The 144,179-nt window shown below is 39.1% G+C and overlaps 1 pseudogene across 1 annotated transcript; it reads left to right on the top strand.

Annotated features, from left to right (window-relative positions):
• Window positions 1-35,661: 35,661 nt before the first annotated feature.
• LOC308051484 (rapamycin-insensitive companion of mTOR-like) lies at window positions 35,662-135,649 on the top strand (annotated as a pseudogene). Its single transcript has 36 exons — window positions 35,662-35,766; window positions 42,021-42,085; window positions 59,711-59,842; window positions 60,863-60,926; window positions 76,742-76,868; window positions 77,830-77,999; window positions 78,268-78,335; window positions 80,566-80,633; window positions 86,099-86,181; window positions 86,841-86,928; window positions 88,389-88,479; window positions 88,614-88,680; window positions 88,789-88,869; window positions 93,128-93,225; window positions 95,404-95,563; window positions 95,961-96,062; window positions 99,295-99,341; window positions 103,469-103,604; window positions 105,358-105,557; window positions 106,598-106,724; window positions 116,403-116,563; window positions 117,009-117,085; window positions 117,197-117,276; window positions 119,643-119,752; window positions 119,883-119,958; window positions 120,751-120,843; window positions 121,865-121,971; window positions 122,547-122,776; window positions 123,534-124,434; window positions 128,668-128,845; window positions 130,130-130,214; window positions 131,391-131,624; window positions 133,123-133,275; window positions 134,031-134,154; window positions 135,272-135,410; window positions 135,575-135,649. The product of its transcript is annotated as a rapamycin-insensitive companion of mTOR-like (transcript).
• Window positions 135,650-144,179: the final 8,530 nt, after the last annotated feature.

The following is a 144,179-nucleotide window of genomic DNA, read 5'->3' as shown; positions in this document are numbered from 1 at the left end:
ATGTGAGCTGAGTTTTACATAAATATTGTCTGGCTGGCTTCACAGAGAGAGAGGCAAAAAGGCATGTTTTAAATCTAAAACAGCAAACCAAATCAAATTAGAGTTAATACAGTCAGAAAGGTGTATGGGTTTGCTACCACTGTGTAGAGGTCCTCTGTTATTCTGTTTATAACCCGATTTGTATGAATTTCTCTATTACTGACCAAATTCCTTCCCTGTCTGTGGAGGGGTTTTGATAGATAAAGATTTGTTGCTGAATTAGTCAGGCTCAAAGGAATCTCAAGGCCGCTTCGAGAAGCTGAGAATAGAATCTGCTGTGAGAAAGAGGGGCGTTCCTCAATCAGCGGGGTCCTGGCATGGTGTGAATCATCGGACGTATCATCAGTGAGACTCCAGTGCATGGATAGCCCATGATACTCATTTAGTAAATCCATGCTTGGAGCGTGGACGCGTGATTAGAATATAGCTGCATATATAATGAGGCTTGTTTCTGTAATAAATGGCTTTGCGTGATTCACATTGAATCGGAATGCTGAGTCCTTTATTGTTCCAACAAATGGTGACCCCGATGTGATACTCTGAATGGCGTACCACTAAGATAGGGGAAAAGCCTGGAGCGGCCCAACCAGAGGTGGATCAGCTGGACTGAGAACCGGGCGGAGGCATATGGACGTTCCGCAGATAAATTTTGTTGAAGAAGGCCCCGGAAAAGGTGAGCGGCTGGGAGCAGGAGGAGGGAAGAGTGAAGTTATGGGGCAAAATATATCCTCAGAGGAAGAACCTATAGTTAAACTCCTCCTGCATATTCTCTCTATGCGAGGACTTAAATAGGAAGAAAGTAACATATGTAGACTATTAATTTGGTGTAGAATTAACGACTACCCGGGAGAAAACGAGAAGCCTTTAAACGTTAACTTTGGGGCGATAAAGGGCAGAAATTATGGAATAAGGTCAGCAATGGAGATGATAAAGAAACTAAATCATTAGCGACTACATGGAAGCTTATAATTTCCACCTTAAAAGACTTTAAGGCTGAGCGGGCTGCCGTTGTCGGAATTTTTCCAGCGTTGCAGCCTGATAATGAACCTAAAAATAACTGTGAAGTTTACCCGGATCGTGTCTTTTGACCCCCTCGCTACTCCATCCCTTGTTGTGCCGTCGGCACCCCCGATGATACAGCAGTCTGGGGCGGAGGGAGGAAAACTACCGAGTGGATGGACTCTTGTACCATTACCCGACTCTAGAGAGATCAAGAAGTCCAAAGGACTGGAATCAGACAATTTGTCAAAAGAACTGGTGAAAAGTGAGAATGCTAAATAAGTTTAATATCAGTCCTTTTACTGATTCGTGTCCGCCTTTACCGCCTTCTACCCCTCTAACTCCTACAAAAGAGCAGAAGGAGTCGCCGGATAAGAACTGGGCAAAAGAACTGTGTGAAAGATCAGATCAGCTATTAGCGAGTGAATCCAACAGTCAGCAATGCGGTCATGCTGATCGTGACGGGAAAGGGGATGCGCTTGGGGACTCAGATTATACGCATAATTATGATGCTAGAAAGTATTGGCGAGAATGTGCACTGTTCCGAACCCCCCTGTTACTAATGATTCTCCAGCACTGTTCAAGTCCGTGTTATCTGATGACTTGGAAGAGGATGAGAGTTTGAAGTATTTTTCTTGAAAAGTTAAGTATGTGTACGAGTTGCCCCGAGATCAGATAAGGACCATGAAAAACTCAAGCAAAATTAGATCTATGCAATGCAACAGCTATACATCACTTAGGACAGAACGATGGGGATTCGTTGAAAGGGGCAGGTATCCCACAACTCCTGGAAGAGACACTAATTGACACACCACAACTACAGACACGATAAGTTTCTGAAATCCTGAGGCAGTCAACAGATCTTGCATATCAAGCTATGATAAAGGTGCCTGAAACCAACAAAGCAGCCAAATCATTTGCAACTATTAATCAGGGTCCCAATGAGAATTACATGCAATTTATTGACCATCTTCAAGAGGCCATCAATAAGCAGGTTGAAAACTTAGAAGCTAAGGAAGCACTAGTGTTGAGATTAGCAGTAGAGAATGCTAATGTTTGCTATCAACATGTTATTTGCGAGTTTTACAGTACATATTATGTGCTCCTGTGTATTGCCTCTCTGAAAATCAAGCAGCTTCTCAGGAATGTGAGTTAATTGTTTTACTAGTTGTTTTTAAGTGTGCTGTAAAACCTTCTCCCCGCTTTTCCCATTCACGCTGCAGGGAGCCCTGTGCCTTCCTCCCCTCCTCCCCCTCCCCCCTCCCTCCCTCTTCTCAAGGTTTTTACTTGCAAGATGGGGTCAGGAATGATTGTTTTCAGTTGTGTTGCTAAAAAATCAGTATTGGGAGGTGTTTTAAAACTTAGGAAAGCACTCGGAATTATAAGGAAGGAATATCTTGTTAAATATTGAAATCAGTATTCGCTCCTGTTTAAGTTAAATGATTGGGAAAAGTGTCTGGAGAATAGAATCTTGTTGCAATTAATGTTGGTTTTGAGGCCAGAAGAGCAGGACAAAGTAAATCTCTACAAGAAATCATTAAATCATTTCAGACAGTTTTACAGGTGGGGCGATTTGAACTTAAACAAGCTGAGAGAGTTAACTGATAACACACAGGTCAGAAAACTTGTTAAAGTCTTCAAGATGCTTTCCTTATTAACCTGTTTTCTTTGTGGGTACCTGTGTAAGCATGTTGCAATTTTGGTACGTCTGTGCTATATGGTACGATAAGTTCACAGTCTGTTAAATCATGAGAATCCGTTGACTCAAAATGTGCATTTTGTAGTAATACAGAAGATCATGAGTAATTTAGTTCTTTACTGCGTGAATGTGATCGTAAAATTTTGCGTGTAGTAGCTGTTATTTTTCTCTCCAACATGCTACCTTTATTCCAACATTCAGACTTGCGCAACTCTGTGACAGGCTGAGTCTCATCTCGGTGTGCTGGATTTGGCTTTTCCATATGCACACCAGGTAAAGAATCCTGTTTTTGGAATAACAGCTGTAGCACACCAGATGAGACACTAAAAAAAACCAAAACAAAATAAAACAAAAAAAAAAGGCCTTGCCCAGTCCAGCTCGCTGCGGCAGCAGGGGGGCGGGTGCAAATGAGGCTCCAGCGCGCACTGACCTTTTTTGTCAGGGAGACCCAGAGATACCTCCACCTGGCTGAGCAGTAAGCGGCCCAAAGGTGCAATGCAAAAATTGAGATATTGTCTTAAATTAGTGTGACTGTGATCCATCTGCATATTTGAACTGGGTATTTGGTTTTCACATCTGAGCTCAGTATTTTAGTTTGCATATTCATATTTGGTACCAAAAGAATCTTGTTTGGGGAGATAATTACAAAATGGGAACCGGTTCCACTGCTGAAATTCCACCTTGCCCCCCCTTAGGATGCATCCTTACACATTACAGTGATTGCTTGTATTGTTAGAAGAGCATTTAAATTGTTAAACTCTGCTTTGGGAAAAAAAAAAAAAACCAAAACACCAAAATCAAACAAACAAACAAAAAACCACAACAAACCAAAACAAACAAAAAAACCACCTAAATGCTATGATAGATGTGAATTTGGAAGAGGTTGTATTTAAAATTTGCTAGAATATTAACTGATTTGAATCTAGGGAAATAATGGATTTATGTTTATTATACTGGTTTATACTGTTTTTTGACATCTCTAAATTGTAACAGGTAAATGGAGCTAAGGAATGTAACTATTGCTGAGCTACTTGAAATTGCATATAAAGTGTATTATTGTTGGAATGAAATGGAAAAACAAAAGAGCAAAATATCCCAGGCCTGTGTGCAGCTCATTGTAACTGAGAAGTTTCCCAGAGCCTCCTACTTCGTACCAGCCATTATGCCAGCTGCGTGACCTTGGTTATATCTAAACTGCAGCAAGAAGAGAAAGAAAAAAAAAAGAAAAAAAAAAAATGGAAAAACCTGACTGCCCGCTTTTAAAGCAGTGAAAGGGGGGTTCTCTCTTCCCCCCACTGCAGCAATGTAATACTGAATGGAGCAGTCCGAGGGTGAAGTTTAAAGGCATCCTTAGCAGACCCATAGTTCTAATGAAACTGGAAAATTAAACCAAAAATTTGCTGATAGACTTACTCTGTGGGAATTAGTTGTAAGAGACTTCTTAGTAAATTCAGCATGCTAGTTTTTGAGGTCATGGGAGAGAACGAAAGAAAGGCCATTTTTTGAGACCAATGGAACGCCAAATTTGGAAAAAAGTTTTAATACATGAATTCTTATAGTTGCCAGAAAGTCCAATACCTCTCTTAGGTTAAGATTTGTTAAGTAAATTGTAAGCTCAAATAACGTTTTCTGAGACTTCTGTTTAGTTGCATGGCCTACAAGAAGCTGCTTGGATGGTGCAGATCTGCTTGCTGCAAGTGAGAAATCTCCAAGGAAATTTCAAATTCTGTATTTCCACTAGTATTAACAGCCAATGTTTCGATAAAGCAAATTCTGCACTGATAGATCTGAAACAGGACTTCGATCCGGTAAGGGAAAACAATATCCAATAAATATGACAGCCAAAATGGAGTTGGAAACTTTGAGGAATAAATTTATGACAACCTTACAGGCTGGCTGCATTTGATTGCACTTGCAGATTTGTCTATTTATAGCTACAACATAGAAACAACCTGTGGCTATTGTGGGACAGTATGATGAGATTGCTAGCAAGCTGATATGCCGACTGTTATATACCAATTGTCACTCTGATCAAGAAAATGCAGGGAATGAATTTAAGTCTTAATAGGCCATGATCCTTTTGTCATATATGTACCATTTGTGAAATTTAATTTTGATTTTTTTTTTTTTTTGTAATCTATGTCTTTGTAAGTTGCACTAGCTGGTTTTCTTAACAGCACAGCTTTTGGCATGCCTAAATGTAAATTGCTGCAGAACCTGCAAGTCTTTAACATCAGGTCATAGGCCATACTTGTATTTGGTCTGATCCTACATACTTGCAAAGTTTTTGTTGATGGTTCTGGGAAGTCTCATAAAGCTGTAGTAGTTTGGTGTGAAGATAACAATTGGCATCATTCTGTAAAAATTATTGAAGGTTCAACCCAATTAGCAGAACTTGGCACAGCTTTAAATTACTTAGAGCTTTTTGAGGAGGAACCTCTAAATTTGATTTGTGATTTTGAGTACGTAGTCAAGATCCAACACACGTATCTGGTTCTGAACTTTTTTTGTTTGTTTGTTTGTTTGTTTGTTTGTTTTTAAAAAAAGGGAGGGAAGTAGGGGGAACACCTCAAAACCAATTGTCAAAAGCATTGTATGTGATGAAATACTTTGCAAGTGTGACCCAAAACCATGCTAAATCAGAAAGAACCTACATTAGTTATGGTCAAATCACTAGTCAATTAAAAAGGCCATATCAATTGATAACCTGGGGAAAAGGTTATGTTTGTGTCATTACAGGCCAAGGATTGAAGTGGATTCAACAAAGATTCAACGGATGCAGATGGACAGGAGGGACATAAGTTGTGAGGACTGTTTCAGATGTAAACCATGGATCCCATTTCAGTGTTACAGATGCTCGCAGATCTGGTGGTCTAGAAGCCTATTAGCCAGCAGGTGGTGTACCTTCTGTGGAGAATGGCAATTTGAACAATCAGGAGACGATCCAAAAGGATGATATTATGATTAGATAGTCAATGCATAGATAAGGTAAAATTATGAGATATCTCTACCATAGTAATCTAAGTTTAGCAACTGATAAAGTTTTAGAAGGGATATTAAGGTTAAGCTATTGATCTTTTAAATAGGTTGAGATAACTTTTAAGATATTAATTCAATTATTAGTATATACTGATGGTATTAAGTATGTTACCCTATAAACTGCGCAGTTATAAATCTTTTAGGAATTTAAGAGAATATATTGTATTAACTTGTCTGGTTATTTTGAATCTATTAAAATAGTGTGTTAATAAGGTTGTCATAGAATTAAGGTTTTAAGAATAGGCAGGTAGTTGTTTGATCTTATTAAGTAAGGTTTAACTGCATTATATGTAATTGTAATTATGTTGTTAATCACGTGTTCTATGTTGCAGTATATTTCAAAAATGATTCACCGTGCGGTTAAAGGGGCCTGACTAATTCAAGAACAGAAAGGGGGAAGTGTGGAGGGGTTTTGATAGATAAAGATTTGTTGCTGAATTAGTCCGGCTCAAAGGAATCTCAAGGCCGCTTTGAGAAGCTGAGAACAGAATCTGCTGTGAGAAAGAGGGGCGTTCCTCAGTCATCGGGGTCCTGGCATGGTGTGAATCATCGGACGTATCATCAGTGAGACTCCAGTGCATGGACAGCCCATGATACTCATTTAGCGAATCCATGCTTGGAGCGTGGATGCGTGATTAGAATATATTTGCATATATAATGAGGCTTGTTTCTGTAATAAATGGCTTTGCGTGATTCACATTGAATCGGAATGCTGAGTCCTTTATCGTTCCAACACCTGTCCACCCTTTTCTAAGGGCGTTGTTTTATCCTTACCGGCTTTTCTCCATATTTGATTTTTACCTCAACTGGTACAGCATTTTTGCCCTTCCAGGTACATTAGTAGTCTATATACCAGGATACACTTGGTTTACAACTTCTTCATTGATCTTGCCTTCTGTGGGAACAGTTGCTAAAAGCAAGCCCATTATTTTCATATATTGCTGATCATTTACCTCCAGAGTAATTTCTCCTTTTTTGAATCTGATTACTGCATCCATTTGTTCCAACAAATTTCTCCCAAAAAGGTTTTGAGGAATTGGACATATATAGAAATTTATCCATACCTACTTGTTTACCCAATTTGTATTTCAAAGGTTCACAAAAATACGCCCTTTCTCTTTGGCCAGTGACTCCCTTTACCTACTATGTAATTGTTACTTATTGGCAATCCACCAAAAATTCCACTTGTTTCTGTTCATTCCAGGTTCCCATCAGTCTTTTTCAAAACTTGCTACTGTCCGTTTCTCTCTCTGCCTATTTCTTCTGTACCTTCCCCAACATTCATTTTCCCGATATACACTGATCTCTCTCTAAAGGCCTTCAAAGCCTTCCAACCTCTTCAGTTCCATACTTTCTTATCCTTTCAACAATCTTCCTTTTCCCTATTAGTGAATACTCTCCAAGCTTCATCTAACAACATTTCCAAATTTCTACTTTCTGTTGCCCTCAGTTTCTATTACTTCTCTAGGGAAGCTCGCACCATTTCGGGTGCCAGGCTACCCTGAGAGACATACGGCTTTGTCCTCTCCCTGCTCTTTCCCCCTCCGCCGCTTCTAGCAGTGTTTTTTTTTCTATTTTTTTTTCTTTCTCTCCTTGCTGCAATTCAGACGCAGACAAGGCCACACAGATGGGGGAGGTTGAGTTTATCTTACAGCTTGGCACAGGCTTCTAATTTATGTTACAACACAGGCCTGGCATATTTTGCTTTCTTGTTTTTGAAGAAGAATCAGCGGAGGAAGAAAAGGGCCCTTCTACAGCTCCTCCCACAGCCCTTTCTAAACTCCTTCCACCGCTTTCCCAGTCTACTACAGCAAAGCCACCAGTGGGTCCTTCTACAACAAAGTGACAGCAAAGGACAAGCTAATAGAACACTCCTTATCTCTGAAGGAGCTGAGGACTGTGAAACAAGACTTGAGCCGTCATGAAGCTGAGCCAATTGCCACTTGGCTCATTCAGTGCTGGGACAATGGGGCTAATACTTTGGACTTAGATGGCAGTGAAACCAGTCAATTGGGATCCCTGGCCAGAGATGGTGGCATTGATAAGGCAATTGCAAAGAAGAAACAAAGTCAAAGCCTCCGGAGAAGAATTTTGTCAGCAGTAAAAATCAAGTACCCTTTAAAAGATGACATCATATGCTGCCCAACCAAATGGACTACTATGGAGAGAGGTATTAGGTATCTGAGAGAACTGGCTGTGCGAAAGATAATTTACAGTGACCCACAGACAGTTATAGATCCTGATGAAGTGCCATGTACCTGAGGTATAATGCGGAAGTTTGTGCAGAGCACACCACCGTCTTATGCCCGCACTTCAGGGTTACTCACCCTTTCAAAGGACAATCTGTCAACTGTGGGTGAAGTAGCAGACATGTTGTGGCAGTATGAAGACAGTCTTTCTTCTCCCCTACAAGCCTGTGTTGCAGCTGTGGAGAAACTGTGTGAAAAACTGTCCAAGAGGGAGGACAGATCCTACTTGTCACATACACAGGCCCGAGCCACAGCTATTGGGAAGAGATGCCCTTCTGCAGCATCAGCCCGAGAGAAATGCAACATGTCACAAGGTGAATTATGGTCTTTTCTGCGTGACCAGGGAGAAGATATGAGTAATTGGCATGGCAAGCCCACTGCTGATCTACAGCAACGAGTACGTGAGTTGAAAATAAAGCTCCCAAGAGAAAAGCTGCTTCAGTTTCCAGTGGGAGGCTTTCAAGGCAGAGTAGCAGGGATTCTTGTGTCTCCCTACCAGAGACTGAGTAAGGCAGCCAAGTGGTATGCCACAATTATCATTGCTAATGCATTTTTCTCTATTCCTTTAGCAGCAGAATACAGGCCACAGTTTGCCTTTACCTAGAGGGGTATCCAGTATACCTGGAATCGACTGCCCCAGGGGTGGAAACACAGCTCTACTATCTGCCATGGACTGATCCAGACTGCACTGGAACAAGGAAAAGCTCCAGAGCACCTGCAATTGGCAGGACATTGCTGCTCGACTAGAGAACCTGACTGTAAATGTATGGCATATGGATGCCCATGTGCCCAGAAGTCGAGCCACTGAGGAACATCAAAACAACCAGTGCAAGCAGATCAAGCTGCTAAGATTAAAGTAGCTGAGGTGAATTTGGGCTGGCAACATAAAGGTGAACTTTTTCTAGCTCGGTGGGCCCATGATGCTTCAGGGCACCAAGGACGGGATGAAACATATAAATGGGCTCGGGACCGAGGGGTGGACTTAACCATGGATATTATTTCACAGGTTATCCATGATTGTGAAACATGTTCTGCAATCAAGCAGGACAAAAGGTTAAAGCCTGTGTGGTATGGGGGGCGGTGGTTGAAATATAAATATGGGGAGGCTTGGCAGATTGACTATATTGTACTCCCTAGAACACGCCAAGGCAAGTGCTATGTGCTTACAATAGTGGAAGCAACCACGGGATGGCTGGAAACATATCCTGTGTCTCATGCCACTGTCCGGAACACTATTCTGGGCCTTGGAAAGCAAGTTCTGTGGTGACATGGTACTCCAGAAAGAAGTGAGTCAGACAGTGGGATTCATTTTAAAAATAGTCTCATAACCAACTGGGCCAAAGAACATGGTATTGAATGAATATATCATATCCCCTATCATGCACCAGCCTCTGGGTAGATTGAGTGATATAATGGTTTGTAAAAACTACTCTGAAGGCAATGGGAGGTGGAACATTTAAAAATTGGGAGAAGAATTTGGCACAAGCCACCTGGTTAGTTAACACCAGGGGATCAATCAATCAAGCTGGCCCTGCTCAATCAGAGCTTTTACATACAGTGGAAGGGGATAAAGCCCTTGTGGTACATGGAAGGAACATGTTAGGAAAAGCTGTCTGGGTTATTCCTGCTTTGGGCAAAGGCAAACCCACTCATGGAACTGTTTTTGCTCAAGGGCCTGGATGTACTTGGTGGGTGATGCTGAAGGATGGTGAAGTCCGATGTGTACCTCAAGGAGATTTGATTCTGGGTGAGAATACTCAATTTCAAACTGTATGAGGGAAATTGCTGCATGACACTAACAGTGTTCCATAAGTGTCTTTCAGGTTGATGCAGTGGTGATGATGAACCCTGAGCTAACCTCATCGAGTGGTGTCTAGTAGCTTGCCTGAGAATGACATCTCTGACTTACAATTCCTGGACATTAGGGGCAGTCAGCATGGCTTTACCAAGGGTAGGTCATGCTTGACCAACCTCATAGCCTTTTATGAGAATGTTACAAGGTGGATGGATGATGGCAGAGCCGTGGATGTGATCTACCTTGACTTCAGTAAAGCCTTTGACACAGTCTCCCACAGCATCCTAGTTGCTAAGTTGCGGAGGTGTGGTCTAGACAATAGAGTAGTGAGGTGGGTTACAAACTGGCTTAAGGAGAGAAGCCAGAGAGTGGTAGTCAATGGTGCGGAGTCTAGTTGGAGACCAGTATCTAGTGGAGTGCCTCAGGGGTCAGTACTGGGGCCAGTATTATTCAATATATTCATTAACGACTTAGACGAGGGAATAGAGTGTACTATCAGCAAGTTTGCTGATGACACTAAGCTGAGAGGAGTGGCTGACACGCCAGAAGGCTGTGCTGCCATCCAGCGAGACCTAGACAGGCTGGAGAGTTGGGCGGGGAATAACCTAATGAAGTTTAACAAGGAAAAGTGTAGAGTCCTGCATCTGGGCAGGAACAACCCCAGGTTCCAGTATCGGTTGGGAAATTACATATTAGAGAGCAGTGTAGGGGAAAGGGACCTGGGGATCCTGGTGGACAACAGGATGACCATGAGCCAGCACTGTGCCCTTGTGGCCAGGAAGGCCAATGGCATCCTGGGATGTATTAGAAGGGGGGTGGTTAGTAGATCGAGAGAGGTCCTCCTTCCCCTCTACTCTGCCCTGGTGAGACCCCATCTGGAATATTGTGTCCAGTTCTGGGCCCCTCAGTTCAAGAAGGACAGGCAACTGCTGGAGAGGGTCCAGCGTAGGGCAACCAAGATGATTAAGGGAGTGGAGCACCTCCCTTATGAGGAAAGGCTGAGGGAGCTGGGTCTCTTTAGTTTGGAGAAGAGGAGACTGAGGGGTGACCTTATTAATGTTTATAAATATATAAAGGGTGAGTGCCATGAGGATGGAGCCAGGCTCTTCTCGGTGGCAAACAATGATAGGACAAGGGGCAATGGGATCAAGCTGGAACACAAGAGGTTCCACTTAAATTTGAGAAAAAACTTCTTCTCAGTAAGGGTGACAGAGCACTGGAACAGGCTGCCCAGGGGGGTTGTGGAGTCTCCTTCTCTGGAGACATTCAAGACCCACCTGGACATGTTCCTGTGCAACCTCACCTAGGCGTTCCTGCTCCAGCAGGGGGATTGGACTAGATGATCTTTTGAGGTCCCTTCCAATCCCAAACATACTGTGATACTGTGATACTGTGACATGAACTGCATCAGACTGCACATCATCTCTCCTGCCTAGAGAGAGAAGACTGCTGTGATAGAGAGACTTGCACTCATGAACTAGTGATATACATATTTTTGTGTGTGTGTATATACATTTGAAGACAGGCAGAAAGCAGTAGTGATTTGAGTATGACTCAAATGGTATGGAATAAGGGGTGGAATGTCCTGGTTTTGTTAAAAACAAGACCAGTTCTCTCTTTTAGTGATTTTTCTTTCAGCTAAGTTCTTCTAGGTGGCTGTACTTTTCTGAGTTTTAGCCTGCATATTTTTCCTAGGATGCTGTACTCGATGCTGATAAGAAGACCAACGAAGTGCTGAAGAAGCTCATGTTTAGATTTATTACTATGGTAGCTAAGAACGACTGGTAAGTTTTCCCACGTTCCGTTGTGAGAGGGGTGTGTTTGAGGAGGGGTGGATGGAACAGGTGACTAGAACTGACCAACAGAAGTATTTCATCCCATAATCGTCATACCCCCTATATAAGAGGGTGATCATGAGGATCAAACTCTCTTCGACCATGGCCAGCATCTAGAGAGGACCCCATCTGTCTGCCTGTGATCCACAGGCTTCAGGGCCTGCATCCCTGCAACCAGGTTCCCATTTGCTGTGAAGTCCCGCCCATGACTTCCGGGAGCCTGAGCTGCACCTGCTGGAGCCACACCAGCTCCACGCACCCAGCTCTGCTGCTGGAGTGACACCAACTCCACATCGAGCACTTGAGATTGGTTTTGTATATATATTCTTTATTTATTAGTAGCATTAGTAAAACCCCTTAAAACTCTCCAACTTGAAGTTTAAGTCTCTCTTCCTTTTGGCCTTATCTTTATTAACATCTTTCCAATCTAAGGGAAGGGGTGACGGGAGATAAAGGGGATAACAGGGAGCATCTGCCATGGTTTATTGTCGCCTTGCCTTAAACCTTGACAATAGGAAATAATAAGAAGATACTTTAAGATAAAAATCTGTGCATTGTTTTCATAGATCAAATATAATGTGCCTGTTACAGAGTGTTGAAATGTATTTATAAGGTATTACACACTGAAAAATTACTGGTATCGTATATTTTTCTTTGCATTATTTTACCAATGCTTTTCTGTGTATACAAATTTTTTCTTTCTTCTACATAAAAGTGCACTTTCTCCAAGAAATGTGGTTATACCATCTTCTGCCAAAGTAGAACATCAGTAGCTGAAAAATAACTTCTGAAAATTATCACTGAGCAACAGACAGAGTGAAAATCAACTTTATTATTGCTGCGATGGCAGCACAACTACAATGTGGCATTTGTCAGCAATTAATATTCAGAAAATGAAATGTAAGCAGAAAGACTTCCAGATAGAAAAATCTATACTTAAGCAGTTTAATAGAGACTGTATTTTAAGGGTTTCTCACCTGTAATTTATTCTATTATCTTTTAAAAGTCATAAAGAAAGAAAAGCTGTTCACTTGATATTTTTCCCTCTCCAAACTCAGTCTATAAACCTGGAGTATTTGGCTGTGTCTGCTAAAACATTCAGCAGTGAAAACATCAAAATATTGACATAAAAATTAGACTTCAGCATGAACACCCCAGTTGAGGTAAACAGAGCTGGCCTCCATCTGTGTTGTACCTCTACTGTCCCAATAAACAGGCTAAGCAAAATGAAAACTGGGTGGGCAAAAAAGACTTCTCTAATTCAGGAGCTTTAGAGCATTTCTCTGTTGTTACCACAGGCTCTGGACTGCAGGAATGAAACTGGTCTCCTGTGCATTCCTCTGTAAGAGGTTTATATTCTCCATCCACATAATTGCAGATCCCTTGCCTACTCCTCCCACGGTGGTAACAAAACTCACCTCTACACATGATCTTGTTGCATAATCCACCTCGTTTGTGAAGATTAGTACTTTAGTAAGGGGAAGGAAATTCAGTGGAGGAAACCTAGATTCACTGTGTGAATTAGATTAGCCCTTACCACTTCATGACAGATATAGGTGTAAGCATGTGTGTGATGTATGTGTGTGTCTGTGTATGTGTGTATTTTATGTCAAATCTTCTTCTGAGGAAAACAATGGACCCATAAAAGGGTATCCTTATTGTTGGAACGATAAAGGACTCAGCATTCCGATTCAATGTGAATCACGCAAAACCATTTATTACAGAAATAAGCCTCATTATATATGCAACTATATTCTAATCACGCGTCACGCTCCAAGCATGGATTCGCTAAATGAGTATCATGGGCTGTCCATGCACTGGAGTCTCACTGATGATACGTCCGATGATTCACATCACGCCAGGACCCCGCTGATTGAGGAACGCCCCTCTTTCTCACAGCAGATTCTGTTCTCAGCTTCTCAAAGTGGCCTTGAGATTCCTTTGAGCCGGACTAATTCAGCAACAAATCTTTATCTATCAAAAACCCTCCACACCTTATGACTTCTGCATAGCAGCCCCAGACCATCCTACATGGCAAGGCTTTTACATGTAGCTTCACTGGAGAGCAAAACACTCAAATGCTATGAGGTGCACAGCCTCAGTTCTGCCTCCTTGTGTGGATGCATCTTTAAATGTGTGTACAATCTATAATTACATGATGGCTCAGTACTTTTTCCCGCTGGATCCCTGCCTCATTGAATGCTGGATGAGAGTTAACAGAATAGGCAGCTGTTCAGCCCTGCTCATTCAGTTTCCGGCCAGTCCTTTATTTAGTGCAAATCTTCCCAAGCCTATGCTGCACCCAGAATTATTAGTTTCTCATTGGACTCATCGCAATGATATCTCAGACTCCCATGAAAAGGAATGGATTTATCTTGTGAGAAAGGAAAATATTTTATCCCTATTTTTAATGTATGAAAGGAAGGCACCAATAGAGGACAATTTGTAGAACATATCCATTAATTCTGGGTACAAAACCAAATTGCTAAAGCTAAATTAATTATATTTTTAGAGCTTTCCTATATTAGGACTCTCACTATTTTCTCTTCCTCTTTTTTGCTTCTACTTGTGGTTAATCACAAAGAGAAGAGAGAAAACACCTTGTGTTTAAAAAAGTATCAGCATCCAAAATGTATATTTTAAATACACCATATTTACAGTAATAAAAAAGGGACAGATAGGGATACTGATTAAAAATTAATTTAAATAATAGTTTAGATGATATTCTGAAACTTAATAAAAACAGAGGACAAATCATAGAATTGAATGGTCTATGTTATTCCCTCCATTTACATAATTTGCTGTCTCCCATCTCCGAAGAAGTTTGTTAGCATGGTTTTGAGTCATGTCTATGGCTTTTGTCAGAATTAAACACTTATGTGTAGGTGGTCTAGGGATATGCCAGGCTGAGACACCCAAACAAGTTCTGAAAGAATTAACTTATTTATCAGAAGTAATTCTATTTGCCTCCTTCTAAAGCACTTTGAGAGAGAGGATTAAGCTGTTATTAAATGTATAGAGTTTCTTGCTCAAAGCTTTTTATATTGTGGGCCTTGTTGAAAAGAATATGGGAAACTTTATTTTCTTTCTTAATACATAGACACGTAAATATTGCTTAAACTTAAAATGTTCACTGTTAAGCAGAAAAGAAGTATGCAAAATGTCAACATGAACGTTAATGAAATGTGAATTAGATGGACATCAAGGGTTTTAAGAAACACACTATGATTTGTGTTACTTTGGTAATATCACCAAATCCTTCAGCTCAAACATCATGAGACAAAGAAAAATCAACAGTGTGGGGTTTTTTTTCCTGCCTATATATATATATATATATTTTTTTTTTTTTTTTTTTTTTCCTGATTCCTGATTTTCAAATTCTTAGGAGGAAAAGCTGCCTGCTCCTTGATATGTGTGTGGGTGCACTTCAGGTAAAAAATGTACACAAAACACAGACACAGAATCTGAGACTCCCATCCCCTTTTCTTTCTGTCAGAAGCGACAACCTGCCAAGCTCCCTTCCCTTCTCCTGCATCTCAGCTTCTTTCATGTTCTCCTTCCCTGGATCATGCCATCACACATTTTCCATCTTGCATAGGTAAGCCCAGTTTCTTCTTCTATATTTATCCAAAGACATCTTTGTTCTTGTTTTTGTCATTGCCTCCTTTCACCACCTGAGATGTTCTCTGTATTCTTTTACTTGCTTTCTTGATTACTTCCTGTTCCCTATAATTATTCCTCTTTTCCTTGATCCTTTGACCATGGCATTCCACCCTTTACTTTTCTGCTTCCTTGTGCCTTTCTCTTTTCATCCTTTTAAATTGTTCCCCTACTTCTGCATTCCCACCCCTGGCACTTTCATTTTTATATCATTTTTAAAAGTTGCTCTGTTTAAACGCCCATTTTTGTGCAAAATTCCTAACTCTGTGGGTGACACCAGCAGCTGTTTTATGACTCACTCAACCATTGAGAAGACTTACAATTTGTGTATTTTTCATTCTACACTGTTTACCCCATAGCATTTAAATTGGGCCAAACATACCTTCCTTCTGCCCCCAATATTTGGTGGAGATTTTTTTCAGTACTTAAGTCGGGATAATATATGTAAGTAAATTTTACTATCACCAGCTTAAATTAAACAAAAAATAATAATAAAAAAATTCTATCCCATCCCTTTTTCTGCTCCTTTCCATACTACCAGGAATATGTTCATAGCAAGCTACTTGCTACCAGCCATGTAAGAGACTGAAGCCTGTTCTAATGATATTCACTGACTGCTAAGCATTTTAGAAATTTGCTGTTAAAATGTTAGCAAGCCTTTGTCAGCCAGCGTCCAAAGAAAACATCAAAGGGCTTCTTCAGTTTCAAAAAAAGAACCATGATGACTTAAAAAAATAGTTTCTGATGCCCTAAGGATTTTGATTTGGATGATGATATATTATCCTTATATATAGCTTCAGCCCTCTTACTTGAGTTTATTTGGGCTGAAATACTTAACAGCTGTGATTTTAATTCTTTTTTTAAATTAATATCATTATTATGTCAACCATATGCAGACTCAACACCTCTTGCTTTTCAAAGCTTCAACAGGATTATGCAGTGCAGAATGCTGTGAAAAAACCTTACATTAATGTGTGCCTAAATGTGAGGTTGCACTAATTAACAATCTAGTTAGCAACCTGCCCAGTTAATCAGGAAGACTTGTTGCATCACTTGACATTCTGTTATTTTGCAGCTGGTTGTTGTTGCTTTAGCATACCACTTCTTGCTACTCTTGCATAATTTTCTGCCATGCACTGTATGTTCATTTTTTAAATTTCTTCCATTACTGCATATTGGAAAAATATTAACATTTTACTCAGTTGCAAACAATTCAGGTTTTTATTAATCATTTTTATTTCTAGATGGATTTAAGGGTACTATATTAATGAATTAATTTAGATCATGCTATCTTCCAAAATCAGAGCAATTCCAGAAAAATATGTTTACTGAGCTAAAAAATTTGTTAAGAATTTTTTTCTTTAGCCAAATCATCTTGCTTTTGCAAATTGTATGACTGATACTTAAAATGTTATATATACACTCCTTTTCCATAACAACATATAGAATCATAGAATCATTTTGATTGGAAAAGACCTTTAAGATCATCAAGTCTAACCATTAAGCTAGCACTGCCAAGTCCACCTCTAAACCATGTCCCTAAGAACCTCATCTACCTGTCTTTTAAACCCCTCCAGGGATGGTGACTCTACCACTTCCCTGGGCAGCCTCTTCCAATGCCTGACAATCCTTTCCAGGAAGAAGGTTTTCCTAATATCCAATCTAAACCTCCCCTGGTGCAACTGGAGCCCATTTCCTCTTGTCCTATCACTTGCTACTATGGAAAAGAGACTTATACCCACCTCACTACAACCTCCTTTCAGATGGTTGTAGAGAGCAATAAGGTCTCCCCTCAGCCTCCTTTTCTCCAGGCTAAACAGCCCCAGTTCCTCAGCCGCTTATCATAAGACTTGTGCTCTAGACTTGTGCTGATACAAGCGAGGATGCTGTTGGCCACCTTGGCCACCTGGGCACGCTAGCTGGCTGATTATGAGCCAGAATCGACCAATACCCCCAGGTCATTTTCTGCCAGGCAGCTTTCCAGCCACCCTTCCCCAAGCCTGTAGCTTTTTCTCCAAACTGCTTGGTGAACATGAGACCAAAAGGAATTAATAAAAAAGCTAACACATAGCTCAAAAGTTCAACAAAAAATATTCAGCATTCATCTAAACCTAGTGGTGCCTTTACACACTAGGGTCCTCTTTGCTTGACTTATTCTCTGCGCTGTCCCAGTCTGAGCCGTTTGGCAATTCACCCCTTGCCTATAACCAAATGCAGCCTAGGCACTATAGCTGCATCCATACTAGTCACTTAAAACAGTGTCAGGGAACTAACATCCCTGGGCGCTGGACCTTGATGGTCTCTGCTGTCACATTGGCCAAACTGGACAATTTTGGCTCAGGACCACTGTAAGGGTGTCCAAGAAGGCCCAGCACATATTTATAGGATCTCCATGTTACCAGTGCCCTCCCCAAGTGACCCCATTGAGCTATCTGGATCCCAAGGGAGCAGATGTGTGTAAAATGCAATATCCATGCTTTCACATTGCACTTGTGTTCCAAGTCCTCTGTCCTTCCTAATATCCCAAATTCTGCTAGGTTTTCAGCAGAGTTCTGACCACATGCACATTTTCTCAGATCCTTTGGCAGGGTCCAGAGCAAAGAGACATAGTTCCCACGAGGCAGCTGGTTTTATATGCAAGAGGAAGGACTTCTCCTATTTCTGCTCGTTGCTGGATTATAGACACACAACACAAATCTCATTAATGACTCATTAAAGGACTTTGATTTATGTAGATTAAACTCCAGCTAGTAGGGTCACCTTTTTCCCCTCATTTCCTTTCCTGCATCCTCTGGAGACTCACTCTTTTTAATCTTGCAGCACAATCCTCTCCCTAGCAGATCCTAGCACCTTCCATTGCAAAACAGGCACACAAGCCCTGAGCTGCAGTTGCATCCTCCACCAGATTTCTCTGTATCACTAGATGGAGATGAGGCATGCAGCCTCTTACTGCTGTACACCCACTGTATAGCACTCGGAGGTCTGAGAACATCAGTGCATAGATGCTCACAGGCCAGGCATTCTGCAGACCTGCTCTAGTACCTATGTGCTACTTCAGAGTGGTCACTGATAGTAGAGCTGCCAATAAATTAATTTGATATTATGTGTTTGGCCAGCTGCTAAAAAAGTGCTCATGAGCTGGATTTGATTGTGTCAAACCATAGAACTTCTAAACCAAATGCCCACCAGCACCTGTTCTTGACCTGACTCTGAGCTGCTGCTGAGTCAGACATTTTTACAGTTTGAGATTTTTTTACCAGGTCAAGTGATTCTCACAATATCAAATGGACAAACCAATATCTGGCCATTTTTTGGTGCAGACCAGTTCATCTATCGTATTGGGCCACTGATGAACTTACAAGATACTTCATTCAATCAGTGATGGTTTCTTTATAGCTTCCTTTTTTTATAATTCCATTGCCAATATTTCTTGACTGCAGAAAATAAAGCTCGTCTTATCCTTTCATAAGCAGTTTGTTGGGCTTCATGTGAAGAAAAAGAAATAAAATAAAGTTTTTTGCTAACAATATTGAGATAGCAAAAGAAGCAATGATGTTTTTTTAAACTTTTAATCTCATTCACTATTTTTCTCTTCCTGTTTGTCCCACTGTCATTTGGGATTTAATGTCTATTTAAAGCCAATTTTGAGATATTGCAAATTAAAGAAGATTGTTACAAATAGACTTGGGTAAGATAAAAAGCTCAAGTAATGTTGAATTCAACAGGCTAACTTATTTGCATGGCTTGATTCAAATTCATGTTTTTTCTCCTTCGATGTGTATGTAATGGGCAAGCTGCAGCTGGTGTAAATTGCACATCCATATTCATTCCCATGGAGTTTTAACAATTTAAGCCAGTTAAGGCTCTGCCCCTAGCTTGTGCCCCGTACCCATATTTCTTCATTTGACCCCAAACAAATGGAAAGCTCTTCTCTTCGATCTTCATACTAGATTTTAAATCTTAAGGTTTTATAATTCACGTAGTAGTATCATCTACAGCATATTGCAAAACACTATGTAGCATATAAAAAGGCGGTTACTGGCAAAATGCCACATGAGGGGGCAAAAGGGATTATCTTCTAATTAAAAAAAGATGAAAAAAAGTAATTTCTTCATTAGTCCTTTGCATGTACAGGCAAAAATGTAGCTTAGCTTTAGAAGCCCCTATCCACCACTGAACATTTTAATATGGTTTCAAGATTAACCTGTCGCGGTTGAGACGGACAAGCGACATGGACCAAATTCTTTCAAGATGAAAGTAATAGATGCCATTTATTGCTACAAGTGCATTTTTATACAATTCTGCCAGTTCATGTGTCTTTTCACTATTGGTTACAAGTTACAGCACTAACATCTCATTGGTTAAACTTGCTATCATCCATGTTATTCTTCTATCCCCTTCTCTCTCACGGGTACATCTCTCCTCCCTCCGGATACTCCTTTACTCCCATCCTTCTCAAGGGTAAATCTTAATATCTCAAGGCTGATCTCTACTCTCATATTTTCTGTCAAGGATTCCACAGACCCGCTGCAGTTTCCCACAATTCCCCCTTTTTTCATTTGTGCTAAAAATGCTGCCCTCATTGTCCACTGCAGGGCCCTTTGCAGCAGAGAAATCATGCATGGCAACATTAGTAACACAACCACAACAATCATCAAAACGATCAGTCCTGTTTTCACTACTGATAACAACCATCCTAAAAACTCTCAACCACTAAGCAATTTATTTAACAAACCCCATCAAAATCTTCACACCCATGTCCTTGAGCTAATAACAAAAATCTATCGTGGCTCTACTCTGCCGTGTGGCGTGTCTTACAGAATCTACATCTAACAAAAGTCCACTTAAAGCCTTTTAAGTTCTGTTAGTTTGCTTAATTAGCCAGCATCCTAATTTTCTAAAATATTTAAAGCTTTTAGCTGTGCCAACACCAGATACAAGAGATCCTAAAACCCTTAACCTTGATCCCCAAAAATCTACATTATCATCACATTTTGACTCATATACACACAAAAAGTGTTTTTCTCATCTTGCTCATCTGTGATCTATTATCATAGATACACTGGGTGTTAAGAGAGTTAATAGTCCCAAAATACACAGTCCTCCAACAGCATTAGAAGGAATTCCTGGTCAGGCTCTATCTCTACAGATCAAGAATACACCATACAGGAGGTTTTGGGGTCGCTGTTCCACATTATCAATGACAACCCTTGGATTCTTCTGCGAGGCATTACACCATCAAGTTTCATTTCTATAGTCACCAATGGTAGCATTAATATTTTGCAGTCTTATCCATTCATGCTTTAGCATATTGTCCTGGCACTTTTCACAAACCAGCTGGATACAAGCGTCCATGGGCACAGATCCCAGCAATTCCAGTTCCTGTGGTTCAATGTCTATTTCCGGGAGACAGTTAATCCAAAGTGCCATGTTGGTATTATTACAGTTTGTTGCAATGCCTCTGCATCGACCATTATTTTGAAACAATTGTGTGATGCTGCTGTAGTCATCAAGGAGGATGCCAACCAAGCATGTGTGGAACGGGTTTTCCGGAGATGCCATAGCTAGGCATATGGAATCCTGGTCAGTCATGTTGGCTAAAGTACTCCACATGTTAGTCTTTGTCTGTGCGGGCATCCAAAACACAGCAGCTGCAACAATCGTTGTCAGGAAGATAACACAGGTTTCACGTTTCGTGCCAGCAACCATTGCAGCCCTTGATTTGTAAAGACACAAGCAGAACCTCCCCCCCAGGTTATCAATTGATGTGGCCTTTTCCATTGACTAGTGATTTGACCATAACTAATGTAGGTTCCTTCTGATTTAGCATTATTTTGGGTCATACTTGCAAAGTATTTAATCACATACAATGCTTTTGACAATTGGTTTTGTGGTGTTTTCCCTACTTCTCCCCCCTTTTTGTTTTAAAAAAGAACAAAACCAAAACAAAAAAACACAGTTCAGAAGCAGATATGTGCATTGAACCTTGACTACGTACTCAGAATCACAAATCAAATTTAGAGGTTCGTCCTTAAAAAGCTCTAAGTAATTTAAAGCTGTGCCAAGTTCTGCTAATTGGGTTGAACCTTCAAAAATTTTTTCAGAATGATGCCAGTTGTTATCTTCACACTAAACCACTACAGCTTTACGAGACTTCCCAAAACCATCGACAAAAACTTTGCAAGTATGTAGGATCAGACCAAATACAAGTATGGCCTATGACCTGATGTTAAAGACTTGCAGGTTCTGCAGTAATTTACATTTTACATTTATGCATGCCAAAAGCTGTGGTATTAAGAAAACCAGCTAGTGCAATTTATAGAGACATAGATTACAAATAAAAAAATCAAAATTAAATTTCACAAATGGTACATATATGACAAAAGGATCATGGCCTATTGAAACTTAAATTCATTCCCTGCTTTTCTGGATCAGAGTAACAAGTGGTATATCAGTCTGCTAGCAATCTCATCATACTGTCCCACAATAGCCACAGGTTGTTTCTATGTTGTAGCTATAAATAGACAAATCTGCAAGTCCAATCAAATACAGTCAACCTGTAAGGTTGTCATAAATTTATTCCTCAAAGTTTCCAACTCCATTTTGGCTGTCATATTTATTGGATATTGTTTTCCCTTACCGGATCGAAGTCCTGTTTCAGATCTATCAGTGTAGTATTTGCTTTATCGAAACATTGGCTGTTAATACTAGTGGAAATACAGCATTTGAAATTTCCTTGGAGATTTCTCACTTGCAGCAAGCAGATCTGCACCATCCAAGCAGCTTCTTGTAGGCCATGCAACTAAACAGAAGTCTCAGAAAACGTTATTTGAGCTTACAATTTACTTAACAAATCTTAACCTAAGAGAGGTAAAGGAGTTTCTAACAACTATAAGAATTCATGTATTTAAACTTTGTTCCAAATTTGGCATTCCATTGGTCTCAAAAAACGGCCTGTCTTTTGTTCTCTCTCATGACCTCAAAAACTAGCATGGTGAATTTACTAAGAAGTCACTTACAACTAATTACCACAGAATAAGTCTATTAACAAATTTTTGGTTTAATTTTCCAGTTTCATTAGAACTATGGATCCACTGGTGATGCCTTTAAATTTCACCCTCAGACTCCTTCATGCAGTATTACAGCTCTCTAGCAGTAACATTGCTTGGGGGAGGGGCGCAGGGGAGAATAAAACTTCCCTCTCGCCCCCATCTGAGATGGCAAGATGTACAGCCCAGCATGAAAACACATCAGTTTGAACTCCACATCAAACCAATCTGGCTCCACTCCACACTCAAATCAGTACCAGTCTGACCCAGAGAAGCACTGAACACTCTGACCCCCCAAAGCTGACCAGTGTGAAAAGACTGACTTCAGCAAGGAGGTAAAATTATGAGCTCTTTTCCCCAGATGTGCCAAAACCTAGGAAACAAGACAGAAGCAAAAATAAACAACACCAACAACCCCTGATTCAAAGCCGAAAAACAACACAGTGCCACAACAAAAATGGATGACAATAGTTCAGGGAAAAAAAAAGGACAGAGCGGGGGGAGTAAAGCCCCCCTTTCTCCGCTTAGCAGCGGGAAAACAGGTTTCTCCATTTTTTTTTCGTTCTCTTCTTCCTGCATTTCAGATATAGCCAAGGTCACGCAGTTGGTACGAGGTGGGAGGCTCTGGTAAACTCCTCAGTTACAATGAGCTGCACATAGGCCTGGAATATTTTGCTGTTTTGTTTTCCCATTTCATTCCAACCATAATACACTTTATATGCAATTTCAAGTAGCTCAGCAATAGTTACATTCCTTAGCTCCATTTACCTGTTACAATTTAGAGATGTCAAAAAACAGTATAAACCAGTATAATAAACATAAATCCATTATTCTATTTTCCTAAATCTAAATCAGGTAATATTCTAGCAACTTTTAAATACAACCTCTTCCAAATTCACAGCTATCATAGCATTTTAACAATTTAAATGCTTTTCTAACAATATAAGCAATTACTCTAATGTGTAAGGATGCATCCTAAGGGGGAGCAAGGTGGAATTTTAGCAGTGGAACCGGTTCCCATTTTGTAATTATCTCCCCAAACAAGATTATTTTGGTACCAAATATGAATATACAAACTAAAATACTGAGCTCAGATGTGAAAACCATATACCAAGTTCAAATATGCAGATGGATCACAGTTACACCAATTTAAGACAATATCTCAATTTTTTACATTGCACCTTTGGGCCGCCTACTGCTCAGCCAGGTGGAGGTACCTCTGGGTCTCCCTGACAAAAAAAGTCAGTTGCGCGCTGAAACCCATACGCACCCACCGAGCCGGACTGAGCAAGGCCTTTTTTTGTTTTGTTTTGTTTTTGTTTTAATGTCTCGTCTGGTGCACTACAGCTGTTATTCCAAAACCAGGATTCTTTACATGATGTGCATACAGAAAAACCAAATCCAGCACACCGAGAGGAGACACAGCCTGTCAGAGTTGCGCAAGTCTGAATGCTGGAATAAAGCTAGCATGCTAGAGAAAAAAAAAAAAAATAACAGCTGCTACACACAAAATGTACCATCACATTCATGCAGTAAAGAACTAAATTACTCATGATCTTCTGTATTATCACAGAACGCACATTTTGAGTCAATGGATTCTCATGATTTAACAGACTGTGAACTTATCATACCATATAACAAAGACCTACCAAAATTGCAACATGCTTAAACCGATACCCACAAAGAAAACAGGTTAATGAGGAAAGCATCTTGCAGACTTCAGCAAGTTTACTGTGACCTGTGTGTTATCAGTTAACTCTCTCTCAGCTTGTTGACGTTCAAATCCTTCCAGCTGTAAAACTGTCTGTAATGATCTAATGATCTCTTGTAGAGATTTATGTTGTCCTGCTCTTCTCACCTTAAAACCAACATTAATTGTAACAAAATTCTATTCTCCAGACACTTTTACCAATCATTTAACGTAAACAGCAGTGAACACTGATTTCAATATTTAACAAGATATTCCTTCCTTATAATTCTGAGTGCTTTCCTAAGTTTTGAAACACCTCCCAATACTGATTTTTAGGAATACAACTGAAAACAATTATTACTGACCCCATCTTGCAAGTAAAAACCTTGAGAAGGGGGAGGGAGGGAGTGGTGCTTCTTGCAGCATGACTGGGAAAAGTAGGGAGAGAGTTTTGCGGCGCACTTAACTCACATTCCTGACAAGCTGCTTGATTTTCAGAGAGGCAATACACAGAAACACACAATATGCGCTGCAAAACTTGCAGATAGCAAACATGAGCATTCTCTACTGCTAATTTCAACACCAATGCTTCCTTAGCTTGTAAGTTTTCAACCTGCTTACTGATAGCCTCTTGAAGATGGTCAATAAATTGCATGTAATTCTCAATGGGACCCCGATTAACAGTTGCAAATGATTTGGCCGCACTGCTGGTCCCAAGCACCCCCATCACAGCTTGATATGTGAGGTCTGTTGACTGCTTCAGGATTTCAGAAAGTTATCGTGCCTGTATAGTGTCTCTTCCAGAAACGCAGAGGGTCCCATGGTTTAACTGTAATCGAAACTGGGGGTAAATCCCAGCTTTTTGGTAAGTTCGGTTTACGCTCTGAAACTCTACCCTCACCCTCAGGAATTCAGTGTGGGAGGGAGGCGGGGGCAGGTTGGAGGGACCCAAATCTGTAGGAATTACGTTATTTGGCTCAGTCTGGCTCACCACGGGGGGGTCCTCCCCACCTAAATCTCCAGGCAAGGGGGGATAGGAAAAAAAATGTCCATTTTTCCCTTCCGCGACTGATAGCGGCGGGGCAGAGGGTTGAACTGTGATCAATGGCAGTGATGCAGACGGCGGAACCGCGGTTGCTGATGATAGAGAGGTTTGAGCCGTAATTGATGACAGCGGAGCGGTCGGCCGAACGCACCGCTCCGACTGGTGCTCCGACTGGTTCTCTGAGGGCCCCTCCCGAGACCATAACGCTGTTTTTTCATGTGAGTCTTTCATAGCTTTTAACCGATCTCGGGGCCACATATACGTGCGCTCCTCCTTTATTCCTTTTAACTTTCCAAGAAAGTGCCGCGGATCCTTGTCCGTGTCAGATAATATGGACTTGGGCGGTTTTAACGAATCTTTAGTATCAGAGGGGGTCGGGGTAGTACTTAATCTTGCTTTTTTCTCTGAATCTGGCCCAGAAGAGCCAAGAAGACCATCCCCCTCGGCCGCCTCTGCCTGTTGCTGTTTTAACTCTTTCAGAGTATCTAATAATAAGCACCAGGTCGTTAACAGTTCAGTTGCTTCCTTGGACCCTTGGGTAGCACTATCAAACAATTTATCTCCCAAGTCCATCCATTGTGACACACTAAATGCTGTCACAGGGTTAACCTCTAAACCTTGTGCTTTGCCCCATAGTAACATTTTTCTTAAAGTCAGTTCCAGAAGACTAACACCCTGCTTCTTCAGAAGCAGCTTCCATGTAGATAATATAGTACCCTCTTCTTTAGATAAGTTTCCCCCCATGTTCCCGGTAGCTCACCTCCTCCTTCGCGAGGTGTCTTTTCAGTCGATCCGGATCTTCGGCAGCTCTCCTGGGCTGTTCTTATCAGCTGTACCGGGCTCCGTCTCCACAGCTCTTCGGCTGTTCACAGCTTTTCGCTGTCACCTTGTTAGGCGAGATCCTCTTCAGGTAGGATCACGTCGGGGTCACCACATGTCGCGGTTGAGACGGACAAGCGACATGGACCAAATTCTTTCAAGATGAAAGTAATAGATGCCATTTATTGCTACAAGTGTATTTTTATACAATTCTGCCAGTTCATGTGTCTTTTCACTATTGGTTACAAGTTACAGCACTAACATCTCATTGGTTAAACTTGCTATCATCCATGTTATTCTTCTATCCCCTTTTCTCTCACGGGTACATCTCTCCTCTCTCCGGATACTCCTTTACTCCCATCCTCCTCAAGGGTAAATCTTAATATCTCAAGGCTGATCTCTACTCTCATATTTTCTGTCAAGGATTCCACAGACCCGCTGCAGTTTCCCACATTAACCTGACTTTGCAAACCTCCAGATGACACTAGAGGTTTGTTGTTATGTTCTCATAGTCGTGCATTGCAAGTGGGAAAGCAAATATGCAAGCAGCTCACAGGAAACACTGCTTTCACGCTGTGTCCCCGGCTTTAGGAGGCATACTTACAGTATCGCACAGTATCACAGTATGTTTGGGATTGGAAGGGACCTCAAAAGATCATCTAGTCCAATCCTCCTGCTGGAGCAGGAACGCCTAGGTGAGGTTGCACAGGAACATGTCCAGGTGGGTCTTGAATGTCTCCAGAGAAGGAGACTCCACAACCTCCCTGGGCAGCCTGTTCCAGTGCTCTGTCACCCTTACTGAGAAGAAGTTTTTTCTCAAATTTAAGTGGAACCTCTTGTGTTCCAGCTTGATCCCATTACCCCTTGTCCTATCATTGTTTGCCACCGAGAAGAGCCTGGCTCCATCCTCATGGCACTCACCCTTTATGTATTTATAAACATTAATAAGGTCACTCCTCAGTCTCCTCTTCTCCAAACTAAAGAGACCCAGCTCCCTCAGCCTTTCCTCATAAGGGAGGTGCTCCACTCCCTTAATCATCTTTGTTGCCCTATGCTGGACCCTCTCCAGCAGTTCCCTGAGTTAAGTTTTTGATTATTAAAGGGTGTCTGCAGGAATAAAATGGCAAAAGAGTACCCCAGAGTTTAAACATTACTCCTTTCTTACTATCCCTTGTTGGAAGAACATGTTCTGTTTCTTTTAAAATACATTATGTCTGTCTGACTTTGTATCTATAACAGAAGAAATAAGTGCTGTATGCCACTAGCATTTAGTATGAGGTCCAAAGCATTTTACATACAGATTACAGGTTTAAATCCAATCCAGAAGTTTAATAGCTGGCCAACACTTTGTGGTGCTTCAAAGCTTATGTGAAATTAATTAGTCCCAGTAGAATTTGTAGTAAACAGTATACAACATTATTACCAGAAGCAGCACTTAATTTGACATTTTCAGGAAGTCAAGGGTCCCCTGGACATAAAATTTTCAAGGGCAGCCCTGAGGCATATTGATGAAATCATTTAAGTAAGTTTGATGATACACTTTGATCCTGTGTTATGGATGAATGAGATATTATTATTTAGACCTTTTTTCATTTTAAGAACATGAGGTTCTTCAAGAACATTAGTGTCTTAATAAGCAAAAATTGAAACAGGAAAGTTGTTAAAAATGGTATTTTAATCTAAGTTGACATAATCCTATTACAACAAGAGTCTTATATGTGTGACATGAACTGATATGCCACAAAGTTACAAGTAATACAACCACTGTTTTTCTACTCTGGCTTTATAAATAATTATTTTTAGTCTCCTAAATCAGTATCAACACTTTAAAAGTGCAACCAATCAGTGTAAAAACTAAATTACATTTTTTCAGATGAAGCTTAACTTTTATGAGTACTTAATAAAACCAGATTTTTATGAGTAATAAAATGTGAGAAATGCATTTGTGATTCATGCTACGATGTATAATATTTACAGATATAACCAAATGAGGTATGGGCTCTGAACCTGGAAAAAGGTGGTTAAGTGGTTAAGTTCTATGTAAAAAGTTGTGAAACTTGTTTATGAAGTTATATTGATAGAGGGAACTAACATTTTAAGGGTTAACCAACCACATAATGAGTGCCTACTAACAAACTAACACTTTAAGCCCCATGATGATTGTCTAGTTTAACCAAGTGTGTTAAGAAAAACAGAACCTCATCAAAATGCCAAGATAAGAAGTTTTACAGCACCAGCTATAAATCTTGAGGAGACAAGATAGCCAAGATTTACAGCAAAAAGGGGGCGCTGGTCTGGTTTCGGTCGACTTGGCAGCTTGGGTTCCAGCCAAATTCGTATTCATCATAATGAGCCAAAAAAGGTAAAAAGTTCGCTGTGTTCACTGTGACGAAGCTGAAGGAGCCTTCATCCAAAGACCCTCAAAGAGTCCTCCTCAAAATCACCAAGTGACACTACGCAGGCGTAACAGGGAAGGGTCAAGGAGGGGACTATGAAAATGTTTATCTGAGACTCATTTTAATAAGAAGCGGGGAAAGGTTATGAATATGTATAGGTGTTCTTGGGGTTATTATGAATATGTAATACCTTACTGTATTTAAGCACACTACTTATTGTTAAAAGGTGTGCATGTTGGGCGGAGCGAATCCCCCACGCACCCAGCGCTGTTTTGCTTATGCTTTAAAGAACACGATTTAACGAACTGCATTAAACGTTGCTGTTTAATCATGGAAAAAGCATAAGGTATTTATTTCAATCTGAATTGAAAGACTACTCTTAGAGAAGAAGGAAAACTAAGTGGAAAATGATAGACTACAAAACAAGAAAACAATTACCTGACCTTGTGAAGCCATTTTGATATGGCTTGCTATTTCTACGCTTCAATTTGATTATTATTTGCTGGTTTTGTCCCTGAGAGTTTGGGAAGTCTGGTGACAAAACTTGGCTATGGCTTCAGGACATCAGGTATATCTGCTTATTTAAAATTTTACCTAAAAAAGATAATAGTGTTATAAATTGCATAACTAAAGTAAATTTGCTAATCAAACCAGGAATATGTTAGTGGTTAACGATTTACTGAGTTATGTAGATGTTAAACCACCATAGTTTGTCACATTCTGTTGTTGCGAGTTTTGGCGGGAAAATGTTGCGAGTTTTGGTGGGGAAGATGTTGTGTGCTCATGGGGAGGGGGATGTGCTTTGCTGTGCGAGGACAGCATAGCAACCCAGCTAACCAATCAGGAAGAAGATCGGGGGTGTATACTTACAGACGGTATAAAAACACTTTTTCTTCTGCAACCAATTTGCGTGCCTTGGGTGGAGCAGTGACTCTCCGTCCGCCCAGCACTGTTTTGCTCATTTATCTTTAATAAAAGTTATTCTAAATTTTCTGAGTCATATTTGACTATAACAATTTGGTGCCGTGACTCGGATCCAGTCCTCTGTGCTGTGGGATCCTATCTCCAGGAAGGGCGCCCCCATCTACGGATGGTCCTGGGGCTGGGGTCCTGTGTCATAGACCCTGGATATCCGAACCAAAGATAAGTGAGCAAAAGAATAAAACTGCAGTTCCCCATAATCTCTGTGCATGGAGACCCGGGCGAAGACTCAGCAGAGTGTAAGTGAATCCGTTTGGTCGGGAATCGAGAACCCGTAATTTCCGTGTGCGAAGAGCCAAACGAAGCAAGTGAATCCGTCTGGTTGGGGAAGGGACCTGAAGTGCAAAAAGACACTTTCGGAAGATGGGGCAGGAGTCCCCATAGACGATCCTACTTGTTTGGGTGGGAGTTAGTTGTTTGTGTGAGAGTGAGAGTGTGACTGAGACGGAACCTAGTTCCGAAGTGAGTGCGGAGGTCTTCTAACCACGGTTCCAATCTCCTGCGAGGGACTTGGCCGGTGAAGGACCAAAGCGATTCCTATAGGCTTTGTGGGTGTGTAATAGATCCAAATCCCCTTACAAAACACCCTTATAAGAACAACCAGGGATGAGTTAAATTAGGTTAAGGACCCAGAACCCTAGGAGAATGGGGCAAAAGAAGAGTAAATCTTCTGACCCCATAATGGACACAAGTGTTAAATTATCTGAGATTCCACCAGATAGTCCCTTAGGTATCATGATAAAATTCTGGGACGATTACCCATCTAGAAAAGGGAAATCGAGAGAAAAGATGGTACACTATTGTATCGAGGTTTGGGGCAGAAAACAGATCAGGAGGGACCATTTATATTGGCCAGTATTTGGATCATTTGAGGATTGGATTTGCCAAGCTTTAAATATCTATGTAAATAGTAAAGAACCGTTTAGCTTGGAAGAAAGCGAATATGCTAGTTTATGGATTAGATCTGACACCAGAATTCATCTATTTACATTAAAAGAGAAAAAGAAAGAACAGAAGAAAAAGGACTGGGAGACAGACGATTCACAGTTAACACCCTCGCCCTATATCCCACCTCCGGCTGCATCTGCCCCTATTCCCCCTTCAAATTCTGATCCTCCTACCCCTTTGGTTCCCGAATCAATATACCCTAGCCTTGAGCCCCCCCATCCACTCCATTAGTAAGTGAAAATAAGAGAGTGACTAGGAGCCAAACTAGAGAAAGACCAGAGAATGTGTTATATCCCTTAAGGGAAATTGCTACGGGAGGGCCACAGCCAGGGGTAGGGTTTGTATCAGTCCCCCTGAACTCAGGAGATGTAAGAGAATTTAAAAAGGAAATGGGGAATCTGCTAGAGGATCCTTTAGGGGTTTCTGAGAGATTTGATCAATTCCTGGGCCCAAACCTATATACTTGGGATGAAATGCAAGCAATTTCAAGAATTTTATTTACTATGGAGGAAAGGGATATGATTAGGAGAGCAGGAATGAGGAATTGGGACCAGAGACATCATCACGGTCCGGGCGCAGACACAAAATGGCCGCTCCAGCGGCCTAATTGGGACAATCAGAATCAAGAACACAAAAATCATATGTCCGATTTACGAGATATGATAGTTCAGGGTATTAGGGAATCCGTCCCTAGGGGGCAAAATATAAATAAAGCCTTTAATGAACATCAGAAAAAGGATAAGACACCTACTGAGTGGCTGGAGACATTAAGAAAGAGCTTACAACTATATTCAGGATTAGACCCTGAATCTCCGATGAGACAAGCACTTCTTAAAACACAGTTCATAGCAAAATCTTGGACAGATATTAGAAAGAAATTAGAAAAGATCGAATGTGGGAAAGTGCAGCGGGTCTGTGGAATCCTTGACAGAAAATATGAGAGTAGAGATCAGCCTTGAGATATTAAGATTTACCCTTGAGGAGGATGGGAGTAAAGGAGTATCCGGAGAGATGTACCCGTGAGAGAGAAGGGGATAGAAGAATAACATGGATGATAGAAAAATTAACCAATGAGATGTTAGTGCTGTAACTTGTAACCAATAGTGAAAAGACACATGAACTGGTAGAATTGTATAAAAATGCACTTGTAGCAATAAATGGCACTCTATTCCTTTCATCTTGAAAGAACCTGGTCCATGTCGTTTGTCCGTCTCAACCGCAACAATCGAAGATTTGGCAAGAAAGGGGTCGAGATGAATTATTGAGGGAAGCACAAAAAGTATATGTACGGAGAGAAGAGGAGACTCAGAGAAGACAAGCTAGAATATTAGTTGCTGCTGTAAGAGAAGGACAAAAAGGAACCAGGGATCAAAGACCTAGGGTTTCCCAAGGGAACAGAGGACAGGGTACACTGGAGAGAAGAGAACAGGCCTTTCCAAAAGAAATAGAGTGCTTCTACTGTAAAAAGAAGGGACATTTACAGAGGCATTGTGAGAAACGTCAGCATGATGAAAAGGTGTTTAAAGAAGATTAGGGGAGTTAGGGGCTCTACTTGCTGGGGACCCAACGAAATCTTGAGTCCTTGATAAAACTAAAACTGGGTCCCCAGCAACAAGAATTTGAGTTCCTATTGGACTCGGGTGCAGAAAGATCTACGGTCCAAAAGATACTTTGGGGCTGTAAAGAATCCCCAGATAGTATAAACGTAATCAGGGCAAAAGGGGAACCTTTTAAGGTGTCTCTAATTAAAAATGTAGAAATAGAAGCACCTAATAAATATGAAATAGGGACGTTTTTATTAGTCCCTGAAGCTGACTATAATCTATTTGGAAGGGATTTGATGATTCAGTTAGGGATAGGTTTAGAAACAAAGGAACAGCACGTACAAGTCAAATTGTACACCCTTACGGTTGAGGATGAAACCAGATAAATCCTGAGGTCTGGTATACTCCACAATCAGTGGGAAAATTAGATATAGAACCCTTTAAAGTTTCCATCCGGGATCCTGAAAAACCGATTAGAATAAAACAATACCCTATCTCCTATGAGGGGAGAAAAGGTTTACAGTCAGTTATAAATAGAGTTTTGGAACAGGGTTTACTTGAGCCGTATATGTCACCACATAATACACCTATCTTACCAGTAAAGAAACCAGATGGGTCATATTGGCTGGTACAAGATTTAAGAGAAGTAAACAAAAGAACGGTTACCTGATTCCCAGTAGTAGCAAATCCCTATGTTTTGCTAAATCAACTATCCCCAGAACACAAATGGTACAGTGTAATAGATTTAAAGGATGCCTTTTGGGCTTGCCCTTTAAAAGAAGAGTGTAGGGATTATTTTGCCTTTGTGTGGGAAAACCCTGATACACATAGAAAACAACAGTTAAGGTGGACTGTTTTGCCCCAAGGGTTTACAGAATCCCCCAACTTGTTTGGGCAAGCATTGGAGCGTTTACTGGAGTCCTTTGAAACCCGTGAGGGGGTAGTTTTAATCCAATATGTGGACGATCTATTAATTGCCGGAGAAGACATGGAAAGAGTTAGAGATGAAAGTATTAGACTACTAAATTTCTTAAGCATAAAGGGATTAAAGTTATTGAAATCAAAATTGCAATTTGTAGAGGAAGAAGTTAAGTATTTAGGACACTGGCTGAGTCGGGGGAATAAGAAATTAGACCCTGATTGGGTTAACGGAATCTTGTCTTTGCAAGTGCTCCAGAATAAAAGACAAGTAAGACAACTTTTAGGACTGCTGGGGTACTGTAGGCAGTGGATTGAAAATTATAGCAGTAAAGTTAAATTTTTGTACGAAAAACTAACAAAAGATGGATTGATAAAATGGAATCAGGAAGATGAGAAACAGTTAAATGAACTAAAAGAGAATTTAGTAAATGTGCCAGTACTAAACCTACCTGATATTCGGAAACCGTTTTATCTTTTTGTGAATACTGAAAATGGAACTGCTTATGGGGTTTTAACTCAAGACTGGGAAGGACAAAAGAAGCCAGTAGGATATTATTCTAAATTGTTAGATCCTGTAAGCAGAGGATGGCCTACTTGTCTGCAAGCTATCATAGCTATGGTTTTATTAGTAGAAGAAGCCCAGAAGGTAACCTTTGGAGGGGAATTGAAAGTATATACCCCCTATAACATAAGAAGTATATTGCAACAGAAGGCAGACAAGTGGCTAACTGACAGCAGGTTGTTAAAATATGAAGGCATTTTACTGCATTCAACTAAACTTGAGTTAGAAACCACCAGCTTGCAGAATCCTGCTCAGTTTCTTTATGGAGAACCTGTAGAGGAGCTGTTACACAACTGCATAAAATTAATTGAAACACAGACAAAGATTAGAGAGGACTTAGTAGAAGAAGAACAAAATGAAGGGGAAAAATTGTACATAGACAGTTCCTCTCGAATAGTAAATGGATAACGAAAATCGGGATACGCTATCATAGATGGGAGTCGGGACCCCTTGATAAAACCTGGTCAGCCCAAGCATGTGAGTTATATGCTTTAATGAGGGCCTTACAGTTATTGAGGAATAAGAAAGGCACAATATATACTGACTCTAAATATGCCTTCGGGGTAGTACATACATTTGGAAAAATCTGGGAAGAGAGAGGATTAATTAATGCGCAAGGAAAAGGACTAATTCATGAAGCATTAATAAAAGAAACCCTTAGTGCCTTGAGAGAACCTACAGAAATTGCAGTGGTGCATATAAAAGGGCACCAAAAGGGACCTAAATTGATGGTTAAAGGAAACAACTTAGCTGATGAAGAAGCAAGGAAGGCAGCATTGATGGTAGTGAAAAATCCCAAAGAAACAAACGAAACTCCTATAAAAAGTTTTACTAACCAAGAGAAGGAAAAATTACGACAGGTAGGGGCCAAGGAAGAGAATAATAAATGGACATTACCTGATGGTTGAGAAATACTCCCCAAAGGATTAGCTCAGAAGGTAATGATGAAATTACATGAATAAACACATTGGGGAACTCAAGCTTTAGTAGATCAGTTTGAGAATAAATGTGTGTGTGTGTGAGTATATGGGATAGCCAAGAGAATCATAGAGGGATGTTTAACCTTCCAAAAGGTAAATAAACAACAATTAAGAGAAAGAGTACAGGGACAAAGAGAAATAGCTAAAAGACCTTTTGAAAGGGTGCAAATAGATTTTACAGAATTACCGAAAGTAGGAAGACATCGATATCTGCTAGTATTAGTAGATCATCTCACTTACTTTGTGGAAGCTTTTCCTGTAGCCAGGTGTACCGCTAAAACAGTAGTCAAAATCATTCCAAGATATGGCATAATCGCTGTGATCGATTCAGATAGGGGGCCACACTTTACATCTAAAATTATTAAAGAAACAACAGAACTCCTCGGAAACAAATGGAAGTATCATACTCCATGGCATCCTCAGAGTTCTGGCAAAGTTGAGAGAATGAATGGGGAAATAATGAAGCATCTAACTAAAATGATGATGGAAACAAAAATGAATTGGGTGAAGTGCTTACCACTAGCCCTACTCTATATCCGAACTCAGCCACGGACCGATACTGGCATTTCGCCTTTTGAAATGATGCATGGAATGCCATATGACTTTGGGGTTCCAATAGAACATCCAAAGGTAGAAGACACCCTTTTGAGATAATATATAATTGAATTAACCAAAAGAAGACAAGAATTAAGAAAGAAAGGGCTGGTGGCACAGCGACCCCCCTTAGACATAGCTATAGATCAATTCCAGCCAGGGGATCAAGTATTAATAAAAACTTGGAGGGAGAGCTCACTGGTCCCCTGTTGGGAAGGACCTTTTGTTGTTCTTCTCACCACAGATACTGCGATTCGCACAGCAGAGCGAGGCTGGACTCATGCATCTTGAGTCAAAGGACCAGTAGAGTCAACTACCGCTAGATGGACTGTCACATCTGAACCGGGAGACCTTTGAGTGAAAATAAAGAGGAACGATCTGGTGGGCGAATCACCCTGAGGGAATTGTAAGGAAATTTTAGAACTGGGAATATCAAACAGACATATGCAACATACCAAGATAAAGTGACTGTAATTGTTTTCCTTCTGTATATATATTGTAAAGAAAAGTGTTATTACCATTGCAGTTAAAATAACATTTCCTGAGGGTTGTGTCTTGAATGTATGTGAGATTAACTTAAAATAACTCGAACTACTGGCTGTATTGTTGGCATGCTAGGACAACTTAAACTAGACTTTGAGGGCCAAGATTATTGGGATCAAAGGGGTTTTTGGGGAGCTCTTTAAGAAAGAAGTCAGAGAAGAACTACAAAGTTGTGGTCAGCCACTCCGAATAGTGTGTCGGAGAGTGGTCAAGATTCCTTGCAATCTATCCCCGATAAAAACTAGAGTGTGAAAATTTGTAATTAAAAGATACGATGAACAGAAGTTCCTACCTGGGGCTCCTGAAGAATATCCTTGCTGCCGAGAAGATGGACTACCTCACTGCTGGCAGCAACCCAGCAGGCAAAGGAGGCAGAAGGGTAAAACAGTGGAGCATGTTAATTAGGTGGAATGTTGAGTTTACTACAGATGCTCAGTGGGATTATACATCCATTTTCCAAGAGCTTCCAAAGTGTGAAACCTGGTGATAATAAAGATTGTCCTGTAGCTCGACAGCAATACCGGGCCGTCAAACAAATGTTAAAAATTGGCTTAATTCTTCTTATAAGAATAGATGCAATATGTGGAAATAATCTTAATAATCCAGCTTCATTAGAACTACGGATCTGCTAGGGATGCCTTTAAATTTAACCCTCAGACTCCTTCACTCAGTATTACGGTTCTCCAGCAGCAACATTGCTGTGGTGTGGGGGGGAATAAAGCCCCCTTTTTGCTGCTTTAGCAGCGGGCAGACAGGTTATTCTATTTTTTTTTTCTTTCTCTTCTTGCTGCAGTTTAGATACCAGCAAGGCCACACAGGTGGCATAATCACTGGTACCAAGTGGGAGCTGCCTGGCTCTGGCAGACTTCTTGGTTACAATGAGCTGAGTTTATCTTGCAGCTTGACACAGGCCTGAAATTTATGTTCAAGTTGTACAGCACAGGCCTGGGATATTTTGCTTTTTTATTTTTCCATTTAATTCCAGCCATAATACACTTTATATGCAATTCCAATTAGCTGAGCAATAGTTACATTCCTCAGCCCCGTTTACCTTTTGCAATTTCTTACAGATGTCAAAAACCAGCATATTAACCATCAGTCCATTATTTTCATTTTTCTAGATGCAAATCAGTTCAGATTCTAGCAACTTTTAAATACAACCTCTTCCAAGTTCACATCCATCATAGCATTTAGTTTTCTTTCCCATACCTCCAACTAGCACATAAATTCAATGCGAATCAGAGTTTAACAACTTACATATTTTTCTGGTTTTGAAATTGTTATACAACAAGAGCAAATTACAGTACTGTACTTCATCCTATTTTTTCCAAGGTTCTTTAGAACAACATTAATTGCAATACAGCACTGTAACTCAGAATCCCACATTCAAGCCACATTTTAGTACAATATCGTTTCAAGTTTTCTTTTATCAGAGGATTCCCCCACAAAGTTACTCTAATGTGTAAGGATGCATCTTAAGGGGGAGCAAGGTGGTACTTTAGTAGCGGAACTGGTTCCCATTTTGTAATTATCTCCCCAAGCGACATTCTTTTGATACCAAATATAAATATGCAAACAAAAATACTGAGCTCAGATATGCAAACCAAATACCAAGTTCAAATATGCAGATGGATCACAATTACACTTATTCAAGACAATATCTTGATTTTAGCATTGCACCTTTGAGCTGCTTACTGCTCAGCCAGGCAGAGGTACCGCTGGGTCTCCCTGACAAAACAGGTCAGTGCGGGCTGGAGCTCCATCGGCACCCGCCCCCCTCCCCCCCCCCCCCCCCCCGCCACTGCAGCAAGCTGGACTGGGCAAGGCTTTTATTAGTGTCTCATGTGGTGTGCTACAACTGTTATCCCAAAACCAGGATTCTTTACCTGGTGTGCATACAAGAGAGCTAAATTTAGTACACCAAGATGAGACACAGCCTATCACAGAGTTGCACAAGTCTGGATGCTGGAATAAAGCTAGCATGTTAGAAAGAAAAGTAACAGCTATTACACACACAATCTTATCATCACATTCACGCAGTAAAGAACTAAATTACTCATGGTCTTCTGTATTATCACGAAATGTCTCGTGATTTAACAGTCTGTGAACTTACTGTACCATGTAACAGGCAAAGACTTATTTAAACTGTAGTATGCTTAAACAGATACCTACAAAGAAAACAGGTTAATGAGGAAAGCATCTTGCAAACTTCTGCAAGTTTTGTATGACGTGTGTGTTATCAGTTAATTCTCTCAGCTTGTTGAAGTTCAAACCATTCTGCCTGTAAAAAACTGTCTGCAATGACCTAATGATCTCTTGTAGAGATTTATTTTGTCTTGCTCTTCTCGCTTTAAAAACAACATTATTTGCAACAAAGTGTTATACTTCATGGTTCTATTCTCTGGCCACTTTTCCAATCATCTAACTTACACAGCAGCCACCATTGATTACAATATTTCACAAGATCTTCCCTCCTCATATTTCCAAGTGCTTTCCTACGTTCTAAAACACCTCCCAATACCGATTTCTTAGGAACATGAGTGAAAACAGTTGTTTCTGACTCCATCTCGTAAGTGAAAACCATGAGAAGAGGGAGGGAGGGAGGGAGGAGGGGGAAGCACAGAGCAACTTGCAGAGGAAGTGAGAGAAGGAGGGAGAAGGCTTACAGTGCACTTACACAAACAATACCACAAAGAAACAACTGTAACAACAACCAGTAAAACAATTAACTGACATTCCTGACCAGCTGCTTGATTTTCAGAGAGGCAATACACAGAAGCACGTAATATGTACTGTAAAACTCGCGGATATAGCTTATGTACAGGGGAAACAGCTTGTTCTATTACTAACGCAATCCCACAGATCTCTTGTTCAACAAGGACTGCTTGTCCCTGTTACACTCAGGGATTAGTGGCCACAAATAAAATTTACTCACCCGTTGGATTGTGTAGTTGCCACCACACACACTCTGCTCAATGAAGAGCCTCACAGGGGTCACACACTCACACGGGGCACCATTTGCGGCGATGAGGAACTATTTATACAGACGCAGACAGAGATGCACAGGCACAGAGTTCTTGTTAGCAGCCAGAGCAGAGCCAGGCAGAGCTGAACCCTCTTTTATTAACAGTTCTCAATTTGTAGGTTTACAGATATGGTCTTGGCCCAAGAGGTTAGACAGGATGTTTTTTCTTAAAATGTTATCCCAAACACACCACACTCATGTAGTGACTGCTTTCAGTCACGTTCCTGTGCATATTTTGTGGGTGGCATTCTCATCCACTCATTCACACGCCCAGGCCCAACGTTCACACATCATACATATGGGGACAGTTTTCCAACCCGAGATATTATTCTCACTGGCCTGGGCTATCACTCCTATTGAGATTGAATTTGGAAATAAAAATTGTACTTGTAAATCTTCAATCTTGTGCTAAAAATGGACAGATATGGTTGAAATGTTCAGAATGTGCAACAGTTTATTGATGTATTTTTGCCTGCATAAATTCAACCTTTCCACTGATTTTTTCCAGAGGTACAAATTCTATGGAATTGATAGTAGGCCAAGCCAAGTATCAGTTACGGGACACTTGGTGGCACCTTTCTTTCTATGCCTGTCCTGCTGTGGAAAAACATGACAATGAACCATCAGTGTCAATCTTGGGTTTAAAACTCACCCAAGCCCTCTTTTTGAATTCAGATGTGCTTAGGTTACCAATTACAAAACTAATACCTCTTCTGAAAAGAGCTTAAAGGCAGCAAGAATCATAGAATGTCCTGAGTTGGAAGGGACCCACAGGGATCATTGAATTAAACTCCTATCCCTGCATATGACAACCCTACAGTTCACACCATGTGTTTGAGGGCATTGTCCAGTCTCTTCTTGAATGCTGTCAGGCTTGGGGCCGTGACTACCTCCCTGGGGAGCCTGTTCCAGTGTTCCCACTACCCTCAGGGTGAAGAACCTTTTCCTAATGTCCGAACTAAACCTCCCTTGGCACATCTTCCTGCCATTCCCTCGGGTTCTGTCATTGGTCACCAGAGAGAAGAGATCAGCACCTGCCCTTCCTCCTCCCCTTGTGAGGAAGCTGAAGATCGCAATAAGGTCTCCCCTCAGTCTCCTCTTCTCCAGGCTGGACAAACCAAGTGACTTTAGCTGTTCCTCTTACGGCTTCCCCTCCAAACCCTTCACCAGTTTTGTAGCCTTCTTCTGGACACTCTGCAGCAGCTTTATATCTTTTTTATAGTGTGGTGCCCAGAACTGCACACAGTGCTCCATTTGAGGCTACACCTGTGCAGAGTAGAGCAGGACAATCACCTCCCTCAAGTGGCTGTCAATGCTGTGCTTGATGCACCCCAGGACACGGTTGGCCCTCTTGCCTGCCAGGGCACACTGTTGGCTCATGTTCAACTTGCCGTCAGCCAGAACCCCTGGATCCCTCTCCGCAGAGCTGCTTTCCAGCATCTCGTCCCCCAGACTGTATGTACAGTCAGGGTTGCCGTGTCCCAGGTGCAAAATCTGGCACTTGCCCTTGTTGAACTTTATGTGGTTGGTGATTGCCCAGTTTGCTAATTTGTCCAGATCCCTCTGCAGGGCCTCTCTGCCCTCGAGAGTGTCAACAGCTCTTCCCAATTTTGTGTCATTGGCGAGCTTACTTTAGTATTCCCTCAAGTCCTGAGTCTAAGTCATTCATGAAGACATTGAAGAGTGTTTGGCCCTATGCTGGATCTCTGTGGAACCCCACTATTGACTGGTCACCAGCTTGACATAACTCCATTACTCCCTTTGAGCCCAGCCCGTCAGCCAGTTGCTCATCCACTGGATTGTATGTTTATCCAGCCATCCAGCTGGCCATCTTGTCCAGGAGGATACTGTGAGAGACAGTATCAAAGGCTTTACTGAAATCCAAAAAGATCACATCAACAGGCTTCCCTCAATCAAATAGGTGAGTAACCTTGTAGTAGAAAGAAATTAAGTTTGTTAAGCAGGACTTTGCCCTCATGAACCCATGCTGGCTGGGACCAATGACTGCGTTGTCCTTCAGTTGTTTTTCAGTAACTCCCAAAATAATCTTTTCCATGATTTTACCAGGCACAGAAGTGAGGCTGGCAGGCCTGTAGTTGCCAGCATCATCCCTGTTGCCCTTCTTGTAGATTGGGACAACATTTGCCAGCTTCCAGTCATCTGGGACCTCTCCAGATTCCCAGGACCATTGAAAAATCAGGGAGAGAGGTCTCGCTATGACATCAGCCAGCTCTTTAAGCACCCTTGTCTGAATCCCATCAGGCCCCATCGACTTGTAGGGATCTAGCTGGAGTAGCACATCTCATACATGTTCCGGATTGATTAGGAGTTTATCGTTCTCGCAACCATGGTTTTCTAGCCCAGGGTTATGGGGGCCCCTGAGTCCATCATTGGTGTTGAAGACTGAGGTAAAGAAAGCATTAAACATCTTGGCTTTGTCTGTGTCCCTGTTAACAAGGTGACCATGCTCATCGAGTAATGGGCCAATGTTATTTCTAGCTTGCCTTTTGCCATTAATATATTTTAAAAAGCCTTTTTTATTGTCCTTCACAGTAGTGGCCAGCTTCAACTCTAATTGAGCTTTGGCAGCATGAATTTCCTCCCTACAATGGTGAGTGGCATCTCTGTAGTCCTCACATGATGCCTGACCTTGCTTCTTCTCACCATGTAATTTATTTTTTCCCTGTATTTCAAGAAGAAGATCCCTGGCTTTTTGCCTCGCCTGCTAGATTTTCAGCATTTTGGAATTGACTGATGCTGTGCTTTTAGTAGGTGGTACTTAAGAAATTACCTACACTGATGGACCCCAACACCTTGAAAAGCTTCTTCCCAGGGCATCTTAGTAAGTAGTTTTCTGAGCACCCTGAAGTATGCTCTCCTCATATCTAGTGTTAAGGTCTTGCTGGCAGTTTTCCTTCTGTTAGCAAAGATTTTGAACCTGCCTGCTTTGTGGTCGCGGTGGCCAAGGGAGCCACCAGTCACCACTTCTCCCACGAGACCCTCTCTGTTAGTAGTGAGAATTAAATCTAGGAAGGCTCCTTTCCTGGTTGGTTCCCTTAGTACCTGCACCAAGAAGTTATCGTCCAGATGCTTTAGGAATCTTCTGGACCTGTTGGTGCCAACTGTGTGATATTCCCAGTTGACATATGGCAAGTATACGTCTCCCATAAGGACAAGGGCAGGTGACTCAAAGGCTTCACTTAGTTCTTTAAGGAATAACTCATCAGTATTGTCATCCTGGCAAGGTGGCCTGTAGTAGACACTCATGACGACTTTCACTTTATTTGCCTGACCCTTAATCTTAACTTTGCCATCGCCAACTGCCAGCTCCATGAGGAGTAATCTGGAATTGAATAATTGGCCAGTAGGCAGCTTACACAATTGTGCAAGCTTTTCTCTACTGTGACAGTCCACAGGTTTGCATTTCTGACATATATAGACATAGAATACTGACAGCATAAATTATTAGGAAAGTCTGAAGTTGGTAAGTTTCTGCTTCCCAAGAATGAAATTCCTCAGTTTTCTTTAAAAGTATTGACAGAAATCTTCATTTTTACATAGTCATTTTTAAAGACTTAAAAGTAACAGATGTTTTCTTTTATTTTCAGCTTCTTAATAATACTGGCCATGCTGAAGAAAAACTAGGTTTTACGTATGACAGCATCATAATATGGTAAGTAGTAAGGAGCACTAGAGCAATACTAGTACTAGTACTTTAATCGTTCTAGGTCCAATTAATTTTATTTGTCCTTTTTAGATAGTATTTTGTAGTTCTGATGTGTTTGAAATTTCATAATGCAAATATGTGCACCTTACAAATATTTTAATGAGTAAAATCAAATACATTATATGTTTTCAGGCAAAGAGGGGAAAAACCCCTCCAAGATCAAGTGTGGATTTCATTATTATATTCCTCATAAATGTAAAAATACCTCTAAATATCTTAGTATTTGTAAAAAGCACTTCTAGTAAAAATGTACTCTTACAGAAATTAGAGCATACTCTTGATGTAGACCTAAGATTTCAAGGTAAACATTTTATGTTAATTTGTTGTGAATATATGTCTTTGTAGCATCACTTTCTTTGCTACTAAAACACCCTGTTTATGTACTTTCAAGGGTAATTTTTCTATTTTTTGTTGCTATTTCTGACAGCCTTAATGTTATTACTCTCACAGATAAATCCTTGGTGTTTCTGCACAATGCATGCATTAATGTCAACAGTTTTCCATTTATTTTTGTTCTGTTTGGCCCATAGAATCATTTTGGATGGAAGAGACCCTCAGGATCATCAAGTCCAACCATAATCTAACCTAAATCTAGCGCTAAACCATGTCCCTAAGAACTTTGTCTAAACGCCTTTTAAATACCTCCAGGGATGGTGACTCCACCACTTCCCTGGGCAGCCTGTTCCAATGCCTGACAACCCTTTCTGCGAAGAAATTTTTCCTAATATCCAGTCTAAACCTCCCCTGGCGCAACTTGAGCCCATTTCCTCTTGTCCTATCATTTTCTACTTGGGAGAAGACACCAACACTCTCCATGCTGCAACTTCCTTTCAGTCAGTGGTAGACAGCAATAAGGTCTCCCCTCAGCCTTCTTTTCTCAAGGCTAAACACCCTCAGTTGCCTCAGCTGCTCCTCATAAGACTTGTGCTCCAGGCCCCTCACCAGCTTCATCGCCCTCCTCTGCACTGTCTCTAGTACTTCAATGTCCTTCTTATGATGAGGGGCCCAAATCTGAAGACAGCATTCAAGGTGTGACCTCACCAATGCTGAGTACAGTGACAATCACTTCCTGCTGGCCACACTATTCCTGATACAAGCCAGGATGCTGTTGGCCTTTTTGGCCACCTGGGCACACTGCTGGCTCATATTTAGATGGCTGTCAATCAACATGCCCAGATCCCTTTCTGCCAGGCAGCTTTCCAGCCACTCTTCCCTGAGCCTGTAGCGTTGCATGGGACTGTTGTGACCCAAGTGCAGGACCCAGCACTTGGCCTTGTTACACCTCATACAATTGGCCTCAGCCCGACAATCCAGCTGGTCCAGATTCCTCTGTATGGCCATCCTACCCTCCAGCAGATCAACACTCCCACCCAATTTGGTGTCATCTGCAAACTTGCTGAGCGTACACTCAATCCCCTCATTCAGATCGTGGATTAAGATATTAAAGAGAACTGGCCCCGATACTGATCCCTGGGGAACACCACTCGTGAACGGCCGCCAACTGGATTAGGCTCTCTTCACCACAGGTCTTTGGGCCTGGCCATCCAGCCAGTTCTTTATCCATCGTAGAGTACACCCATCCAGGCCATGAGCTGCAGCTTCTCCAGGAGAATGCTGTGGGATATGGTGTCAAAGGCCTTACTGAAGTCTAAGTACACTACATCCACAGCCTTTCCCTCATCTACTAGGTGGATAACCTTGTCATAGAAGGAGATCAGGTTGGTCAAACAGGACCTGTCTTTCATAAACCCATGTTGACTGGGCCTAATCATATGGTTCTCTTGTATGTGCCACATGATGTTACTCAAGACCATCTGCTCCATGACCTTGCCCAGCACTGAGGTTAGACTGGCAGGTCTGTAGTTCCCCGGATTGCTCTTCTGGCCCTTCTTGTAGATGGGCATCATGTTAACCAACTTCCAGTCAACTGGGACCTCCCCATTTAGCCAAGATTTCTGGTAGATAATGGCAAGTGACTCGGTGATCAGCTCCGCCAGCTCCCTCAGCACCCTTGGGTGCATCCCATCTGACTCCATAGACTTTTGGGTGTCCAAGTGGTGTAGCAGGTCACTAACAATTTCCCCTGGGATTACTGGGGCTTCATACTGCTCCCTATCCTTGTCTTCTGACTCAGGGGACTGGGTATCTGGAGCACAACTATTCTGACTATTAAAGACTGAGGTGATGAAGGTATTTAGTACCTCAGCCTTTCCCTCATCCGCTGTCACTTTGTGTCCCTCTGCATCCATCAGGGGATAGAGATTTTCCTTAGCCCTCCTCTTCTTGCTAATGTATTTATAGAAACATTTCTTCTTGTCTTTCACAGTGGTGGCCAAGCTCAGCTCTAGTTGGGCTTTGACCCTTCTGATTTTCTCCCTGCATAACCTCACAGAGTTCTTGTATTCCTCTTGAGTACCCTGCCCCTCCTTCCAAAGGTTATAAATTCTCTTTTTATTCCTAAGTTCCAGCCACGGCTCTCTATGTAGCCAGGCTGGCCTTCTTCCCCGCCAGCTCGCCTTCCAGCACACGGGGGCAGCCTGCTACTGCACCTCTAAGATGACCTTCCTGAAGGGAGACCAGCCTTCCTGGACTCCTTTGTCCTTCAGGACTCCTTTCCTAGGGACTCTGCCAACCAGCCTTCTGGACAGGTCATAGTCTGCCCTTCACAAGTCCAAAGTGGCAGTTCTGCTGACCACCCTTCTAACTTCTCCAAGGATAGTAAACTCAGTTGTCGCGGTTGAGACGGACAAACAACATAGACCATGTTCTTCCAGAATGAAAGTAGAAGATGCCATATATTGCCACAAGTGCATTTTTATACAGTTTTACCAATTCATGTGTCTCTTCTCTTTTTTTTTTAGGAAAAAAAAAGACAGAACGGGGGGAGTAAAGCCCCCCTTTATCCACTTAGCAGCAGGCAACCAGGTTTTTCCATTTTTATTTTTTTTTCTTTCTCTTCTTGCTGCAGTTCAGATGTAGCCAAGGCCACGCAGGTGGCGTAATCACTGGTACAAAGTGAGAGGCTCTGGCAAACTCCTCAGTTACAATGAGCTGAGTTTATCTTGCAGCTTGACACAGGCCTGAAATTTATATTCAAACTGTAGAACACAGGCCTGGGATATTTTGCTTTTTTGTTTTCCCATTTCATTCCAACCACAATATACTTTATATGCAATTCCAAGTAGCTCAACAATAGTTACATTCCTTAGCTTCATTTACCTTTTAAAATTTACAGATGTCAAAAACCAGCATATTAACCATCAATCCATTATTCCATTTTCCTAGATCCAAAACAGTTCATATTCTAGCAACTTTTAAATACAACCTCATACAATACCAAGTTCACATCCATCATAGAATTTAGGGTTTGTTTTGTTTCTGGTTTTGGTGGGGTTTTTTTTGTTGTTGTTGGTTTTTTTTTTGTTTGGTTGGTTGGTTGCTTTGTTTGTTTGTGTGTGTGTGATTTGTTTGGTTTTTTTTTCAATGCAAATCAGAGTTTAACAATTTAAATTATTTTCTAGTCTCAAAATTAGGAAATTAACTTACAGTACCATACTTCACCCATTTTTTTCCTAAGTTCTGCAGAACAACATTAATTGCAATACAGCACTAAAACCCACAATTCCACATTTAAGCCACATTCGAGTACAGTATCACTTCAAGTTTTCTTTTATCAGAATATTTCCCCAGAAGTTACTCTAATGTGTAAGGTTGCATCCTAAGGAGGAGCAAGGTGCTATTTTAGCAGCGGAACTGATTCCTATTTTGTAATTATCTCCCCAAACAAAATTCTTTTGGTACCAAATATATATTTATGCAAACTAAAATACTGAGCTCAGATCTGAAAACCAAGTACCAAGTTCAAATATGCAGATGGATCACAATTACACTTATTCAAGACAATGTCTTGATTTTAGCATTGCACCTTTGAAACGCTTACTGCTCAGTCAGGTGGAGGTACCACTGGGTCTCCCTGACAAAATAGGTCAGTGCGCACTGGAGCCCAATCGGCACCTGCCCCCCCCACCACCGCTGCAGCAAGGTGGTCTGGGCAAGGCTTTTATCAGTGTCTCATCTGGTGTGCTACCTCTGTTATCCCCAAACCAGGATTCTTTACCTACTGTGCATACGAAAGAACCAAATTTAGCACACCAAGATGAGACACAGCCTATCTCAGAGTTGTGCAAGTCTGGATACCGGAATAAAGCTAGCATGCTAGAAAGAAAAATAACAGCTACTACACACAAAATTTTTCCATCACATTCACGCAGTAAAGAACTAAATTACTCATGATCTTCTGTATTATCACAAAACGCACATTTTGAGACCATGGATTCTCATTATTTAACAGTCTGTGAACTCACTGTACCACACAACAAAGACCTACTAAAACTGCAACATGCTTAAACAGATACTTACAAAGAAAACAGGTTAATAAGGAAGGCATCTTGCAGACTTCAGCAAGTTTACTGTGATCTGTGTGTTATCAGTTAACTCTCTCTCAGCTTGTTCAAGTTCAAACCGTTCCACCTGTATAACTGGCTGTAATTATCTAATGATTTCTTGTAGAGATTTATTTTGTCCTGCTCTTCTCTCCTTTAAAAACAACATTAATTGCAACAAAGTATTACACTTCAAGGTTCTATCCTCCAGTCACCTTTCCCATTCATGTAACTTACACAGCAACCAACACTGATTTCAGTATTTCACAAGATCTTCCTTCCTCATGTTTCCAAGTGCTTTCCTATGTTTTAAAACACATCCCAATACCGATTTCTTAGGAACACAACTGAAAACAGTCATTCCTGACCCCATCTCGTAAGTAAAAACCATGAGAAGAGGGAGGGAGGGGGTAAGCACAGGGCTCCTTGCAGCGTGAGTGGGAAAAGTGGGGAGAAAGTTTTACGGCGTACTTATACCACAAAGAAACAATTCTAACAACAACCAGTAAAACTATTAACTCACATTCCTGACAAGCTGCTTGATTTTCAGAGGAGCAATACACAGAAGCACGTAATATGTACTGTAAAACTCACAGACAACACGTTGATAGCAAACATTAGCATTCTCTACTGCTAATTTCAACACCAGTGCTTCCTTAGCTTCCAACTTTTCAACCTGCTTATTGATGGCCTCTTGAAGATGGTCAATAAATTGCATGTAATTCTCATTGAGACTCTGATTAATAGTTGCAAATGATTTGGCTGCTTTGTCGGTTTCAGGCACCTTTATCATAGCTTAATATGCAAGGTCTGTTGACTGCCTCAGGGTTTCAAAAACTAATAGCGCCTGTAATTGTGGTGTATCAATTAGTGTCTCTTCCAAGAGTTGGGGGATACCTGCCTCTTTCAACGAGTCCCTATCATTCTGTCCTAAATGATCTATAGCTGTTACATTGCATAGGTCTAATTTTACTTGAGTCTTTCATGGTCTTTATCTGATCTTGGGGCAACACGTACACATACTCCTTTTCCTTTTAACTTTTCAAGCAAATGCTGCAGACCCTCATCCTCATCCGAGTCATCAGGTAACGTGGACTTGAACGGTGCTGGAGAGTCATTAGTAACAGGGGGGTTCGGGGTTTGGAACAGTGCCCTTTTTTTTTTTTGTTGTTTTCCAAATCTAGTCCAGGGAAGCCACCCCTCTCCGCTGTCTCTCCCTGTTCCCATTGCCCTTTTAATCCTCTCAAAGTCTCTAGCAATAAGTGCCATATCGTTAACAGTTCAGTTGTTTCTTTGGATCTTTGCCCCATAGTAACATAGTCCTTCGTAAAGTCAATTCCAGAAGGCTAATACCCTGCTTCTTGAGAAGCAACTTCCATGTAGATAATATAATACCCTCTTCTTTAGATAGATTAGATTTAGATAGATGTTGTTTAGGTCTCCCAATTCTGTCTCGAAGATACCAGTTGCATCCCTTCTCGTTCGCTTCGAAGGGGTAAGAGGTTGCCCATGTAACCATGCTAACTACCCTGCATAGGATGCACTTGGGAATGGTGAACAGACTGGTTTAATTGTAAAGATATTGATCTGCATTGATAGTTCGAATTGTTTGAGGGACCATGATGGATTAAATAATAATTGTTGCTGTCCTGTATTTTTGACCACATATGGTCCAATTACAGAAATCTGTGGGGATAGTATTTCTTATCTTTTACAGTTGGGATGGATGTTAAGTGGTGGATATTGTTGTGCTAGGCTCAGCAACATCAATTTTGAATTTAAATGACAGTCCCACATCTCTGCGAGCCCAGAGGCAGACTACAAAGACAGTTGTACTAAAGTAAAATTGTACCAACAGTCCAATTTTTCAGAGGCACAAAGCTTTCTATCCTTTGCTGTTGGGTTTGGTGTAGTGTTGTACACAGAAATCTGAAATGCCTTCTTATGGGTAGACCCATTGATCATCTGCCATCCTATTTTAATTTCTTCCCTTGATGTTTCCTGAAGCAGGGGAACTTTGCCATAAGCTTAATCTTTGTACCAGCTCCACTCATTCTCTAAGTATATTTTAGTTCTGTGTATGACCATGGTGGAAAGATTTAAATTTTCCCTATTAGAATGTGTTCCCATACTCCCCGTATACTTAACATGGCCACTCTGGGGTTCTCCTGTTCATGGAAACTATCCTTCCTTTGGTTTTGTTAATAATCCAGAATTCCCTTTGAGATGGGGTGTATGCAAGATCTGTCCTTATAATACTTAGCCATGTTGTAGCAATCAACAGAATCAAAGGTGATGAGATGTCCCACTTTGTTTTTTGTCATTGCAGAATTTTCTCAGGAAGTGGTCATTCACTAGCTGGTGGGCTGCTGATTACTCACTTGGCATGAGAATGATGTATCCAATTTTCTTTTCCTAGAACTTTAACAGCAAAATGAGAACACAATAAGTGTATGGCCCTTCCCATTAGGTTCTAATTTGGATTTCTGTGAAAATACCTTAAAACAGATGTCATCTCCATGCTGTATATCATCCATCTGTGTTTCTGGTGGTGCTGACTGATACCATTGAGCACATTTTCTGTTATTTTTGAACCCTTCTTGCATATACAGTACGTACTGGATTAACCATTCATCTCTGTCTAACAGGCTGCTCTTAGTTGGGATATAAGTCCATGGTGCAGCTAAATGTCTCCCAAAGAGAATCTCTGCTGGGGTTAGTGCTATGGGTTGCCATGGTGCATCCTGAATATCCCATAGAGCTAAGTTTAATACTTCTGGTCATTTTCATAGAATCATAGAATGGTTTGTAAGAGACCTTCAGAGGTCATCTAGTCCAACCCCTGCAATGAGCAGGGACATCTTCAACCAGATCAGGGGTCTCAGAGCCCTGTCCAACCTGGCCTTGAATGTCTCCAGGGATGGGGCATCTACCACCTCTCTGGGCAACCTGTTCCAATATTTTACCACCCTCACTGTCAAAATTTTCTTCCTCATGTCTAGCCTGAATCTCCCCTCCTTTAGTTTAAAACCATTAACCCTTGTCAATCCAGTGTGTGTGCATATTCTAGCTACTTTTCCTTTTAATGTCCTGTTCATTCTTTCTACCTGTCCTGAAGACTCTGAGTGATTTGGAGTATGCAAGTTCCTCTCTATTCCCAGTGATTTATCCAGCTGTTTAATTACATTTGTTGCAGAATGGGTACCCATCTGACTCAATTGACTGTGGAATCCCATGCATGGGGATAATTTCTTTCAGTAAGGCTTTTATTACTCCTCCTGTATCTGCTTTTCTTGTTGGGAAAGCTTCTACCCATCCCAATAACTCATCTATAATTACTAGCAAATGTTTGTATCCATTTGTAGCTCGCATATCTGCATAATCTATTTGCCATTGCTGAAAAGGAAAATAGGCCCCTGGTCATCCTCCTAACTCTGAGTGTGGTTTGAGATTTCAGAACTTTTGGCAGGTTGGGCAGCTACTGGTGATTCTTTTTGTGGCAGCGTAAACCCCTGCACTGTCCATACTCTCTGTACCTGGTCAGCTACTGCCTCCACTCCTCCATGAGCTTTGTCATGAAACTACCTAGTCACAGCAATTAAATATTTCTTTGGTCATATTGGATTTCCCCCAATTGTCCATATTCCATCATCATCTTGTTTTGCTTCCCACTTTTCCCATTGTCTCTTTTCTTCCATTGAACAATCTTTCTCATACATGATTTGGGGTCTGTTAAGCTTGGCTATTTGCTTTGGTTTGCCAATAAAATTGCGATCAGATGCTGTCTCAATGGTTGTCTGGCTGCAGCCTTCGCAGCTGCATTGGCTAAGTCATTTCCTTTACCGATTTCTGTAGTGTCTTTAGTATGAGCAGTGCAGTGTACTACAACAATTTCTTTTGGCAGTTGGACTGATTCCAGGAAATTGAGTATTTCTTCCCCATTTGCTACCATTTTCCCTGATGATGTGAAACACTCTCACTCTTTCCATAATATACCTGTTGCAAGGCATACCCCGAATGCATACCATGAGTCCATATAGCTAGTGACTCGTTTCCCTTTTCCCAGTTGTGCTGCATGTGTTAAGGGTACCAGCTCCACTCGTGCGCTCAGTCCTGTTGGCAGTGGTTCAGCTTCAATCACTTGTCCCTGGCTGACCACGGCATACCTCATCCTTTGTTGTCCATGTAGTTAAGTAGGATGAGTCATCTATGAAAAGAGCTAAATCTGGGTTCTGCAAGGAAATATCAGTTAAATCAGTTCATGGTTTGTTGGAAGTAAGCATCACTTGATCACACTGGTGATGTCCCTCTCCATCATCAGGCAAAGCTATTAGAGTAGCTGGATTCAGAGTATTGCATCTTTTTAAGGCTACATTGTCCCCTATTAGGAGGATCAGTTCATATCTGTGTGCCTGTTGTGGAGAGAGCACTTGAGTTGCATATTGTTTTAGCGGTAACTCTACTTCATGTGGGATTTAAACTGTCACAGGGTGTCCCAGAATAAGTGGATGTCTTTTTTTCTGCAATTGTTGCTGCTGCTGAAACTGATCTAATGCAGGCTGGTATTCCCACTGCAACTGGATCTAGCAGTATGCAATCAGTCTTTGCTGAGATCCTAACTTCTGTGTTATCACTCCACTGGCTATCCCCTTTCATTCATGTGCATACACATTAAAGGGCTTTGCATAATCTGGAAGTCCTAGGGCAAGGACAGTGGCTAAGGTTCCTTTTATTGCTTTAAAGGCTCGCTCTCTTTCTGGGCCCCACGGAACAGGGGGATACTTCCTCATCTCTTGTTGCTTCTATTAGGGGTTTTGTTAGTTTTCCTAGCCCAGGGATCCATGGCCGACAGAATCCTCCCGCTCCAAAGAATCCCCATTCCTGTTTCTTTGTGATCACATGTGAAAGTTTAACTATAGCATCTACCCTTTCTGGGTCTATTTTTTGCTTCCCTTAAAATAAAACCCAAGTATTTAATTTCTTTCTGACACAGCTGTAGTTTGGATGGAGATGCACAGTGGCCTTTCTTCACTAAGGCAGTACATAAATGCACAGTATCTATTGTATAGGCGCTTTCATCTTTACTTGCTACTAGTAAATCATCTATGTATTGCACAAGAACTGATTCACACAGCAGTTTTATATCTCTTAAATAATTTCCCAGTATTCGCAAAAAAATTGTAGACCCTGCAAACCCTTGTGGGATACACGCCCAGGTCAGCTGCTGTCCTTTCCATGTGAAAGTAAAGTTGGCTTTTTTTGTTTAGTGGGATATTAAAAAAAAAAAAAAAAAAAAGCATCAATTAGATCAGTTACAGTAAAACATTTTGCCCAGTGCAGTCTTTATAGGAGTATAGTGGAGGGATCAGGCACTAATGGGTGAGGAACCACTGCATCCTGGTTAATTGCCTGTAAATATTGTATGAAGTGATATTCTGGGTCTCCATCTTGGAACTGTAGAATCATTTTAGTTGGAAGAGACCCTCAAGGTCATCGAGTCCAACCATTAACCTAGTACTGTCACTAAACCATGTCCTTAAGAATCTCATCTTCATCTAATTTTCTTTACTCGGAGTATAGGAGTATTGTAAGGTGACTCAAATACTTTTAAAATTCCTTGAGCTAGTTATGTGTTGATTTGTTTTTGAATGCTTTTTTCTGCTTCTTGGAGAACAGGATACTTTTTCACAGCAGGAGGAATTCCTCCCTTTCATCATACACACATAACCACATTCAGAATTTTTTGTAGGTTTTCCCTTTGCCAGCGAGGCATATGCTCTTTAAAATACTTGAGTATATCGGGGGCTGCTTGTTCCACTGACGTGCGGAAACAACTTTACAACCTATAAAGTCATAAAACTTTACAACTCACAAAGTTATAAAGCAGGTATGTTTATTTCGACGTCGGGCGCAAGGGGGATCGTTCCACCCTTCATGCGCACCTTCTAACAATAAGAAGTGTGTTTAAATACAGTAAAGTGTTACATATTCATAATAACCCCAGGAACGCCTATATATATTCATAACCTTTCCCCGCTTCTTATTAAAATCAGTCCCAGGTAATCATTTCCATAGTCTCCTCCTTGACCTCGTCCTGTTACGCCTGCGCAGTGCCATCTGGTGGTCTTAAGGAGGGGTGTTTGGGGGTCTTTGGATGAAGGCTCCTTCAGCTTCGTCACAGTGAACTTTTTACCTCTGGCTCATTATGTTGAATTGACTGGAACCCAAGCTGCCAAGTCAACTGAAACCAGACTGGCGCCCCCTTTTGCTGTAAATCTTCATTATCTTGTCTCCTCAAGTTTACAGCTAGGTGCAGTAAAACTTTTTATCTTGGCATTCGATGGGGTTCTGTTTTTCTTAACATAATTGTTTACATAAAGCTCTAAACTAAGCACTTATTGTGTGGCTAAGCCTTAAAGTGTTAGTTAGTAGGCACCCATTATATGTTTAGTTAACCCTTAAAATGTTAGTTCCCTCTATCACCACAAACACACTTATTTGCAAGTGCTTCCTTAATATTCTGATGGGTCATTCCGCCATATTTAAACCAGGCTTGTCAGAGCTGCTCCCAAAAATCACTTGGGTGTTCATCTAATCTCTGCCTATGTTCTTGTACTTTAGTCCAATTAACCCCTAACTTGCCACATGCTCTAATTGCTTCCACTAGATTTTGAAGTGCTGTTTGGCAAGCAGCTCTATCCCCACTATTATTATAATCCCATTTTGGATCAATAGCTGTCCAGGGATTCCTATTCCCTCCAACCTGCTGAGCTAGTTCTGCATCCTTATTCATTATTTTCTTCCTCTTGTCAGGCCAAAATAATTCTTTCAAGAGTATTTGAGTATCTTTCTGGTTTGGGTTATATCTGGTACATGTATTAGAAAACAACTGAGCACATCTTTCAGCATCTTCTCTCAACCTTGGGATTTTGCCTCCCCATGTGGCTAGGCTGTTCAGTATATACATTTAACACAGACGGAGTTGTCCCCTGTTCCTCCCATTGCTTAACAGCAGGATTAGGCAGTGTAGTAGTTTACCCCCAGCCCCCCCCTCACTCGGCAGCTAAAACCACGTGCTGCGCTCACCCCTCCCCCGCTCCTGGTGGGATGGGGAGGAGAATCAGAAAACAAAGGCAAAACTCGTGGCTTGGGATAAGAACAGTTTAACAGAACAGAGAAGGAAAAAAAAAACCAACAAGCAGTAACAGCAATAATGTGAGAGAGAGACTACCTGGCAGTGTAGAAATTAACCCCATCTTGACCGACCCAGAAGAACAGGCAGCACATTAGAAATCATAGGATAGTCTTGCAGCCAGCAGAGTAATATCAGAACAGAGAAGAAGCAAAAGGTGGGGCAGATGCAGTCTGAGCTGTCATTTGGAGCACTAGATTCAGCTATGGCAAGCATCACCTCTTTTGTCCCGATTCCCCAACTCAGGTTCTTTCTCCCACACATCAAATCATACCAAACATACCAATAATCTATTTGTCCCAGGAATCTGTTTTCTAGGTGATGTTGCAAGAAGGTATGTTTCTCCTGATCAAAGGTTCCTTGTGGTGGACACTGTTCTGCTGGGTTTCCGTTTTTAGTTATAAATGGCCAATCTTCTTGACGTAAGGTCATTGTGCACTTGTTGACAAAGTCACTGTACCATACATTTTTTTTACCAACTTTGTAATATCTCAGCTAAGGACCTCCCCTTCTCTATGCTGAGTGTATTCCCCATTGCCTTTAACTATGTGCTATGTATGCTTTATGCCTTTAATTTGTGTGCTTTTCGCTGCCATGCACATGTGAACAAACTGCAGCAGCACTTTCACTAAATCTGCTACAGGAATTTTAACACTCACCCTTCAATGCCTCCCACTCCCCAAAGGTCCCAGGTGAACTCTCCCATTGCCGACAGTTGGATGTTTGAAGACAAGAGGCTCTGAAGGTGGTGGCCTAGGGTCCCATCTGGGTTGCCAAACTGTTAAGAAAGTTTCTTTTCCTCAGGTTTCCCGTAGCAGAGACTCAGGCATGGATTCCAGAAATTCTTCTAAAATAAATAATTTATTTCAAAGGTACAGTGTAGAGCAGCTTGAGCTGGGTGCCTCCTGAAGAGGGACCTGCATCAAAAATAATCTTGGACAATTATACCCCCGTAATCCAAGTCCCCACCCGTCACTCCAGGCCAGTTGTTAAATTAGAGTCTGAGGTCTCCCCATTCTTCGTTGGATCTCTAGTACTTAACTGGATAACAGTCTTCCATTCACCTCTGCTCTTTGAATTAATCTTTTCAGATTTTGATTTGTGAAACTACTTTTCATCACCCTATAACCTCTTTATATCCCTTAATATAAACTTCATCAACATTTTATGCCTTTTTATACACTATTGTTATAACTCCTTTAACTCTTTCAAAAGATTAGCAGAATACAGTTTGTGTAAACTCTTCTGGGTGCTTCACATGGCTAACTTTTTGTATAGACCTGTTTATTGCCTTTTTTCCATCTTGGCCACTACCGTTTATAATATGGTGCTAGTAAATACATGCAGATCACTCATGTTAATGTTCTTTCCAAACACTTATATGTGAAGCTTGGTGGGCCAGTGACAATACTTACTGACGAATTTCCTTCAGTTCTTCCATCATTTGCACTTCTTAGTCTTAGTATAATAAAAAAGACTTTAAGATAGGAATCTTCGTGCAGACCTCTAAAGCAATGAGTTAGTATGAAAAAGGTGCTTGTTTCTCTTATTTGCTTCATTCCTTCTCCCTTTCCTATTAGGTTATGCAGTAGGTCTGATTCATTTTTCAAGTTTTCTGCTTGTGATACAACTGAGAAGTCAGAACATGCAGACATAGACACATGTGTGTAGTTTTCCTACATATTTTTTTTTTCTACCTGCTGTAGCATATCTTAATTGGCTTTATGAGGTCAGGTTTCTCTTTTTTGCTCGTGCTAGATTCTCTCAGGTTTTTGTAGTTCATTCATTGACTGGTGGGGGTTTTTTGTTTAGGTTTTGTTTTTAACTGAGAGGTTTTTGTTCAGTCTTGTACAGTTTTATATGTCATTGCTTTCATTTGACCTTTACGGATTTTTATGGCCTTTATTTTAGGGCTATTTCTTTCTGGCTAGCTACATATTTTCATTGCATTCTCACTATTTAAAGATAGTGACACATCCCTGTGTGAGCCAACACAGGCAGGTTGCAAGAAGAGCCAGAGGTCATGAATGCAATTGCAAAGAGCAAATTTATTTTAGTTACCTCTCTACCAGGGGTTGTCTGAAACACCATCTAAGCTCCTGGGCAGAGGTAACACAAGCGGGGACGCAGGCACTGCAGAATTCAGCCCTGGTAGAAGATCACTGGGATGGCTGTGTTCGCCTGTATTTCAAGGCTTCAAGCAGGTGCAGCCTTGCACTTTTTCTCACATAGCAGGAATCTCAGGCATAATGATAAGGTGCCTTAGAGTTTCTCATAGGCCTATGTTATCTAACACAGAGGTTCTACTTGTCAAGCACACAAGGTCAGTAAAACAATTAGTGTGATGTATGTGCTTTTTCTACACCCCAGCTGCAGTCACTTGAGCATATTTACAATGATCCTCCTCACCATTCTTCCGCTATATTCCCATACAATCCCTTTTTTGATCCCTTCTGCTTTTGGATGTTGGATCTCATGATAATGTCCTTTGTTGTGTTTCACTGTTGCCAATTCTAAATTAACTTCTGTCTGCAAATTAAGAATATCCTCCTCTTGTGAGTTGTAGAACAAGCTTTCAAAGCATTAATTGCTTTTAAGGAAACTATTTGTCTAAAGATTTATTTGTTTTGCCATTCAAGAGATGTTTTCTTCTCAAATATAAAAGTAATATACTTGATGGGGGGGGAGGGGAATCCAGATTCAGTATTTGGCTGTCCTAATAAGAAGTATCATGGATAGCAATGACACTGTTTTCATGAGTAATGGATAACTTCTGTCGTAAAAGGAAATTCCACTGAAGTGTCTTAAACTGGCATATCCAAACCAATTGCAAATTGTGAGGTAAAAGTCCAAATAGAAAAATATCACTAAGAACAACTGAGTCTCATGTGCTCATCCCTCAGATTTCCATCTCTGCAAATCTGCAACACTAGAAACAAAGCATGATTTGTGATCTAAAGAATATCTATTATCTACTCAACACAGCTGAAGAGTTACTTGTCTTTTCTTCTGTCTGCTTTTCTTGAATAACTTGAAAATAAACCTCTCCTAGTTCAGCTTTTTTAGAGGAAGATTTTTTTCTTAATCTCACAATATTGAGAATCTGTTTCTTATTTGCTTCTAGTTCAGCTTAAAGTAAATAGAGACAGACAATTAGTGGCACTCTTTTTATGTGAAAGTAATAATCAGATCATCTTTATTTGCATATAGTATTGCAGCCTTTTTACTTTGTCTAGACATTGCCTGGAAGTAGGTTCCTGTTATAGTGACTTTTACAAAGGCTGGCTGATCTGCAGAAAGATTCAGAAGATTTTGGCCTTGGTATAGCTAATTCCCATGCATGACCATCCTAGAATAAGAAAAGGTTGAAATTCAGTCTCACTGGCTAAAATATTTACGTTCTTAGATGTCCACTAAAGTAATCCTACTAAAATATGTGGCTGAGAGTTGGGATTCTTTTGGGGTGGTGTGTGTGGTGTGGGTTGTTTTGTTTTTTTTTCCTGTTTAGTCAAGCAAAAGGGGCAAATCTTTTGAAGGCCTTCAAAAGGGCAATATGTCAAACTCCATCTCTGGAGATCTTCAAAATCTCCTTTCTTTTTACCTAGCTAATAAATTTAGGAAACTACATTATGATAACATTCATGTTTAAGAAAGCTCTCCGTGGTGCAAGCAAAATGTTTTCAAAATCTGTCTAAAGAGAAATATGTTTTGATTATATGTTGAAGTTAAATCTGTAGAAATCTGTGCTGTATGGGGCTGCCTAAGTTATGACTCTCTCACATTTCATGTAAATGTATTGGTGCTTTAACATCTTTAGTGAGTGGTGCATATAATTACTTAAGGTGCAAATTTATCTCTGTTGGGTGTCAAGACAGTCAACATGGCTTCACCAAAGGGAAGCTGTGCTTGACCAACCTCATTGACTTTTATGAGGACATAACAAGATGGATGAATGATGGCAGAGTGGTGGACGTGGTCTACCTTGACTTAAGGCATTTGACACAGTCTCCCACAGCATCCTCACAGCTAAATTGAGGGACTGTGGTCTGGATGATCGAGTAGTGAGGTGGACTGCGAACTGGCTGAAGGGAAGAAGCCAGAGAGTTGTGGTCAATGGGGCGGAGTCTAGTTGGAGGCCTGTATCTAGTGGAGTGCCTCAGGGGTCAGTACTGGGGCCTATATTATTCAATATATTCATCAATGATTTGGATGAGGCAATAGAGTGCACTATCAGCAAGTTTGCTGATGACACGAAGCTGGGAGGAGTGGCTGATATGCCGGAAGGCTGTGTCGCCATCCAGCGAGACCTGGACAGGCTGGAGAGTTGGGCAGGGAAAAAATTAATGAAATATAATAAGGGAAAGTGTAGAGTCTTACATCTGGGTAGGAACAACCCCAGGTTCCAGTATAAGTTGGGGAACAACCTGTTTGAGAGCAGTGTAGGGGAAAGGGACCTGGGGGTCCTTGTGGACAGCAGGATGACCATGAGCCAGCACTGTGCCCTTGTGGCCAGGAATGCCAATGGCATCCTGGGGTGTATTAGAAGGGAGGTGGTTAGTAGGTCAAGAGAGGTTCTTCTTCCCCTCTACTGTGGAGGGGTTTTGATAGATAAAGATCTGTTGCTGAATTGGTCAGGCTCAAAGGTATCTCAAGGCCGCTTTGAGAAGCTGAGTGCAGAGTGTGCTGTGAGAAAGAGGGGCGATCCTCAATCACCGGGGTCCTGACATGGCATGAATCATCGGATGTATCATCAGTGAGACTCCAGGGCACGGACAGCCCACGATACTCATTTTAACGAATCCGTGCTTGGAGCGTGGACGCGTGATTAGAATATAGTTACGTATATAAGGAGACTTGTTTCTGTAATAAATGGCTTAGCGTGATTCACATTGAATCGACTTGTTTTGCTTAGTCCTTATCTCGCTCTAACACTCTACTCTGCCCTGGTGAGACCCCATCTGGAATATTTTGCCCAGTTCTGGGCCCCTCAGTTCCAGAAGGACAGGGAACTGCTGGAGAGAGTCCAGTGCAGGGCAATGAAGATGATTAAGGGAGTGGAGCATCTCCCTTATGAGGAAAGGCTGAGGGAGCTGGGTCTCTTTAGCTTGGAGAAGAGGAGACTGAGGGGTGACCTCATTAATGTTTACAGATATATAAAGGGTGAGTGTCACGAGGATGGAGCCAGGCTCTTCTCGGTGACAACCAATGATAGGACAAGGGGAAATGGGTTCAAACTGGAACACAGGAGGTTCCACTTAAATTTGAGAAGAAACTTCTTCTCAGTGAGGGTGACAGAACACTGGAACAGGCTGCCCATGGAGGTTGTGGAGTCTCCTTCTCTGGAGACATTCAAGACCTGCCTGGACGCCTTCCTGTGTAACCTCATCTGGGTGTTCCTGCTCCGGCAAGGGGATTGGACTAGATGATCTTTTGAGGTCCCTTCCAATCCCTAACATTCTGTGATTCTGTGATTCTGTGATTCTATGAAGACATTGTTTTGAGGACTCATACTTATGGACTGGTAGTCTAGCATAGGAGGAAATAGTCTCCAACTGTTTATTTTCTTGAAAATTGCAACTAATCCAGAATATTTTTTCAGGACTAATAGTGTTCTCAGCTGTTTTGTCAAATAACAAGTCGTATACAATTCTTGGTCATATATAATTTCAGAGATGTACAAACCGTTCTTTAAAAAATAAAAATTGGTTTGTGGCTTTTTCGGATTAATATATTGTCTACATCTACTAACAGGATGAAGGTTTGCCTTCTAGGCTGTATAGGTGAATATCTCAAAGACAGAAAATTAATGAAGAATATTTTTCATTAAAAATCAAACTTTTGGTTTTTTTTAAATGAGTAGGTAGTGGCTGCATGTCAGATAGTAAAGTCTACCTGCGGCTAAATAATTGTGTGTTCCTCTTGTTTTCTTCATTGTAGTCTGCGGTTAGCTTTACTAAATGAAGCAAAAGAGGTGCGAGCAGCAGGACTGCGAGCCCTCCGTTATCTCATTCGAGACTCGAGTATTCTCCAGAAGGTGCTAAAGTTGAAAGTGGATTACTTGATAGCCAGGTAATTTTCTCTTTCTTCCTTGTTGTAAAATGTACAATTGTAAATCAGTTGTTTTTTCACAATTCAGACGGGTGTTTTCATATCCTCTTACGTTCTTGATATGTAGTTTTATAAAAGTAATTTTTCTTCAATATGAATAATCTCTCTCTTTAAAAATAAATGGATAATACATCACACCAGCTAATACAAATAAAATTATGTTCTAATATGTGATATACTATGAGTAATTAAAAAATTAGATAAATTATAGATGTTTTTAAATCGCAAATGCCACTAATCAGAAATGAATCTGTGGTGTTATTAGAAGGTTGAAACCTCAGTAATTTTCATATCTTAAGTTTGTTTTATGGGAGTTGTTCTGACTCTTTGTATTATCACAGTTCTTCGGAGCTTCTAGTAAAAAGACAGGGGAAAAAAGTAGTTCATGCCCAAGAACTTGTTACCTAAGTATAACCCACAGCACAACAGAAGACTACCAAAGGGCAAACTAATAATGAAATAATAAGATCAATAACATGAGTAGATCTAAATATTATAATTTCTAGTGCTTCCTTTGTTAAAATTTGTTGGATTTAATATACTGATATATATGTGTGTGTTTCTGTTTATAAATATATACACCAGTAGTAAATTTTAGTGTGCTGTTTAATTTTATTGGAGCAAAAGTGCTTTTCTGATCTGAGAACATACACAAAACTTGTTGATGTTAAACATTACAAATATTTTGTTTAGTTTCTTTTGAAATGACAAATGCAACTAGCTCAGAAAACATTTGTTGAAGCTGTTATGCCTTGTCACTGCATATTTGAAAACATTCTAATGATTTAATTATAATGAAGATAACTGGAAAAAAAATGAAGCTAATTGACCAATCATAATGAATATGCTTGCTGAAAGACAGAATTTTCAACAATGTCATAATCTGTTTACTCAATTGCATAAATATTAATGTGAAATGTTAACAACACTAACTTTCACCTTAACTGTTATAAATGAAATGTGGTTTTTAACTTATTTTAGGTGTATTGACATACAGCAGAGTAATGAAGTAGAAAGAACACAAGCACTCTGATTAGTCAGAAAGGTAAAATTTAACTATATATGGTCTTATCAGCTATGTCAGTCAGCTGTGCTGACTCCATATTGTCTCCATCAGCAGGTTTTTTTTTTTTCACACAGTCTCTAATACCTTACTTTATCATGTGAGAAGAGATTATAGCTGATAACTCAAAAGAGAGAAGGAGGAGTAGTGCTGAGACTTGTTTTGATTTTAATCTCTTACCACTGAGAATCTTGAGTGGACTAGAAAAATCCTGATATTAGGTTGGTGCAAAAGTAATTGCGGTTCTGGATCGTGAATTTTAAATCATTATAACTAGACTCAAACAAATCTTTATTAATCAAAATAGGAACCATTACAATCAACACAGTTTTGCCGATGAGAAATAAGTTTGTTTCTTCCTGTAGCATAATAAGGCGTGCTTTGGGATTCAATGAACTCTTGGAAAGCATTTTCTGCATCCTTCTGGTTGTGGAAGTGTTTTCCCTGCAAAAAGTTGTCAAGATGCTTGAAGAAGTGATAGTCAGTTGGCAAGAGGTCAGGTGAATATGGTGGATGAGGCAAAACTTTGTAGCCCAATTTGTTCAACTTCGGAAGCGTTAGTTGTGCAATGTGGTCGGGCGTTGTCATTGGGCCCTTTCTGTTGACCAATGTTAGCTGCAGGCATTGCAGTTTTCAGTGCATCTCATCGAGTTGCTGAGCATCCTTCTCAGATGGAATGGTTTCTTTGGCATTCAGAAATCTGTAGAGCAGGGGTGTCCAACTCATTTTCACTGGGGGCTGTATAAGCCTCGCGGTTGCCTTCAAAGGGCTGAATGTAATTTTAGGATTGTATGAATGTAACTACTCCTACATTTATACAGTCCTAAAATTAAATTCAGCCCTTTGAAGGCAGCCGCGAGGCTGATGTGGCCCCTAGTGAAAATGAGTTGGACACCCCTGCTGTAGTGGATCAGACTGGCAGCAGTCCACCAGACAGTGACCATGACCTTTTTTGGGTGCAAGTTTGGCTTTGGGAAGTGCTTTGGAGGTTCCTCTCAGTCCAACCACTGAGTTGGACATCACCGGTTGTCATATACAATCTACTTTTCATCGCGTGTCACAATCCGATCGAGAAACGGTTGTTGTTGAGTAGAATAAGAGAAGACAACACTTCAAAATGACAATTTTTTTGATTTTCAGTCAGCTCATGAGGCACACACTTATAGAGCTTTTTTACCTTTCCAATTTGCTTCAAATGCCAAATGACCGTAGAATGGTCGATGTTTTGTTTTTCAGCAACTTCTCTGTAACTGTAAGAGGATCAGCTTTGGTGATTGCTCTCAATTGGTCATTGTCAACTTGCAATGGCCGACCACTATGCTCCTCATCTTCAAGGCTCTTGTCTCCTTTGCGAAACTTCTTTAACCACCACTGCACTGTATGTTCATTAGCAGTTCCTGGGCCAAATGTATTGTTGATGTTGCGAGTTGTCTCCGCTGCTTTACAACCTATTTTGTACTCACATAATAAATTCGCTTGAATTTGCTTTTTGTCTAACATCATTTCCATAGTCTAAAATATACAATAAACAGTAAGTAAACAGGGTGCCCAGGGAGGTTGTGGAGTCTCCTTCTCTGGAGACATTCAAAACCTGCCTGGACACCTTCTTGTGTAGCCTCATCTGGGTGTTCCTGCTCGGGCAAGGGGGTTGGACTGGATGATCTTTTGAGGTCCCTTCCAATCCCTGACATTATGTGATTCTGTAATAAGTCAGTAGCAGAAAAACATAAAGTGAGAAACGTGCATTAAAATTATTTGTAACAGATCCACATTTATTTAAGAATGTATTCCAATATCAAATTGCAAATTGCATCAGTGCAAAAAACTGCAGTTCCTTTTGCACCAGCCTAATAATTTTCCTTTGATAGAGATCAAAGTGGGCAAGATTTGAGAAAAAAATTACTAATTGATGAATTCAAAGGTATATGAACCATATTATTATGTTTCATCTGGTGATATAACTCTATTGTATAGTCTGTAAATCAAGGATGGGAGATTTTCTGCCATTTGAGAAATGAGGCAAATGGCTATCGCTGGAGTGATCAGTTGAAGGAATGCTTCTAGCTTTATTGCTTTATTCATAGAGGTTGATGCTGTCTTTAGTTCTTTTCTCAGATATTCAATAAGACATAGTTAGTGGTGTTTATCGTCCTGTGTATCCATGGATGTGAGATCTTTGAAGCTGTAGTTGCATTTTCAAGTTCATCGTAGAGAAATTGGCATAAACAGTTACTAAAGCTATTTTTTTCAGGCAGTATAGTACTCTGCCTTTGTACTCGACTTCACTGTTCTTGCTTATATTCTTCTTCTGAGCAACTACCAAAGACTCAAGTAAGGTTTGAAGTTGTTGGAGGATTTGTTCCACAGGAACTGTATATATTTAATGTTTTGTGTGTATAAGCAATTATACATATATAGGTGGAAAATATGGAAGCTTGATGTGCAATTTCTTTTCTGAAAATGAGCTCACTTGGTTTCTTACAGAAGACAGAATATACTTGATTAACAATTATGTCAAAAAGAGTTTTAAAGCTTAAATACTCACCCCATGCGGTCAAACAACAAATACAACCATAAAGGAATGGATCCTTGAGGAAGTCACAATTTATAAGACTTCTTTGCTAATCTAGTTTAGAAAAGAGCTTCAGTGTAGGGCCAGAATAACTTCAATGTGTTTCCATTTCATCTTCTAATTTATAATGAATTGATTTTATTTGGGTCAGAAATTTGTCCTCGTATTCCTGGGCTTTCTTGAGCATTTCCTAGTTGAGCAAAGACTTCTGTCTTGCTTGAAAGAAACAAGAGGAAGCAAGCGAAATTTATTAGTTTGACTTAAAAAATGATCCTGAAAGATAATTGTTTAAAAAATCATATGGCTGATCACAAGTGCTTGTTTTTTCTCCATCATTATAAAAGGATGCTGTATGTGGGATGTACATGCATAGAATGTACATGCTGTACAGGGATGCAATTCTTTCAGCTCATCTTTGATACCAAAAATGCCCATGTAAGAACAGCAGAGATATAAAACTTCAAAGAATTATCTCACTTTCTTCTCTTTGTTTTCATAGAGTAGAAGAAAATGTAAAATATTAATCCTGTTTTATGAATTTATAAGAGGTACTTAATGATAAAGTTGTTTAAAAAACAGTGCAGGTTAAAGTAGTGTAGAAAGACAAAAGAAAACCAAGTTTGAACTTTTTAAACTTGGTTTCTGAGACTTTGAGTGCTTATATTGTCTTTTGACTGTAATCGGTCAGGAAGGGTTTAGTACTATCACCTCTAATTTCTTAGTAAGAGCTTGGTAATTTAGCAGTGTGGTCTTGTCCTGGTTTTGTTAAAAACAAGTTTCTCTTTCAGTGAATTTTGCCTGTCAGCTAAAGCCTTCATATTAACTGCATTTTCCTGGAGAACCAGACACATGTTTTGGTAAAACCTAGCAATGGAATGTAAACTTATTGATAAGCATGGATGGACATCTCGCGAGAGGGGTGACGAGAAACAAGTGACCAAGAAACTGACCAACTGTGTATAACATTCCATTCACGTGAATACTTCATATAAAAGTGGGAGATCACGAGGATCTCGTCCCTTTTTCCCTATGGCCGACATTAGGAGTCGTCCCTGCGAACTGAGGCCTAGTGATAGACTGAATCCAGCTCTGGTTGGCTGTGGAGTCTAATCCAGGACTTTGGGTGCTGGCTCTGTAGTTGCTGAGACTTTCAAGATTGGTTTTGTATATTTTGTATTATTTTCTCTATTCTTATTAGTAGCATTAGTAAAACATCTTTAATTTTTTCCAACTCTCTTCTCTCTGTCCTTCTTTCCCTCCCGATCGCCTGTCCTGAGTGGAAAGGGGGGAGAGGGAGGGGCAAAAGGGGGAAGTGGGGGGGGAAGAGGGGGCTAACAATACATATGCCAGGATTTTATTGTCACCCTGCAATCTTAACCCTCGACAGATAATTGGCACCCAACGTGGGGCACGAGAAAGGGGTAAATCTGGAGATTTTTGGCTTTTCTACTGCTCTGATGTACCTTTCAATTTTCTTGGCATGGTGCCAACTCATAGAGTTGTGATACTCGCGTGTCTGTTTGCTTTGGATATTATTTAGTTGTGTTAAGACAAAGTGAATTACACTGATTTAAAGATGTTATGGCATAAGTTGTATCAGTTATTTTCTACGTTGTGCTCACTGATTCCATATCTGTGTTGGGCCTTCTTTTTAAATCGAAGTATTCATTATATAACAACAAGGAACTGGACAATGGTCATGATGATGTCGTGTGGTTTGTCACTGGTTTATTTCATTATACTACAGCCGCTAATGAATTTCTACTCGCTTCTTCTTTACCTTGAAAAGCCTCCAGGAGAGATTAAAGAGCAGTACGGCTCTGTGTTTGCTAATTGGTCAAGCGAATCTTTAGAAAGGCTGACTAACAATACTTTGGTTTTTTCGCTAGGACAGTTCGCAAATGTTTTAGAGAGCTTTGAATATCCTTGGAGTTTTGATAGAACTGTGATGGTGTTATCTGTTTTGCTGAATGTGTGTCAGTTTGTGCTTCTGTTAAGAGAAATGGTGTTCAACAGGAGGTTTGCATCTCTTTGTTGTCCTGAGATTTGCAGTGTGTCTTCGGAAGCTTTAGCAAAAAGCACTCCGAGCCGCTCGAGAAAGAGCAAAACAGCGAAAGCTGCCGTTGCAGCTGCTGCCCCCGCAACGGCGCCTTCGCAGGCTGAAGCTACAGCTCCTCTGCAGAGTTCCTCTGCCAAGGTCGCTAGTGATAACATTAATTCTGCAGCCTTAAAGGCAGCCCCCCCTTCTTCACACATTGGGCACTGTTGCCTCTGTAACCATAGCGATCACTGTGACAGTCATTCAGACTCTGGAAATGAATCAAATGATGGTAAACCCATATCAGCATCAGTTGCTGGTTGTAAGAAAGTCACTAGAAAGACTACCCGTGCAGCAGATGATGGCACAGGGCCAACATCAACCCAAGGGGCACCATTAGGACAGAGAGGAGATGAAGTGACCACCACTCGGTCCTTTTCTCCAGGTAAGCTGAGAGATCTGCGAAAAGACTTTAGTCGTCGTGAAGGCGAGAATATTTTAACCTGTTTGCTCCGATGCTGGGACAATGGGGCAGATACAATTGAACTGGAAGGTGGTGAAGCCAGGCAGCTGGGATCTCTGTCAAGAGATTCCACCATTGATAGGGCAATTTCAAGAGAGTCTAATGCCACTACTCTCTGGACTCGACTCCTGGCAGCTATGAAAGTAAGATTTCCCTACAAGGAAGATTGTATATCCAAGTTAGGGAAATGGAATACTATGGAGAAAGGTATTCAGTTCCTGAGAGAATTAGCTGTGCGAGAGATCATCTATTTTGGACCAAACAGCCAAGAGGGAACAGACCCAGATAGAATCAATTGTACACGACCTCTGTGGCGCAGATTTGTACGAAGTGCAACACCTGCATATGCTAAGTCATTGGCAGGAATGCTCTGGTCATCTAGAGGTGGACAAGATATTACTGAAGTGATTGAGCAGCTCCGTGACTTTGAGGACAGCCTTGCTGGTTCTCTACGGGCTTGTGTCTCTGCCGTGGAGAAACTGTGTGAAAAATCTGATGACCGGTTCGAAAAGCTATTGCAAGAAATCAAAGAACTCAGAGAAGACACGTACCATTCACGACCTGCATAAACCTATGTTTCAGATGTTAGGAAAAGGTGTTTCCAATCTTGAGAGAGAGGACAGAGGCAGCCCACAAAAAGAGGTTCACTGTGGTTCTTCCTACATGAGCAGGGAGAAAACATGAATAAGTGGCATGGAAGCCCTGCCTCAGAACTTCAAGAACGAGTACATGAGATCAAAGGAAAAACTCCTAGGAAGGTGGCTGCTTCAGTTTACAAAAGGAGCAGAAGAGATTCTGATGCTCTTGAAGGAACCTCTAATTCACACCCAGAGACTGTGCAAAACAGAAATTAGAGGTGCCCTGCCTCCAACCAGGTGGAGGAAAGAGATAACAGAGTTTATTGGACTGTACAAATACGATGGCCTGGTACAACACACCCCCGGGAGTACAAAGCTTTAGTGGACACTGGTGCTCAGTGCACAATAATTCCTTCTAATTATAAAGGAACGCAATCCATCAATATTGTTGGAGTGACTGGGGGATCCCAGGAACTGACTGTTGTAGAGGCTGAAATGAGCCTAACTGGAAAAAACTGGCAAAAGCATCCCATTGTGACTGGCCCAGATGCTCCGTGCATCCTTGGCATAGACTACCTCAAGAGAGGGTATTTTAAGGACCCAAAAGGGTATAGGTGAGCATTTGGTATAGCAGCTGTGGACACTGAGAAAATTGAACAGCTGTCTGATTTGCCTGGTCTTTCAGATGATCCTTCTGTTGTAGGACTGCTGATGGTTGACAATCAGCAGGTGCCAACTGCTACCACGACGGTGCATCGCCGGCAATATCGCACCAATCGAGACTTTTTGATTCCTATCCAGAAGTTGATCTGTCAATTGGAAAGCCAGGGTGTGATCAGTAAGACTCGCTCCCCTTTTAACAGCCCAATCTGGCCAGTGCGTAAGTCTAGTGATGAGTGGAGACTAACTGTGGACTATCGTGGCCTGAATGAAGTTACGCCACCACTGAGTGCTGCTGTGCCTGACATGCTAGAACTGCAGTTTGAACTGGAGTCAAAGGCAACTCAGTGGTATGCTACAATTGACATTGCTAATGCATTTTTCTCTATTCCTGTAGCAGCAGAGTGCAGGCCGCAGTTTGCTTTCACCTGGAGAGGCATCCAGTACAAGTGGAATCGCTTGCCCCAGGGGTGGAAACACAGTCCTACCATCTGCTATGGACTGATTCAGACCACGCTGGAGCAAGGTAAAGCTCCAGAACCCTTGCAATATATTGATGACATCATCGTATAGGATGACACAGCGAAAGAAGTCTTCGAGAAAGGTGAGAGAATAATTCAGATTCTTTTGGATGCTGGATTTGCCATAAAACGAAGCAAGGTCAAGGGACCTGCACGAGAGATCCAGTTTTTAGGAATAAAATGGCAAGATGGCCGTCGTCAGATCCCAAGGGATGTGATCAACAAAACTGCTGCAATGTCTCCACCTACTACTAAAAAGGAGACACAGACTTTCTTGGGCGTTGTAGGTTTTTGGAGGATGCATATTCCTGACTACAGCCAGATTGTGAGCCCTCTCTATCAAGTGACTTGGAAAAAGAACCAATTTGAGTGGGGCCCTGAACAACGACAAGCCTTTGAACAAATCAAGCGTGAGATAACTCATGCGGTGGCCCTTGGACCAATTCGGACTGGACTAGATGTTAAAAATGTGCTCTACACCGCAGCCGGAGATAATGGACTTTCCTGGAGCCTCTGGCAGAAAGCACCAGGAGAAACCCGAGGTCGACCCTTAGGTTTTTGGAGTCGAGGATGCAAAGGATCTGAGGCCAACTGTACTCCAACTGAAAAAGAGATACTAGCAGCATACGAAGGAGTTCGAGCTGCTTCAGAAGTGATCGGTACTGAAGCACAGCTCCTCCCGGCACTTCGACTGCCAGTGCTGAGCTGGATGTTCAAAGGGACGGTTCCCTCTCCACATCATGCGACCGAAGTTACGTGGAGTAAATGGATTGCATTGATCACGCAACGAGCTCGAATTGGAAGTCCCAACCGTCCAGGGATCTTAGAAGTGATTACAGACTGGCCAGAAAGCAAAGACTTTGGGATGTCTCCAGATGAGGAGGAAGTAACACGTGCTGAAGAAGCACCACCGTATAATACTCTTTCAGAGACTGATAAGCAGTATGCACTGTTCACAGATGGATCCTGTCGTCTCGTAGGAAAACATCGAAGGTGGAAAGCTGCTGTGTGGAGTCCCACACGACAAGTTACAGAAGCCACTGAAGGACAAGGTGAATCTAGTCAGTTTGCAGAAGTGAGAGCCATCCAGCTGGCTTTGGACATTGCTGAACGAGAAAAGTGGCCAATACTTTATCTCTATACTGACTCATGGATGGTAGCAAATGCCTTGTGGGGGTGGCTACAGCAATGTAAAAAAACCAACTGGCAGCACAGAGGTAAACCCATTTGGGCTGCCACACTGTGGCAAGACATTGCTGCTCGACTAGAGAGCCTGCCTGTGAAAGTTCGTCATGTAGATGCTCATGTGCCTAAAAGTCGAGCCACCGAGGAACATCTAAACAACCAACAAGCAGATCAAGCTGCTAAGATTAAAGTAGCTGAGGTGGACTTGGACTGGCAACATAAAGGTGAACTTTTCCTAGCCAGGTGGGCCCATGGTGCTTCAGGGCATCAGGATAGAGATGCAACATATAAATGGGCTCGCGATCGAGGGGTGGATTTAACTGTGGACACTATTTCACAGGTTATTCATGAATGTGAAACTTGCGCCGAAATTAAGCAAGCAAAACGATTAAAGCCTGTATGATATGGGGGGCGATGGTTAAAGTATAAGTATGGAGAAGCTTGGCAGATTGATTATATTACACTTCCACAAACACGTCAAGGTAAGCGTTATGTACTTACAATGGTGGAAGCAACCACCAGATGGTTGGAAACATATGCTGTACCTCATGCTACAGCCCGAAATACCATCTTGGGCCTTGAAAAGCAAATCCTTTGGCGACACGGTACACCAGAAAGAATTGAATCAGACAATGGTACTCATTTCAAAAACAGTATTATAGACAATTGGGCCAAAGAACATGGTATTGAGTGGGTATATCATATTCCATATCATGCACCAGCCTCTGGGAAAATTGAAAGGTACAATGGTTTGCTAAAAACTACACTAAAGGCACTTGGTGGTGGAACCTTTAAAAACTGGGATTCACATTTAGCAAAAGCCACTTGGTTGGTCAACACCAGGGGATCAACCAATCGAGCCGGGCCTGCCCAATCAGAAATTCTACGTACTGTAGAAGGAGATAAAGTCCCTGTAGTACACATGAAAAACATGTTAGGAAAGGCAGTCTGGGTTACTCCTGCCTCAGGCAAAGGCAAGCCCATTCGTGGGATTGTTTTTGTCCAGGGACCTGGCAGCACCTGGTGGGTGATGCTTAAGGATGGAGAAGTTCGGTGTGTACCTCAAGGGGATTTGAGTTTAGGTGAAAATATTCAAAACTGAACTGCAGGATGTGAATTGCCATACTAACAGTATTTAATAAGTGTCTTCCACATCAAGACAGTGATGATGAAACAAGAACTAGCCTTCTTCGAGTGGCGCCTGACAACTTCTTCAAAGTTGATGTCTTTAACCCACAAACAGTGGTCATGAAATGCACTTGTACCATTTTTCCTGCCCTGGGAGACTGTTGTGACAAAATGAACTTAATGAAATTTTCAAAGGATGGTCCACTGATTAAGATTAATTACTCCTGTGTATATATGTACAAATGTGTGTATATATATAGTAGTAGTGATTAATTAGATTGTCTTGATAGATTATATTGATAAGGTTTAAGTATTCAGTGAATGGCATATTATAAGGGGTGGAATGTCCTGGTTTTGTTAAAAACAAGTTTCTCTTTCAGTGAATTTTGCCTGTCAGCTAAAGCCTTCATATTAACTGCATTTTCCTGGAGAACCAGACACATGTTTTGGTAAAACCTAGCAATGGAATGTAAACTTATTGATAAGCATGGATGGACATCTCACGAGAGGGGCAACGAGAAACTGGTGACCAAGAAACTCACCAACTGTGTATAACATTCCATTCACGTGAATACTTCATATAAAAGTGGGAGATCACGAGGATCTCGTCCCTTTTTCCCTATGGCCGACATTAGGAGAGGACCTTGCTAGTCGGCCCTGCGAACTGAGGCCTAGTGACAGACTGAATCCAGCTCTGGTTGGCTGTGGAGTCTAATCCAGGACTTTGGGTGCTGGCTCTGTAGTTGCTGAGACTTTCAAGATTGGTTTTGTATATTTTGTATTATTTTCTCTATTCTTATTAGTAGCATTAGTAAAACATCTTTAATTTTTTCCAACTCTCTTCTCTCTGTCCTTCTTTCCCTCCCGATCGCCTGTCCTGAGTGGAAAGGGGGGAGAGGGAGGGGCAAAAGGGGGAAGTGGAGGGGGAAGAGGGGGCTAACAATATATCTGCCAGGGTTTTATTGTCACTCCGCAATCTTAACCCTCCACAGGTTTTTAGCACTGCTTCAGAAAGTATTTCTCCATCTAATATAATTAATTTTGCCCATTTTTCAGTAATTGAATAGGTAGAAAGTTTTATCTTCAAAGCAGAAGTCCGAGTGAGGTATAATATGAAACATCATTTTTCTTAACCCTTTTTTTTTTAAAGGTATATTTAAAGACAGAATCACAGAATGTTAGGGATTGGAAGGGACCTCGAAAGATCATCTAGACCAAGCCCCTCGCCGGAGCAGGAACACCTACATGAGGTTACATGGGAATGTGTCCAGGCGGGTCTTGAACGTCTCCAGAGAAGGAGACTCCACAACCCCCGTGGGCAGCCTGTTCCAGTGTTCTGTTACCCTCACCAAGAAGAAGTTTCTTCTCAAATTTAAGTGGAACCTCCTGTGTTCCAATTTGAACCCATTGCCCCTTGTCTTATCATTGGTTGTCACCGAGAAGAGCCTGGCTCCATCCTCGTGACACTCACCCTTTACATATTTATAAACATAAATGAGGTCACCCCTCAGTCTCCTCTTCTCCAAGCTGAAGAGCCCCAGCTCCCTCAGCCTTTCCTCATAAGGGAGATGCTCCACTCCCTTAATCATCTTTGTGGCTCTGCGCAGGACTCTCTCCAACAGTTCCCTGTCCTTCTGGAACTGAGGGGCCCAGAAATGGACACAATATTCCAGGTGTGGTCTCACCAGGGCAGAGTAGAGGGAGAGGAGAACCTCTCTCAACCTACTAACCACCCCCCTTCTAATACACCCCAGGATGCCATTGGCCTTCCTGGCCACAAGGGCACAGTGCTGACTCATGGTCATCCTGCTGTCCACCAGGACCCCCAGGTCCCTTTCCCCTACACTACTCTCTAACAGGTCATTCCCCAACTTATAATAGAACCTGGGGTTGTTCCTGCCCAGGTGCAAGACTCTACACTTTCTCTTGCTATATTTCATTAAATTTTTCCCTGCCCAACTTTCCAGCCTGTCCAGGTCTCGCTGAATGGTGGCACAGCCTTCTGATGTGTCAGCCACTCCTCCCACTTGCTCACAGTGTCCTCTATTCCCTCATCCAAGTCATTGATTAGTACTGGTCCCAGTACTGACCCTTGATGCACTCCACTAGATGCAGGCCTCCAACTGGACTCCATCCTACTGACCACGACTCTCTGGCTTCTGTCCTTCAGCCAGTTCACATTCCACCTCACTACCCGATCATCCAGACCACATTTCCTCAGTTTAGCAGCAAGGATGCTGTGGGAGACTGTGTCAAATGCTTTACCGAAATCAAGGGAGAACACATCCACCGCTCTGCCATCATCTATCCACCTTGTTATGTCTTCATAAAAGACTATGAGGTTGATTAAGCATCGCTTCCCCTTGGTGAAGCCATGTTGACTGCCCCTAATGACCCTCTTATCCTTGATATGCCTTGAGATGGCATCAAGGATAAGTTGTTCCATCACCTTCCCAGGGATGAAGGTTAGGCTGACAGGTCTATAGTTACCCAGGTCCTCCTTCCTGCCCTTTTTTCAGACTGGAGTGACATTTGCTTTCCTCCAGTCCTCAGGCACCTCCCCCGTTCCCTATGACTTAGCAAAGATGATGGAGAGTGGTCTAGCAATGATCTCAGCCAGCTCCCTGAGCACCCGCAGGTGCATCCCATCCGGACCCATGGATTTATGGATGTCCAGATTGCCTAATTGCTCCCTAAACCAGTCCTCATCAACTAAGGCAAACCCCTCCATTGTCCTGACTTCCTCTGGGGCCTCAGTGGTACAGGGCTCCTCAGGATAGCCTCTGGCAGTGTAGACAAAGAAGGCATTCAGTAACTCTGCCTTCTCTGTATCTTCTGTCACCAGGGCACCCACCCCATTCATCACTGGGCCTACATTGCCTGTGGTGTTAGCTTTATCTGCCATGAATTTAAAGAAGCTCTTTCTATTGTCCTTGACCCCTCTCACCAGGTTTAATTCTAAGGAGGGCTTAGCTTTCCTAGTTGCCTCCCTACATACTCTGACAGCAGCCTTATATTCTTCCCAAGTGGCCAGCCACTGTAGACTCTCCTCTTCCACTTGAGCTTGCCCAGCAGTTCCTTGTTTAACCACACAGGTCTCCTGGCTCCCTTCCTTGACTTCCTGTGTGTTGGGATTCTCTGATCTTGAGCTTATTAGAAACAGTCCCTGAATGCTAACCAACTATCTTGGGCCCCTTTACCTTCAGGTACTCTGTCGCATGGGATTTCCCCTAGCAATTGCTTGCAAAGGCCTAAGTTTGCCCTGCTGAATCCCAGGGTTGTGATTCTGCTTGCTATTCTGTTCCTGCCACATGAGATCCTGAACTCCACCATCTCATGGTTGCTGCAACCAAGGCAGCCCTCAACCTTTACTGCTTCGACCAGACCCTCCTTGTTAGTGAGGATGAGATCCAGCAGTGCACCTCTCCTAGTTGTCTCATACACCATTTGCATCAGAAAGTTATCATCAATGCAATGGAGGAACCTCCTGGACTGTGGATGGCTGGCTGAGTAGTCCTTCCAGCAAACATCAGGTCAGGTAAAATGCCTCACAATAATCAGGACCTGTATTTGCAAGACTGCTCTCAGCTGTCTGTCGAAGGCCTCATCAACTTCCTCACCCTGATCTGGTGGCCTGTAATAGACACCCACAACAGTATCACCCCTGCCAGCCTGCCTCTTAATTCTCACCCATAGACTCTCAACTCGCTCCTTATCCGCCTCTGGATAGTACTCAATACACTGTAGTTGCTCTCTCATGTAAAAAGCAACTCCACCACCTCGCCTGGCTGGCCTGTCTTTCCTGAAGAGGACATAGCCATCCATGACCACATTCCAGTCATGTGAGCTGTCCCACCATGTCTCTATAATTGCCACCAGATCATCATCTCCTGACTGAAAACAGGTTTCTAACTCCTCCTGCTTATTCCCCATGCTGCGCGCATTGGTGTACAGGCATTTCAGGGAGCGAACTGATCTCATCAATTTCACTCAAGGAGGGTGGGAGGCCTCCCAGACTTCATCATTTCTAGAGCGCTGCCCCACTGGTGCAAGCCCAGCTACAACTCCATCCCTCTTTGAATCTAGTTTAAAGCTCTCCAAATGAACCCTGCTAATTCCTGTCCCAGCATCCTTTTGCCCCTGTGAGATAAACCTTTCCCATGTATTACTGTCCAGTCTTGTGTCTTATAAAACCAGCCGTTATCAAAGAACCCAAAGCCTTGCCTGTAGCACCAGTCTCATAGTCAAGCATTTATGGACTGGATCCTCCTATTCTGTCCCATGTCATCACCTGAAAATGAAAAGAGGGAAGAGAAAATAACTTGCGCCCCAGACTCTTTCACCAACCATCCCAAGGCCCTGAAGTCCTTCTTCATTCCTCTCAGACTATGGTATGCAGCTTCCTCCCCACCTGTCTGGAAGATCGGTAGTGAGTCTTTGTTGCTTATTTCATCATAGATGCTTGTAAGTAGCCTTGCATCACCCATCCTTGGTCTTTAGAATTGCATTTCAACATGTAGAGCAGAATGCAAGCAAAGAGATTATATTTATTATTTGCATTTATTCTACTAACATACTTGCAATTGTATATTAAAAGAAATTAATTCTTCCTTCTTGTGTCTTCAAACCAAAGAAAACATCGAAGCAAAAGAGCCTTAAGAGACTGCTTGTGTCCTCACACCTAAGTACATATTGATGTCAGTAGAAAAAAAAGTTTATAATTTTGTAGAGCGGATTGGTACACCTTTTCTATTGCTAATTCTTGTTACTTCATGCCATTGTAAAAGTGAAAGACTGTGTGGGTGGGGAAGAGTTTGGGTTTTATTTAGTGTCTTATCTTAAAGCTTCCTGGTTTGTGGGTGATGTGTATGACAAGAAATTTCTCAAAAAGACATCTTAAAAATAAACTTGTTAAAGTGTTCAAATATATTTGTCATCTCATTTTAATACTCTCTGCAAAGAAGGAGGGAAAAAAAGTAATCTTCTTTGAATAAATATCTGTAAGACATCTAAAATGAATATAGGACAAAACAATTTTGGAAAATAATGAAGATAAGCCTGCTTTTGTTGGAAACAAAAGGGATATTAAATTAAACCTTGGTTAGTCATTCTTCTATTAAAAAATAGAAACAATTTGTAATAAATTTAAAGACAGAAAAGAAGAACAGATTTTAACAGCCAATGCTCCTTTACAGTACTGAAGAGTTCCTGTGCCATCAAAATCCTCAGTTGCTAGTTTAGGACAAGCAGAACTTATACCAAATTAAGGAGCAAGACCCTGTGCACACACTAAAGGCAAAAAAACCCTACTCCATCCTCCAAATGAAACTTTGACTACAAAGTCTGAGTAGCTCTCTATTCACATTTTTTCATAGTTTACTAAAATTAAATATACATATCCTGTATACTATAGAACATGAACATCTCTAATGTTAAACAGATGTATTTCTAAGGAGAAACAGGTTTTTTGTCTGAGTGCTTAAAAAGGGAAGAATGTCGCGGTTGAGACGGACAAGCGACATGGACCAAATTCTTTCAAGATGAAAGTAATAGATGCCATTTATTGCTACAAGTGCATTTTTATACAATTCTGCCAGTTCATGTGTCTTTTCACTATTGGTTACAAGTTACAGCACTAACATCTCATTGGTTAAACTTGCTATCATCCATGTTATTCTTCTGTCCCCTTCTCTCTCACGGGTACATCTCTCCTCTCTCCGGATACTCCTTTACTCCCATCCTCCTCAAGGGTAAATCTTAATATCTCAAGGCTGATCTCTACTCTCATATTTTCTGTCAAGGATTCCACAGACCCGCTGCAGTTTCCCACAGAAGAACGTGATTTGTTTTAGCTCATTCAATCATGTCTCATTTTTTCTACTAATAAATGAAATTGGGTTATTAAAAACGCTCAATATCCCCTAAACATCTAAAAACTTTTAAAGTTTAACATGTTTAAAGTGTGTGTGTCTTTTGTGACATATAGCTATACCACTTATGATGAAGTTGTATTACACTAGTTTTAGAAAGATCAGGTACTATACAAGAGGATACATGGGTGTTGCTTACGGTTACCTTCCAAATACTATAGCAGCTTCTTTTGTTGACTGTCCTTTTTTCTAGTCTGCAGCAGCCTAAGGACCTCTCTACAAAACAAGAGAGTTTAGTCTTGGCTAATTAAAAAGTTGAATAGGTATTGAAGATAGATATATGGTGCAGTATGAATTAATCTTCTAGAATAGTTTGCAATCTGTTCTGTATTATTGGATTGTTTTCTCTGTCAGTAAAGAAATTATTGGAAAAAAATCTGAAGAAGGTAGCAGTAGTTCTCTCTGCAACAGTCAGTGTTTTTTTACTCTTTCTTATTATAATAAAATAATATAAAAATAAAGAACTGAAGCAGGAAGAGAATGGTAAATTGATGAATGAAGAATTTCAAGAACAAAAGGAAGTGTTTTGAGGATTTGCAGGATGCAACCAAATAATATATGGAGTGGTCTGGTAGTATCTAGGATACAAAGTACTAGTGAATCTGTGAGTATATTTAGAGAAATAGTATGAATAAACCAGGGGGCACTTTAACTTCTGGCAGATGATCACTGTGAATGCTTCATTGTTCCCAAGTTCTATTACTAATTCTTTGATAGCAGTTGGAAATGATGGTCTTCAAGAAAGAGACAGAATGGTTCATGCATGCATAGCCATTATCTGTGAACTAGGAAAGATAACTAAAAGCTAATTAAGAAAAATTTTGATGTGGTTGTTATTAGTCTTCTAAGAGATTCTCTTTTGTGGGTTCATATTAAATGCATTGTATTCAAATAATTAAGGGTATTTGTTTAATAACTAATGAATCAGATGTTAAATGTTCTTAATGTCCATTTCATTAGTCATTAGTCTGACAGAAAACAAAATCACTTTAACATAAATTCAGTCTATTAAGTGAAGTTCAGGTACTATACTTTCCTTTAAGACTTGCCAATTTTTGCATTACCTTAAAAAACATTTCCCTGCTGCAGTTGATGTTTCTAACAGTAATGGATTGGAAGTAGGGAAAGTTCCATATATGAGGTGCTGACAAATATACAAGTGTTCAGAGAACTACAAAACATTTTCCTTAAAATTTTTTTGCAGTGAGTACTTCGGTTAACTGGCTTCTGGAAGTCAGTATTTGTGTCCATGTAAAAGCTATCTTGATAGCGATTTATACTAAATATATACTTGTGTGGAGGTGCTGAATTTTAAAGTTTTTTTTTCAGTTTTGTATCAATGAGAAATAACTTCACCAATGTTTTCAAGATACAAACTTCTCTTTTAAAGAACTAAACAATCTATTACACGTTTATATTCTAGTATAAATATTTCATCCACGTCAGTCCAGTGAAGCACAAAACCTTTTTGCAGGGAAATCCAGACACTATTGTATGGAAGCTTGGTTGGAAATAAGCTGGGCACTTACTGCACAATGGTGACTGACTGACTGACCAATATTTTTTTTGGTGAAAATTGAATTTAAAAAATCTCAATTTATTGCTAATGTCAATCATAAAAAGCTTTATTGTGTGCCTCAGCAGTGTTCAGGAAGAAAAAGATATATCTACTAAGCAGATGACGTTTGTCATATTTAAAGTTGTTTTCTTTCCTATCACTGGCCAAAGTGACATGTTTTTCTTTATTTAGCACTTCAGAATCCCGAGGTGGTGGCTCTTCGGGGTGGTTTAAGTACCATCTTGAAAAATGTGATTGATTGTCAACTAAACCAAATAAATGAGGCTTTGATAACTACTGTTTTGCACCTCATTAATCATCCAAAGACCCGACAGTATATATGAGCAGATGTAGAGTTAGAGGTGGGTTCAGTTTTACTTGTTTAGTGACAGAAGTTAAACATTAGATTACTAATGAAAATGTTTAATTTCTACTTCAGATTTCACCCTCTGTGTTAGTGCAAAATGTTTAAACGCAATATTTTAGGCTAAGAGCTTAATGATTTATAAAGCAGGAATAACATGACAGATTGCAGTGGGACTGAGGAAAGAGTAAGACCTGTTAACTATTGTTATATTATGTTATATTGTTATATCACATGAAAGTAATGCATGTCTTTCTTTTGTTTAGCGAATTTTAGCTCCTTACACAGATTTTCACTACAGGCATAATCCAGACATGGCAGAAGGACAACTCAAGTAAGTGTTAGTGCTGCTACTTATGCTATCAATTGTGTTCATGGTAATGGAATTAAACTATTTTTCTTTCCAAAGTGACAAAATAAAAACCATTAGCTAAAATTAAAAGACTTGAAATTGAATACGATAGGAGATTAGAATGCAACTTCCTAAAATATTGTTAAGCATTTCAGATTTAAAAGGGAAAAATAGTTTTACCCTTCTTCCCTTACCCCATTATATTTCTTTTACTTAAAAAATCTTCAATCATAATTTTTTTACTTCAGGTATGGGTTTCTTTTTATCTACCTTTAAACATCCACAATGAGGAGTCTGCATTTGAGCTAGTTTTATGTTTGGTGGCTGTATGGTCAGCCACAGAAATGGAAACGAGAGGTTCCAACTTGATATCAGGTGAAAAAAAATTAAATTCTGTGAGAGTTTCTAAGACCTTGTTAATGTAACAAGGTGGATGGATGATGGCAGAGCGGTGGATGTGGTCTACCTTGACTTCAGCAAAGCCTTTGACACAGTCTCCCACAGCATCCTCACAGCTAAGTTGAAGAGGTGTGGTCTAGACAATAGAGTAGTGAGGTGGGTTGCAAACTGGCTTAAGGAGAGAGGCCAGAGAGTGGTAGTCAATGGTGCAGAGTCTAGCTGGAGGCCAGTATCTAGTGGAGTGCCTCAGGGGTCAGTACTGGGGCCAATATTATTCAATATATTCATTAATGATTTGGACGAGGGAACTGAGTGTACTATCAGCAAGTTTGCTGATGACACTAAGCTGGGAGGAGTGGCTAACACGCCAGAAGGCTGTGCTGCCATCCAGCGGGACCTGGACAGACTGGAGAGTTGGGCGGGGAATAACCTAATGAAATTTAACAAGGGAAAGTGTAGAGTCCTGCATCTGGGCAGGAACAACCCCAGGTTCCAGTATAGGTTGGGAAATTACATATTAGAGAGCAGTGTAAGGGAAAGGGACCTGGGGGTCCTGGTGGACAACAGGATGACCATGAGCCAGCACCGTGCCCTTGTGGCCAGGAAGGCCAATGGCATCCTGGGGTGTATTACAAGGGGGGTGGTTAATAGATCGAGAGAGGTCCTCCTTCCCCTCTACTCCGCCCTGGTGAGACCACATCTGGAATATTGTGTCCAGTTCTGGGCCCCTCAGTTCAAGAAGGACAGGGAACACCTGGAGAGGGTCCAGCGTAGGGCAACAAAGATGATTAAGGGAGTGGAGCATCTCCCTTATGAAGAAAGGCTGAGGGAGCTGGGTCTCTTTAGTTTGGAGAAGAGGAGACTGAGGGGTGACCTTACTAATGTTTATAAATGTATAAAGGGTGAGTGTCACGAGGATGGAGCCAGGCTCTTCTCGGTGGCAAACGATAGGACAAGGGGCAATGGGATCAAGCTGGAACACAAGAGGTTCCACTTAAATTTGAGAAAAAACTTCTCAGTAAGGGTGACAGAGCACTGGAACAGGCTGCCCAGGGGGGTTGTGGAGTCTCCTTCTCTGGAGACATTCAAGACCCACCTGGACATGTTCCTGTGCAACCTCACCTAGGCGTTCCTGCTCCAGCAGGGGGATTGGACTAGATGATTTTTTGAGGTCCCTTCCAATCCCACAGATACTGTGATACTGTGATACTATGACCCAACTGGATAAAGTCCTGCGTATAACCTGGTCTGGTCTCAGAGCTGACAACTTCTTTCTACAGGAGTTTGGACTAGAGACCTCCTGAGATGCTTCCAACTTGAATTATTCAGGTTGTTGTGTGTTTGTTTTTTTGCTTTGTTCTTATTTCATTATTATTATTATTGTTATTGTTATTATTATTATTATTATTATTATCAAATGGCAATAGACACTTAAGTTTGTGTAACTCTGTCAGTGTCCAAGTGACCCCTGCTGTAGTCTTACTGTTGGTGGAGACTTCAGAGTGAATCATCTGACCCAATATAGGAGTTTACTTTTGATGTGACCCAATATAGGAGTTTACTTTTGATGTGATCCTCCTACTGTGGAACCTCCACCGACAAAGGAAAAGTAACAATACTTTAAAAATTCTAATCTTTGTGTGTGTGTGCACATATACGCACATAGATATATCTATATAACAGATTTTTCTTACTCTGGATTTTGTCCTCCATCTAAAATTTCAGTTAACTACTTTTTACTTGATATTTTAGTAACACTGTTTGTTTCACAGTAATTAACTGTGTATTGTGATATTTGTTATTTTAATAACAGAGAGGACAGAGAAGCACGGTTCCTAGCTAGTAAAATGGGAATAGTGGCAGCATTTTGATCATGGGCAGGTAAGATTTTTCTATTTGTTTGAAGTTGGATGATTGAAAGGGGACTTTTACTTTGTAGTGTAAAAGAGTGGTTTATTTAAGCATGTAATCTGTGTCTCTTGATCTGTCTAATTTCTATCAATACCTTCTGTTGTGGTTTAACCCCAGCTTGCAACCAAGTGCCATGCAGCTGCTTGCTCACATCCCTTCCCCCACCTTGGTGGGATGGGGAAGAGAATTGAAAAAAATCTTGTGGGTTGACATAAAGACAGTTAATTTGGACAGTAAAGGAAAATAATAATAATGATGATAAAAGAATATATAAAATTAGTGATGCACAATGTAGTTGCTCACCACCCATGCCTGACACTCAGCCCATCCCTGAGTAGTGATCGTCCCACCACCAACCCACTTCCCCAGTTTATATACTGAGCATGATGTTATATAGTGTAGAATATCCCTTTGGCCAGTTTGGGTCAGATGTCCTGGCTATGCCCGCTCCTAGCTTCTTGTGCACCTCCTCATTAGCAGAGCATGGGAAGCTGAAAAGTCCTTGACTGCTTAGCAACAACTAAAACCATCAGTGTACTATCAACATTATTCGCATATTAAATGCAAAACACAGCACTGTACCAGCTACTAAGAAGAAAACCCCGTTCCACCTGAAACCAGGACACCTTCCTACAATGTTACAAAGATATGTTTTGATATTATTAACTTGGAGGACTCATACATAGTTTTGTTTGACTAACTCTACTGATAAGACACAGTTTTGGGGTGCTTTTTCAACTATAGAATGCCATATAAGTTGTACCTTCATGGTACTTCTTGACTTTTGATGGGAGAGAGAATGTTGAAAATAGCATCATATCATAAGAATTTCCCTTTAAGATTGTTCTTCCACTGTAAATAAGAAATCTATTTGCAAAGAGATATCAACAGAATAGTTTCATTAGCATTTGCTTTTACCAAGTGCTATAAATGAAGATAAATTACAGTATGGATATAGTTTGGGATTTTTCATGTAGAAGACATTTCTAAATTGAAAAAGTATGTTTTCGCATTTTTCTGAATCCTTTCTCTGCAATATTACAATATCTAAAATGAAGATATTGCCTCAGGGACTGCTTGTTCTTTTAGTCAAGACAATGTCTTGCAAATAAACTAGATCAGTTGATATGACCATTTACCAAAATTTTGATTAGGATTTTTACAGACTGCACTTAGGAAAGATTCAGACTGTATAGAAAGGCTTTTGCTTTGTAAGACTATTTGCTTTCTTTTTTAATGTTCTAAAAATTATCAGTAAGATTAATTTATCATCCAGGTATTCTTCAAAAGTTTCTCATATGTGATCTCACTTGTTTGGGGAGGAAGCTTGAAAACTTTGTGACAACTTTGAAACTTCTGAGAAGCAGTTTCTGATAGGCATGTTGCTGCATCTTCCTTAACTCAGACACTTAGAATTAATATCATAAGCCTGAAAAGTTAAGTGACTGAAGAAACAATTCTCTTGAATATGTTACTTGCTGTGGTACTTTCACTGTTATATTAGGTTGGTGCAAAAGGAATTCTGTTTTTTGCACTGTTGAAATTTGCCTTTTGATATTGAAATGCATTCTTAAATAAATGTGGTTCTGTTATACATCATTTTAATGCACTTTTCTCACTTTATGTTTTCTGCTACTGACTTATTACTTGCTGTTTATTTTACATTTATTTTAGACTATGGAAATGATGTTAGGCAAAAAGCAAATTCAAGTGATTTTCTTATTCAAGTTCAAAATGGGTCATAAAGCAGTGGAGACAACTCGCAACATCAACAATGCATTTGGTCCAGGAATTGCTAACGAATGTACAGTGCAGTGGTGGTTCAAGAAGTTTCACAAAGGAGACAAGAGCCTTGAAGATGAGGAGTGTAGTGGCCGGCCATCGCAAGTTGACAACGACCAATTGAGAGCAATCACTAAAGCTGATCCTCTTACAGAGAAGTTGCTGAAAAACAAAACATCGACCATTCTACAGTCATTTGGCATTTGAAGCAAATTGGAAAGGTAAAAAAGCTCTATAAGTGTGTGCCTCATGAGCTGACTGAAAATCAAAAAAATTGTCGTTTTGAAGTGTCGTCTTCTCTTATTCTACGCAACAACAACCATTTCTCGATCGGATTGTGACACGCGATGAAAAGTAGATTGTATATGACAACCGGTGATGCCCAACTCAGTGGTTGGACTGAGAGGAACCTCAAAAGCACTTCCCAAAGCCAAACTTGCACCCAAAAAAGGTCATGGTCACTGTCTGGTGGTCTGCTGCCAGTCTGATCCACTGCAGGTTTTGGAATCCCAGTGAAACCATTCCACGTGAGAAGGATGCTCAGCAAATCCGTAACATGCACCAAAAACTGCAATGCCTACAGCTGACATTGGTCAGCAGAAAGGGCCCAATTCTTCTCCATGACAACACCCGACCACACATCATACAACTAACGTTTTCAAAGTTGAACAAATTGAGCTACGAAGTTTTGCCTCATCCGCCATATTCACCTGACCTCTCGCCAACTGACTATCACTTCTTCAAGCATTTCAACAACTTCTTGCAGGGAAAATGCTTCTACAACCAGCAGGATGCAGAAAATGCTTTCCAAGAGTTTCCCGAAGCACAGATTTTTATGCTACGGGAATAAACAAACTTATTTCTTGTTGGCAAAACTGTGTTGATTGTAATGGTTCATATTTTGAATAATAAAGATGTGTTTGATCCTAGTTATAATGATTTAAAATTTACAGCCCAAAACTGCAGTTACTTTTGCACCAACCTAATATGTTCTTCCTTTTTATTTTTTATATTACTTGTTATGTTGGAGACTAACATCTTAACAGTTTTTAGTACAAAGATGTCCTTAAACTGTTAGTCTTCCCAAAGGACATGTAGCAAAAGCAGGCTTGATGGTGTTTATGCTTGCTTGTTTTTCTTTTTTCTTTTGTTTTTGTTTTGTTTTGTTTGTCTTGTACCGTCTACTTTGTTTTACTGTTCCACTCTCCTTATTCTCTATACTCAGTTATTCTTTAGAGCTAATTACTATGTTCTTTATCCTCATGTGTGATCATGTCCTTGGAGTTGAAATTGGGGCATGCAGCAATGGCTGCATGCACCCAACTGTATTCCTGCATTGCAGTTGGGATGTCTCCATGTATTGGGTTTGCATGGTAAGGGTTTGGTAGTGGGGGGGGCTAAAAGGGTGGCTTCTGTGAGAAGCTTCTAGAAGCTTTCCCTGTGTCTGGTAGAGCCAAGGCCAGCCAGCTCCAAGATGGATCTGCTGCTGACCAAAGCTGAGGCAATCGGAAATGGCAGTAGTGCCTCTGTGAAAACATATTAAGGAAAGGGGAAAAAAAAAATCTGTGGCAAAAACAGCAGCCAGAAGAGAGTAGTGAGAATATGTGAGATAAACTACTCTGCAGACACACAGGGCAGTGAAGAAGGAAGGAGGGGCAGGAGGTGCTCCAGGCACTGGAGCAGAGATTACCCTGCAGCCCATGGTGCAGGCTGTCCACCTGCAGCCCATGGAGGACCACACACCAGAGCAGGTGGATGTGCCTGAAGGAGGCTGTGACTCCATTGGAAGCCTGCACTGGAGCAGGCTCCTGGCAGGACCTGTGGACCCGTGGAGAGAGGACCCCACACTGGAGCAGGTTTGCTGGCAGCCCATGGCAAGGACTCACGTTGGAGAAGTTTGTGGATGACTGTCTCACATGGAAGGGACCCCATACTGGAGCAGGGGAAGAGTGTGAGGAGTCCTCACCTGAGGAGGAAGGAGTAGCAGAGACAACATGTGATGAACTGACCACAGCCTCCATTCCCTGTTCCTCTGCGCTGCACAGAGGGAGGAGGTAGAGAAAATCAGGAGTGAAGTTAAGCCCAGGAAGAAGGGAGGGATGGGGGGAAGGTGCTTTAAGATTTGGTTTTATTTCTTATTACTCTACTCTGATTTGATATGTAATAAATTAATTTTCCTCAAGTCTATTTTGCCTGTGTTGATAATTCAAGCCACAATTCAAGCCACATTATATTTTCTCTCCACCTGTCCAGCTCAGGAGGGGAGTGATAGAGCAGTTTGGTGGGTACCTGGCATCCAGCCAGGTGCAACCCACCAGAGGCCATTGTATGCTCTTAGGGGAAAAACAAAACAAAACAACCCCAAACAACAACAACAACAACAACAACCAAACAAAACACAAAACAAAAAACGCATGGAAGTTTTGAACTTGAGAACTTTCTTCAAGTTCATATAACACACATCATTAAAGTTAAATTTGTATTAGTGAAAATAAATAGATGGGTAGGTTTCATCTTTTAGTAACTTTTAATGAATGAAGATTTGGGTTTATTTATAATATGTAAGACAAAAAGCTGTACAAACCTGGCTTTTTGTTCATTTAAAGTTGCATTTTGGAGAAACTTGTTTGTTTCCTGGATATTATGTTACTGTAAGTTTTAATTTATTCTGTGATATATCAAGAGAAATGGTCAAGGAAACGAGTAAGGTTTTTGCAGACACATTTTGCATAAAGAGAATGTAATTTGAAGCTGAAAATCAGTGTAATCTTTAGCTTCAGGAGGTATTCTGTAACATTTATAAACAATTTGAGGTTTTGCTCTATTAATATTGAAATATTAAACTAATTGAGTAAAAATATACTGTAAAAGGACCAAATTATAAGAGATTTTATGCAAGTAAAATCAACTGTGTTGAAAAGAAGGAAGAAATTTTTTACACTGAGGATGGTGAGAGCCTGGCCCAGGTTGGCCAGAGAGGTGGTGGATGAACCATCCCTGGAGACATCCCAGGCCAGGCTGGACGGGGCTCTGAGCAACCTGAGCTGGTGAAGATGTCCCTGCTCATGGCAGGGGTGGCACTGGGGGAGCTAGGAAGGTCCATTCAACCCAAACTATTCTATGATTCTGTGAAAATCCTAGAGATGAGCACTTGTCATTTAGGAAAAGATAATTAAATACGGCACATAAGAGAATGTTATTCCAAGTATATTTAAACTTTCTGTTTAGAATTCACCTAAGATTAAAGGTAACTAAATAATTTCTTTAAGATACGGCTTTTGATGGAGAAACTGCTCACATTTCTGTCAAGATGATGCAAATCTTTAGGTTTAAGATTTATTCTTTATTGACAACTTTGTCTTTTCTGCAATTTTTTTCCCATGTAAATATTGGTTTTACAGATGATTTGAGAATACTGTTCACAGTAGAAAGGGTAAAAGCTATAGTTTTTCATGAAGAAACAAAGTTTTGTGATTATAAAGCTTTGTTAAACTGATTAGAAAGGAGATGATGTTATAAAGGTGAAGAATGTTTATGATTAGTAATTTTTATCGTCTGTGTACTCAAACTGGAAATTAAATTTAACAATGTGGTTAATACTTTTTTTTTTTGTTTTTTTGGTGATGGAATATTATGTATGTAATGTTTTCTAGGTATTATCAGTCTGTGCAAACCTGGAAATTCTGGAATTCACTCTCTTGTTGGGGTATTCTGTATACCAAATGTGGAAATACGGGTAGGTAGTAAATATTTAGTACTGATGTAGGAATAATATTGGGTGTTTTAATTAACATTTAAAGTTTGAACAATTTTATCAGTTTGGTAGTTTAAACACAAACTCCAGTTATGAGACCACTAGCCTCGATTTTATTTGACTCCCAAGTCTAAGTCTGTAATTCAAATATAAAATTCCTGTGTGATCTTAAGCAAGTTGCTTGCTTTTTCTGTCTTAGCTTCTTACACATAAAATAAGAATGGAATCATTCCCTGTATGTCTGAGAGGAGGGAATGGATGAGAGAAAAGTGCATAAATTAATTTTTACTTTGGCCACAAGTCAAAGCAAATTCACAGTAGCTGCAGTTATGAGTTTAAAGTACTTTATCTGAGATAAATAGACATGTTTCTTCTCAATTACCTGTTAAATGAAGAAGTTGATGGTGGCAGCGCCAACTGTTCTAAAAAACTGTAATCCAATTAGCCTGAGCTTCTATAGAATCTCCCCTCTCCCCTTTCAATTCATCCAGATTATGAGAATAAGCATGTTATCCTTAAAGAAACCCTGAAACAAAGACACCAAATTTAGCACTCTCTAAAAATCTCAATTTCAATATTAATAGTGAACAAAAAGACCATTTTTGTAAATTTATAAAATTTCTGCCTTTTTTTTTTGGTAGCAAGGTCTGCTTGAGGTTCTCTATGATATATTTTGCCTTCCTCTCCCTGTTGTTGCAGAAGAATTTATTGAGGCACTTCTCAGTGTAGGTAAGTATTTTAGTATTGGTTTACATAAAAATTCTTTCTGTTAAGTTCTTCTACAAATTTGAACCCTTTAATGTTTCCTCTGTATTGTAAATTATGTCAGTCCTAACTGTTTCATCAGTTAATTCATTGAGTATTCTGGAGTCCTGTTTAAAACTCTTTATCAAATATTCAGTGTTTGTGTGAGCCAACACAGGCAGGATGCAGGAACAACCACAAAACCATGGATGAAATGCAAAGAGTAAATTTATTTCTGCTACCTAGCCAACTGGGAGATCCCTGAATCAGCACCTGGACAGAGACACACAAGTGGGGACGCAGACACCGTGGAGCTCAGTCCTTGCTAGAGACTTTTTTGAACCTACTGGTTTTGCCTGTATTTCAAGGATTCATACAGGCATAGTTTACCACTGTGCTTTGATCTTTCCCACAGCACAGTAGGAATCTCAAGAATGTTTGATATAGTGTCTCTGAGTCTATCACAGGCCTATGTTATCTAAACACAGAGGTTCTACTTGTCAGGCACACAAGACTGAACAACGATTAGTATGATATATGTGATTTTCTACACCCCAGCTGCAAGTCACTTGAGTGTGTTTGCAATCCTCCTCACCAATCTTGGTTTATATTCCCACAGTGTTAATCAAACTACTAGAAGTCTTTCTTCTGACATCCTTACTATATATCATTTGTATGTTTGATACAAGAGCAGTAGTGGAGCATTTATACAAAAGACTGTAAATATGTTACTACAAATTAGACTTCTTTGAAGTGTTAGAAGCATTAGTAATGTAAAAATGGTGAATGTTACAGAAGTTATGAAAAAGGGTGTTTACTATATATTGTGTATCTGCTAGCTATCTCTGTTGCACTTCAGCAGACTTTTCCTAGGGCAAGTGTATGTGATTTCATGTCTATATATTTAGTAGAGTTAGTCTTTTATCTTTAGAATTCCTCCTTTGTAAACCTAGGAGTATCTTCTGCTTTGTCTCACAGTGTTAAGTCTCAGCCTTTAATATTCCAGCAATTCTCTTCAAAATCTGGTTATAAATTTCTTTATCATGCAGTTGTATAATCAAGCTTAAACTTTGTTCTGTGTTTATAAGTAAATAAATTATTCTTTTTTTTGCAAGCTTACTACTTTGTGACATATGGATGTATGGTTTAAAATTTTAGGTGGTTATGATATTTTCTGTTAAACAAGTTTAATGTACTAATGAATTGGAATTTTCATTATTTTGTTTGATACTTAAATGAGATCTTTATCCGAACTTTGAAGCTAGCCTTGCTTTGTGCAGGAGTGTGGATTAGATGACTCGTTAGAGATTCCTTCTGACAAAATTTTCTATAATTGTAAACCTGAAAAAAACAGTAAGAACTATTATTTATGTACTGACAACTATTAAAATAACACTATGAAATCCAGTGTTATAATTATCATTGCTCATATTTTCTTGTTGTAGATCCAAGCAAATTTCAGGACTGCTGGAGACTTTCTGATGGCTTTGTAGCTGCTGAAGCTAAAACTATACTACCACATCGAGCCAGGTCAAGGTGAGCATTTCACAAACTCAGTCTAAACTCTTATTTTAGTTTTCTGTTGCTTTTGACAAAAACATTTGTTGTTTTCTTGCAGACACAATAGGAAATGTACTTCCTAAACCATTTCCATACTTTTTTCTCCTTAGGCCTGATCTCATGGATAATTATTTGGCTTTAGTGCTTTCAGCTTTTATTACCAATGGACTTCTAGAGGTAACTAATGTCTTGAAGTTTAAATAGATGTTTGCTACTTTTTTTTTTCTATAAACAATAAAGAAGATATTATATGTTAAATGTAATAATTTCTTAACTTTATTGAAGGGTCTGGTTGAAGTGATCACAAGTAGTGATGACCATGTATCTGTTAGAGCAACTGTCCTTTTAGGAGAACTTTTGCACATGGTAAGACAGACTTTTTGCTGAGAATAAATAGTATTAGTAGCTCATTGTAAATAGATATTTCCAATTATAGGTTTGAATTAATGTTACAAATTTAGAACATTCACTTTTCATCAAAATAATGGGTTATTTTATAGCATATAGCACTTCTTAAATTTAAATTTTAAAAATTTAAATTTATTCATACAGTTATAGAATATCACAAGTTCGAAGGGACCCATAAGGATCATCGAGTCCATCTCCCTGCTCCTCGCAGAACTGCCTAAAACTAAATCACATGACTAAGAGCATCATCCAGATGCTCCTTGAACTCTGACAGGCTTGGTGCCGTGACCACTTTCCTGGGGAACCTGTTCCAGTGACTGACTACCCTCTCGGTGAAGAACCTTTTCCTGATGTTCAGTCTGAAATTCCCCTGATGCAGCTTCATTCCATTTCCTTGTGTCCTATCGCTGGTCACCAGAGAGAAAATCAGCACCTCCCCCTCCACTGCCCCCCTTGAGGAAGTTATAGACTGTGACAAGGTCACCCCTCAGCCTTCTCCAAGCTGAGCAAACCAAATGACCTCAACCACTCCTCCTAAGTCCTGTCCTCAAGGCCTTTCACCATCTTGGTCACCCTCTTCTGGACATCCTCTAATAGTCCTTAAATTGAGGCACCCAAAGCTGCACACAGTAGCAGATGGAGCTGCATCAGTGCATTGTAAAGTGGGACAATCACCAGCTATGCTGTGCTTGATGCACCCCAGGACACGGTTGGCCCTTTTGGCTGCCAGGGCACACTGTTGAGTCATATTCAACTTGCCATCAGCCCAAACCCCCAGATCTCTTTCCGTGGGGCTGCTCTCCAGCCTTGCATTCCCCAGTTTGTATGTATAACCAGGTTTACCCCATCCCAGGTGGAGAATCTGGCACTTGCTCTTGTTAAATTTCATATGATTGGTGATCGCCCACCTCTCTGGTCTATCCAGATCTCTGTAAGTTCTCTCTGCCCTCAAGGGAGTCCATAGCTCCTCCTAATTTAGTATCATTGGCAAACTGACTTAATGTACATTCGACTCCTGCATCCAGATCATTTATAAATGCATTAAAGAGCACTGGCCCTAAAACAGCCCTGGGGAACCCCACTGGTGGCTGGCCACAAGAGTGATGTAACCTCATTTACTTGTAATTCTTTGAGCCTGATCTGTCAGCCTATTGCTCACCCAATGTATTACAGACTTGTCTAGTGGTGTGCAGAAGGATACTGTGAGAGAAAGTATCAAAAGCTTTGCTAAAATTCAAAAACCTCACATCTACTGGCTTCCCTTGGTCAACTAGATGGGTGACCTTGCAATAAAAGGAAATTTAGTTAAACATGAACCCGTGCTGGCTATGACCGCATTATCTCTCACGTGTTTTTCAATAACTGCCAAAATAACCTTCTCCATAACTTTACCGGGCACTGAAGTGAAACTGACAGGTCTGCAATTACCGGGGGCTTCCTTCTTACCCTTCTGGAAAATTGTGACAGCATTTGCCAGCTTCCAGTTGACTGGGACCTCTCCAGATTCTCAAGACCCTTGTAAAACAATTAAGAGAGGTCCAGCAATGACATTGGCCAGCTCTTTCAGTACCCAGAAATGAATCCCACCGGGCCCCATAGACTTATGTGCATCCAGATGGAGCAGCAAGTCTCGAACAAATTCAGGGTTGGCTGGGAATTTATCATCCCCCTAGTTGTGGTCTTCCAGCATGGGTCTCTGGGGTTCCCAGGGCCTATCATCAGTGTTAAAGACAGGGGCAAAGAAGGCAATAAATGTATCTGCTTTGTCTACATCCCTATTTGTGAGGTGACTGACCTAATCAAGTAATGGACCAATGCTATCTCTTATACTTGTTTTGCTATTAACATATTTTAAAAAGCCCTTTTTTTTTGTCCTTCACAGTGCTGGCCAGCTTGAACTCTAATAAAACTTTGGCTACACACATTTTCTCCCTACAGTGATGAACAGCATCTCTGTAGTCTTCCTGTGTCGCCTGTCCTTGCTTCCAGTGACCGTACACCTTCCTTTTCTTCCTGAGTTGTAGAAGAAGGTCCCAGCTCAGCCAACCTGTTCTTTCTTCCCCAATTGCTTGACTTCTAACAATTTGGAATTGCCTGCTCCTGCACTCTTAAAGATGGCTCTTAAAAAGTGACCAGCATTTATGGACATCAATACCTTCAAAAGGAGATTCCCAGGGGACCTTACTAACTAGCTCCTTCAGCAGCCTGAAGTCTGCTTTCCCCATATCCAGTGCTGAAGTTTTGCTGGCAGTTTTTCTCCTATCGCCAATGATTTGAAACTTGACTACTGTGACCATGACAGTCACCAATCACCACTTCACCCACAAGCCCCTCTTTGTTTGCAGACAGTGACTAGCAGGGCACCTTTCCTATTCGCCTTCATTAGCACTTGCAACAAGAAGTTATCTTCCGTGTGCTTCAGGAGTTTCCTGGACCTGTTTGTGTCTGCTGTATGATATTCCCAGTTGACATCCGGGAAGTTAAGATCCATTCATAAGGACAAGGGCAGCAGATCTAGAGACATCCCTTAATTCCTCATAGAATAATTAATCAGTGTCATTGTTCTGGCTGGGTGGTCAGTAGTAGACTGACACAACAACATCTGTTTTATTTGCTTTCCCCTTCATCCTTACACAGAGGGTTTCAACTGTGTTGTCACCAACTGCAAGCGCCATACAGTCCAACCCCTCCCTTATATACAGCACCACCCCACCCCCCCCCGCCTTGTCTGCTCTGACAGTCCCTCCTGAAGAGCCTATAACCATCCATCACTACTGTATTTGTCCTGCTCAAGTTGCTTTAGCCTACCCCAGACCAAAACCAACCAATCAACCAAAAGAAACCTACTTAAAGAGCAGAACTTAACCTAAATTATTTTGGTATAGAGATGATATTGTTTTCATATACACTCCAGTGCTACCTTTCAGCCTGCTGAGAAACTGTTAGTCCTATGTGAAGTTATATGATTTACCTTTCTTGCAAAACAGTTCTTTCTTTTCATGGCCTTTCTTGATGGCAAGAAGCATATGCAGCAGAGCACTTTTTAATCAGTTTTCTTGTGGTTTGTTTTTTGGTTTTTTTTTTAATCTGTTTTTCAAAATGAACTGCTTTATAAGAGACAGTAAGATTATGAAATACATCTTTATCTTACAAAAATTTTAATATGAGTTATCAGATATAGTCTGCATCTTAAGACTGTAGACTCATTTCAGTGGTGCGGGATTAGCTTGTCCTTAATGCTTAAAAAAACAAGACCACAATCTTCAGGTATAGGATTGTTTATCACTACAGTGATTTGCAACAGCTCAGCAGCATGGGTCACAACCACAACAAATCTTTTATTTAGTTTCTTTGGTGATTTTTTTTTCTTTAAAAAATTGGTGTATTTTTTTTAGTGTTCAGTCAGTCATGTAGTTTAAATCTGTGGATTTAAACTTAGAGGAATCTTAGAGGAATCTGTGTTAACATATGTCATTTTTCATGATTTCTGGAATACTTTTGAATGGGAGTGATTAGATGCACTGATGTTTGAGTATGCTGCAAAGCACAGGTATTTTTTGGTTTTCTAGAAATGATTCACTAGTCTGAGATGACTGTTTATTAAAATATTGAATGAATATTTGTACTCTTATTTTAAGACTTTGGAGGAATTTATTTATCTTCATTATTCTTTAGTTTTCAAAGGTATTTGCACAACTACCCAAATTGTTTTCCAAAATACAAATGTTTCCCAAAATAAAAGCCATTAAATGTCCAGTAACTTATGAAGTTATGTTTTTTTATCAGGTTTTTTTTTGTGTGCAGAATAATTGATAGTCAAAAGTACTGAATGAACATTATTAGCTTAAATTGTGTTTCTGATTTTAGGGTTTTTAGTACTTTTATACAGATGACATAAGGATATCTGATGCTTTTGCTTTTTACAACTTTAAAAACCACCAATGCAAAAATACAAGTGAGAAGACTCAGAGAGAAGGCTCTTAGTCCTAAAATTGTCTTGAGTTATTTTCAATTGTATTTCAGATTGATTAATGAGATCAAATATTCAAAATGGTATGTGTAATTATTGCTCTGACATTATGCAAAAAGTAGTTTTGTTATCATGCATTTGTTAAAGTCTTGTGAAAAGTGGTAGATTCTTCAAATGTTGATCCTAAAGAGATAGCTGAAAATGTTGTAATAAGTTATTCTAACCTAGTCTTTTGTTGTTGTTTAGGCAAACACAATCCTTCCTCATTCTCATAGCCATCACCTGCACTGTTTACCAACACTAATGAATATGGCAGCATCTTTTGACATGAAAGAGAAGAGACTGTAAGAACTCTAAGTTACACTTAAAAGCAAAAATATGTACATCTCCTTTTTCCTCTGCAGTTGAGTGAAAATCTATATTACAAGTTTTCTGATGACTGAAACCACTGCTGTCTTTCTTTGAAAGAAAAGTAGAATATAGAAATTCTCTGTGACACTTACTAGGGAAATAGTTTTCAGTGCATGATTCCAAAAGTGTGATTTATTTACAGTAACAATTTAGAAATTCGGAAAGAAAGTTTTGATAGTAGATATCAGAACACTTCTGCATATATTTCAAGATTTTTTTCACACAGAATTTTTCTTAAATGAACTCTAAGGCACTGTTTGACCAAGCACCATCTGAGACATATTCTGTGGTTTTGGTCTCTCCATTGTTTCACACTTCTTTTCTGGCATTTTGTACAGTTATGCTTTCCAAACTAAAAGAAGCCTGTATCATGTGTGAGGTTTTTTTGTTTCGTAGGTTTTTTTTTTTGTTTGATTGTGTTTTTTTGTTTTGTTTGGTAATCAAATGAGGTATATTTAGGCATCTGACTTGAAACAAATTTTTATGGAAGCTTTATATTCCTCTTTGAATGAGAAATACACAAATTTTGAAATTTTAAAAATCTGTGCACTTTTAAATTCTGTTTTCCTTAATTTTTAGAATTTCTCTACTAATCTACTAATCTTGCAATTTAACTTCAGAAGTGCTCTGTTATAAAATACCGTCTCTTGGGTACTTCACACAATTTAAACCTCTTAAGGAAATAAGTCAAATAGTTTAATAGATTCCAGTGTCTTTAAAATATGTTTCTGTAACTCAGTGGTCTTACTTGCATATCATTGTAGAAGACCATTTAAATTGAGTGTGTTGGGTTTTTTTCTAGTAGTAATTTATAAGAAATGTTCATTACTCTTGCCATTCCTGATCTGTTTTTTTCAGGTGAGTATGCTGATAAATGTATAACTTTGCATTTTGTCTTTTGTTGTGTTGTCAGGGATAAATTAGAGAATCTTTTCAAACTGCTACTGTGAAATGATAAATGCTGCTTGTAGAGTGCTTCCTAGAAACTTAATGCTCTTCTGCTTTTTAGTTTTGAAGCTTTCTTATCTGTCACTAGAAGACACTGATATGTGAAAACACAGTTATTTTTTTAAAAAAGGCATATCTGAAACTCCTTTACCTTCACAGGGTATTCCACTTGGTCAAAGCTGTGGGAGGAGAGGAAGGATGAAGAAGGGATATGTTTGTGGTTTACTTGCAGTTTTTTTGCTTTTTGACATTTATGGACATAACTGATAGAGTAGTAAGAAGTCCCGAATTTATTGGAAAAAACTGATTTTGTAGATGTAATATTTGTTATATTTGGGCATCTTGGTTTTGGTTGTTTCATACTCTGAAAATACTCTGCATTGTTTCATACTCTGAAAAACTGTAAACCCTGTTACAGATTAAATTTATGTAATTTAGGTAGGCAACCAAATTAGCAGGTCTTTGTTTGAAGAGAATACAAAAAAAACCCACTCTCCTATGCTATGAGAGGTTTTCTGTATGGGGAAGAAAGGTAGACTTACTTCCTCATTTTTTAGACTTATTTTATTTGCTCAGCAAATATTTTTTCTGCTACCATTATTTTGCAGTTAATTGTTTCTACCCATGTCAAATGTCATTTCTATTATTTCCTATCTTAGAAAATTTCTTACCTACTGTTGCTGAGCTTTTTAGATATAAGGAGCAGGAAATATACTGATATTCCTCCCACACTCTGAGAATGGTAAGAGAATTTACAAGAAATACTTTGTTAGTCAAAGTTGAAGTTAGCCATCCCAATTTTGCTGTAAAACGCTGATCTACCGTGACATCTCACAATACTTAATCAGCTTTAAAATTTGCAATATCTTTTGTGAACTCTAAAAGGTACCACTAATTGCAGAGTAGAAGAAAAGTTATCAGTAAGGCTTATTCTTCAGTACTAGAAATTCTGAAAGATAATTTTATGCATAATTTCAGTACAAGACTGAGGGATATGGAAGAATGAATACATAAAAAGAAAATTATTTTCTTTTTATTAGCTTTGGAATTGTTGGTGAATTCTTTCTTGAACTTTATTTAACTCAAGATATAGCCGTGGTGTTCTTTAGTTAAAAAACAATTGTCAAATACTGATTAAAGTGTGTTTTTTTTTTTTCTACTAGATGAGCAAGTGCTGCACTCAACTGCTTAAAACGTTTTCATGAGATGAAGAAAAGAGGACCTAAACCTTACAGCCTCCATTTAGATCATATTATTCAGAAAGCAATCTCAGCCCACCAAAAAAGGGATCAGTACCTGCAGAAAGACATCTTTATTTTAAAGGTATTACCATCATTGGTTTTTCAAAACTAAATTCGATTTTGTATTTTGGAGACTTAGATCCTACCCCCTAAGCTTCACTCTCTCATTTAATTCAGTGCCATTTATGTGGTTTCTTTGTAGATTTTTTTTTCATTTAATTTGTCTTCTAACCACATGTGGATACTATATTTATAGAAATTGGAGTGAAATTCCAATAATTTGTAATGCTTTTTAGTCCCTATTATGATCTTTTACTAATAGATTTTTAATGTAGTGCTATAACCATGCAATTTACTTGCAAATGCAAAATACTGTGGAGCATAGTCCTTTTAACAATTATTATATGAACAGTAAGTATATAATGTGACAAGATATGATGCAAGGAAGCTTACTGTAGTTTTTTATGTCTGTATTCCAGGATACAGAAGAAGCACTTGTAATGAATCTTCGAGACAGCCAAGTTCTCAATCATAAAGAGAACCTTGAGTGGAACTGGAATCTGATAGGGACCATACTGAAGGTGAGCATACAAAGGACGTGATAATATTTTTAGAAAATTAATTTTTTTGGGAAAAAAAAGTCTCCATTTCACATGTGAACTTCGGTTTTCTAATATCAATTCCATACTATATCCCATAATCTGTTTTATTTCAGAAAATTAGAATCTCATGGGTCTAATCAGTGCTGATATAGTCTCTTTGTATGCATCCCTTAAACTATATACAAAAATACACTACTGTTAAATTCACAAGTTTCTTAATAAGCATATATTAAATTTTATATAACTTTATTTGTATAGAAATAGACTTTACAGAATGAGATATAGTGACTTTAAAGTTGCTAATACTTTAGACTTCAGTCTGAACTACATAGGGATACTACCTTGTTCAGTTTCATAGCAGATTTTTTTGTTTGTTTAATATATAATGTGCTGAAGGTTAAGGCTGAAGGTGGGTTATAGATCAAGCTTTAGGTGCTTAGACTGAGCCACATATGAAAACTTCAGTAGTATGCAGTCTTATTATATGTTTTGAACTAATACAGATAGTCCCATAGAATCAAGTTCATTACAAAATGAATTTGTTTTCACAAAATACAGGAAATATCTCTGACAGGGAGGGCATTGCCTTAAATATAATGTACAGCTTTTAAGGGACCGCCTTTTTTTTAAGCAGAGGATTTACTTTCTTTGAGTAAGAAAACTTTCTGACTGAATACTTGATATAGTCTTAGAGCCAAAATAGCTCCTGTCATTCTGTGCATCAAAGCCATCCTTCCATTGTTACCCCCAATTAACATTTTCTAATGTTTTCTTACTGTCATCTTTACTATGTTGTTATAAAGATGGCAAAAGTACAAAACAGGATTAATAGTGACAGATGTAATCAAGATTATATTAAGAAAAATAACCCAACACCCTCATCCCCCCCACCAAACAAAAAAAAGTCCCCCTAAATATTTATGTGCATTTTTTCAGGGACTGATAAACTTGAGAGAGCAATAATCTGTCTGGTATAAATACCTGAATAGATGGATGACAGTAGCTTTGCTCCACCGAATTCCACTGTTTACAGACTTTTTATTCTAACACAACTAGACTACTAGATATATATGATTATTAATTATATAGATGTTTTTACCTTTGATTCAGTATTAAAGATATTATCAAGAAACCATTCTTTGGAATCTCACTTTTAAATTAATCTGTGTAGTACTTTGACAATGGAAGTTTTATGTAGTTGACAACTAAGTTTTTTTGTGGGTTTTTCTTGTTGTTTTGTGGGTTGTTTGATTTTGGGTTTTTTTGTTGTTGTTTGTTTGGAGTTTTGGGGGGGTTGTTGTTGGTTTGGGTTTTAGGGGGGGGGGAGGTGTTTTGTTTTTTCTCCCCTGAAATTTAGGTCAAGTTGTCACTTTACCTGCTATCTCAGACCTCCCCTGCAGTTTATTTTCTAGTGTCCTGTCAAACAGTTCTGAATGTCTCAAAATCAGACACTTCTGTCTTTCAGAATGAAAAGTTACTGCGTTTTCTGGATAAATTCTAACCACTTCCGTTCCTGTTAATGTTCTTTTACACTGATGTGCAGTTTATCAGAGTGGTCCATCTTTAGTCCCTGAATCATCATGATCCAGATTCCAGTGTCTGGACCTCACCATGTCATGTAGCTACTCACCTCTCTCCCATCTCAGTTGCAACCTCATGGCTGTGGAGCATCAGCTTTCCTACCACCTCACCACTTGCATTTCATATGGTCCCTTACTGCCTTTTTTTACTTGCTCAGCTTTCTGTTTAAGCTACTAAAAGAGCAGAAAAAGTGGCAGTGGTCAGAACGGAGAAATTGAGTCTGTGTTAACAGTAGAGCTTCATACTTAATCTGGCACTGTGGGTTCAATGTTACTAGTGTAGTCAGTTTCACTAGTTGTTAACTAGTACACTATATGTCTTAATACTAGTGTATACCAATTGGAAATGTAGAACTGTATCGCTTAGGTAGGAAAGAAAAATGTTTGATGCACTTTTTTCCATCCTTTCCAAGAAGATACTAGTAGCAACAAAAATAAATCTAAAGCCATAGAGACAACAGATGGCTGTAAAAACAGAGGAAAATATAATATGAAGAAAGGATGGGTGCAGAAGAGAGTATTATGGCTTTGTGTGATCCTTTTTAAAACATCTTAAAAGTATCAATGGAGGAGTTTAAATACAATTTTAATAAGCAGTATTTAAGTGAGCTATAACAGAGTTGATACTGTAAATCAGCTAATTGAAGAAACTTCTAAAACCAATTTAATTTACGATTTTAGAAGCAAGCACCCTTAATTGACGCATCGGCTCCCACAGGAATCATTTTGGTCCTAGTGGGGGCCCTGAACAATTCCCAGACACAGGTTATATCCACACAGATCATACATATTCATTACACTTCTTAGAAATTCTTTGTACATGCATTACATTTCTTGGAACTACTTAGCATATGTAAATGTCCCTTGCACATGCGCAGTTCAATATGTCAGTGGTCTTTCGGGGGTCCTGGGATGAAGTAAGAAGTCTTTCTCAAACTGTCTGCTGCTTGACCCCAGGTTCTGGGCAGGCACAGTCCCTTTGTTATTCGTCTCGAAACCACAGAGGTAGTAACTGGTCTCAAGCTGGTCTCAAGCTGGTGTTGCCACCTTATCTTCTGAGAGCAAGGGCATTGTCTCCTACCCTTCTCCTGCTTATCTTAACAAATACCATTCTTGTGACTTAATGCCTAACAAGTGCCTAAAACCTAACATCTGTGAACCTTATTCTTATTAACTTATTTTATTACTAGTTGTTGATTTTAGGTATCAGAGTAATAATTATTTTTAAACCAAATTGTATTCATAATGAAAATGATGACAACAAAACCCAATTTTCCTGTTATGTGTATCAAAATTTGTTTGCTATTTGCAGAGAAGAAACTGAGCAAAATTGTTTATTTTTCATTAGCATGTCATAGTTTGCTGTTTTCATTGGAATTATGGACTTGTACACATAGAATGCATCCAATATTTCCTCTCCTTCTCTAGAAAATATAACAGTTCTTGGAGGAAGAATGTGGACTTCTCAATAACATAAGGGGATTTTTTTATAGGTGACATGTGAGGCAAAAAGCTTACACTTCTAATTATTAGGTGAATAGAACTGTAATAGGAATGAGGAAATTTTAGTGACTAATCAAGGACTGATATACAAGTTTCATATAATGCTATATTTACTTGTTTTTTTCTAGTGGCCAAATGTAAATCTAAGGAACTATAAAGAAAAACAATTGCACAAGTATGTAAAAAATACATAGACTTCATTTGAAGAAAGAAATTTTTTTAAAATATGTTTTAATGTTGCAATAAACTATTCCTTGATGTGTCACATTTCTAAAACTTAATCTATAGATGAGCAGTAAAAATGAAAATTTAGATAATTAGGTTGCAATATTTGCTTTGAATAAACAGATCCTTAAGTTTTAGTGGTTTCTTTTCTATGCACAGATACTTCATACGTTTACTCCCTAAACAAGAATCATATCAGCTTTGCAAATGCCCTATTTAATTTTAAAGTGCTACCTCTTTCATATTTCATACATTAGTGTTTGATGTCAGCAAAGGATTGAGTTACTGTAAAACTTGTACAGTTGGTTGATCCTTTCTACAGAATTGTAGGTTAGATGTTTAATGGCTTTAAAATGCTGTTGTTCTTGTTTATAACTAATTACAGAATCACAGAATCACAGAATGTTAGGGATTGGAAGGGACCTCGAAAGATCATCTAGTCCAATCCCCCCACCGGAGCAGGAACACCTAGATGTAGTTACACAGGAAGGTGTCCAGGCGGGTTTTGAATGTCTCCAGAGAAGGAGACTCCACAACCTCTCTGGGCAGCCTGGGCCAGGCTCTGGCACCCTCATTGTGAAGAAGTTTCTTCTCATATTTAAGTGGAACCTCCTGTGTTCCAGTTTGAACCCATTGCCCTTTGTCCTATCATTGATTGTTACTGAGAAGAGCCTGGCTCCATCCTCGTGACACTCACCCTTTAGGTATTGATAAATATTAATGAGGTCACCCCTCAGTCTCCTCCAAGCTAAAGAGACCAAGCTCCCTCAGCATTTCCTCATAAAGGAGATGCTCCACTCCCTTAAGCTCTGCACTGGACTCTCTCCAATAGTTCCCTGTCTTTCTGGAACTGAGGGGCCCAGAACTGGACACAATATTCCAGGTGTGGTCTCACCAGGGCAGAGTAGAGGGGGAGGAGAACCTCTCTCGTCCTACTAACCACACTCCTTCTAATACGCCCCTTCTAATTAACCTCCAAATCTCTCTAGTTTCTCTGTCGTTCCATAAGTTGATTTTGTTTTTCTTTTACCATTAGTGTGTTTGTGATGATCTTATGGCTGTTAGTGAAATTCAAGATATTTTTTATATAGATTCCTTCATTTCATAGAGATACAGCTAAAGCAGTGTGTATATACACAGTATTAGGGAGTTCCTTATCCCTAGGTTTCCCACAGCAGAGACTCAGGTGTGTCTATTCCCTAACAACAGGTATGTGTATATACATACATATATACACACTTAAATATACACCTGTATATATCCTGTATATATACACTCACATCTAAATGTGTCTGCGAATATATATTATATATTTATTGCTAATAACCCAGAATAAAATACACTTCATTTGACAAAATTTAAAGAAGCCCTCAGATTTCCTTTATAATTGGTCCTGTGTTTGGAGCTGGGATAGTGGCTTACTCTCACTTCTTTAACTGAAGGCAGTGCCTTACTTACGCTTTCTTAATACTTGACATATCTACCTTCAGACAGAACTTTGTGTTCTTTTAAAACAGAAATGTGTTTATTTTTTTACTAAGAATTGACAGGAGGAAGCTCTTTCCTGAATATTTATTCCTGCAGTGCAAAATTCAAGCTATATTGCTCACCATGGTTTCAGAAAGTTTGAGTGAGAGCCTGCATTTGCAGTCACAGAATCATAGAATTGTTTTGATTGGAAAAGACCCTTAAGATTATTGAGTCCAACTGTTAACCTAGCACTGTCAAGTCCATCTCTAAACCATGTCCCTAAAAACCTTTTAAACACCTCCTGGGATGGTGACTTCCCTGGGCAGCCTGTTGCAATGCCTGACAACCCTTTCCATGCAGAAGTTTTTCCTAATATCCAACTTGATGCCGTTTCCTCTCGTCCTGTCGCTCGCTACTTGGCAAAAGTGATGGACACCCTCTATGCTACAACCTGCTTTCAGGTAGTTGTAGACAGCAATAAGGTCTCCCCTCAGCCTCCTTTTCTCAAGGCTAAACAACCCCAGATCCCTCAGCCACTCCTCATAACACTTGTTCTCTAAAAGGGTTTTGTTGCCCTTCTTTGAACTTGTTCCAGCACCTCAATGTATTTCTTGTAGTGAGGGGCCCAAAACTGAACAGAGTGTTAGAGTTGTGGCCTCACGAGTGCCAAGTACAGGGGGAGATTCACTTTTCTAGTCCTGCTGGCCACACTATTTATTTTGGCCTTTTGGCCACCTGGGTACACTGCTGGCTCATATTCAGCCAGCTTTTGATCAATATGCCCAGGTCTTTTTCCACCAGGCAGCTTTCCAGCCTCTCTTCCCCAAGCCTGTAGCATTGCACAGAATTGTTGTGACCCCAGTGCAGGACCTGGCACTTAGCCCTGTTGAACTTCATACAGTTGGCCTCAGCCCATCGATCTAGCCTATCCAGATCCTTCTGTATGGCCTTCCTACCCTCAAGCAGATCAACACGCTCATCTAACTTTGTGTCACCTGCACTTGATCCCCTCATCCAGATCATTTATAAATATATTAAAGAGAACTTGCCCCAATACTGAGCCCTGGGGAACACCACTCGTGACTGGCCACCAACTGGATTTAACTCCATTCACCACAACTCCTTGGGCCCAGCCATCCAACCAGTCTTTTACCCAGCAAAGAGTACACTCATACGATCCATGAGCAGCCATTTTCTCCAGGAGAATGCTGTGGGAAACAGCGTCAAAGGCTTTACTAAATTCTAGGTACACAATATCTGCAGCCTTTCCCTCATCCATTAAGCGGATCACCTTGTCATAGGAGATCAGGTTGGTCAAGCAGGACTTGCCTTTCATAAACCCATGCTGACTGGGCCTGATCTCTTGGTTGTCCTGTATGTGCCACATGATGGCACTCAAGATGATGATCTCTATAATTTTTCCTGGCACCGAGGTCAGACTGACAGGCCTGTAGTTCCCCAGGTCCTCCTTCTGGCCCTTCTTCTATATGGGTGTCACATTTGCTAACCTCCAGTCAACTGGAACCTCCTCAGTTAGCCAGGACCACTGATAAATAATTGAAAGTGGCTTGGTGAGCAGCTCTGCCAGCTTCCTCAGAACCCTTGAATGGATCCTATCTTGCCTCATAGACTTGTGCATGTCTAAGTGATGTAGCAGGTCGCTATTTCCCCTTGGATTCTTGGGGCTTCATTCTACTCCCTGTCTCTGTCTTCTAGGTAAGGGAGGCTGGGTACCTGGATCACAACTGTTCTGACTATTAAAGACTGAGGCAAAGAAGACATTAAGTACCTCAGCCTTTTCCTTGTCCTCTGTCACTATGTTTCCCTCCACATCCACTAAAGGATGGAGATTCTCCTTAGTCCTTCACATGTATTTACAGAAACATTTTTTGTTCCTTTTTTACGGCAGTAGCCAGATTCAGCTCCAGTTAGGCTTTGGCCATTCTAATTTTCTCCCTGCGTAACTTCACAGCATCCTTGTAGTCCTCCTGAATTGCCTGCCCCTTCTTCCAAAGGTCATAAATTCCCCTTTTATTCCTGAGTTCCAGCAGAAGTGCTCTGTTCAGCCAGGCTAGTCTTCTTCCCCTGTGTTGTGCTTCAGAAATGTTTAAGTGAGATGAATGAAAATACTGTTGCTGAATAAATATGACCATTTTCTGGCAGAACATTTTTTTTTTTTTACTGTAGCTTTAACTATTACAGCTGAAGAAAAGTCATGTCACAAACATTAAGACAGACTCTTCTTTTTATGTCTAGATAGTATAGTCTTTGAAACTCGCCACAGGATAAATTACAGCAGAATAAATTATAAGCATGACCATGAGAAGGAAGCTGTGGCTTCTAAGAGCGTAGATATTTTCAGCTCCTTTGCTTATTTTAAGTCATGGCATAGAAAAACCTTTATAACAAACAGTGCAGCTGCATTGCTGAAATTGTGTCTGCATAGACTCATTACTGATACCTGCTACTCTCTTTTAATAACTTTTGAAAATGTATTGCTAATAAGCTAATTTAGTGATAAAATATCTTTTATACCAGCATCATTTTGTAATCTGAGACTTTACTTGTCTTACTAAAAAATAACAAATTCTTTTTTACTTTCCATAGGTTTGTAAGGAGATTGCTTTATTTTTACAGGCCTAGCAGTAAACTGTATGCCAACCTGGATCTGGATTATGCCAAGGCTAAGCAGCTCACTGTGGTGGGCTGTCAGTTTACTGAATTTCTCCTTGAATCAGAAGAGGTAAGAAATTTTCAGCTATAAGACTGGAGACAGAATGAGTAGTGCTGCTGTATGCCACTTAGAGGGGAAAAAAGACTGCTGTAGAATTTGGGAGATGACTGTGTTTCAGTAGGAGTTGTATTAAATACAGCTTTATTAAATGCAACTTAGGGTTTGATTGTGGGTTTTTTGTTTGTTTTGGGTCTTTTTGGTTTGTTTAGATGGTTTGTTTGTGGTTTTTGTTTGTTTGTTTTGGGTCCTTTTGGTTTGTTTGTTTTCTATGTATATCCTTTGTTTCTTTGCCCCCTTGTTGCATTAAGAGGATTAATTTAGCAGAAGTTAAGCCCCCTTGTGATCTAGCTTGTCCTCAGTATTTCACTGTGACAGCTAGGGGTGGCTGAGTTGAACCCCTGAGTGATGCCCAATTACATCAATAACCTCAAGTTGGCAGTATAAGTCCAATTGTGCTCAACAACCAATCCAGCGTAATGTTGAATTTGCACAATTGGATTCACTAATAATACAGGGCAGTCGTGACCACTGAATTTATGTGCTTGCACAGATTCATGAATAGTATAAGTCTGAGCGCATGCAATGAGAAATTCTCATGACTAGATCCACGAATAATGAGGTTGATTGAAGCAACAGGTGCAAGTTCTTTTAGATGCCATTGATAAAATACACCGTCTGCAAAAACACACTTTAGTTGCAAAAGTATACTTTAGTTGCAAGAAATACATATTAGTACCAAATATATATAAATTCTAAAATGACTATATAGCACTACTAATCTGATTACAAATGCAAGCTTGAAGTGTCCCAGGGAAACATTCGGTATAACTAAGTGCGTAAATCTTACCCAAAAGCTCAGCCCATTAACTGGTCCCAGAAGTCTATTATGCTGTTCTCTTCTCAGTCAGTGATGGTGCCTTCCCTAACTTTCCTCTATTGTTAGGGTATTTTATACAATTTTGTACATTTAGGTGGAGCTTGAGTGACTCTAGTCATACATACCTTTGTCATTGATTGATGTAAAAACTCTTGCTTCAAATTTTGAGGTAAAAATTTCACTGCACTTGCTCAAAGGGTCTTGGTGGGTGTGATGGAGGTGTACATCTTTTGAGGTGGAGGTGTGTTTTGGTATTATAATGAGCAAAGTTCATCCACAGGATAAACTTCTAGATCAGTAACTGGCATTTGGACAGAATTGCACATTTATCCTTTAAAATTGATAGCAGCTATACCTTATCTTTCAAAATTGGCAGCAGCTGTTGGTTCCTGTACCTGCCTGGGGCTTGTTGCAGTATCTTCACACCACTCCACTCCCCCGTACCTCTTAATTGCTACTACACTGAGCTTCCTTGTGCACTACCAATTAAGAATGCAGCTGCCTTATATGCTGAAGATGTGTATATAAATTTATTCTCAATAAGTTTATCCTTGACAGTTAGTTTCAGTAATTTGCCCTCTCAGTAATTATTCCACACCTCTTTCTTCTTGTATACTAAAGACTTTTATGCCTCAAGCCAGAGGAAAATGTCATTGAACAATCCTTTTATTTGAAAGAATAAAATTGGTCCTAAGATATCTCCAAGCTAAACTCCTTTTATTTGCCTAGAACCTATTTAGTCTGAATTGTGTTTGCTAAACAGCATTTCTATTTTGTATCTGTTTTGTGTTTTTACATTTTAAGAAATTTTAAATTATGGATTTCAGAGAAGAAGACAGCCCCAGTTTTGTTATTAGTAAATGCTATTACTCTTTGTTTTGTTAGGATGGACAAGGTTACCTGGAGGAATTGGTTAAAAATATTGTAAATTGGCTCAACTCTTCATCGGGAATGAAACCTGAATGTAGCCTTCAAAATAATGGGTTACTAAATACGCTTAGCCAGCACTACTTTCTGTTTTTTGGTTCTCTCTCTTGTCACCCTCATGGAGTAAAAATGCTTGAAAAATGTAATGTGTTTCAGTGGTGAGTGTTTTTATTCTGTTTGAATTGTGCTCACAGGTATAATTGTTATGAAACTTGTAAACTGTGCTTGAGGAACACTGTAAAGCTGAAAACTTTAAAATTATTTTGATTTATTTTCAAGTAAAGATCCTCAGTTGTGGGGGTTTGGAGTGTTTTTTTAAGAGGTCTTTTCATCTGTCTTACTGAACAGATATGGGTGATTGTGTTACAAAATAGCTTACTTTTTCCTGTCCTCACCTGTCTGAGAGAAATCAGTATCAGGAAGGATGATACTATACTGATTTTTCATTTATTTATTTATTTATTTATTTATTTTAAAAGAGAGAGAGAGAAAACCCCAGCAAACTGGTAGGTATACTCATAGTGTGTGTGAAATGTCATGATGCGTGTTGTACCTAAACTTCATTCCAATATATTTGCGTGAAGCTGTGGAGTTCAAAATTTTGTTTGAGTACAAATAAACTTACCTTCCTTTGGGAGTAATTTGGCCAATGGCCAGCGTATTTCAAATATAGTAAATTTTAAGAGAAAATTCAAGTGTTTTTATGTACTCTCTTTTTTTTTAATCGAGTTCTTTTCATTGCTTATTAGAAGGTAATTTTTTACTGGCTACAGAAAACTTCATTTACAATAGCATCTAGACAGTTAATAGGACTAACCTTATGGCAAACTATATACACAGAATGTTTTACAATGTAGAATTGTTCACAGAGCTTCATGAACATTTATTTTTGTATTCACAATTACCAATCCAAGGATACTGACAAAACTGTTACTTACAGTTATAATAAATGTCAGTTTGGATTTTTTTTTCTCCTTGCAGTTTAGTGACTCTAACAACTGTAACAGTTTAAAGTCACTCCATTTCATGAGTCCTTATTTTGTACTCTTCTGTGTTTATAGAACTGAAAAATCTAATTCAGAGTACTTAAGTTTAAATTATTGATCAAATAAATAAGTGGATTTGAGTGGGTTCAAACACTAATTTTTATTTTTTCTAAAATAATAACTAATTTTTATTTTCTCCCCCCCCCCTCCAGTCTTCTTAATCTTTGTTCTTTGAAGAACCAGGATCACTTGTTAAAATTGACTGTTTCTAGTTTGGATTACAGCAGAGATGGGTTAGCAAGAGTCATTCTTTCTAAAATCCTGACAGCAGCTACTGATGTAAGTTTGATTCAGCTTGTGTTCCATTGTTATTTCCCACTAGATGTTTATTTTGTTATTCAAGGTGCATGACTTTATTTTTAAGATAATATATATGCAGAAGGGTTTTTAATTTTCTGTTTAGAGAAATGAAACTCCTACTCATATAGCTTTTGAATTTGCTGTGGACTTAACACCTTTTATTGTATTTGTGCTCAAGAAACTAAGTCCTTCAAACAGATGTTTCTCTAATGTATGAAGGGGGTTAAAGTCTTTAAATACATAAACCAAATGTAACTTTATTTTCTAGGTCAGTGGACAACCTAAATCAATGGTGAAGGCATTGTTTTCACAAACAGAAATGTGTATTTCTATCAGCAATAAGTAGGTTAACTTTCTGGTGATAGATACTGTTTTAATAATGATTGAGATTACTATGTTGGAACTGAGTAGGAGCTATAGCTCCTGGAACAAGGGGGTGGTTCAGAAACAGGCATTGAGATTTGTACTTCTGAATCAAAGAAGGTGAGTGGAAATAAGATGTAGACTTAGGAAAGGAAGATCTTGAACCTTTAAGAAAAGAGAAATCAAACAGGTGTATCATAGTAGATAAGCAAAAATTAATGGCAGGGAAATTACAATTATTAAGTTGAAATCTAACTAGGAAAGAACTTTGAGTACTTCAGGGCTATTCCTCTGTCACCTCTGTCAAGGAAAGGAAAGGAAAGGAAAGGAAAGGAAAGGAAAGGAAAGGAAAGGAAAGGAAAGGAAAGGAAAGGAAAGGAAAGAAAAGAAAAGAAAAGAAAAGAAAAGAAAAGAAAAGAAAAGAAAAGAAAAGAAAAGAAAAGAAAAGAAAGGATATTTCTCCAAGACTACCAAAGATGTGATGATTCTTATAGGTAAAGAGAGGAGTCTGAAAGTAATAAAGATAGTTAAGGTTGAAGGAATGACTCATTGAAAAAAGAGGGTAAGACACCCTACTGATTTTTAAGTAATCTTTCAAACAAGTGATGACTTTGATACCCTTTATCCAAAGTTGTTTTATGACTAGTCTGAGCAAGGAAATAGAAATTCATATGTTGTGATGACACATCTGTCTTTATTAGACTTCTAAGCTCCTGTTAGATGTCTGCCAGTTAAAAGCAGTTCAGAAAGTGGAGCTTCATTTAGATGTTTCTATTGAGATTTTGTGTCAGTGGGTACGGGCCCCCTGCATCACCTCCCTGTTGGAGCGAAATAAGGACTCAGTAAAACAAGTCGATTCAATGTGAATCACGCTAAAGACATTTATTACAGAAGTCTCCTTATATACGTAACTATATTCTAATCATGCGTCCACGCTTCAAGCATGGATTCGTTAAATGAGTATCGTGGGCTGTCCGTGCGCTGGAGTCTCACTGATGATACGTCCGATGATTCACGCCACGCCAGGACCCCGATGATTGAGGAACGCCCCTCTTTCTCACAGCACACTCTCCACTCAACTTCTCAAAGCGGCCTTGAGATACCTTTGAGCCTGACCAATTCAGCAACAGATCTTTATCTATCAAAACCCCCTCCACAATTCCCCCTTTCTGTTCTTGAATTAGTCAGGCCCCATCAACCGTACGGCGAATCATTTTCGAAACATATTGCAACATAGAACACATGATTAACAACATAATTACAATTACATATAATACAGTTAAACCTTACTTACTAAGATCAAACAACTACCTGCCTATTCTTAAAACCTTAATTCCATTATAACAACCTTATCAACACACTATTTTAATAGATCCAAAATAACCGGACAAGTTAATACAATATATTCTCTTAACTTCCTAAATATCTATAACTGCGCAGTTTATAGAGTAATGTACTTAATACCATCAGCATATGCTAATTATTGAATTAATATCTTAAAAGTTATATTTAAACTTATATTTAACTTATTTAACTTATTAACTTATAATCTTATATTTAAACTTATACTTAAAAGATCTATAGCTTAGTCTTAATATCTCTTTTAAAACCTTATCAGTTGATAAATTAAGTTACCATGGTAGAAATATCTTATACTTTTACCTTATCTATGCATAGATTATTTAATTGTAATATCACCCTTTTGGAACTCTTACTATCTATTCAAATTAGCATTTTCTATAGAAGGTACCTTATTTGTTTACTAATAAGCTTTTAGACCACTGGGTCTAGGAGCATCTATAACACTGAATAGGACTTCACGGTTTACATTTAAGACAATTCTCACAACTTATCTCCCTCCTGTCCTTCTGCATCTGTTGAATCTTTGTTGTCTTTATCCAGCCATGGCTTGATCCATTTCACAGGAATCCATTTTGATCCTTCGTCTGTAATGACACAAGCATAACCCTTTCCCCAAGTTATTAATTGGAAAGGATCGTCCCATTCACCAGTAACTCCACTGCGTATTTTGACCTGACATTGATTTTCTCTAAGGTCTGTCAAGTGTCCTTTTAAGCTTGTTTCATGACGAATCATAGGTGGAATGTCGAACCCTTGTGGAAGGCGTAAAAAGTTCAAGACATATAATGCTTTGCTTAGTCTGTCATGTGGAGTAGTACAGTCAGTTCCCCCTTTTTGTTTGTCAAGTTGATGCTTGAGAGTTCGATTCATCCTCTCTACCAAGGCCTGACCAGTAGGAGAATTTGGTATCCCTGTAATATGCTTAACACCCCACAATTGAAAAAAGGTGGCAGTAGCTTTGGCGATATAACCAGGTGCGTTGTCTGTCTTGACCTGTGCAGGAACTCCCAAAGCTGCAAAAGCAGAACGTAGATGTCGTTGCACATGTGAACTAGTTTCACCAGTCTGAGCAGTGGCCCATATGGTGAAAGAATATGTATCAACAGACACATGGACATACTTTAGCCTGCCAAATTCAGAGACATGTGTGACATCCATTTGCCACAATTCCAAAGCTCCTAATCCCCTTGGATTGACTCCTGCACCCAACCCTGCCAAGATGCGCTGACAATCTGCACAACTTTTAACAATACCCCGGGCCTCACTTTCGGACAATGAAAATTGCTGCTGTAAAACCTGAGCAGACTGATGGAGGAAACTATGAGAGCGTACTGCTTGCCCAAACCTATCTATTGGAGGTGGAACCCAGGCAGGAGATACAAGGAAATCAGCTCGGCGGTTTCCTTCAGCTAAATCGCCTTGAAATGTCAGATGACTACAGATATGTGTTATGAAGTAACGGTGTTGTGTCTCTTCAACCAACAACCACAATTGCTTGAACAATGACATGAGTTGTGCATCCTGAACCTCTTTGAGTAGTGACCTTTCAATGCGAGCTACCACACCTACCACATACAAAGAATCACAAACAATATTCACTGGGCTATGAGCAAATCTGATAAACACTTCTATTACAGCCCTGAGTTCCAAATGCTGAGTTGATCCTTTCAGGTCTGTTTAGAATCACATCATGCCATTTCCCATCTGTTTTCCATGTAATTGCTGCTTTCTGCTTTTTACCTCTTGCATCAGTAAACACTGTGGGTCCTTTAACAGGAAATTCTGAGAGAAGAGGGGGACCCTCCTCCATTGATCTCATATTCAAAGCTGACATCAACTTGTGTGGAGGGGAAACTGTCTTAATTAAAGCTTGAGAATCTAATAACGCAATCTGAAAAAGTAAGGAGTTCTGCAAAGCCCATTGTAAATACTCTGAAGCGAGGGGAACAATGATACACGCAGGCTCACCCCCTGAAATTTCAACTGTTCTCTGCCTACCTTTCATTATAAGCTGAGCAAAGACCTCAACTCGGGTTGTAATGGTTCGTTTGAGTTGAAAAGGCAAAAACACCCACTCTAAGATCTTTAACGGCTCCTTACCAGTTGTCCATTGCATTATGAGAGCAAAAGGATAGTTAGTATTGTTTACAATTAGTAGTCCGATTACATAATCTGAGTTCCACCTATGGCTGAAAGCTTTTACAAGTTTGGACATAATCTTTTTCAGAGCAGCTTCCGCCTCAGCAGTAAGCGTCCTAGGAGACCTAATGTCACTATCCCCTTTTAGCAGTGTTACAATTGGAGCTAAATCCTCATTAGTGATCCCACAAACGGTCCAGACTCAATTCAGATCACCCACCAGTTTCTGCACATCATTTAAGGATCGAATGACAGGCCGACATACTACTTTCTGAGGTTTCACTGTGGACTGAGAAATTTCTCAACCAAGATATTTCCATGCTGGTTGAATTTGTACCTTTTCTGGAGCAATTTGTAATCCCCTATGCTGCAATGTGTCAGATACTTCATTTATCAACAAATCAGTCGAAAAAGTTTCCCCAGCTATTAATATGTCATCCATGTAGTGGTAAATCACTAACTCAGGATGAGATTTTCTGATTGATTGCAAGGCCCAAGCTACATAAATTTGACACATAGTTGGGGAATTTTTCATTCCTTGTGGCAAAACTACCCATTGATACCTCTTCGCAGGTTCAGCCTTATTCACAGAATGTATGGAAAATGCAAAGCGTTTACAGTCATTAGGATGCAAAGCAATGGTGAAAAAACAATCTTTCAAGTCAATTATTAAGATCGGCCAATTTTCTGGAATCATGACAAGGGATGGTAATCCCGGTTGTAATGCCCCCATGTCTTCCATGGTATCATTAATTCTTTGAAGATCATGTAACAACCTCCATTTATTTGATTTTTTCTGAATAGTAAACACAGGAGTATTCCAGGGATTTGTAGACGGCTCTAAATGCCCTTTTTCAAGCTGTGTCTGAACAAGATCTTCGACATGGGTGAGTTTTTCTTTACTGAGCGGCCATTGATTTACCCAGACCGGATCATCATTTTTCCACTGTAATTTCAGTACTAGTCGCCCATCATCAATGGCCGCTTCTAGAAATGCTGTTGTTTTGTCACCAGAGTTGCTCCTAGTTGTCCTAACACATCTCGTCCTAATAGAGAAACAGGGATAGACATCACATAAGGTCGTACAGAACATAATGAACCATCAGATAACTGCATTTGTAAGTGATGTTTGCTCATCTGGGTATTCTGCATACCCCCAACACCCATGACTGATATGTGCGGAGACTCGAGAGGCCACCAAACTGGCCAATCTTTTTTGCTGATAATAGTCACATCAGCACCTGTGTCTACCAGAATTTTAAAAGTCTGTGACCAACCAGATTTGTCTAAAAGAGTCACCTTTTTTATTGGCTTAGCTTTACCAATGTCCAGAGCTAAATACACCCATATCAGCATCAGTTGCTGGTTGTAAGAAAGTCACTAGAAAGACTACCCGTGCAGCAGATGATGGCACAGGGCCAACATCAACCCAAGGGGCACCATCAGGACAGAGAGGAGATGAAGTGACCACCACTCGGTCCTTTTCTCCAGGTGAGCTGAGAGATCTGCGAAAAGACTTTAGTCGTCGTGAAGGCGAGAATATTTTAACCTGTTTGCTCCGATGCTGGGACAATGGGGCAGAAACAATTGAATTGGAAGGTGGTGAAGCCAGGCAGCTGGGATCTCTGTCAAGAGATTCCACCATTGATAGGGCAATTTCAAGAGAGTCTAATGCCACTACTCTCTGGACCCGACTCCTGGCAGCTATGAAAGTAAGATTTCCCTACAAGGAAGATTGTATATCCAAGTTAGGGAAATGGAATACTATGGAGAAAGGTATTCAGTTCCTGAGAGAATTAGCTGTGTGAGAGATCATCTATTTTGGACCAAACAGCCAAGAGGGGACAGACCCAGATAGAATCAGTTGTTCATGACCTCTGTGGCGCAGATTTGTACAAAGTGCAACACCTGCATATGCTAAGTCATTGGCAGGAATGGTCTGGTCATCTAGAGGTATACAAGATATTACTGAAGTGATTGAGCAGCTCCGGAACTTTGAGGACAGCCTTGCTGGTTCTCTATGGGCTTGTGTCTCTGCTGTAGAGAAACTGTGTGAAAAATCTGATGACCAGTTTGAAAAGATATTGCAAGAAATCAAAGAACTCAGAGACTCATAAGACTGTACCCTGATTTTTCTGCTCTGCAGTACCATGAGAATCCCTTCAATATTATCTTAAAAAAAAAAAAAGGTATTTATGATTGTACATTTAAGAAATATATATAAAAAATATTTTTTTCTTCATCACAAATGTAAATGAATCTTTTACTATCAGGATACTAGAAAAAAGGAAAATTTACTGTTTGAACCTCTAAAATAGAGCCTGACTTCTGTTGTGATATGTATTGAACCCTGAGGCATGGATAAAACTGCTTTAGAGCATTTTGTTTCCTGAATTAGTTGACCTGCTTGGAATTCATAAGGAAATATTTTGTATTTTTGGTCCAAAAGAAGAAAAGCACAAATAGAATGAACTATCTCAGTCAACAGAAAAGGATCTACATTTGCATCAACTGCTAATGATTTCATACTTGGATAAAATTTATTTGCTTCATTAAGAAATTGTTTTCCTGTTTTACATGTGTCCAGCTGCATACATTCTTATGGCGGAAACTGAACTGATGATTTTGAGGAGAAAATGTCATTGACTACTACTTGACAAAAAGGCAAAATGATGACCTTGCGAAGAACCCTCTGGCAATGCTTGGTGTACAGAATATTGCCAGTATCATCTCTTGGACAAAATGCTTGTGTTTAGTGTTTCTGGTGTTTGTGCTCCCAATAGAAGCTCAAAGCATAAAAAGCTAATCCAAAGGATAAAATGTTTTGATTATTCTGATATTAACTATATCCTTAGTGGTGTAAGTGGTATTTTTGAGCTATTGTAATTACAAAACTACAAGTCTCTTCCAGAAACTAAAATATTAATTTGAGGTGGAAATAGTAGTCAATTCAGAAAGGATACCAGAAAGAATATGGAAATATTAAACTGACAGATACTTGCATGGGCAGTTCCATTGACTGAGGAGTAATTTGGAAATACATCTGCTTAGATGTTAGGGGAAGGTATCTGCCATGTTCTGGGGTTTATGGTCTAGAATTCTGAAACAACAGCATTATCAAGAGCAAAGATTTACTCCTTTGTCTTTAGCAAGCATGATAGGAAAAACCCCTGAAACTTAGTGCAATTTATACCACTCACTCACTGCTCTGTATCATAGGGAGAATATATTTTTTAATATTACCAGAACTGACATTCTGTCACCTTGGACAAGTGAATCCTAAGATTAAAAATGAACACGCAGTTCAATTCAAATAAGGCACTTGCAAGCCCTTCCACCTGGTAGGATGAGTGGAGCCTGTATAGTAAGCAAATGCCTATGGAACAGTTTGTATTAATTCAGAATCCAGAAAACTGTGATTTTTTTTTTTTTTTTTTTTTTTTTTTAATTCTGTATACTGCCTCTGGCTTCTAAATTATGCTTAAAAGCAATAAAAATGCATGGAACTGGATATAATTTCTAAAAAGCTATGTTTTGTAAGGGAGAAAGACCATCTCCAGTAAGACTTCTTCCATTCAGACATTTTTTAATGAATTATCTTATTTTCAGTATCTGTTTATTTTAAGAGCTGAAGATGCGTTTTTTGTGAGTTAACTGAGGTTATAGCCTCATACACCTTTTACAGTTACATAGAGCTGTGAAGCAGGTTGATTAGCTATTTCCTGATGAGTATCTCAGAACAAGGAAAAGTCATTTCTGCAGTCAACTTATCATTAGAAAAGGAGTTAGCTTTTTTGGGGAGGTGACTATATATAACAAAAACATTTACAGAGCAATATCTTCCCAGATCAGTGAAGCAGAAGCACATCTTAACCTATTTCTAGATGTGCTTTGGTCATTCATGCTGAGGCAAATTAATACTGCCTCAGCTGCCTTTTTGCCAGTTCATATTAGAAACAGCAGAGTAGCTGCTGTGTTGCAGTTCATAACCTATTTATCCTATATCTACTGGCATCTATGCTGAGCGAGTAATCAGCTGAGCATAGTGACATCTGACTTGCGTCATCACTTCTATGGGTCACAAAGACCTTTACTATTAAAAGTAAGAATCTTCTGACAGATATAGTACAGGGCCTTATCTATGTTTTTCATGTAGTTCATGCTTGGGAGAAAGAGAGGAATGCATGTTTCCTCAGATATCCTCTACGCTGGTTTTCCTTTCGGTTCCTGTCAAAAGTAAAAACATTCCAGGATTTTGTTTAATCTTTTCTTTCTCCAAACAGAAAATAAAAATTGTGCTATTTCTACACTAGATATCTGGATAGATTAATTCATGTTCAGGAAGTGAAGATTATTATCTTGTGTTCTCTGTATCCCATTCATTATAGTTGTAGCAGTAAAAATAATTCTTTATAGACAGATTTTAACACTTGGACTACATGACACTGAATTCTGATTTCACATTATTGTTTTATTCTGTAGACTTAACATCTACATCAAGTGATCATTTTGGCATAATAGTTCTTGTTCTCAACTTTAATAAGTATGCTGCTAGTCATCTATTCCACATAAAAGGCATACTACTAACAGGATGCAAGCCATTTCAAAACAGTTGTGCAGCCTAGATCAGAGTTGCAAATCACTGTTACTGCAGTCATTCTTGATACTTATGTCATTCCTGCCTCCCTTCCAAAAAATGAGCCTCTGTATATTGAACAAATAGAGATGTGCACATGATACTTGAAGTTCAAATAATGAGACAAGGTTTTTGAAATGAACTACGCACATTCACATTTCCTACTTCCATTTCCTTTCAAGTCCTGCTTGGCAGGTATTTCTGGAGGAAAAAAAATCCAGAAGATATTGTTGAACTAGGTAGTGCTGTCCAACCTGGACCAATTCACCTATCACTTAAAGATATTCACATGTATCCCAACACAGATAATTTATATTTTAATATATAAAAAATTTACTTGGTTATAGCTATCATAGCCTTAAAGGTGTAAGGACTGAAGACCTGAAAAAAAGATTTGGGCACCTGAATTTGTCTCTTATAACTGTGCTTGTCTAAGTAAAGATAACACCTTTCCCAGTAAGCATACATTGTCCGGGTTGTTTTATTCTTACTCCAGAACAAATTCTTGTAGATTAAGTCTGTTTGCTTCTATTTTGTATGTAATTTTTCTAATAAAAGTTATCTTAATCAGTTTATGCTGTTTATTCAGCAAGTTTTGAATAGTAGTACAGGAACTGATAAGGTACTTCATCCTGCTGTTACTTGGAGAAATTCATAGTAGTAAACTAAGTGTTGGGAAACTGTCTTATTACAGAAAAGAACATTTTCATAGAAGCTTTGAAGATCAGATGCTTTTGGGAAACAATTTAAAATTTAATAAAATAACTTCCCCAAGGGTTCTAAGATTTGCTTGTTAATGTATTTTTCAAAACATTACATACATGGAAGTATATGCAATTGCACTGGTCATTTACAAGGTATTTCTTTTGTATATCTTGATGAATTTGTGTGGTGCCATCACAGTGAATGACTAATTGATAAGGGCTTTCCAAGGAGACTTGCATTCACCAGATTAGTTGTGATCTCAGGCTCAAATTTCTCATTTGATAAGATAGAAATTGCTCTCAAGTAGACTGTAGTTTTAATGTATTAAGGTGTGCAATGCAGTTACTTGCTATAAAATATGGTAATTGAAATGTATTTTTAAAAGTGATAAATCGTTAACTACATTACTTATTTTTCTTCCGTTCAAAAAAGCATTTTCCTTACTTTTGCAGAGCTGCAGGTTGTATGCAACAAAACACGAGTATTACTGAGAGCAAATGTAGAGTTCTTCAGCAACTGGGGGATTGAGTTACTGGTGACCCAGTTACATGATAAAAATAAAACTATTTCTTCTGAGGCACTTGATATTCTAGATGAGGCATGTGAAGACAAGGTGAGCATCCTTTTCCTTTTCAACTTCTTTTTGTTCCCCAACCCCTACCCCAGTAGCAAAGTAAAAGTATGCAAGAAGCTACTGATTATTTCCTTTCTTCATTGTCATTGATGGACTTCATAATAGTTTATAGACCTCTTGCTGAAAATACTGCAGTATTAATGACAAGAAAATGCAGACTTCTGGATTATGTTTACTTTTAAATATGAATTCAGTCTAATTCAGCTATTTTGATCATAATACTTTTTGTAAAGGAGATATATTAATGAAGGTGCCTAAAGTGGATAATAGTACCTAAAGTGGATAATATTAGGATGAGGTTAGTGCTGTTTGATACTTCCTTTTGTGAAAAACTGGCTGCCTCAATGCTGGCAGACTGTTATAATTGTAGTGTTCAGAATTATATAGTGCTTGGATATTCTTTATGCATTTTTAATTATTTTAGGCCAATCTTCATGCACTTATCCAAATGAAACCAGCTCTTTCTCACCTTGGAGACAAAGGTTTGCTTCCCCTCCTAAGGTAAATATTGAATATGCTGCTTGACTTTGGACTGTGGAAACAATAAGTGTTTCTTTTTATGCAAATCATGTGATTTAAGTGGAGTATTGACTGTCTGATGTTACTTTACAGATTTCTGTCCATTCCAAAGGGGTTTTCGTATCTAAATGAAAGAGGTTATGTAACAAAAAAAAATGGAAAAGTGGCAAAAGGTAATAAGATTAAAACGTGCATTCGCTTGAAATTAGGAAGAGGAAGGGTGTGAATATGCAGGTTTAGAAGTTCAAATATTATTAAAACTATTGTACATTCATATATATCTGTATTCCTAATGCCAATACATTTTTTGCTTCAGTGACATGATTTTGCTGAAAAAGGTTGACAGTTCCATAGCTGCTCTGTATATACATGCTTTTGATTTAGCCAGGTCTTTTATATAATTTTGATATTCCAGCAAATATTTCAGGAGTGTAGTGACTTACTGACTTTTCAAAATAGGTTGTTGTGTAAGGTCTTATCTAGAGAAGTGCAGAAAGGAATATTACTTTTCAAGATGCCTGTCACCTCTGATTATAGAATCATAGAATCATTTAGGTTGGAAAAGACCTTTAAGACCCTGAAGTCCAACTACCAAGTCCAACTAAACCACATCCTGAAGCACTATATCTGTACATCTTTTAAATACCTCCAGGGATGGTGACTCAATCACTTCCCTGGGCAGCCTGTTCCAGTGCTTGGCAACCCTTTCAGTGAAGAAATTTTTCCTAATATCCAATCTGAACCTTCCCTGGCACAAATTGAGGCCGTTTCCTCTTGTCCTACCTACCTCTTGCTGCTTGGGAGAAGAGACCAACACCCACCTTGCTACAACCTCCTTTCAGGTAGTCGTAGACAGCAATAAGTTCTCCCCTGAGCCTCCTTTCCTCCAGGCTAAGCAGCCCCAGTTCCCTCAGCTGCTCCTCATAGGGCATGTTCTCTAGACCCTTCATCAGCATAATGTCTTTCTTGTAGTGAGGGGCCCAAAACTGAACACAGTATTTGAGGTGGGGCCTCACAAGTGCTGAGTACAGGGGGATGATCGCTGTCCTAGTCCTACTGGCCACGCTATTTCTGATAGAAGCCAGGATGCTGTTGGCCTTTTTGGCCACCTGGGTACACTGCTGGCTCATATTCAGCTGGCTGTTGGCCAACACCCCCAGGTCCTTTTCCACCAGCCAGCTTTCCAGCCACTCTTCCCCAAGCCTGTAGCATTGCACAGAATTCTTGTGACCCCAGTGCAGGACCTGGCACTTAGCCCTGTTGAACTTCATACAGTTGGCCTCAGCCCATCGATCCAGCCTGTCCAAATCCTTCTGTATGGCCTTCCTACCCTCAAGCAGATCAACACGCTCATCTAACTTTGTGTCACCTGCACTCGATCCCCTCATCCAGATCATTTATAAATATATTAAAGAGAACTGACCCCAATATTGAGCCCTGGAGAACACCACTCGTGACTGGCCACCAACTGGATTTAACTCCATTCACCACAACTCCTTGGGCCCAGCCATCCAACCAGTCTTTTACCCAGCAAAGAGTACACTCATACGATCCATGAGCAGCCATTTTCTCCAGGAGAATGCTGTGGGAAACAGCGTCAAAGGCTTTACTAAATTCTAGGTACACAATATCTGCAGCCTTTCCCTCATCCATTAAGCGGATCACCTTGTCATAGGAGATCAGGTTGGTCAAGCAGGACTTGCCTTTCATAAACCCATGCTGACTGGGCCTGATCTCTTGATTGTCCTGTATGCCACATGATGGCACTCAAGATGATGATCTCTATAATTTTTCCTGGCACCGAGGTCAGACTAACAGGCCTGTAGTTCCCCAGATCCTCCTTCTGGATGTAAGGGGTCCCTGCTCATTGCAGGGGAGTTGGAATAGATGACCTTTTAAGGTCCCTTCCAACCCAAGCTGTTCTATGATTTGCTAACCTCCACTCAGCTGGAACCTCCTCAGTTAGCCTAGACTGCTGATAAATATTTTGAGAGTGGCTTGGTGAGCAGCTCAGCCAACTCCCTCAGAACCCTTGGGTGGATCCCATCTGGCCCCATAGACTTGTGAGTGTCCAAGTGGTGTAGGAAGTAAATAGGAACATAAGAACAATTAAGTAAAATGTGTCCTTGTTACTAGATTAAAACTCTTCATACCTTTTTTGTTTTTATAATTGATTATAAGTGCTTGATCTCATTTATCTTGGCTTTCAGGCATTTTTTTTTACTAATTTATAAGGTGTCCCCTCTAGGGATACTGAAATGTGTGGTGGTCTGTTGAGATTATTTGTGTTAGTCAGATGTGAAATATTTTTTTCCTTCCTTTTTTAACAAATTCATTGGAATAATTATGAAATCAGTTGTTGACTCTGCAAACTCATTTTATGTATGAAGTGCAATAGTTTTGGTGAGCCTCACTTTCAAATCATAAAGAAATTCAGCCTTCCTTAAGGAGCACTTCAATTGTTCCTTCATTATAAAGTATCATGCTATAAAAATATTAACCAACTAAGTGTATTTTGTCAACCTTTGTTGTCTTTTAGGAATATAACTTAAAATATGTTGAATTGATTGAAGAACAACTTAATGAAGCACTTACAACTTATCGCAAACCTGTTGATGGTGATAACTATGTTCGTCGAAGCAACCAAAGGTAAACACTCCAAAAGAATCCTCTTTGAAAAAAACTCAAGAGTAACTCATTGCATTACACTGCAGTATCATTTATTTTTAAAGAAAATTTCAGAGTTTCTGAGAAAATATATGATTTCTTTTTCTACCAGATTACAGTGACCACATGTTCACCTTTATAGCCAATTGGTGCAGCATAAAACAGGCTGCCATTTATTGGAGTCTCAGGTGAGGATAATAACTATTTATAAGATTTTTAAATAATATTGTAACTCTTTTTAAATATGTTTTAAAAGATACGGCATTTAAACAGTCATTGCAAAATAAGTAGATTATGAAAGTCTCAAGTTACATGGGGCAAAAAAGTTGTGAAGACAGTCTTTGCCATCTAGTCTCATGTAAAATTCCTTCCTGACAACTGAAATATCAGAGAAATACTTTGCAACGTTTTTCTTAAAATGGCTAGCCAAAACTTAGAACGGAAAGCAACTCAACAATAGAAATAATTTTTTAGTCTGTGTATGAGTGAATTATATATTGACAAGTAAAACTGTGCCTATCCTTTTATGTGTACAAAAACATGGAGATGAAGGGATAAATTCTTTCTAATATCCTGAAGAGCTAAGAAAACAAACCCTATGCTAATTCATAGTTGCATAAATAAATTGACTTTTAACATGAGTTTGCAAGATGATATAATGAATTGTATATAATAATCAAAAAGTTCAAGAGAAAGCTTATATATTGTAGCATGTTCATTTGATGAATGTTATCTTAATAAAATATGAATTGTCCCAATGCAGTCAGTGATAACGTTAATTATTCTACTTGCTTTACCATGCTGTTAATTTATGGTTATTATTGATTATTATGATAAAACTACCACTATTTTATTTTAGGGTACGTACTTTAAATTAGCACTTTACCTTTATTAAAACTGCAAGATAAACTGTTTTACTGAGGTCTCCTCCTTTTCATTTTCAGCTGAGTATGTTTTTTCTTCTGTTTTTTCTCCTCCAGAATATTGTTACAGATCTAAGTTACACTGTTCATTCCCCAATGCTGGATAAGTGGGAAGGAATTAAGCAGTTGAAAGCAGTCCTTTGGGCCTTGGTTAGTAATACATTTACAGTCTTTTTGCTGCTGTTTGAGTTCTGTTATGACTCGATTCTGAAACAACTGAGCAAAATGGCTTAAAAAATCATTATTTAGGGTTTTTTTCATAAAATGTGTGTGACTTTCCAAGTTAGGGGAAAGTATTGGACTTTCAGATGAAAATTGTTCACTGCACTTGTTTTTTTTCTGAGTCTTTTAATAGTTGCTTTGTCTGTCTTTGTTTGTTTGTTTGTTTTGTTTTTTGTTTGTTTGGGGTTTTTGTTGGTTGTGGGGGTTTTGTTTGTTTGTTTTTAATTTGGTGGGGGTGGGGTTTTTTTGGTTTTTTTTGGTTTTTTTTTTTTAGTTTTTGTTTGTTTGTTTTAAACCAAATAAAAAGAACAGATTGACACATGTAGCAACAGTATTACTATGGAACCAGTGGTTACCACTTGCTGTGGTCTATTTTTAATATATTTACTGTGGTGTTCCAAAATTCAGTTTTTCTGGAAGAAAGTTGGCTGCCACTGTTGATGTGTGTGAATATATACATCCCTGGTAGTTGGCATAATATGGGGAAAACCTAGTGTTTATGCCTATCCAAGCTACACTTCTCAAGTTGCTTTGCCACCTCAACTGTTTGTCTGCCTCGTTCTTGTCTTCCCCAAAGTTTACTTTGGAACATTTGTCCAAGGTGACTCTTACTGGAAGATATTGTAGGTATGTAATAAAATGCCTGTTTAAGAAGAATGTAAAATGAGTAATTCAAAATCATACTGCTGGCTGTAGTAGAACTGGTAAAATGAGGAATATGTAGTAGTTAACTGTGACCAGTTTTAGGTATTATACGGAGTGTCCTGAGTCCTTTTTTGGATTTGCATGACTAGGAAATGCCAAAAAGGGTGTTCAAATCTCACATTGCTTTGAGAAGATATGGCTCGAAACCATACCACCAACAAACAATAATGTCAAAAACTTTACACCGATAGTGTTATCGATCACATCAAAATCAAAACATATTTGACAAACTGTTTTATTCCAGGGCAATATTGGATCATCAAATTGGGGTCTTAACTTGCTTCAAGAGGAGAATGTAATTCCCAACATAATGGCTCTTGCACAACATTGTGAGGTTCTCTCCGTTAGAGGGTATGTGTATCTTATTTATACATAAAATATACAGACGTTAGTTCCAGTAGGGTTTCAAATAGCATTATCTAATTTATGAGAATATAGTTTTACCACTTACTTGGAAATCGGTTATTAAAGAACATTGATCAGTCTCAGTCCTATACAATCTCAGAATTGCATGGGAAGTCTAAAAGAACATGCAGTAAGCAAATGAAACCTATGAAACAAAGATACATACTACTTTTTCCTTTTTTAAAACACAGTTAAAATATTTGGTACTTATATTTCCGTTAGAATCAATTTATTATTCTATCATTTTTATTCAGTATCTTTTTGAATATTTAAAAGAAAGCATAGTCTTTTGCCTAATACTGCTACTGCATTAATGTTTTAATAGTTTTCAGGTATTTTACTGCATTTCTTCAGCTTCCATTGATTTACAAATAAAAATGAGGAACAAAAAGCTATTTGGCCGTTTTGTGAAGTTTCTGCTGAATTGTTTTTTGAAATTGTTTCCTTTCAAGAGAGAAAAAAGTTTTGTTAAATTAGATGCTATTATTGTTGCTTTTTTTCTATATATATATTAAATATAGAACCTGTGTCTACGCGCTTGGTCTAATAGCCAAAACTAAACAAGGATGTGACATTTTGAAGCACCATAACTGGGATGCAGTGAGACACAGTCATAGACAGCCTTGGCCATTGGTCCCTGATGACATGGAGCAGCTCTGCAATGAACTTTCTTCTGTACCCAGTACTCTTAGCTTGAACTCTGAGTCTACCAGTTCTAGGCATAACAGTGAAAGCGAATCTACACCTTCAAGTAAGTAACAACAACAAAACCCAAACAAACAAACATAAAAAACCCTCAAACAAACAAGCAACAACAACATAAAAAATCCACCACAAAGCAGCATTTTGGTGTTCTTACTGACTTTTTGGCAGGATGAGTTTCAGGCAAATAGTTTACAGGTGCTATTGCAAGAAAGAGTGCAAGCCAGGGGACAGTTATATGCATTCAGAGGGACATAATCAAGTGAGACAGAAGAGAACAGTGTCCTAAATTTATATTTGTTGTAGAAATAAGAAATTTTAACATTAGAGTAAGCTACTATTTTTTATGTCAAGTTATGGCAGATTGCTATAGCATCCTGCAGAAATCTCCATGCTTTAGGTATAAAGATACATTTATTTGTTTGTCCTCAAAGAAATAAGGGAATATTTCAAATATATATTCTGTGTATACACAGACATATATACACTATTGCTGTATATTTTGTGTATCTAATATATTTTAGTTTTATTATTGGCATTTGGAATTTAAATCCAGAAATATACACTGAAATAAGATAGCATGGCTTTTCTTTTGAAACAATGAGATCTTTAGCTCAGGTAGTCCTGAAGATACTTAATTTATAGTACTAAGTTCTGCAGAAAAAAATGTTGAATTAAAATTGTGGTAAAACACAGTCTCCCAGTTTAGGTTTATAGAATTGCTTACTTGCTTACTTTTTTGCAACATAGTTTATAGACTTTGAAGAAACATCCATTTTCAGTGACAAAGTCTCATATAATTTCAGGTATGTTCATCATGGAGGATGACCGTTTTGGTAGCACATCCACTAGTACTTTCTTCCTAGATATCACTGGAGATGCAGAACAAATATTTTATTATAGACCTGGACCTTCAAAGGATAAAGACCATAGTCCCTTTCCTTTCTTTTCTTCTAGTAGACTTGTGAAAAATCGCATTCTAAACTCTCTTACTCTAGCTAATAAAAAACATAGAAGTAGCAGTGATCCAAAAGGAGGAAAGCTGACATCTGACAGTAAATCAGGCCTGAGGCGAAATCATACTGTAACAGAACCTTTGAATAGCGTAGATTTTCCTGCTGGGGATGAATTCAACCCTGTTTTCAGAGTTCCTAAAATCCAGGCTTTACGATTAGAAACTTCTTTTGTCAGAAGTAAGCACATGGAAGATACTGATAGTACCCCAAGTATTGGAGAAAATGATCTGAAGCTGTCGAAAGGTCTTGGAAATGAAATTCACCATGAAAACACTGTAGGTGTGGACACTACAAATGTAGATACTGACTGTGGAAGTTTGAGTACTGTGGTAAGCACAAAAACAGTTAAATCAAGTCACTGTTCAACATAACAGTCTAACTGCCTGCCTCTCTCAAAATCCAACTCTGTATCCCTAGTACTGCCAGGATCTTCTCATACACTTCCCCAAAGAGCCCAGTCTCTTAAGGCTCCTTTTCTTGCTACAATAAAAAGTCTTGCTGACTATAACTTTAGCTACACAAGTTCTCGAGATGCCTTTGGCTATGCTACACTAAAATGCTTACAACAACACAGAATGCATCCTTCACTGTCTCATTCAGAAGCCCTAGCATCTCCAGTAAAAGATGCGCTGTTTACTGACACTATTACCATGAAGTCTGGCAGCCTGGATTCTCGCCTGACCCCAAGCCGGTAAGAGATTTTTATATGCTTGTTTCTTACTTCAAAGCTGTAAGAGGAATTAAATAAGAAATGTATCTTTCTGTTGCATTAAGAGGGTTAATTTAGCAAAAGTTAAGCTCCCTTGCATTCCAGCTTGTCCTCAGTATTTTCTCGGGGGGCTGGGTGTGACTGAGCTGAACTCCTGAGTGATGCCCAATTACATCAATAACCTCAAGTCGGCACTGTAAGTCTGATCATGCTCAACAGCCGAACCAGTGTAATGTTGAATTCACACGATTTTGGATTCACTAATAGTGCAGGATCAAGTCGTGGCTTGCACAGGTTCATGAATAGTATAATATATACTATAAGTCTGAGCACATCCAATGAGAAATTATTTTAGATGCCATTGATAAAATACACTGTCTGCAAAAACACACTTTAGTTGCAAAAGTATACTTTAGTTGCAAGAAATACATATTGGTACCAAATATATATAAATTCTGAAATGACTATACAGCACTATTAATGTGATTACAAATACAAGCTTGAAGTCTAAGTGTCCCAGGGAAACATTTGGTATAACTAAGTGCGTAAATCTTACCCAAAAGCTCAGCCCATCAACTGGTCCCAGAAGTCTATTATGCTCTTCTCTTCTCAGTCAGTGATGGTGCCTTCCCTAACTTTCCTCTATTGTTAGTGTATTTTATACAATTTTGTACATTTAGGTGGAGCTTGAGTGACTCTAGTCATACATACCTTTGTCATTGATTGGTGTAAAAACTCTCGATTCGATTTTTAAGGTAAGAATTTCACAGCGCTTGCTCAAGGAAGCAGAGGGGCATGATGGAGGCAAATTTCTTTTGAGGTGGAGGTGTGTTTTGGTATTATAATGAGATTATACTGAGCAAAGTTCATCCACAGGACAAATTTTGACACATTTGCTGGCTCAGTAATTAGCATTTTTGATGGAATGGAGCATTTATCTTTTAAAATTGGCAGCAGCTATGCCATCTGGTTCCTGTACCTGCCTTATACACAGGGCCTGGCCACGGCATCTCCACACTGCTTCACTCCCCCGTACTTCTTACGGCCAGCACACTGAGCTTCCCTGTACATGACTATCCAAGAATGCAGGCCAGATGGAGGGGGGAACCATGCAGAGCAGATTTCTTCCCTGCTGCACAGCTGCCTTATATGCTGAAGACGTGGATATAGCTTTATTCTCAATAAGTGTATCCTTGATAATTAGTTTAAATAGTTTACCCCCTCAGTAATTATTCCACACTTTCTAATACTTTTTTTCCAACTTCATCTAAAAGTGACAGTTGTTGCAGGATGATTCTATAACTTTGCTGAAAGCAGTACCAATATTAGGATAATAAGCTATGAGGTCTGAACTTTGTAAATGCTGTCAGAGAAACCCAGCTTTGATAGCTGTCCTCAGTCCCTTTAATGCTGTTAGAGACAAAGGAATATGTTTCCTTCTATCACATTTACTTCCTGTTATTTTTTATTAATATTTAAATGCAATTGGACTGCTAACATTACTAAAGTTACAGTCACACAGAATTGCTCATGCAGTCAGAGCTGAATTTCAGAAGAGAATTTTCTCAATATCACTTGGTGAGGTTTTAGGACAGGGACTCCTGCCAATATGCTATACTACTGTTCACTGTGGCACTGAGGCCAATGGTGAGATACTGGTACCACTGATATGAATGTGAGTTTGACTTCTTAGCTACAACAGAGCAAAGATTTTACTCATAGGGTTTATTTTTAGATTGCAGTGTCACCTCTCTATTTTTGAGTCTTCTGAAGACTAATTGGATAGTTATATATCTAGCTCATGACACTGACACTGTTCCCAGCAGCTACAGTCAGTGCTTAACAACTTTGTCTCTCTCTCGGGAGAAGTTACCAGCACATTAGTCACTTCCTTACTGCACAGAAGAGCAAATGCCTAGTCCCTGAATTTCAATCCACATACCCAGTTGAGTGTCTATAGTGCCTGTTACTACTAGTTTCCTTCCTGATTGAGAGCATTATTTTTTTTATATTTTTCACATTATTCTGGAAAGATGCCATAAAAGATAAATTTTGTTTCCTGAACAGTTAAGTTAGAACTAGACTGAGTGTGCTGATTAAATTTAAGGATGATTCAGTAGTTAAGCTACACCATCCTGGAAATCAGAAGTGCTGTTCCTTGCTGTCACTGGCTACCTGTGGTAATGCAGGAACAAATCATTGTCACTTCAGTGACAGTACAGATTCTGTTGTGGCTATAGTCATGCTGTACCGTTCCTTGCAGTCATGTCCTTGATATACAAAGCAGCCTCTCTGCAGTGGACTTTCATCCTGAGACTCAGCATGCAGTGTAATACTAACAGTATTCCTGATGCTTAGCTGTTCATGATCTCTTGTATCGGTGGTTAGGGGCAAGGATTTGAGCTGACCTATTTAACATTGAACCGAAATTACTGGAGTGTTTGTATCTCTGTGAAGGTTAAAAAATTGCAGATGTTCATATTACAAAAGATTGACAGATTGTCTTGGATGCTGATATAATTGATTGGAAAGGCTATGATTTAACTAGTATATGTATTTTTCTGACTGGTTACAGGTGAGTGTCTCCACTGAATAATTGTGATCCTTTTAATTTCAGAGTATGCTACTACTTCCAGTTAAAAATTGTCTTTAACTGCAGTTTAAGTAATGAATTGGAAAGATATTCTGTCCTTTTTTGTCTTCTAAGGCCATTCTTCTTAGTCTTCAGAAAATTTTCTTTGATTCATGCTTTATTCACAAATTCAGGTGTTCGTAGCAAGTAGCGGCTATAAGTTGACTTCAGTGATGTTTCTAGTTGTTCCATTCATTCAAAAGGTTGAAAAGCTTATTTCTTTCCACAATTATTTTGTGAGGCTAAATTTTCCATCTCTGTCTTTAAAGACCAACCAAAAATGATAAGATGCATGTCTCAAATCCTGATCGTGACTCTCGCTCCATCATCTGCAGATATGATTTCATGAAAACTTATCAGTGTTTTTTACTACTAATGATATATCTGTTAACTTTTCCAAGAGAAGTAGGAGCAAATGTTTAGGATTAATACTTATGTCTTTATATTGAGAGTAATTATAGAATTCTTTATTATGAAATAACTAATGCAATTGGTAACTCTGGGTTTTGAAGTATGGCTTGAGTTTTATTGCAAGTCCACTGCTGCTATAATTAGCTTTGGTAGGAATTAGTAGCAAGGAAACTGTCAATGTCCCATGATCCATGTTCTGCACCTTCCCATTGCATAATAATGTCTTGAACAACACATAGTCAAACCATAATAATTTATTTTTCTTTCAGTATAAATCTATTAAGCTTTTATGCATGAGAAGACATTTTAATTGCCCATCAAAAAAAATGATAGAAAATTATTTCTAAGGCAGAGAAAGTCCAATGTATAATAACTTGCAGTAATACAATAAAAATTTACTGTTCCTAAGGAGTGTCCACTGCATAGACCATCTGCTTAGATTGATTAGCAGAAATGATTCATAGGTTTTTATCTTCAATGAGAAGTAAAATCAGAGATTGCCAAATGAGAGATTTCCATCATTAGGACTCTGATCAGCACTGAGGACTTGTTCTCCAGCCTTCTCTTTCCTGTCTTCTTTCCCAACCTATTTCTTTCTTTGTTCCTCAGGCTGCTTGTCACAGTCGGCTATGTTTGCTGTGCAGGTTCAAGTTTGTTGTTTGTCTGTTCATGTTGAGCAAATTCTTCTTCTGTGTTTTGGTGACCTAGTGGGTGGCTCCTTTAGAATACAGGAAAAAAAAGTTCCTTGCTCACATCTGTGGTACCTAGCAGGCTCAAGCTCTGTGTTATCAGTTTAAAAGCCTAAAATCTTTACTGACTGTCTGGGCTATAAATCTTTGAAGCCTGGTAAGTTGGAGAAAAATTGTGTTTTTATAGGGTTGGCAACCCCTTAACCAGAAGTTCCATCCTGATATCTTTCAAGTCCCTGTCCCAGGACTTTCAAAAAAAAAAAAAAAATCACACATTTTTACCCAAGGAACTGCAAAACCATGCAATACAACATGAGGCAGAACAAAAGCAGTGACCCTATAGCTATAATTTGACAGAGTAACAAGCTCTGGGTTCTACTATGGGAAGATGAGGATAATCTTTGTGTCAGCAGTCCTTCTTACTTGTAATGTGCCAGAATGAGAGATTTGCCCAGATTATGATTTATTATTTCAATGTTACAGGTTCATGAAAGCTTTAAGTTATGCTTCATTAGATAAAGAAGATTTATTAAGTCCTGTTAACCAAAACACACTTCAGCATTCCTCCTCTGTTCGCTCCATGGTTTCTAATGCTATGTATGGTAGCTCTGATGATTACATTGGCCTTGCTCTCCCAGTGGATATCAATGAAATATTTCAGGTATGTATATGATAACTTAATGGATTCATTTGCATTTTCATACTGGAAGGTAGTTAACTGTTGCATTATCATCAGAATAGATTAGATCTACAGAAATTAGGAAAACAGATGTGGTACTTTCAAGGAATGCATTTTGGAGAACAAGAGTTACTTTTCTAACCCTGTTTACAGAAAAGTGCTAGTCTGTTTTGTATTATTAGACAAACAATGACACAGACTAGGTTAGCAGTGTGTTAAATAGTGGTAGCATAAATGCATTGTCATATGATTTTTAGTGAACAGTTAGCTTTTATACTAAAATTAGCATAGTCTGTGGACATTTGTTACTATCTCTTAAGCCAACTAATTGATATGTTCATTGGTCAACCATAAATTATGTGCATAATCCTATAGTAAACTTACTGCTACCACGATTTCTGCTACTGTAATCTCGATTTGATATTACTTTCTTTGTATATCTATTATCATAGCATTAAATTATATTGTCTTAACCTCACAGATATATTTAAATTAAAACAGGGTATCTTAAGTATCTCATCGATTACCTTCCTCTCTCTATTTAGTTAAAATACATTCTCATCTAGCAAATTGATGCATCACAATGTTTAATATTCTGTTACCTAATTATCAAAAATAAGACATGATCTATGTGAAAGGTAAATCACTGGCTTCCTTATCTTTAGGTCACTTAGTCTTTGCTTTTCAAACCTAAATTCCTTGCTTACTAATCTCAAAAAATGACTAAAGCTAGAGCAAAGGCAAGATTTTCCATCATACCTGCTCCTATTTCCCCTTTATGAAATGACTATTTTAGTTATCCTCCACAGTCTTTATGGCATGTTTATGTTGCCTCACTTTTCTCTCAACTCTGTAGAGTTGAGACACGTCTCAATTCTGCAACATCTTACAGGCAACATTTTAGGTGTCCTGGGTGGTTTTGTTCTACTTTCCCAAGGTCTCAAGTGACATAGAGTGATCATGGACAGATCATTGATAGCCATTTCTGGGTCACTGGTTTCCTTACAGCCCGTCAGCACTATGTTTTACCATTTACTGACTGTTCATAAGTTTGCTTAATAAATGTTCGTTCACAAAAGTATATTTTTCTCATTGGCTTTTTTTACTACTCAGGAGCCCATTCTTAATTTCTTCCTCCAATTAGATCTTTTTCCTGAAGGAAAAAATTGACAACACTTTATTTCCTAAAAAAAAAAAATAAATCTATTTTTCCTTTGTATATAATTATCACCTGTGCTAATTTTAAGTTTCACTTGAATATTCCAGGTAAAGGAAACTCCATATTTCTAGAAGCAAACCACGCCTCCATTTGATGACCATGGAGCTAGGGTCTTTGTACCTGATGCAGAAGGTATTGGTTTTGTTCCTCTTTTGTACCTTCCTATTGTTTGTACATTGGGTGGGGTGTTGAGTTTTATTTGATGATTTTTTTCTTTATAGAAAATGTTATTTTTAGCTGTTAATTTTTGAGATCTGTGTTCTGAATTCGGGATACTGGGCTATTAATTCCCTGTTTTATGAAGTTCAAGATAATGCAGTGTTGCTTCAAAGCTTGATCCAGCTCTAATAAACTAAGAAAGAAAGTCTATGTATCTTTGATGTTTCTGTGACAGTTGATCAGTGGAGGTGATAGAACATGGTACAAGAAAATTGCAAGTGCTCTGTAATACCAGGCTTGTTCTGAAATGCACTTTCTTTTTATTCCAGAGGAGTTAGAAATCTGTAGGGCATCAATTTTTATCTTTTCAGTAGAACAACTGAAAAAGAAACATTGATACTGGCCCCAAAGTAGTATAGGATAGATGTTGTCTTTCTTCTTAGTTAACTGGAACTTTATTTAACTTTTACTTAACTGGAACTGGCACTTTGAATGTCCAAATAGACACATCTTACTGATTTTTTTTTTCTTTTGTGTTGTTAATGTAATATATAAATATGACTTTCTTGAAAGTGTGTTTCTGTAGTTTACTAAGTTTCAGTGTAAAGTAATGCCTGTTCAAAATTGTATTTGTTGATATTTTCCACCCAGGGAAGAGCATGCCACTAAAGTGTCTTCGACTTGTTTCTGCATTGTTGAGTCTAGTTCCATCCTATTACAGGCACTAAGATACAGTTTTTTAATTGTGTTTGTTTTCATTGGTGCATATGCCATTTATACATCTGGTATATTGTTGTACTAATCTTGTTTGATGCTATGAAAATTCGTAACATATTAATGTTACATGGGTATAACTATTACTAATCTTGATAGAATGTCAGGATTTACCACGTATCTTCTTACAGTATGTGTGTTCAGAGGTTGAGTTCTGTCCTTTGCAATGTTCTTGTTATATTTGATAAGCCAGGACTAAAATGTGATGTTTATTTCCCAAATGCTAACAAATCTTGGGAGATTAACCATTCAAAAAAGTTTCTAGATCTTCACACACACACCCCCCAGCCTTAAAAGGGGTAATTTAATTGAAATAATGTTTTATTAACTCTTGGTTGTATGCTTTTGTTTTTTCTGATGTCTGCTTATCTACAGGTCTTCCATCAGGTACAAGTGATGTTGTCAAAAGTCATTTTCAGATGCTTCAACAGCAGATCAGTCTCACAGAAATAATGAATACCAGCCATTCAGATGCTTCTCAGTTTTTAGAAAATACAGAGGATACAGGGCTACAGGAGCACACATATGAGAACTGCCTTTACTGTGTCTGCATTCAAATACTGGATTATCAGCCTAACAACAAAGTGAATTCTTCATATAGTCATACAGGTTAGTGTTCCTTATGGGAAAGTATGATAAAACTGAATTAAAATATTTAATTTTGTTAATCTTTAACATTGATGAAACTCTGAGGTTTTTTTTGTTGCTTTGGTTTGGGTTTTTTTGTGTGGTGGTGTTTTGGTTTGGTTTGGTTTGTTTTCCCCTCCTTACTGACTATTGACCTTGAAATTAATTCTCCTTAATAAGCTCACTATGTAACCAATGGTATTTCTATGGTCATTTTAATCTTTTCTGTTTCTAGTGGTTCTAAATATTTCTAAAAGCTTATCAAAATGTAACATTCAAAACCTTATTTAGTACTTACAAATCAATGTCCTGAAAACTGAGGTTTGTGATCAAACTAATGAAAAGTCTGACTTTAAAGCAAGTCTGTACCATAAAACAAAACAAAGGAAATCTGATTGAGGAGTCTGAAGTTGAGCTATAACTTCAGGGATTTAGTCATCTTTCTTCATATTTTGAGATTCAGATCAGATTCAGAATGATTTTCTTCCTAACCTCCTCTGCAGAGCTTGCAGTTATATTGCCTTTTTACAATGTCTGTAATAAAAAGATAATCCCGTAATGGAAATTCCAATTTATGCTTAGTAGGAATCCTTCCTATTTTACAACAGTGCTATGCATTCAGGTAGCAACACTGTTGGCAAGGGGGATGATGCACAAAATGTGAGAAATAGCCAAGAAAGCTGAGTCTGAACTCAAGTTCAGTATCTAGAAGAGATGGCAAACAAAATCTCAGTTGTACTCTTCAATTAGCATGAGGAGATTACAGGCGAGGCAGAACCAGGCTCTTGCCAGAAGCACAAAGCCTAAGGACAGGAGACCACGGACATGTGCTGTAGGAATGGAAATTCCAATTAAACATAAATCTTTGCAGTGTAAATTGATCTCATTTTTAAGTGAGCCCTTCTTTGAGCAAGGGGTTGAATTAGGTGATCTCCATAAGTCCCTTCAGACCTGTGTTTTTCTGTGGTTCTGTTAACTGCACAACAATTAAAAGCTTGGATTTTACATTGATCTCTTTATACCCAAAATGCCAAAGACTGTGGATAGTGAAACCTCACAGAAGAATCTTGCTTGTCATATCTTTCTGTTGATGAAGTCAGAGCTCTTTCTGCAAGACCTATGGTAATCATATGAACAAAAAGCTTGTGCATATGCAAGAGCATCTTCATTATGTTATTGATATATCCATGTTCTGTTTTACATAAGAGCTCTACATGTGATTTGAGTTTTTTAGGCTTCTGTCAGTGCTTGAGTTGATTATTTTCACTCAATTATTATAAGATTCAAAAAGGTTATTTTAAAACATTTTGAGTATGATTTGTCCAAAATCAAACATCTAGTTTACAGCTGTTTTATATGCTCCTAGTTACCGTACATTGTGCATCAGTGTCTTGCATGCTTAACATTATTAAAAAATAAGAAAACATTTGAAGTGAGGAAAAGTGTGAATAACAAAGATGAAACATCATGTTTGTCTCAGTTTTTTCAGACGTTCCGTATACTGACTGGTGTGGCCAGACTATACACAATCACTTAGATGTGCATTCCTCCAAATTTTCTGGAATTTCAAGCTGTAGTGATGCAGTATACTGTGGTTCAGCTAGCAGCACCAAGAGTACAGACCTTGTACTAGGTAGGTTTGAAAGCCTTATGATTACTAGAGACTATAACTCTTAAAGTTTTTTTTTAGGTATTGTGGCAAAATATTTTATTTATACTGCAACAAAGTAATGCTCTTTATTTAAAAAGAAGCAAACAGACAACAACAGAAACAATGACACACAAGCCCTCATTATCCAGGAAGGCAATTGCATTATCAATGACTGTGGCAGATAGCATACTTTCAAACTGTTCTGCTTTATCTTTGTGGTATTTTTGTAGGTAATGTAAATGCAGCATTACAATCAAATTGGTTGCCTTTTTTTTTTTTCCGCCATATTGTTGTTAGTTAAAAAAAAATACTGAATTTCTATAAAGAGAAAGACATTTATTTTTTAGGCTTCTGTTTTACATTTTGAATTATCATAATTTCTTATAAAGTAGCTGGTTGCTAACTTCACCAGTATCTGATACAAACAGAGCAGGTAATCACCCCACCCAGTTTGCAACATAATTTAGTGATAGAGACAGCACAATAATTGAATCTCAGAGATTTTTCTAAATGTCACACAGCATTTATGAAATTCTATTTTACCTTTTTTAAATATTTCCATGATAAAATTAATGAAAATAATATGATTGTTTTAATTTTAATGGGAATATTTCTATACATACATAAATATGTACCCGTGTGTGTATATAATGCTAAAACAGACTTACATGACATAGGATTAGCACAATCAAAGACTATTCTGCTTAAACTCCATACCATTTAATTTGTTTTTCTAGGAGTAAAATCAATCCCAGATGATACACCAGTGTGCAGAATACTTCTGCGGAAAGAAGTCTTACGTTTAGTAATCAATTTGAGTAGTTCAGTAGGAACTAAGGGCCATGAAACTGGACTCCTGAGGTAAGTTAAATACATTTTAGGTGTTTTAGCAACACTTAGTTGCATGTATTTTCTAAGATCTCTGAGATAGTGTTTCACCTTTTTTCTGACTTCTCAAAAAATTGGCAAGCAGGTATTCTTGTGGGTTACTGGGGATGATGGAACATAATGTAAAAGCTTTTGAAATGTTTGTTCTATCTTTAATTCTCTTCCCCATTGTTTTTACAATCAGTAATTCAACTGCAGTGATGTTTCATTATATACCCAGTATGTCATGCATCTTTAAAAAAATAAATGTTTGTTTTTGTTTTTTTTTTTTTTTGTGCCAAATAATATGTATCAAATAACCAGAATAACAATCTGAAAACAACTTCTTAAGAAACACGAATCTGCTTTTGGCAAGAGTACAACTACTGGAATTGATTTATAGAAAAGCTCATGTTAAAATATAGGAATATAAATACAGGGACCACACGTTATAATAAAATAATGTAGGTTTCTGGGCTAGTGATGTTGGAAACTGACATATGACTGCTAAAAGAAAATGCAGAAACATTCATTTTAGTTTTAAATATGCTTACAGATAATTAAGTTAGCGTTTTGCATTTTTTATTACTGCTGTACATGTGGATGCCTATTCTTTGATGTACTGTTCTCTTTCTACATCTACAGGGTGTTTCAAAAAGATGGACTAAATTTTAAAGCATTCTTGCAAATGACTGTGTGCTGGGAGAGGCATCTAGCAGTAATCATTTGAAACTCTATGCATCACCCTTTCAAGTGGTAAGAGTTTCATTCATGGGTGGTTGGTGGTTGCAGAGATATAGTGATTTCAAATTGGGTCCATCTTTTTGAAACACCCTGTATTATTTTAAGACTAAGTGATCTCAGAGATTTTGTACAACTTTCAAATTATATATTCTATTTCATCTTCTTAATATGGATTTATTCCAGTTTGGTACAAAATAATGCTATCTGTTCTGATTTTCTTGCTTCATCAGATCCAGAATGTTTAATGCCTATTACTGAAGAGTTCTACTTTGTTGATTATGACAGTCAAAATTTAATTGAACAATTTTTAAAAATATGATGGAAATCTGTTCAAGACTTTTAAATTTTTGTTTCTCCTGTTGATCATAATTAAGGAGAAATATCCCCAAGCATTTGATGACATATGCCTTTACTCTGAGGTGTCCTACTTGTTAGCACATTGTACATTTTGACTTCCATCTCGAAGGTTCATTCAGGAGCTATTTCAAGATGTACAGTTCTTAAAAGTAAGTGGAGAGTTCAGATGAATTGAATGCACCAAAATGTGCCATCTGGGGGTGGGTTTCATATTCTGAATGCTTTCAGATATGTCTTAAAGGAAACTATTTTATTATGTCTTTCTAGTAAAATCTCTAACTACATTAATATTTCATCTATCTTTTTCTTTTAGATGCATGAAGAAGCCGAGGCTATTTTAGCATCACCAACAAAACAGCCAGTAATTGATAGATCAGCTGAATTTTGACCTCTGTCTCGTGCAGTGCATTGCATATAGACTTTCTGAAATCCTCGGACAACCTCTGATTGACTGGATAAAATCTTTGGAGTATCATTTTCTAGACTGTTACAGAAGCTACTGGTACCTGAAGACTGAACTGAAAACTTTTTCTTCCTTAACCAATTGCTGCCACAGTCTTTTGAGCCCTTTGGGGAGTTATTAAACATTACCATAGTTTTAATAGTAGTAATTACCAGTATATGCAAGAGCTGAGCACTAAACACCTCCACAAGTTTTAATTTCATTTTTTACCATAAATTTAAGAAAAAAAATGGGACAACACACAGAGACATCTTTTATGATTGTCTTCTGATTCTGTTCCAGATAAGCAGAATGATGCCTTGCTTTTTAGCCCCTGGATACCAGGAATCATAGAGGTGAGGGTGCATTCCATTGCTAGCAATAGGGAGCCATGATGTGATCATGGACACCAGGGGATTAATGTTAGCCCTTCTCTGTTGTTTTTTGTACTGTTTATAACACTACTTGGCGCTTTGTAACTTCAAACAGAAAGAAATGCCTCTGTGAATCTGAGGTTTCCTTTAAGTTATTTTACTATTACTACAGCTGTAAGTATTTTCATTAGCAGTCTCTAATTTCATTGCACTTATGTACATGTATCTTATCTGAACCAGTTAAGGATTTTCACTACTTGATTTAAAAATAACAAGCTGAAATCAATTATTTTCCCTGAGTGATATGCATGTGTTTGCAGTTTCTATACTCATGCCCATATAGTATGAATGTTGGTCTATTCTTAACTAAAAACCTTTAAAAAGCATGATTTGTATCAGATAAAATAATATTTTTTTAAGTAAACTTGAAGACATTTAATCGTTGCTGCTTTTGTGAGAAGACATAAAATGAGCATTTTCCAAGTTCCATGGAAACAGTCTTTTATAAAAAAAAAGGTTTGATTTGAATTTTCAGTGGTTAGTGATCAAGCATCAGATAGCACTAATAATTGTAGTGAAAAGCCTTAAGTAGCGAATTTTGAAGCAACAGTAATTATAATTTTATATTGGTATTTGAGACTCGTTGCAAAAGTTACATGATACAGTGTCTGTTAATGACTAAAATAGTCATGTCTATCATGTTACTAGGGAGGTTTCTAAATTAATGAGTGCAATCTTCAAAAAAAAAGGTAATAATCCCCATCACTTTTATAATGGATCTAAAGATTCAGAAGCCTTTATATTAAAGTAATATATGCAAATATATATATATATACAGTAGCATGGCTACCTTTGTTAGAATGCCTGTAATAGAAAGGATTACTGTTTGATTTTGATATATGTGAATAATTCAGCTGAACTGTACTGAGGTACAATGTATTTTTATCCATTCACTTCTACAATTTTTTATAATTGTCCGATTAATACTTAAGTGAAATTTGTCCCGATGCTTATAACGCTGTGCTTATTAGCTATACTACTGGAGATTTCAATAAGTATTAGGTTGATGCAAAAGGAATTGTGGTTTTTGCATTGCTGAAATTTGCCGTTTGATATTGAAATACATTCTTAAATAAATGTGGTTATGTTCTACATCATTTTAATGTGCTTTTCTCACTTTATGTTTTTCTGCTACTGACTTATTACTTGCTGTTTATTTTACATTTATTTTAGACTATGGAAATGATGTTAGGCAAAAAGCAAATCCGAGTGATTTTCTTATTCGAGTTCAAAATGGGTCATAAAGCAGTGGAGGCAACTTGCAACATCAGCAACACATTTGGCTCAGGAACTGCTAACAAACTTACAGTGCAGTGGTGGTTCAAGAAGTTTCACAAAGGAGACAAGAGCCTTGAAGATGAGGAGCATAGGGGTCGGCCATTGCAAGTTGACAACAACCAATTGAGAGCAATCACCAAAGCCGATCCTCTTACAACTACAGGAGAAGCTGCTGAAAAACTCAACGTCAACCATTCTATGGTCATTTGGCATTTGAAGCAAATTGGAAAGGTGAAAAAGCTCATGAGCTGACTGAAAATCAAAAAAATTGTTGTTTTGAAGTGTTGTCTTCTCTTATTCTACACAACAATGAACCATTTCTCAGTCAGATTGTGACATGCGACAAGAAGTGGATTTTATACAACAACTGGCGACAACCAGCTCAGTGGTTGGACCGAGAAGAACCTCCAAAGCACTTCCCAAAGTCAAACTTGTACCCAAAAAAGGTCATGGTCGCTGTCTGGTGGTCGCTGTCTGGTGGTCTGCTGTCAGTCTGATCCACTACAGGTTTTGGAATCCCAGTGAAACCATTCCATCTGAGAAGGATGCTCAGCAACTCAATGGGATGCACTGAAAACTGCAATGCCTGCAGCTGGCATTGGTCAACAGAAAGGGCCCAATTCTTCTCCATGACAATGCCCGACCACACATTGTACAATCAACGTTTTCAAAGTTGAACAAATTGGGCTACGAAGTTTTGCCTCATCTGCCATATTCACCTGACCTCTTGTCAACTTCTTCAAGCATCTTGACAACTTTTTGCAGGGAAAACGCTTCCCAACCAGCAGGATGCAGAAAATGCTTTCCAAGAGTTAGTCAAATCCCGAAGCACGGATTTTTATGCTACAGGAATGAACAAACTTATTTCTCATTGGCAAAACTGTGTTGATTGTAATGGTTCCTATTTTGATTAATAAAGATGTGTTTGAGCCTAGTTATAATGATTTAAAATTCACAGTCCAAAACCACAATTACTTTTGCACCAACCTAATAGTCCTGTGAACAGTATAACATAGTTCCTAGTCAAATGTAGAATTTATTTCCTCTTATTGGAAATTTCATCTTGCCACATAAGCACTGTTTTGCAGCTATCACTTCACTGAGTTCTTATGTGCACTGCATACCATACAGTTCTGTTAAAGCTGATCTCTAACTTGCTGCTCATAGTCAAATTTAGTTCCTGGGAAACTGATTCAATTCTTTTATGGTCAGTGACACAAATAATATATCTATGTGTCAAGGCATGTTTGAAATGTTCTGGAAACATACCGCACCAGTAACTATTGGACTTCTCTTGTCATAATAAATAGAAGCTTCTGTAAAACCAAAATGTCAATCACAATAGACCAAACAGTGGTATAAACTCCAAAGGAAATAATGTAGTTTCCCCAAAAATGGGGCTTCAAACACTACCTCAGGCTAGCGTATAAGAGATTTGTTTTAATAACTAGATGGGGTTACATCAAACAACTCCATGTTATTTTTCTGCAGTTAAAGCAAAATAAACAAATTTTATCACCAGTATTTAAAACAGAAACACCTTTGTTAATTTGTTATCAGTTTAATCCATAGCATTTAATGTAGAAAGCACCATAGGAAGGCCTCTGATTATAAAAAAGTAAGCAAAAGCGATGTCAGTATACTTTAGAAATATTCTCTATCCTGAAATGCTTATGTGTTCTGAAGTACTCAGTTGCATGGGGATCCATGACAACAGAAACTTGATATATAAATTATTGCTGCAAATTCAGTTATAAAACAATTTTTTTCCTGAAAGTGTATGTCAGTTGATTTCAACAAGTGTGCATCAAGTATGTAAAGTATGTACTGTACATAACATATAACATTTCTAGAATTAATTTACATATTTCCACATTAAGCTCATATGACTTTCATTTTAATTGACCAATGAAGGGATTCTGTTGTTGAAGGAATTTGATATTGGCTTAGTTATAAACTGTGAATTTCTAATTCTATCAATCTCTTTTTTAAAATATCCCTTTCAAAAGTTTTTATTTTGGGGTTTTATCTGCTTCATGATAATCCATCAAAAGAAAACAGTAGTAAATAAAAAATGTGTTTATATTAATCCTAACAAAGAATCCTTCCACTTCCCCTAGAACGGGTAGCAAGGGAAACTGACAGACCACCCACTTTGTATTTTTTGCAGTTGTAACTATTTGTGATACTGTCAAACAAATGATAAAGCATATAGCTTTTATTTACACTATATACAAATACAATTTGGTTGCTGTGGCAAAGAAAACTCCTGAATGATTAAACATGATAACACAAAATACTCAGACTGCTCTGAGGCGAAAGCCTTTGTGGGAAGGAGAGGCTGGCAGGCTGGCTGTGAAACCAATTGCATTTAGTCAACTAAATTAGCTGGCTAATTTATAGTTTGCCTTTACAGTCAGTGTAAAGGGATAAGCCCTTTCTGAAGGGCAGAGAGCTAACTAAAGGGCTCCCAGTTACTTCCCTGAGGGCCTGTTTCTCTCCACTGAGTGGGGAGGAGGACAAAGCTGTGTGCTGTAAGTGTCCCTTTGGAGAGAGACAATTTTTCAGCTCTCTGAAATTCAAAGATGCTGAATGCTTACAGCTGTCATGGACATTACTTGGGGCTGGAGATGGTCAGGCTTTGAGGTGCCTAACACAGCTTACCTCAGTGTGCCAAGCCACTGTGCCTGATGGTGGTGTTTTTTCTAAAGACACAATTAAGTGCTAAAGTATTGGGTAGTTTCAGGCACAGTGGCTTAGCACACTGAGGTAAGCTGCCCTTATAAACATTTAAAAAGGTGGCAGTGAGAATACTGCTTGTCACTTTATCATTTTATTTCAAAACATATCTTGTGGTCTTGAACAAGAGAGTTGTAATTTGCAGTGAAAAGCTGAAAAAAAAAAAACCAACTATAGCACCTTTACTAGGTGCCTGAAGACAAATATAGCTATTTGAGAAATAGGTAATAATCAAAGCCTAGTGAAAGAGTTGTTGCTGCTTCTTAGTCTGTGTCCTGGTCTAGGTATTTGGATTTTTGGACTTCAGGAAGCTAGTGTTGCCTTGTAAGTGTGAGCTCAAGCTGATCAATCACAGTGGAAGAATTCTTGCCGGGCTTTGGAATATCTCTGAGGTTTCTGCTTACCTCCTAGCAAGGCTGCATGGAAGTCCTATTATTCAGGGTTTTTCTGCCGAGTAAGTCCCATAACTTTTTTTCGTTTATACTTCTATTATCATGTGTTTATTAAAGGTATACTAGGTGAGAGCGAAATCTGAGAACTGTAAATGACCTTTGGGACGTGCTAGAAACCATGTTTGTATTTTGCTAGAAGCCCCCCATCTCCTTGTTTTTTGTTTAACTCCTGATTCTGGTTTTCTGAATAGTTTCATTTTCAACAGATTTGTATGTTCAGTAAACTATGTGGATTTTCTTTGGACTGTGTAGCATAGATGAATAGCAATGCCACAGCATGCAGAAATTGCACATTTTGCTTGAATTGCTTTGTAAAATACACTATTTTATTGGAGAAATGTAATTTATGCCAAAAAACATAACATTCCATTTTGCCACTGAATAGGGTGTTTTAGCACAAGATGCAATGTCTGGGGGGTGGGGAAGACAGGTGTCTCATAGATTTAATTGAAAAATTGTTCCAATACTAGGCTGTCAGCATCCCTAAAACTGCATTACAAGAGATGATGTAAATTAATCATTCTGAGGAGGGAAGGGATCAAGGAGAATCTCAAGACTTCTTCTCCCTGTCCCGTGTGGTCTTTTTTGTTTTTTTTAAATTTAGTGACATGCTGCTACATATTTGAAGGTTCTAGTGGTTGTAGGTCACTGAACAGACATGGAAATCTGATTTTTATTGTATACCTGTAACACAGAAAGAAAAAGTATTTATAAATTTCCATAAGAATATTGCATTGAGCTGTGTTTAATTTAAAGAGAGGGTTATGGTATTGCCTGCTTTGATTTTGTTGTTGTTGTTGTATTTGTGGGGGTTTTTTTGGTTTGGTTTGATTTTGGTTTTTGGTGGGTTTTTTTGTGCTTTTTTTGTTTGTTTTATTTTTTGTGGTTTTTTTGTGTTTTTTTCCTTTTTTTATTTTTTTTTTCCTGTAGTGTGTACAGTTCATCTCTATGGGCATTAAAAGCCTCCTGAAGCATAATCCTATCAAAGGGGATGAATTGTTAAAATGTACTTAAACTTCTTAAAGTTATTCTGCTGTCGTATTTATATTTGTAAGTTACTAATTAACTAGAACAACCTGAAGGTTTCCAAATAAACTTTTTTTTTGTCAAAAATATATTTTACATTAATGCTTTCTAAGATATCTTATGAAAATAGTTCCATAGTTTGTACACTATTTTTATTTTAAAATTTTAAAAATTTAGAGTACTGATACTGAGAATTAATAATTTTCTATGATGTGATGTTTGCACATTAAGTGTTAGCATTTTGACAACAGATGTGAAAGTTGAATTATAAACAATGAGATAAATAGTTTTTGGGTTTCTGTTTCCTTACTTCAAGATAATAAAATTTCATCAGTGCAAAATCTCCCCAGAAAAAGACCAAGGGAGCTGCCTCTGCTAGAGCTAAGGTGGGAACTCCCAGCAGGCCAAAATGCTAAAGTACTGCAACCAAACCCCAGTAACAGCAGCTCAGATGTAGGAAACTGTGCCTTGTTACAGATGTCCTCTGACATGAGGTACTGCAGTATGTTGAAATTTAAAATGTTTCATAGGATAGTCTGACTTTTTTTGGCTGACTTCTGTATTGGAGTTCATTAGACATGTAACTCTTGATTTAGGATACCTTTCAAACCTTTCTAAATAAACAAGCCTGTTTTGAAATTCTCAGGTAGGAAGTTTTATTTTGGTAGTGGCAAAATGCCTCACTTGAAATTTTCTCCAGCAGTAAAACTTTAAAATATACAAGTATGTATGATGTGATTAAACACTGTGGAGAAGAAAATGTTTTTCTTAGTTGTAAAGATAGTACGGTGTTCAGAACTCATAAAGAAAACTTTAAAATTCACTATAACTCAAAGGAGAGTAACATAAAAATGGAGGGAAAAGTTTATCTGGGATGTCTCCATCAAATAGCATGAGCCTGTTCTCTTACTTATTGTCTGTCAAACTGCACTTCAGCTAAATGTGACCATGTTTCCTTACTCCACTGTCTGAAGGCTGAAAGAGAAGACCATACTGCGTTGTTGGTTTTTTTTTTTACTTCTCAAGTAAATCTGTGTGGACACACTTGGGCACAGCATAATGTGCATTGACTGGATACCTCTAACCACAATTAGCCATTTGTGTGTTTGTGTCTTTGTTTGTACCTCACCTTTGTCTGCCTGAAGACTTCTCCCTCTGCTAGCAGTCAATGCTAGTCTGAGCCAAAGTCTATGTAAAATTGTGTTGTGTTTGGTTTTTTTTTCCTGTGACAGCACATCTCATCAACACTTCAGATTAGATATAAGGAAGAAATTCTTCACTATGAGGGTAGTGAGGCACTGGAACAGGTTGCCCAGACAAGTTGTAGATGCCACATCCCTGGAAGTTTTCAAGGTCAGGTTGAATGGGGCTTTGAGTAACCCAGTCTAGTGGAAGATATCCCTGCCCATTTTATGATTCTATGATTACAATAATATCTATAAGCAACAGTATAAAACCTAGATGTGGTTCAATATCAAAACTCGGTTGTCTGCAGCTGCTTGGTTTTTAGGAAGTGTGTTAGCTAGTTAAACATAGGGAAGAAGAGCAACTACATTTAAAAAAAATAGCTGAAGATCAAATAGTAAAAAACAATTTTTTTCCTTTTGAAAACTGATTATTCTGTGCTCTATGTTGAAGTCTTATATTTGTGAAATGTTCCAGACTCAGTTATTTCATGTATAATTCTTCATCTTGTAGTGAACAGCATCATAATTAGGCAAAAACAAAGGGTTCTTTGCACATATGGACATGAATCTGATGAGACTTTCAGATACAATTCCGACTGTTCTGTTTCATTACAAATATACAATTTTTAATAATCGAAATGGAAGACCAAATTCACTGCTGCCTACTGTGTTTCTGCAAATAGTGCAAGACAAAAAGTATGGTATCAACAAGAATGTCTTTGCTGAGTTTTGAAATCACAGTTAGCAATGCCTTTTATCACTAGCTGAAGGCAGTTTGTTTCGTTGTTCTATTTTTTTAATACATGCAAATATAGTGTTGGAAGATCTAGCTGATATGCAGCCTGAATATGCTATTCTTCAAAAATGGGATTCATACACCTATGCATCTGACTACCATGTCTGTTCGCCTGGTTGATTTGGGCTTCCTACATAAAGAAGTTCATGTGGGCAAGAGGGGAGACAGTGCCATGATAACATCTCCACAAACACCTGTCCTGCTGGAAAAACAAGTGGAAAAGGGATCATAGAATCATTTTGGTTGGAAAAGACCTTTAATTTCATCGAGTCCAACTGTTAACCTAACACTGTTAAGTCCACCTCTAAACCATGTCCCTAAGCAGCATGTCTACATGTTTTTTTAAATACATCCAGGGATGGTGACTCCACCACTTCCCTGGGCAGCCTGTTCCAATGCCTGACAACCCTTTTCGTGAATAATTTTTTCCTAATATCCAATCTAAACCTCCCCTGGTACAACTTGAGGCTATTTCCTCTTGTCCTACCACTTGCTACTTGGGAGAAGAGACCAACACCTTCCATGCTACAACCTCCTTTCAGGTACTTGTAGAGAGCGATAAGG

Source organism: Nesoenas mayeri, assembly GCF_963082525.1.
Source record: "Nesoenas mayeri genome assembly, chromosome: W".
NCBI lineage: Eukaryota > Metazoa > Chordata > Aves > Columbiformes > Columbidae > Nesoenas > Nesoenas mayeri.
This window is presented reverse-complemented; position numbering and strand designations above follow the sequence as displayed.